The sequence below is a fragment of the Oryza sativa genome, chromosome 10 (assembly GCF_034140825.1).
Source record: "Oryza sativa Japonica Group chromosome 10, ASM3414082v1".
Classification (NCBI taxonomy): domain Eukaryota; kingdom Viridiplantae; phylum Streptophyta; class Magnoliopsida; order Poales; family Poaceae; genus Oryza; species Oryza sativa.
Window position 1 is genome coordinate 4896403 of NC_089044.1, and position 141620 is coordinate 5038022.

Below are 141620 nucleotides of genomic sequence, written 5' to 3' on the forward strand. Positions count from 1 at the left end.
CGCTCTATGTGACACTGAGGTGGTCTCCCTTGAAGTGCTTGTGCTGGACTGCTGGCTGGGTACAATGCATCCACGCAAAACTCTCCTATTTTGCATCCACGAAAAACTCTCCTATAAAGTTAGAAAATTTTGATAACATAGATTAATACGTGATATGATATGTCACCCTCATAAATATGAGCAAGTTCACATTTATTAACTTCTACGTGTTGAAAAAAAAAAACAGGGCGAGTGCACGTATAATTAGAGTTTATTTTTTTTCTACAACTTGTTGCGATCGAAATTGAACTTGTATGGTTGTGAATGTTTCCCAAGTTACAAATCACATGTTAATTTATCTTATTATGTTAGAAAAATCATAGCTCTTCGTATTCCCCTCGAACGATTAGAATCGGTGTCCTGACCCATGCATGCATGGTTCAGCGAAGCTGCGGGAGGACACAGAGAGGCATTTGCTGGACGGCAAGCTCAGGGTGGCGGTCGCATCCAAGGCCAGTTAACCCGGTGATTATTACTAATATAATAACGAACTTGGCACTAATCTAATCAGAAACGGCAACTGGGTTGAGCTATAGCTAGCTAGCTAGCGAGCAGAGTTAACCCAACTTGCACGATTAGACCCCCAGCATCCCCGACCGAGACCACGTGAAGTTTCCCGTTGCAAACTAACACATGCGGTACGCTATGTACACGAGTAGGGGTAGTGTGGCAATATTGTTCTTATCAAGCCTGACAGTCTGACACCGCCGAGTTAAAAAAAACGCGAGGAAGATGACAACGCTTGGAACATGGGTCTTCTGTATCCTCTTGTATAATTTAGCCGGTCTCCGATCCGGTCTCTCCAAGCAGATCATCTCATAGCCGCCTATAAAACGTGTACACAAACTCCGAATTAATCGATCAATCAATCAGTGAGCCACAAACGCCTATAAGCTGTAGCTGAAATCTTGATCTGTGTAGCTCCATGGAGTCGGCCATGAGGAGGAAGATGGCCGTGGTGGTGATGTCGGTGTTGATGATGGCGGCGGCGGCGGCGGCGAACTACGCGGCGGAGCCGGAGGAGGACTGCGCGACGCAGACGACCTACTTCACCAACTGCCTGAGGCGCGGGATCAGGGAAGGCTGCTGCGGGGTGGTGAAGAACCACTGGTGCCTGTGCCAGGTGAAGCGGGAGGCGGAGGTGAAATGCATCCCCGGGCGCCGCTGCGACGTGCCCAAGGCCCTCAAGATCGCCGACATGGACCTCCCCTGCATGAGAAACCTCAGGTGCAGCAAGCACGCCTGATATAACCAAATCTGCTACGCTATATCCAACTTAATTAGATGCCTACTGCCTCCAAGTTATGTTACTCTGTTTGTTACTGCATCCTATGTTTTTTTTCTAGATGATTTTGTTGAAGCAATCAATCCCAACCTGATGTATACTGCTCATTGTCCTATATATTATTATTATGGTCGGCTCCGGATCTCATATTCACGATATATTCTAAATTTGTATTATTTAATTATAGTGGTTTAGAATTTTAAATTTTATTTAAAAAATAATGATTTATCCAAATGTTATCGACGAAATCGTAGATCTAGATCAAGAATTTATGGGGCTAGAAATAGCCAGCTACAAATAATCTTGGATCAGTTGTACAAAAGAGAGCCTCAATCGATCAGTTAAAAGGAGCTAACCACAGACCTTAACCTTCATGGTGTATTATATTTGCTTTTCCAAATCCAATTTAAATACCCAGGCAACGATTGAAGATAACTCACAACCCCTCTAGAACTGGAAAGCTAGTGGATGAAGCAGCCGCAGAGTGATGCCGTTTTTTTTTTTTGACAAATTGACCCTTTTCAAAAACTTATTTCGAAACTAACCCCTGCCAAAAACTTCAACCAAAAATAGGCTGTCGGCTCAGCGCCAAGCGCATTGGCGCTAAGGTTGGCCATGTCAGCGCCAACGGGGCTGGCGCTGATATCGTGCCACCGTGGTGGCCGGGCCAATCCCCCAGCTGACGTGGAAGCTACCTCAGCGCCAGCCGCATCGGCGCTGGACCTAGGGACCTGAGATGTGACTTGGTCCTAGGTATCTCAGCGCCATTTTGCCTAATCCCGTTGGCGCTGAGACGGCCAACCTCAGCGCCAATGCGCTTGGCGCTGAGCCGACAGTCTATTTTTGGTTGAAGTTTTTGGCAGGGGTTAGATTTGAAATAAGTTTTTACAAAGGGTCAATTTGTCAAAAAAAACGGCAGAGTGATGCTCTTGATGCCGCCCGCCGTAGGGTAAAGTTGCGGACATTGTTGTGTGTAGCTCCTGCCTCCACCACCGCATGGTGCAGTGCGAAGCCCCACCTCCGTCGTCGTGTCGACTGCAAATGACGCGGCCATCAGGTGAAGCTCCCACCTCCACGGCTCCACCGCCACGCGTCGGGTAAAACTCCCACTTCTGTCACTATAAAAAATCATTTTTTTTCAACGCCCGCTCTATCTAGACCTGTTTAGATGGGATATCACATCAGATGTTTGGATACTAATTATAAATATTAAGTATAGACTATTAATAAAACCCATACTATAACCCTGGACTAATTCGCGAGACAAATCTATTGAGCCTAATTAATCCATGATTAGCTTATGTGATGCTACAATAAACATGTGCTAATTATGGATTAATTAGTCTTAAAAAATTTGTCACGCGAATTAGCTCTCATCTATGTAATTAGTTTTATAAGTAGTTTATGTTTAATACTCCAAATTCATCCGATATGACAGGGACTAAAGTTTAGTCCCTGGATCCAAACACCCCCTTAGTCACAGGCGAGCTAAGAGCAGGTACATTAGCAGGCTATAAGCCAGCTATAAACATATTTTTAAAGAGATAAAGAAAAAGAGAGAAGAGCAGCGGACTATAGATTTATAGCTAGCTGTAGCACGGACTCCAAGACGTAATGTGTGTATGACAGGTGGGACCAGGTATTAATAGTATATTAAGCAACTATTGTATGAATTGGCTATTACATTGGATATAGATGATTTGTAGATAGTAGTTGACTATACTATTAAACTAAATAACATCGGTAAATAAAAGGATTTGGGTGATGTTTAGTTAAGGATTGTTTGTGAAAATCTATTTTTATAGATGTACGCTTTAAGCGAGAATCCTAATTCGCGCGCACGCCCGGCCTACACAGCCCAGCACGCGCGCGCCCGAATCTTTTTTTCGCGCTGTTTCTTCTCTTTTCTTTTTTCACTTTCTCTTTTTTTCTTTAATTTTTTTCCTTTTCCTTTTTTCAAATCTGGACTTGAAAGTTTTTAAATCTCGAGTTGAAAATTTTCAAAATTCAAGTTGAAAGTTTTCAAATCTCAAGTTGAAAGTTTCAAAAAAAATTTAAATCTGTACTTGAAAGTTTTCGAATCTGAGTTGAAAGTTTTCAAATCTGAGTTGAAAGTTTTTAAATATTTCAAATCTGGACTTGAAAGTTTTCGAATCTCGAGTTGAAAGTTTTTAAATCTCGAGTTGAAAATTTTCAAATCTCAAGTTGAAAGTTTTCTATTTTTTCAAATCTGGACTTGAAAGTTTTCGAATCTCGAGTTGAAAGTTTTCGAATCTGAGTTAACAGTTTTCAAATCTTGAGTCGAAAGTTTTCAAATCCGAGTCAAAAGTTTTCAAAATTTGACTTTAAAATTTAAATCTTAAATCAAAAGTTTTCAAATCTGACTTAAAAAAATTTCAATCTGTTAGTAAAAAATTCTTAAGAATCTTCCATAATTACCCATCATTAGTGTTAAGTGTTAACTAATATAGAGTAGTTATAGAGAGGGAAGGGAAGGAGATGTGCTCGCTGCTGGCACACACATGCCAGCTAGCAGGCCCCGCTTTAAGATACCCATCTGCGAAAATAGCATATTTTTAGGCTGGTTTAATTTCAGGCTGCCTGACCAGGCAACATTGGTTGCCTTCTCGGATGCTATATATTCACGCATACAAATTTCTAAGGCAGGGTGCTCATGGCTCCAACCAAACAGGCTCTTCATCCAGGATATTAAGAAGCCAAGATATCCCATTTGCCGCTGGAGGCGGTGATCTCAAGTCCAGTATTGGGTTTTTATTGCTTCATAAAAGGAAAAAGTACACCGAAGGTCCCTCAACTTGTCATCGAGTTACAAAATCATCTCTTAACCACAAAACCAGATATATGACATCCCTCAACTTATAATACCATTCACTTTAAATTTTTAGGTGGCTTTGACCCTGGTTTTGGTTTTATCTGATGTGGCGGCTTAATCAGCGTGGGTCCCACAAGTCAGGGCGTCCACGACAGCCCCCTCTCTATCCCTTTTTCTCTCCCTTCGTTCTCTCTCTCACCACTGCTGGTCAGCGGGCGGGGAGAACGCCGACGGGAGAGGAGGGCGTCGGCGGCCGCGAGCGCGCAGCGGACGAGAGCTGCAGCGAGCGGGCGGGCGGCGGAGCGGAGCGGCGGTGGCAGGCGAGCGAGCGGTCGTCCGACGGGGAGCTGCTCCGGTCGCTGCACCGCCTGGCACGCGACCTGTCCGCCGTCGACACACCCGCGCCGTTCCTGCGCGCCTTGTTCGCGTCCATCTCGAGGCGGTCGAAGCTACTGGCGGCCGCGTTGGATGACCTGCGGGGCGCCGCCGAGGAGTTGCCGCAGCCCGCAGGTTTATCTTTCCTTTCTGGTCTGTGTTTTCATGTTCCCTTCTATGTTCAATTTGATTCTTTTTTGGGACTGTCTAACAATCATTCGACAGATTTTCTTTAGAAAATCAGTCGAATTTTCAAGCCATCACCATGTGCTGCTCAAATGAAAACGTATCAATGTACGTCAGTCACTGGACATTAATCACGTCAGTGATGCTGCTAAAAAGAAAAGGAAAAACAAGCAACTTACATCAACTTACGCATGTAATTTTTGGGGTTACATATGTAATTTTGAAACTTACGCTATAAATATATTAAAATTACATATGTAATTTTAAAACTTACAGCGTAAATATATTAAAATTACATATGTAATTTTGAAGATTTACGATGTAAATACGTACCGATTATTTTTTTATGAAAAATATGACGGCATATATATAGTCCGAAAATATCAAATCACACCTCAAACAATTAGGTTAACTACAGTACAACAAAACAACCATGAGTAAAAAAATTACCATCCATGTAAAACAAAAATTACACCTGTATCTATTAAAAATTACACTGTAAATGTAGTGTACTTAACTATGAAACTGCGGTGAAAGTTTTAAAAACGTTAGGTATAGCAGCAAAGTAATCAGTCGCTTCTTGCACAGTTGGTACGATGCACGTCATGTTATCCCGACATCATGTGGTTGATTCCCTGCTCTAGCGGCATTTTTTTTTTCACTCGAAGGCACGCGCACAAATCTCAAAGTAAATCATACGGTGAAGAAATCGACAGATTTTTAACTGTCGACAGATATACAGCAATTCCGTTTTGGTTTTCATGGATCGATGGTATATGGTATTATGTTTTTTTTTCCTGTGTTTTGAATCGTCCTCTCTTGCTCCTGTTAAGGTTGGGGAACCAATATCTCCATGGTGTCACCATCTTTGCAAGAAGGGGATAGATCGACGCGTCAAGAAATCGTTTCTGTTGCCATGGCTCGAGTAAGCAATACGATTGTTGCTTGCGTACAATTTTTTCTTTTTGCGGGGTGCGTACAATTTTTTCTTGATGCAGACTAGTTTCTTTTCTTGTACCCTGTTTTAAAAAAATCTCACTCCTCTGTTTATATCTGTTCTGTTCATGCACCGTGCTAACCCCGGGCTTGTCGGACTGGAATCCTTTGAAGAATGAAGCCCCAATGAGGCAATGACTGTGCTAGATCCACCATGCCATTCAGTGTTGCAGGTCATGATGCTTTGAGCTCGTGATTGTGTCTGTGTCAGCGTAATGGATACATTCAGCTATCATATTTCCTCTAAAATATTCGTGTTTTCGTTCATTGGATTTACTTTGTTAGATTTGGCGGTTTGGCAATGATGATACAAACTTTCAGCTTACCATGCCAGTTCTGCTTCTGAGAATTCATGACAGATAAAGCTGATATAGATCTGAACTGAATGTTTTCTTTTGCATTATGAGTGTGCGGCGCCGCCGGGGAGCTGATATAGATATCGAGGCTGTGCGGCGCCGCCGGGAGTTGCCGCGGTTGGCGTCGCTATGCCTGCGGGAGGTGCTCCTGGTGCTGCAGCGGTTCAACGCCATCGTCGCCGATTGCTCGGTGCGAAGCCGGATGTGGCTGCTGCTGGAGTCGGACGAGATGGAGGCGGAGCTGCGGGAGCTCAACCACGACCTGGCCACGCTGCTCGACCTCTTGCCGGTCGTCGAGCTGGGCGCCTTGGCCTCGCCGACGACATGCTCGACGTCCTCTCCCTCGTGTCGCGCCAGTGCTGGCGGTGCTCGCCGGCACCGGAGGCGGTGCAGGCGCTGAACGCGAGCGTGCTGTCGCTGATACAAGAAATCGAGCCCCCGGCACCGCCGTCGGATTTCCGGTGCCCAATCTCTCTCGATCTAATGCGCGACCCCATCGTCGTCGCAAGCGGCCAGACGTACGATCGCGACTCGAGCGGCCGGTGGAGTGGAGCGGAGCGGCGGCGGCATCCAGCGACGCCCAGGGAAAAATGAGAGAGGAAGAGAGAGAAGAGGGGAAAGGGAGAATGTGTGCTGACGTGGCATTCTGACATGTGGGTCTCACATGGGTCCCACGCTGACTCAGCCTCCACGTAGGACAAAACCGGGGTCAAATCCACCCAAGGATCTATTGTGACCGGTTTTAATTAGTTAAGGGAATATCATATATCTGGTTTTACGGTTGGGGACGATTTTGTAACTTGATGACAAGTTGAGGGACCTTCGGTGTACTTTATCCTTCATAAAATCTTTTTGAATAAGTTCACATTGACTCCCTTAACTAGCGGTCGAATTTAATTCATATCCTTGAACCACAATATTACTGGATATATCCACCGTCAACTATTAAAACCGGTACAATTTGATTTCCTCGGTGGTTTTGGAGGGTGGTTTTGCCGACGTGGTGCTTACGTGGCAATATTGACCGAGTCTTCGTTCCATGTGGTGTTGAGGTGGCACTTAGGTGGCATTAGAATTAAAAAAATATGTGTAGGCCCTATTTATCATTCACAAAAAAAAAGGTGGGACCCACGGACACGTGGGCTGTCACACCCCGAAGTTTTCCTCCCAAGCCAAAATTGTAATTTTTATAAATGACCCTAAGAAAATACCGGTGCAAATCAAGAGAAAACCCTAAGAAAGTAATGCAAATAATAATCGGATTTGACATGTGGAATTTTTCTTGAGTTCTACATGTCGAAATTCATTAACAGGATTTTTAGTGGAATTTTCAGAGCTCTAGAAATAATTTTAACCAATTAAAATTGAGCAAGCAATACTTTTAATTCCTGGGAAAATCCTTTTTCCTTTTTCTTTTTCTTTTTCCTCTCTTTTTCCTCCTTTTTGTCAAATGGGCCGTCGGCCCATTTCTCCTTTCCTCCCCCTCCTCTCTGCTGGGCCGGCCGCAGGCCGAGGCCCAGCCAGGCCGCCCGCCGCCCTCCTCTCTCGGGGTCGCCGACAGGTGGGGCCCACCTGTCGGGTCCTTCCCCCACCTCCCGCCGCTCCCGCCGCGCCGCCGCGCCCGCAACCGCCGCCTTCGGCCATGGTTTCCGATCGCCGTGGTCCATCTCCCTCTCTCTAATCCCTCTCTTCTCCTTCCTTAGGGCACCCCGAAGCTCGTCCGCCCGCCGACGTCGTCCTCCCGTGGCTTGCCGTCACCGTTCGCCATCATCTTCCTCCGCGCCGGGCACCCTCGGTGAGGCACCCCCTCCCCTCTTTTCCCCTCCCTCTCCCTCCTAGCCGCCGCTTTAGCGCCGCCGCCCGTTAGTCGTCGCTTTAGCATCACCGCCCTTCGGCGCCGCCTTGCGCCGCCGTCTCCGCCGGCGTTGCCGTCGTCGGCAACGCGCGTGCGCGTGCGCGCGCCGTCGCCGTGACCGGTCGGCCGGCTTTGTGCCGAGCCGAGCCTAGCCTGGCCGCCGCCGCACCGTCCGATCGGCCCCGGGCCGATCCGGGCCGTCGATCCCGTATATCGGCGGTGGATCACCCGCGTGGTCCCGGTCCACGGTAGACCGGCCACCCTTGAGTCGCTGACCAGTGGGTCCCGCGTGCCGCCGCCCCTTCCTCTCTCTCCCGGGCCGCTGACCGGTGGGCCCCGCATGTCGGCGCCGCGCCCCGCCTTGATGACGTCAGCCCTGGAATATATTGCGCAATAAATGATTTAAGGTTTTTCTTTTATAGTAATAAAGACAGTGAATATTCTAAAATTCATAACTAATTCATCCGAGCTCCGTTTAAGCCCATTCAAGTCTCAGTAAATCAAGAAAAATGTGTAGAATCCATTAAAAATGGTTTTGTTCCCTGTTTTAGTAGTCTTATAGCCTGTTTGCAATGTTTGCTTTGTATGTCGCTAGATTCCGATTCCTCTGACGCTCCGGTGTACTTCGAGATAGTCGCCGAGGTTCCTCCAGCAGCAGAGCAAGGCAAGTCATGCTTGTCACTTGAACATGTTAATCCTATATTGCAAATGCCCTATTGTTTTCTTTCAAATATTGCACTGTTTTATAACATTACTATGGGATGGTTACCTATTGTTACAGCCATGCTTTTTGGATACCATGCTCCTTTGTTAGCTTGGGGTTATAACATGATTAGAGTTTGGACTAGGAATTGCTTAGCCATGCTTAGTTCAACTAGTTCACATGGGGGAAAATCATATTAATGTCTAGACTGTTGGTTCTAATGATAATGTTGGATTAGTACCACCGCTCTGGTGTTGGTTAAATAAAATGAATCACATAGTGGGCTGTGGGTGCATGGTTTTGCTGGTCGCACCCATGGCAGTTAAGGACCGGTTCGCGGGATGCCCTGGAAGAACTTATCCTACTTACCACAAGCCAGCGTGGGCAATGGCTGGGCTTGTAGTGTAGCTTCCTCTAGTCGACGCATCCAGGCAAGGGTGGGCGTGATGGAGCGGGGCGGGCCCTGCGACGGCCTCTGTCGCTTCCGGATTCACCTAGGCACGAGAGGGGACTGCCCGTTGCCCGCTGGGGACGGGGGTGAAACCTGAGGTGTGGTGTGCTTGGCTAGAGGGGGTTATGCGAAGGGTCCTGTCACGGCCTCTTTCCGGTATGTCGTGGTGGCATGTCGGCGCACGGAAACGTGTCGTGGGGCTGTGTCTTGTGGGTACAGTTGTACACCTCTGATCAGAGTAAAACTATTCGAATAGCCGTGCCCGCGGTTATGGGCGGTCAACCAGATTCACCGTGATTAGTCTCATCTTAGTGTAATCTTTTAATTTGGATAGCTTAGTGGATGGTTGGGCCTGTCGCAACGTGGGTTAACGTTGGACAGCGGATGATTAATATTAATTCATTATTACAACTGTTTAAATCTTTCAATTTCTGTTTATAAATGCTCGCTTTATGCAAGTGAACCACTTTAGCTCTTCTTTGATGATTCCCTGCATCATACCTCTATTCCGGTATGACTTGCTGAGTACAGTGGGTAGTACTCAGTCTTGCTCTACTTTTCCCAACCCCAGAGTTCGAGTTCGGGTCAGATGAAGGTTTCTCCGAGGAGTAGGCTTCGTCCGTGCCGTCGAGGATGCCTGTGGAGTGGTGTTCCCGCTGCAGTTTAGTCAAGGCTTAGCTCCTGTTGTCTTTCTTTTCTTCCGCTGCATTTATGTAAGACTTTTATGATGTTTGTAAGACGTGGATCTGGATGTCAACATTGTCGTTTGTGTACCCCGGCCGGTCCTGGACGGGGATTTTAATACACATTCTGCTTGAAATTCTATTCGGGAATTTCTGGGCGTGACAAGTTGGTATCAGAGCCGACCTTGACCGTAGGACAAGCCAAACGGAAAAAAAAACCTAAGAGCCCTCTGAATCCTTTCTCATTGCATATGTTCTTTGCAATTGGATTTATTCCGGGAAAATTGGGATCTGTTCTTGTGGTTCTTGGGAAAAATCTTGGTCGCTCGTTTAAGTGAGATTTTTCAAAACAAGTCAGTCCAGGGTTTTAGTAAAACTATTGGGATTTATTCGTCAGTCGGTTGGGATTTGATGGGCGAAATGCATTAGGTCTTAGCTCAGGAACATGGGTTGCAAGGTATTTATGCTTTATTTGTTATCATTAGTATGTATCTAATTTCTCATTATTTTATCGTTATGTGAGTCTGTCTTATTTATTCGCTCTCATGCAAAATGATCTATGCATAAAATTTCGCTCTTATTCGATTCCCTTATTTGAGTCTTTATTGCTTTGTTTAAATTTGGATTTGAGCATGCATTGATCCTACTCCTTTTGTCTTCTCTAGATGGCCGGTCACCCACCCAACCACCGCGGAGAAGGCATGATCGACTTTGTGGCAGAGTTGGCACGCATGACACTGGTGGTAGGCTACCCCAACGCGCCAGAGTACACGACGATTCCACCGCTCAGTGGCGAGCTTCCTCACCGTGTTCGCTTGGAGGTCCACGGCTACGTGGGTACTTGCCTAGCTAACATGGTGGTCGAGGCAGCTGGAGGCACAGCAGATCACGCCTGTCAGGAGGCAGCATACCTGATGATGGCCAGACTACGAGAGCGCCACAACTACATCTTCCACGACACGGCATACCGGTTTCACCCTCGTCGAGCCAGCAATGATGATGTCAGTTCCTTCCGTCCGACAGCTGGCGAGAACGACACCACCTTTGGTCACATGTGTGCTGTGATGAGGGGATTGGACAGGATGCACTCGGACCTGCACAAGGCGACCAAGGCCTTGAACGATGGGAAGCTCATGAGGATCGTCGCTCTGAAGGACGAGATAACGCGCCTGAAGAGGGAGAACGCCCAGTTAAAGGGTCTTCCCGCGCCAGGAGGAGTCTGGATCCGCACTACGCCCCGCAAGACTACGACGGCACCCGTGCGCATCCAGCTTGCGCCCAGGAACCCACCTCCATCAGCAGCTCCCGCAGCACCTCCAGTTCCACCCACAGTTCCTGCAGCTCCAGCTCCAGCTCCCGCGTCCGCTCTCTCCTTCGCTCCAGCATCAGCCGCCAGAGGTCCAGCCAGTGGCACCGGAGGTTGGTTGTCTGCTACTCCCAGTGGCAGCCGCGATCTCAGCAGCAGCAGCTCCAGTGGCTCAGAGTCAGGCAGCAGCGAGACTTATCTGCCAGGCTCCAGGAGTCGCTCAGAGGGACCTGGTGACGAGCAGGAGGACGCCTTCGACTCCACCGACCGCAGAAGCCGTTCCGAGCATTAGGCTCGTTTTTTCCCATTAGTTTATCGACTGTCTAGCTTCTGCTTGTTAGTTTGTGTGTTTAGGTTGTTTGTTTGGGGTCAGTCGACGGTCGATATCATGTGCCTATGATATGGCTGTCTTAATAAGGATTTTTGCTTGCTTTTTAAGTGTTTTAATTCAGATCAGAACAATTGCAGTTAATTTCTTATGTAATAAAGCTTAGTTTCTGAGCATCTGTTTTTCTTCTTTTCCCCGTCTGCTTTTCCCTCCAGATGGTCTACACCAGGAATGGTAGCCGCGCAACAGGCGAGGGCAGCAACGGCGAAGAGCGCACTGATGGGGCGCACCCCCACAGCGATTCTGGCAATGGTCCGCCACCACTTCCCGAGAATCCGACCCTTGCCCAAGTTATGGCACATCAGACTCAGATGATGGCAGCCATGATGCAGCAGATGCAGCAGCAGCACCAGCAGATGCACCAGAGGATGATGCAGCACGTCGAACAGCAGCACCAGCACTTTGGTCCCCCTCCCCCTCAGTCCAAGTTGCCTGAGTTCTTACGTGTCAGGCCACCCACCTTCTCCAGCACCACCAACCCTATGGAGGCGAATGACTGGCTCCATGCAATAGAGAAGAAGCTGAATCTCCTGCAGTGCAATGATCAGGAGAAGGTCGCTTTTGCCACACACCAGCTTCAAGGTCCTGCGTCGGCTTGGTGGGACAACCACATGGCCACCCGCCCACCGGGTACTGAAGTCACATGGGCAGAGTTCTGCCGTAGCTTCAGGAAGGCACAGGTGCCAGATGGGGTCGTGGCACAAAAGAAGAGGGAATTTCGCGCACTCCATCAGGGCAACAGGACTGTGACAGAGTACCTCCACGAGTTCAATCGCCTCACGCGATATGCACCAGAGGATGTCCGTACCGACGCCGAGAAGCAGGAGAAGTTCATGGCGGGTCTGGATGACGAGCTGACCAACCAACTGATATCTGGGGACTACGCCGACTTTGAGAGGCTAGTCGACAAGGCAATTCGTCAGGAGGATCAACGCAACAAGATGGATAGGAAGAGGAAGGCCACACAGTTCAGGGCACCTCAGGGAAGTCACCAGAGGCCGCGCTTCACTCCCGGACAGCAGGGTGGACCTACCACCATGATCGTCCGCCAGTACCGCCCGTTCAATCCTAGCAACTTTCCCCAGGGCTCTAGTGGCAGTCAGAACCACCATGGAGGTCAATCCAACCGCGGTGCAGCTCCACGCCCACCAATGGCACCGGCACAGTCAGGCCCGTCCGCGCAAGCTAAGAAGGAGACTGGGGCAAAACCAGGGTCCTGCTTCAACTGTGGCGAGCTTGGCCACTTCGCTGACAAATGCCCGAAGCCTAGGCGTGCCGGGCCAAGGTTTATCCAGGCTCGTGTCAACCACGCATCTGCGGAGGAGGCACAAGCAGCACCAGAGGTCGTACTGGGTACGTTCCCTGTTAACTCGATCCCTGCAATAGTACTTTTTGATTCTGGTGCGACGCATTCTTTCATTTCAAAGAAATTTGTCGGGATGCATGGGTTAATAAGAGAGAAACTTAGCACACCGATGCGGGTTCATACCCCAGGGAATAGCTCCACTTCGGTTCAATTCAGCCCTTCTATAACAATAGAAATTCAAAGATCACCATTTCTAGCCAACCTCATTCTTCTCGAATCCAAAGATCTAGATGTCATTCTTGGGATGGATTGGCTGACCAAGTTCAAGGGAGTCATCGATTGTGCGAATCGCACAGTCACCTTGACCAACGAGAAGGGGAAAACGGTAGTGTACAAATCACCAGACTCACCAAAGCAAGGAGTCTCCTTGAATCAGATTGAAGCGGAAATCCCAGTGGACACCGTGGAGAAGAATTTGAGGAAATTGGAAGACATACCCATAGTCTCCGAGTACCCAGAAGTGTTCCCCGAAGACCTCACTACCATGCCACCCAAGAGAGAGATTGAATTCCGGATTGACTTGGCACCGGGAACCGCTCCAATTTACAAGAGACCGTACAGAATGGCGGCCAACGAATTAGCCGAGGTCAAGAAGCAGGTTGATGAGCAGCTGCAGAAAGGGTACATTCGACCAAGTACTTCACCGTGGGGTGCTCCGGTCATTTTTGTGGAGAAAAAGGATAAGACGAAGAGGATGTGCGTTGATTATCGTGCACTCAACGAGGTCACAATCAAGAACAAATATCCCTTGCCGCGAATCGACGATTTATTTGATCAACTGAAAGGAGCTAAAGTGTTTTCTAAGATAGACCTGCGATCAGGCTACCACCAGTTGAGAATTCGGGAAGAGGATATTCCGAAGACGGCCTTCACCACTCGGTACGGGCTATATGAGTGCACGGTTATGTCCTTCGGACTTACCAACGCACCCGCATTCTTCATGAATCTGATGAACAAAGTGTTCATGGAATTTCTGGACAAGTTTGTTGTGGTGTTCATCGACGACATTCTTATCTATTCAAAGTCCGAAGAAGAGCATGAACAACATCTCCGTCTGGTACTCGAGAAGTTGAAGGAGCACCAGCTATACGCCAAGTTCAGCAAGTGTGACTTCTGGATGACGGAAGTCAAATTTCTGGGTCATGTCATTACAGCTCAGGGTGTGGCAGTCGACCCATCGAACGTAGAGTCAGTCACCAAGTGGACCCCACCGAAGACCGTGTCACAGATTCGAAGTTTTCTAGGACTGGCAGGTTATTACCGCCGATTCATCGAAAACTTCTCCAGAATCGCCCGACCCATGACTCAGTTGCTTAAGAAAGATGAGAAGTTTAAATGGACAGCTGAGTGCGATAAGAGTTTCGAGGAGCTCAAGAAGAAATTAGTATCCGCACTAGTTTTGATTCTGCCTGACCAGATGAAAGACTTCCAAGTCTATTGCGATGCATCCCGTCACGGACTTGGATGTGTCCTAATGCAAGAGGGCAGAGTGGTTGCGTATGCCTCGCGGCAGTTGCGTCCACACGAAGGAAATTATCCAACTCATGACTTGGAATTGGCAGCAGTGGTTCATGCTTTGAAGATCTAGAGGCACTATCTGATTGGCAACCGCTGCGAAGTATATACGGACCATAAGAGTCTGAAATACATCTTCACCCAACCGGACCTAAATCTCCGACAACGAAGATGGTTGGAACTAATCAAAGACTATGACATGAGTATTCACTACCACCCGGGTAAAGCCAATGTGGTGGCAGACGCATTAAGCCGGAAAAGTTACTGCACTGCCCTATGCATCGAGGGCATGTGTGAGGAATTGCGGCAGGAGTTTGAGCATCTCAACGTGGGAGTTGTTGAACATGGGTTCGTAGCCGCTCTGGAGGCACGGCCTACGCTCGTGGATCAAGTCAGAGCAGCTCAAGTAAATGATTCTGAAATAGCAGAGCTGAAAAAGAACATGAGAGTCGGAAAAGCCCGGGATTTTCACGAAGATGAGCATGGCACAATCTGGTTGGGAGAAAGATTGTGTGTACCTGACGACAAGGAACTGAAGGATCTGATACTCACCGAGGCTCATCAGACCCAGTACTCCATTCATCCAGGCAGCACCAAAATGTATCAAGACCTCAAAGAAAAGTTTTGGTGGGTCAGCATGAGGAGAGAAATAGCTGAATTCGTCGCACTCTGCGATGTTTGCCAACGAGTGAAGGCAGAGCACCAAAGACCAGCAGGTTTACTCCAACCTCTTCAAATCCCGGAATGGAAATGGGAGGAGATTGGAATGGACTTTATAACAGGACTGCCCCGGACATCATCGGGTCACGATTCGATCTGGGTAGTCGTGGATCGACTCACTAAGGTTGATCACTTCATACCAGTACATACCACATATACGGGCAAAAGGTTGGCGAAGCTTTACCTTTCGAGAATCATGTGCCTACATGGAGTACCCAAAAAGATTGTATCCGACCGAGGGAGTCAGTTCACCTCAAAATTCTGGCAGAAGCTGCAGGAAGAATTGGGGACCCGTTTAAATTTCAGCACGGCCTATCACCCGCAAACGGATGGTCAGACCGAGCGAGTCAATCAAATCTTGGAAGATATGTTGAGAGCTTGCGCTCTTGATTTTGGTGGAGCTTGGGACAAAAGCTTACCATATGCGGAATTCTCGTACAACAACAGCTACCAGGCCAGTCTACAGATGGCACCGTTTGAAGCTTTATACGGCCGGAAGTGCCGCACACCTCTCTTCTGGGATCAGACAGGCGAGCGTCAATTGTTCGGGATAGAGGTATTAGTGGAAGCAGAAGAGAAAGTCAGAATTATCAGGGAAAGGTTGAAGATTGCCCAGTCTTGACAGAAGAGCTACGCGGATAACCGTCGAAGGGAGCTCACTTTTGAGGCAGGAGATTACGTGTATCTTCGTGTCACTCCGCTCCGGGGAGTACACCGTTTTCAGACAAAAGGCAAGTTGGCACCACGCTTCGTGGGGCCATACAAAATCCTGGAACGAAGGGGGGAAGTTGCTTATCAGTTAGAGCTTCCATCCAATATGATTGGCATCCATGACGTGTTCCATGTGTCCCAACTAAAGAAGTGCTTAAGGGTACCGGAAGAACAGGCTGATTCGGAGCACATTGATATCCAGGAGGACCTAACATATGTGGAGAAGCCGGTTCGTATACTTGATACCAGCGAAAGGAGAACCAGAAACAAGGTCACCCGGTTTTGCCGAGTTCAGTGGAGTCATCATTCAGAAGAGGAAGCAACCTGGGAAAGGGAAGATGAGTTGAAAGCCGCCCATCCGCACCTCTTCGCCAGCTCCTCCGAATCTCGGGGCCGAGATTCCGTTTAAGGGGGGTAGGTTTGTCACACCCCGAAGTTTTCCTCCCAAGCCAAAATTGTAATTTTTATAAATGACCCTAAGAAAATACCGGTGCAAATCAAGAGAAAACCCTAAGAAAGTAATGCAAATAATAATTGGATTTGACATGTGGAATTTTTCTTGAGTTCTACATGTCGAAATTCATTAACAGGATTTTTAGTGGAATTTTCAGATCTCTAGAAATAATTTTAACCAATTAAAATTGAGCAAGCAATATTTTTAATTCCTGGGAAAATCCTTTTTCCTTTTTCTTTTTCTTTTTCCTCTCTTTTTCCTCCTTTTTGTCAAATGGGCCGTCGGCCCATTTCTCCTTTCCTCCCCCTCCTCTCTGCTGGGCCGGCCGCAGGCCGAGGCCCAGCCAGGCCGCCCGCCGCCCTCCTCTCTCGGGGTCGCCGACAGGTGGGGCCCACCTGTCGGGTCCTTCCCCCACCTCCCGCCGCGCCGCCGCGCCCGCAACCGCCGCCTTCGGCCATGGTTTCCGATCGCCGTGGTCCATCTCCCTCTCTCTAATCCCTCTCTTCTCCTTCCTTAGGGCACCCCGAAGCTCGTCCGCCCGCCGACGTCGTCCTCCCGTGGCTTGCCGTCGCCGTTCGCCATCATCTTCCTCCGCGCCGGCCACCCTCGGTGAGGCACCCCCTCCCCTCTTTTCCCCTCCCTCTCCCTCCTAGCCGCCGCTTTAGCGCCGCCGCCCGTTAGTCGTCGCTTTAGCATCACCGCCCTTCGGCGCCGCCTTGCGCCGCCGTCTCCGCCGGCGTTGCCATCGTCGGCAACGCGCGTGCGCGTGCGCGCGTCGTCGCCGTGACCGGTCGGCCGGCTTTGTGCCGAGCCGAGCCTAGCCTGGCCGCCGCCGCACCGTCCGATCGGCCCCGGGCCGATCCGGGCCGTCGATCCCGTGGATCGGCGGTGGATCACCCGCGTTGTCCCGGTCCACGGTAGACCGGCCACCCTTGAGTCGCTGACCAGTGGGTCCCGCGTGCCGCCGCCCCTTCCTCTCTCTCCCGGGCCGCTGACCGGTGGGCCCCGCATGTCGGCGCCGCGCCCCACCTTGATGATGTCAGCCCTGGAATATATTGCGCAATAAATGATTTAAGGTTTTTCTTTTATAATAATAAAGACAATGAATCTTCTAAAATTCATAACTAATTCATCCGAGCTCCGTTTAAGCCCATTCAAGTCTCAGTAAATCAAGAAAAATGTGTAAAATCCATTAAAAATGGTTTTGTTCCCTGTTTCAGTAGTCTTATAGCCTGTTGCAATGTTTGCTTTGTATGTCGCTAGATTCCGATTCCTCTGACGCTCCGGTGTACTTCGAGATAGTCGCCGAGGTTCCTCCAGCAGCAGAGCAAGGCAAGTCATGCTTGTCACTTGAACATGTTGATCCTATATTGCAAATGCCCTATTGTTTTCTTTCAAATATTGCACTGTTTTATAATATTGCTATGGGATGGTTACCTATTGTTACAGCCATGCTTTTTGGATACCATGCTCCTTTGTTAGCTTGGGGTTATAACATGATTAGAGTTTGGACTAGGAATTGCTTAGCCATGCTTAGTTCAACTAGTTCACATGGGGGAAAATCATATTAATGTCTAGACTGTTGGTTCTAATGATAATGTTGGATTAGTACCACCGCTCTGGTGTTGGTTAAATAAAATGAATCACATGGTGGGCTGTGGGTGCATGGTTTTGCTGGTCGCACCCATGGCAGTTAAGGACCGGTTCGCGGGATGCCCTGGAAGAACTTATCGTACTTACCACAAGCCAGCGTGGGCAACGGCTGGGCTTGTAGTGTAGCTTCCTCTAGTCGACGCATCCAGGCAAGGGTGGGCGTGATGGAGCGGGGTGGGCCCTGCGACGGCCTCTGTCGCTTCCGGATTCACTTAGGCACGAGAGGGGACTGCCCGTTGCCCGCTGGGGACGGGGGTGAAACCTGAGATGTGGTGTGCTTGGCTAGAGGGGGTTATGCGAAGGGTCCTGTCACGGCCTCTTTCCGGTATGTCGTGGTGGCATGTCGGCGCACGGAAACGTGTCGTGGGGCTGTGTCTTGTGGGTACAGTTGTACACCTCTGATCAGAGTAAAACTATTCGAATAGCCGTGCCCGCGGTTATGGGCGGTCAACCAGATTCACCGTGATTAGTCTCATCTTAGTGTAATCTTTTAATTTGGATAGCTTAGGTGGATGGTTGGGCCTGTCGCAACATGGGTTAACGTTGGACAGCGGATGATTAATATTAATTCATTATTACAACTGTTTAAATCTTTCAATTTCTGTTTATAAATGCTCGCTTTATGCAAGTGAACCACTTTAGCTCTTCTTTGATGATTCCCTGCATCATACCTTTATTCCGGTATGACTTGCTGAGTACAGTGGGTAGTACTCAGTCTTGCTCTACTTTTCCCAACCCCAGAGTTCAAGTTCGGGTCAGATGAAGGTTTCTCCGAGGAGTAGGCTTCGTCCGTGCCGTCGAGGATGCCTGTGGAGTGGTGTTCCCGCTGCAGTTTAGTCAAGGCTTAGCTCCTGTTGTCTTTCTTTTCTTCCGCTGCATTTATGTAAGACTTTTATGATGTTTGTAAGACGTGGATCTGGATGTCAACATTGTCGTTTGTGTACCCCGGCCGGTCCTGGACGGGGATTTTAATGCACATTCTGCTTGAAATTCTATTCGGGAATTTCTGGGCGTGACATGGGCCCCACATGAACAACCACTCTCTTCCGTTTCTTCCTCCTCCCCTCTATCTCTCGCTTCTCTCTTTTTCTCCCCCGACCTTTCTCTTCACCACCGGAGCGGCAGTGGGGACGACGGCGGGTAGCGGCGGCGGTGGCATCTGGCATTAGGGAGCGGCAGCGCTGGCATCCAATGGTGGAGAGCCGGCTGGGTGGGAGCACCGTGTCGGGGAAAGAGGAACGGCAATGGCGGCGGGCAAGCAAAGACGGCGACGAGCGGCAGAGACGCGTGTGTGGCGGGGAGCGAAGACAGCGGCATCCGCCGCTATGGACAGGGATCTCCCCGACAACGTCCTCCTCAGCGTCACTACCCACCTCCCCTGTAGTGCCGACCACATCCGCATCGGGCGGAGCCACCCCCACCGCGCCCTCTTATAGCTGGTGGCGGCGGCCACCACCGCCATGGCGTGAAGGCCGGCCGTGTGCTCCCCCTCCATCCTCGCGCCGCTGCGCCACCGCCTCCTCCCCCTTGACTGCGTGTGCCACGCTGCTCCCTCGGGCATCGCGCACCACCCGCTACGCCTATGCTCTGGAGCCGTGCCCGCCGTCCCCCCCTCCCCAGGGCACGCCGCGCCCACGGCGCCACCCTCGTCGTCCACGCAGTGGCCGTTGTCCTCACCACCACCGCCACCGCCGTTCCCCTCCGCACTCCTGCCAGACAAACAAAAGGTCGGCGAAAAGAAAGAGAGATAAGAGAAATAGGAGGAGAAAGAAGGGAAGGAGAAAGGATAATATGTGGGCCCTACATATCAGTAGGTCTCATAATACTTTTTGAATGAGAAAAGGGTCCTATGCATATTTTTTTATTTTAATGCCATATAAGCGCCACGTGGAATAAGGACCCGATTAATACCGCCACGTAGGCACCAAGTCAACAAAACCACCCCGAAAGCCACCGAGAGAGTCAAATTAGACCGGTTTTAATACTTGGGGGTCGGGATATCCAGTATTATAGTTCAAAGGATATGAATCAGATTCGACCACTAATTAAGGGAGTCAAAGCGAACTTATTCCAATCTTTTTCAATATTCTTGGGCCTTGGGCCCTCGCGGTGAAGAATCCAATCGTGGCCATGTGGCCGGTCAAGTGCCCAGATGGAATGTTCAGATTTCTTTACCATGAACATTTTGTGCACATGTATCACGACATGGAGGGGGCAAGTTGTATTTTCTTATCTTCCGCACAGTCTGTTATGGAGTAGAGTAAGTTTGAAGTAAATCTAGCTGTCTGTACTTTTTTTTTTACATGACTACATAGCTAGTGGTAACTACCACTTCATCTATAAGAGACACCATCCACCTATACTTCAAATATAATTATCTCTTAAACTACTCATCAATATACGATCTGATTACACCGTTGTGTTCGTAACAATTAAATCTTTACAACAAGATCTCATATGATTATATTTCGATGAAAAATCACAAATTATTTTTATGATATGTCTAAATTACTTTTAGATTTCACTAAGTTACTTCTTAGATATACAAAAGTAAATTCAGTAAAGCTTAAAAGTAATTTACATATATTATAGAAGTAACTTATAACAAAAAGAAAGTAACTTTAATTAAACCTTTTTTCATTGAACAAATTATCATATATATATATATATATAAGTTACTTTTAGATTTGATTAAAATACTTCCTGTACATTCATAATGCTATGAGGTGATTACCTTTATTATTGTTTTTAGTTAATTCCATAATTTGTGCTGATTAATTTAATTTCCAGATAGTCATGTTTTTATCTCTACAACGGATTTACTTTAAATGACATGCCAAAGTTACCTTCGTTTTGTTCTAAGTTACTTATATAATATATGTAAATTAGTTTTAGGCTTTAATGAATTTACTTTTATATATATAAGAAGTAACTTAGTGAAATCTAAAAGTAATTTAGACATATCATAAAAGTAATTTGTGATTTTTCATCAAAATATAATCATGTGAGATCTTGTTGTAAAGATTTAATTGTTACGAACACAATGGTATAATCGGATCGTAGATCAGATGAGTAGTTTAAGAGAAAATTTCATAAGAAGAAAAAAAATATGCACAACCTAATAGCAAAAACTACTTGCATGCATGTCTGTCACGCTACTAGTACTTCTCACGTAATTGTCTGTGTCGCTCGTTAAGTCTAAATCGATATGCCTCTCGAAATAGATTTTGCGTTTTTCCCCTTTATAAAGACATTACAAGCGGGGACACTTCCAATGTGCACATTCCTATCAACGCACGCACGTACATCTATCTCCAAAAAACTGGACCGACATATCTCGAGATTGATAAAGTCATCATGGATATCATTTTTCTTATTACAATTACTAGAAAAATACACGTGTGTTGTAAGGGGAATACTAATATGTAAAACATTGATTAGGATTTAATGTTTGTGATCGAAGCCCTTTAACAAAACTATATCAAGCATACCAAGGTCTTTTCTGCCTATCATAGTTTTGACCCACCAAAGTCATCATCCTCATCCATTACCCCCTCCTCCATCTCTATACTTGGAGTCATCATATACATGCCTAAGGTCGTCATAGTTGCAGATCTGAAATTGTACACCATATGTGTTTGAGTTGGTTTTTAGTTGGTTTTTTTGGCAAACTTCCGTTTGTCATCGATGAAGTCTGATTCTACCATGTACAACTAGCAAGCCCACTCTTCAGTTTGATTAGTTCATCCCGTTTTTGATTTGGATTAGGATGGTACATATGTAAGTCCATGTCCCACAATTTCTTTCGTATGTGTAGCTGCACGACTCCGAACACCACAAGAACCATGTATCATTCAAAATTTTCTTATTACTGCTCATCAAAATAGAGATCGATGCGATCAATTCAATGAGAACGACTTGATTAAAACACGTTTGCGAACTCGATAATGTCTATGTTTTTGGAGGGGATGTCCATATTGGCTGGAACGTCAATTTCAGATCTGCAATTGTGACGACCTTAGGCATGTATATGATGACTCCAAGTATAGAGATGGAGGAGGGGGTAATGGATGATGACTTTGGTCAGTCAAAACAATGATAGGCTGAAAAGATCTTCGTATGCTTGATAATGTTTTGTTAAAGGGCTTCGATCACAAAAATTAAATCCTAATCAATGTTTTGCATATTAATATACCAAAATCCTGGTAGAAACATCTTTATTTTTTATAATAATAGAGATAACACACCCACACCACATTCACATCTGTAAAATGAACTTAGTAACATACACATTAAAGATACTGATTTCAGCGGACATTCTTATTATTACTACTACAGTCGTACTGAAAACACCCCCATGTGTGATGAGGGCTAGGGTCCCTATCTTCCGTTAGGTACTAGATAGGTCGATTGTGGAGATTCGATTTTGATGATCCTAATGGTTCATTCAGGATGACCGAATCCCTCACAATCACTACACCACCCCCTCCGTTGGTTATCACCCAAGCCGAAACATAACCGACCTCACCCATAAGCCTATCTCCTGCAAGCGAATAGAACACAAGCAAGAGAGTAGAAGATCCAATCTAAATATATTGCGAATTTAAGATGAATCTCACAAGTTGAGGTTCCACAAACCGAACTAGCGGTGAAACTATAACAGCAAAAAAAATCTAAGCAAAATCCCAACCCTAGTTCAATGATGGATACTGATTAAATAGGTTCTAGGGTCATCCAAGGACCCCTGGATGTGTCCCTAATGGACTCAAACAAGATACTCGGGCCTAAAGACAGTGACGCAACACCCGGACAGATTCTGGACGCTCTATTGTTTTGAAGATTCTCATTGATTTGGAAGAAATTTTTACGTGAAACCAGTTCCATTGGAAAGATGCTCTCGTTAGCTTTCCATACATATGTAGAACGTCGAAAATGGAGTCCCAATGAGGCCTGAGCAACGATTTTAGTGCGGCCTGCTCCTAGATGATGAGGCGGGTTCGAACTTGATATGAATTGGACCTCCATCTCCTAGCCTTCTGCTTATCCAAAGGAGTGATATCCTCATCAGTGTATGCATATTAATACATCTTTCAATTCTATGAAAATAACTGTGGAAAGTGAAAATATCAAGTTGCTTAGGTTTTACTAGGCTAGCCACGTTCTAGCAGGCATACTTTCCTTCTTGTACATTTTTTCATTAATACTTCTTAGAAATCTTTATTTTTCAAATCAAGCTATCAACCTTCTAATATTTGTAATGTATTGATTTATGCCCTCAAATAATGCTTATTAATTAACTTAATTTCATCTATCATGACTCCTAATCAGTGGCGGAGGAAAAAAAATGAGGTGTGGCGGTGTCGCTGGTGTGGCCGCAGAGAAAGGAAAAAAACAATCTCAATGCACTATATTATATGACGCAACATTGTCCCATCATGACGCAATCTCAAACATGACAACAAACACTAGTCATAAGTTCATAAATCATCCATTTGCCAAAAGTGTAAATAAAAGAGGCACTGAAAAATACCTCAAGATTCCAGCTGTCAGCTCCTCCTCCTCCTCCTCCTCCTCCTCCTCCATCTCTACTGCAGCATTTCCGCTTGCATGAGTACTTGCGCTTGCAGAGCCCCGGTTCCAAACTCTTCAAATCTGCAAAACAAATTACACAAATGCAATTTTAGTATCAAATTTGTATACATCAAAGTTCAAACCAACAAAAATAATGTTCTGAAATTGTCAAAATTTGAAGAATATGTACCTCTTTGTGAAACTGTCAAATCTGAAATTGTCAAACTGTTGATTGCACTCCTCGGTTGCTCACAGCTCACTTGCTCTTCTTGCTGCCTGCCCCGCGCCTGCCTGCCTGGCCAGCCGCTGCGCCTCTGCTCCACGCCGCTGCCTCGCGGCGCCGCGGCGCCTTGCCGATCGCTGCTACCTCGTGCCGCCGCTCCACACGACCGAGCCCCACCCTGCCGCCCTGCGCTGCGGCCCCGAGCCTCACCCCGTCGCCGTTGGCCATAGTCCGCACTCCTCAGCGCCGCACCGCCGCCGCTCGCCTGTTCGATGGGGATTGGGGAGATGGATTGGGGAATTGGGGAATTGGGGAAATTCGTGATAGGGTTTCATCATTCATGGTCAAAAGGTCCATTTACACAAAAACAAGACCAATGGGCCTAATTGGTTGGCCTGGTTCGCTCTCTCGCGCCGCGTTCTTGCTCTCCCTCTCTCGATCGTGTTGGTGCGGCGTACTGGGAACTGGGAAGGAGGACGAGCCAGGGGGAGGGGGGGAGGTCGCGGGAGGATCAAGGTATGGCGAGTGTCACACCTCACCATACAAGTCCTCCGCCCCTGCTCCTAATGCTTACCCGTGAAGTTTCATCTATCATCACTCCTAATGCTTACCCTTGAAAGCCCCGCTTGGGATTTTCCTTGTTGTGTCATTTTTTTCTAGATTTTTAAAATAAAGTTAAGAGCAGGCACTCACACACGCACAATCATCCTTACGAATGCACGCACACCCCACCTTTACAAGCACTTTCAGAAGACTGGCTCGGTATATCTTGAGATCGACGAAATCGTCATGAATGGCTTGTTGTCAATCGTCATGGATGGGGTTGAGGACGATGGCGGCGGCGGCTCCCGAGTCCTTCTGCCGCGGAAGGGGTCGAGGACGATGGCGGCTCCCGAGCCCTCCCACTGAGGACGGGAGAAGGTCGACGACAACGGCAGATCTCGAACCCTCCTGCCATGGATGGGGTCACAGACAATGATGATGGCTCCTGAGCCCTCCCGCTGAGAATGGGAGGAGGTCGACGACGGCAACGGTGACTGTGGTGGCTCCCAAGCCCTCCCACCACGGAGGTGATCGATGACAGTGGCAGCGATAGTGATGGAGGATGATGAGCGTCGGAGAGAGAGCGAGACTGGGGAGAGAGAGGGGTAGGGGAAAGAGAAGGAAGGGGAGGGAGGTGAAGAAGATGGAACTGGCAACTAGGTTCCACGTGTAGTTAGGGCTAATGGAGATTTTTGATAGATATTGTGACGGAGTGACATGTTTCAATTTCCCTAAATTCCAGTGGCACGTAACCGATATCGTGAAATAGTAGTTGTATTTATCTAAAATAGCATATTTCTATTAGCGTGGATCCAATTATACACTATGCCTCCGTCCATGAAGCTAATGACTTTTTTAAGGTATTACCATAGCTAACAGGTAGACATTTTAGGAGATATATTAATCCCACTTTTCGAAAGTAACATGACCAGAATAAATAAATTCATTCATCAATTTATCATGGTCTTGTAGCACCATGTGGTCATGCATATGTTTGCAGGAGCGGAGGCATGCATGCAGGCCTAACATAGCTAGTGCTAAAGTCCTTACGCTTACCTGTTTTAGAGTTTAAACCCCTTTAAATCATCATATGATATTTGGATTAATGATCTAAACATCATCTCTATAACAAAGCAAATACAAAAGGCAGGTTTTTTTTTATCTCATGGCCGCACGGAATCGTGGAGATGTCCATTAAACTCATAAATTATTAAGTGTATTGGTTATTTGGCTACAAAAGTGTGTCACTACAAATTAGTCGCCGGCTCTCTTTTTACATAATTGATAGAAATTCGATCTTTATATTTATAAGTGGATATATACAGGTAAAAGTTTCACGGCTGCATATACTCATATCTCATGACTGAGATACATACAAATACAAACAAATCAAAAATAAAATATTAGAAGTCTACCTACAAGATTGTTCTCATCGCTTTCAACTGGAAGGATAGCCCTCTCCATGCCGTCTCACTACCATTGCAGCAATCAAAAGCTTCCCCATTTCGTCATGAGCAAATACGAAGGCTAGAACTAGTCCGCCTAATTGTTGGCTCTCTTATCTCTTCATCTATTTTCATTCCACGTAAGATTATACTAATATCAACTAACTTGTAGCTAGTCTATTTATTGACTACTTCCTCGTTTCACAATACAAGACTTTCGACTTTGAATAAATTCATACATCAATCCAAATATATGCCTTATATACGTGTTAAAGTTTATATAGATATTAGTGTATCTAACCGAGGGATGGAGAAGCTATAATATCTTATAACGTGAAACAAGCATAGTATCGGAGTATATCTTATTGTACCTGCTCTAACAATTAGCCGATCATTGTCATCTTATTGCCCTGCTTATTTCCAATAGTCAATTTGATCCCTAAAATGATGATGGGTGGGATTGCCTTTCTCGAATCCTGTTCCACCACAGGATCGAAGAGATCTCAGATCGCCGGTGCTTCCACGGAGAAGACGAACAAGCGCCATTGTCCAGATCCCTATGGCCGAACTACCCGTGGATTGTCCAGATCCCCATGGCCGAAGCACCCCGTGGGGCCCACCTGTCGGAACCCGCCAAGCGAAACACACCCTCTTCTCTTCGTCAAGCTGGATCGCAACGCAAGGGCCCGCGTCCTCTTCCCTTTCCAGCCAAACCGACGCCGATGCTGTTCCACTGCAGGGCGGGCCCCACCACCTCTTCCCGAGCCATGGGTCCACCCGTCAGTCACCCAAGAAAAAAACTAATTGCTATTGTGGGTGGGGTCCACCCCCTCCACGTCCACGTGGGCCACGCGGCATCCGGGCCCACTTTCAGTGAGCGAGGGGCTCCCTTCTTCTTAACACCGGAGGAGAGATCCTTCCCGGCCGTCTCCTCCTTCCCCTCTCCGCTCGCCTCCGCGATTCCCTTCCCATTTCGCCGCCGATGAAGGGCGGCGGGGGCGCGGCGGCGGCGTCGGCGGCGCCGGGGGACTACGTCTACTTCAAGTCCGTCGTCCCGCTCCACAAGATCTCGGTAAGCAATTTTGCACGGTGGAGGAGCTCCCCCCCTCTCTCGCGTGCGCCTCGCTAGTGCTGCTGGCGGCGTGGATTTCGGTCCTCGGCGGTGGAATTTGGTGCGGTTGGTTGTGGGGATTGTGGTTGAGGAGGGTTCCCATGCGGGTTTTTGGGGTTGATTTTGCGGGGAGGATTTAGCATGCGGGATCTACGGGATCACAATGTCTGGGTTGGATGGATAACGGGGTCCAAGTATGTGTATGGTTTAGTTCTAGTTTTAGGGAGGGAGGAAATGGGTTTAGGTTGATTGGCATTTCCCCGTTCTGGATGATGGCATTTGGTGCGGTTTTTGTCTAGATCATGATCATCAATTCGTCATGATCATGAGTAATTCGGGCAGCATCTTTTGCTCCGTTGGATGAGATGCCGACAATGATTCGAAGCTCCGATGTTTATGTCGTCATTTCTCTCCAGTGCCTTGATTCATAGTATCTGGTTATGATCCTCTCTTTTTTTTAGAGAGATAAAGAGCGTTAAGCTTTAGTATTCCTTAGTTACTTTGCCTTAAATTTCTTAAAATCTCGTCAACTCCACCGTCTAGCAAGTGAACAAATCAAGTTATCTAGTAGCAATTAGGGGTTGGTTTGGTTAGATGTAACCTGCTGACTAAATTTGGTACCTATGGGAGTTATCCGTATATATTTTTTATCTTTGCCTTCTTGAGTGTCATATGCAGTGTGTCTTGGTGATTCTGTGCAGAATTGACACTAGTAATGTGATCTGAATTGCGATGTATGATGGGATTGGCTTATGGTGTCCCAGAGTCCCCATGTTTTTATTGATCTTCTTTTTTCCTGCAATTTCTTTCTTTTTTTTTATTGCTTTTACCTTGCTATTGAAATATGTGTGCTTGACTGCTTGCTTTTCGCTATGCATAATAGAATATCTTAGATTAAGCTATTTTGCTTTGTCTACTTAACTTATTCATCGATTATAACAGCAGATATGCATATTGCATCATTCTCTGCTTACGAGTTTCCTCAATCTGTACAAAGTGAACTGTAGGATGTACAAATTTTGAATGTGAATATGCGTTACATGCCAACTTCTTCTCAACTTTGTATTATTATAATGTGTGATGGATGCCATTCTAATAAAAACCAAGCTGCTTTCTTCAATTCTTTGCATGAATTTCTCAATTTTATTCATATGGTTGACCAGTTTCTCTGCTTTGTTCTTCAACATGGCAGAATTATAATTTGTGATGTATCCCTTTTTGAAGAAAATAAATTTGCTGCCTTCATTTTTTTAAGAACTAATTTTTTAATCATTACATACGATTGGCTAGATTCTAATCTGTTTCCTTATTGGAGGTTTTGTAGATTGGACCGAAATTATGGAGGTACTATGATTTTGGACCAAAGACTGTTCCACCTCTTGTCTGCATCCCAGGAATTGCAGGAACGGCTGATGTGTACTACAAACAGATCATGTCTCTCTCTATGAAGGTTCCTAGTATCTGCTTTGAGACTATTTTTTTCATACCTGATCTGGTTTTGGTTTTCAGTTTCATGCATACCTACAAACATATACCGATATGTTTATTATTTGCATTTGTAGTCTTGTAGTGCTAAGTTTTTTTTAAAAAAAAAACTACAAAAAAGTCATGGTCAAGTGTTCTGTACTTGGTCCTTGGACCTGTTCTCAATCATTCTACCAAACAATAATTTCGCTCTCAACATAAACAGTTTTTATCTTGAACTACTAAAATTTGAAGTATCAATGAAGATCTGAAGTAATTTGGAAATATTAGTACATGATGCATAGTAAGACTGTTAATATGATCAAGAATCCTTGTATTCTTGGTGCAGCTTTAGTACCTTTGGATGTATTCATCTTTAGGTTATATTTAGTGTGTCAGTTTTGAATACGAACATCTCCATCTACTTGTAATTAATTTGAATGCCACTCATATATTTCTGAAACCTTGTTGATCTCTGTTCTATAGGCAATTAGTTAATCGCAATTTACTACACCCTTCATTTCTCACTTCTCTTTCAGGGTTATCGAGTGATGTCAATTGATGTTCCTCAAGTTTGGAATCACCAGGAATGGATTCATTCATTTGAAAAATTTTTGGACTCCATGAATATCCATCATGTAAGGAAGTCTTCCCTTCCTTCTGCATTTCTTTTATGCATTGCAGTCTTAGAACTGTCCAACCATTCATATTTTAAGCCATGTATTCTTCATTTCCACTCTTCTTGTGCCTCTTGCAACCTATAAGGCTGTGTTCGTTTTGTTGTTTTGGGGGGGGGGGACCCTTCTCCCCAGCACGCAAAACGGAGTGGTGGATTAGCGCATGATTAATTAATTTTTAACTCAAAAACTTGGAAAATAGATTAATATGATTTTTTTAAAAGCAACGTTCCTATATAAAGTTTTTGTAAAAAATACACCGTTTAGTAGTTTAGGAAGCGTGCGCATGGAAAACAAGGGAAATAGAAATTGGGAAAGTGTAGTGTAGAACGCAGCAAAGTATGTACTCCCTCTATTCCATTATATAAGACACAACCACTTTTCTTAGATGTTTCATAATATAAGGCATGCATGCAAGCATGAAATTAACTATTACATCTTCTCCATTAAATTATTACTTTTTTAAATACTCCATTCTCATGTTATCTAATCCTATTGGATGCATGCATTATATTTATTAGGATGATTCAAACTAGAAGATGATAATAATTATTTCTTGGTCTTTGGGTTAAGGGTGGTTGTGCCTTATATTTTGGAATGGAGGGAGTATACAGGATTGTCATAGCAGTGAGAATATAAATATGCTATAGTCAGCTCTGAACAATGTGAAATCAATTTGATGTTACCTACTACTTCGTGAAAGACTGCTTTTGCTTATTCTTTCTGCAATTCCCAGTTTGCATGATTCACTTCTTTATTAAGGAGTCTATAGTAGAGTGTGTTAGTTTGTTCCTTGTATGTCAGCAGAAGTTTTTGTTTCATTTCGTTGAGTTTTGAGTTATTTAGTACTAATTTATTTATTTTTTCATTGGAGAAAACAGGTTCATATTTATGGTACATCTCTTGGTGGATTTCTTGCACAAATATTTGCTCAACACCGTCCAAGGAGAGTAAAGTCCTTGGTCCTATCAAATACTTTTCTTGAGACACATAAGTTTGCTGCTGCTACGCCATGGTCTCCTGTGTATGTATTCTTTCTGAGATTTGTTATGGTTGCATCATAATCTGTTCATATGCCATGATCCTGCAAACTTTCAGCCCCATCTTTTCGCTTATGCTTATCAGCCAAAATTTGAATTTTCAACCTTAAATTTGGAGTTGATTTTGAGGTTTTTTTCATCGAAGTTTATTTTTCAGCCTTTGCTTTTAAATCGCTGACTACACGTATATATAAGTTTTATCCACAAATTATTTTTTGTTTGCAAATATGCCGAATAAGCGAAACAATGGGGGTGTTTCTTTTATCAGGATTGTGTCCTGAGGCCAAAGTCATTTCATACAACTAGAAGTGCATCACTAGAAAAAAAATGTAACACATTGGTGGACATCATATACTCATAAGTTCTGATTTTTCCATATAAAAGTATACTTTATTATTGGATGTAAATTATAGAGAATAATTCTGTCAAACAACTTTTTTGACATTGCAGTGTTAATTGGACCCCTTCTTTTTTGCTGAAGCGGTACCTATTGACAGGAATCCGAGATGGCCCCCATGAACCGTTTATTGCAGACTCAGTGGATTTTGTTGTGAGTCAGGTCAGGATCAACTGTAAACATTTTATTTGATGTTTGAACTAATTTCATACATGTTATAAATATGAGCATTCAAACTTTATCTGAAATTGTAATGTTAGGTATTGCTAGTTAGATGACTACTCTGTGCTTGACAACGCATTGTTACTCAGTGTTGCTCTTCTATTTTACTGGGCTTGTTATTGTTGTTAACAAATTAAAATCTAAATTTTGCATGCCAGGTTGAGACGCTGTCAAGAGATGATCTCTCATCAAGGTTGATGTTAAATGTTAATGTTGCATCAGTTGGATCATTAATGCTACCTGATTCACTCATCACTATAATGGATGTAAGTTACCTCGACCCAAATAATACAAGTGATTCTCATGTGTTTCTGTTTATATAGGGTTTATTTATTATTATTTTCCATTCTATTGATTGGCTGCACCAGTTAAGAGATAATCTAAGGCTAGCATGGTATTAAGAAGGAATGATTCTTAATCAGTATGTCATGTGTAGGTATGCTGGGAGATAAGCATGCTAAATTTTTGTACCTTAGAAGTTACAATCAAGTATGAAGTTGAAATCATCAGAAAAGGGTGCCCAAGGGTTCCCATTATCAGAGACCTTGAGCATCCCAGTGTCCCTTGAATGCTAACTGTGTGTGTTGAACATATTTGCACAGACAAACGACTATTCCGCTGTTCCTCAGCAGTTAAAGGACCAAGTGAATGAAAGGTACCCAGGTGCAAGGCGTGCAGTACTAAAGACGGGTGGTGATTTCCCCTTCCTGTCACGTCCTGATGAGGTTAATTTGTACCTTCAGGTATTGTAAACGCTTCTTCTGCAATCTTTCAGTTTTGAAGGATTTATGAATGACAATTTTGAAAACAATGGCAGCTACATTTGAGACGAGTTGGAGTAGAACCTAGACCAGATCTGGTCCAAGGTTTCACACGTAATGGCAGTGCTGGGAGCTCAAAGGACCAAAAAGATGGTGGAAACAATTTTGACAATCATCCTGGAGATAATGGTGGCCCTGGTTCAGGGGGTCATGATCATGAGACACAGAATTCTGGATCAGAATCACATGATTCTGATGAATCAATACCAACGAGCACAATGCTTGCCAATACCATTCTAGGTACGGTTAGCTCAACCCTGCAAGCTTCACTATGTGTGCTCTTGATACATCATTACTATGAGTCTGCTTTGTATATTTCGTCGAGACAGCCATTGGATGTATGAAGTAGGGAATCACCCCTTTTGCCCCCATGTAGAGCTCGCTTTGTAGAATATCATCGTGGTACGAGTGTCATAGCTTCTTTGGAGTGGGTTCTTACTTCGTTGCTGCCAACGGGAAAGGCACATCAACAACCAGGAAAACAACTTCTGTATGTTTGTATATTAGCTCTTGTTTCTTTATCAATCCTTCTTTTTGTGTTTCTAGGCCTGTAAATTGAATTTGATCTGCCTGAGACATGAATATGATTGCTTAATTTTCTTGTAGTTGCACCATAAAAAGTTGCGTACAGTTTCATGATTTCATCCAACTTATTTTTCACCAATTCATGATTGTTATGCCTATTATTATATTTGATTGCCATCAACATATCTATCATGAACAGATCGTGCCAATCTTCTTGTGGCAATTTCTGTACATGGAGGGATAATCAGATTCAGTTGAAGTATCTACCTTTGCTATTTCTGTTACTTGTTTTTATCCATCCCTTCTCTCTTTTTCTTCTCGTTTCGTTGGGACTACTAGGTGAGGTAGGGCGGATTTCATAGCCTACCATTTTGATCCTGAAGGTGTTTTTCCTTCCTCCGTCCATTTTCCATTGCACTGTTTGTAAACCAGGTGAAATTATTTCTATCTTGATGCATGTCCATAGCTAAGATATGTGCCGCTTGGTTGCAGTGCGCCGTACCGAATTGATATTGAAATCTTCAAAAGCCTCACCCTTTGTTTTTTATTTTTATTTTTTGGCCATCGTATGAGTCCCCATGTATCAATCGTTCAGGAAAATCAACAATATATTTCGTACCTGTACACTGTCAGTTTCTAGGATTATTTCTGTACTCCTATTTCTTCTGTTAGCTGGAACCAGCATCTTCGCTAGCGTAGCATCGTTGTGAAGTACTTCATTCCGTTGATTAGTGCTTAATTAAGAACTTATAGTACACTGGAGGCAAGTAGAACAGCCGCTCCAGTGGCATATACAGAGTAGTTATTGTATAACCAATATTGTTCTACTTATTAGTCTAGTTTCCTCTCATCTCTCACGAAGTACTGTCATCTTAAAGATATAAATTGTACGAGCAATAAGGCTAAAGTCACATGGCTACAGAGAATATCCATCTTAAATCTCATGTGTATCATTTTATCATACAAAATTTTCCATAGCAACAATCAGGGTTACTTGTACGAATGTACGATTGTAGTTTCAGATGGGGCTTTTGTTATTCATCATTTGCCTGAATTTTTCTAATCTAGTACCATTTTTTTTTCACAACAGCTCACATCGCATTGTGACTCGTACAACTTCAAACCATCTTTGTCCCCCTACCTGCGGCGTCACACACTGCACCCACCACTGGCATCGGCCACCTCTCCTCGTGTGCTACCTCCCTTCCTCGCCGGTGTGCGAAACTCCACCGTCTCTGATAGCTTGTACCACTAAGATGCCATCATCTTCCGCCTCATAACCAATGTATATCTACACTGGTCCGCTGCCCTCCTTCATTCTTATGGCTTTGACGCCACCAGCAACACACCACGGCCTATCTATGTCCATCGTTCATCGTCAGTCTTCCACCACCCCGCCCATCACTCTAAAGCCACCATCACCGCCCTCTGCCTCCATCCCATCGTGGCCAACCCTGAAACCCTAATTTGTATTGGAGTTCGTGGGTTGTAGGCAGAAAGTTTGTCGCTGTTATCACTATCGTTGTCTACGTCTATGGTGAGTCGTGTTGACCAAGAGTTATGAAAATATAATGTGGACTAATCAATAGTATTCCTTCCATTTTGAATTACTTATCGTTATAAATTTCTCCTAAGTCAAACATTTTAATCTTTGGCATATAGTTTATCTTTATAAGATTTACATTATTAAAAAAAAAGGAGATTTGGAGGGAGAGACGTCCCTCTAAATATTTTAAAGAAGAAATTATGAGCATGTTAGAGATTGAACACGACACATCAGGATTGAAACCACATACCACATACCCCTTACCACTGCACTATCAACATCTCATAAGATTTACATTATTAGATTCACTATAAGAAATTTTGATATAATTCACATGTAACTAATGGTCAAATATCAATAAGTTTGACTCGACGGAATAAGAGAGATCAAATATTGATAAGCCATTCCCAATTCGCCCAAATCGTGGCCTTTATGAACAATCCTAGCAATGCAAGAAATAATGACACATTAATTTGAGTTTTTTTCAATTAAAAACGTATGTAGTTCACTGATATGGAAATGCATTGAACTTAAATGACACAATTTTTTGTTGGAGACTAGAAGAACACGCACGCCAAGTTAAAGCAGAGACAGCAAGCTCGTCACACGATAATACTTAAGTCGAACCATGTAGCTTCGTCCCCGACGCCTCCTCCGGCGTCACCTCGCCGCGGTGCCCTTCCACCGCCGGCGCCGGCGCCGCCGCCTTGAACCTCGCGTAGATGTCCCCCCTGTAGAACCCCCTCGTCCTCCACACCAGCACCAGCGACACGATCACGGCGAAGAACGTCGCCGCCGTCACGATCAGGAACGACGCCCTGAAGCACCGCACGCCGGCGCACGCCCTGTGTCCGGCGGCGCCGCCGCCGCCGTTCTGCCTCGCCGCCTCGGCGTCGTACAGCGCGCCGGCGACGCGCACGTTGAATATGTACGCGCCGATGGGGCTCGCCACCATGCCCAGGTTGTAGAGCGTGGCGTAGTACTTGAGCCCGAACACCTCGGAGACGATGGAGAAGAGCAGCGTGTACAGCCCGCCGAAGCTGAAGCCGACGACGACGGACGCCGCGTACAGGCCGTGCGGCACGCCGAGCGCGATGAGGAGGTAGCCGGCGCTGGAGACGACGAGCACCAGCGTGAGCATCAGCGGCCGCGGAAACCTGTAGCGCGACAGGAGGAGCTCCGAGAGCGAGCCGACGCCGGCGCGGCCGGCGTACATCCAGATGTTGATGAGCGAGGCGAAGGTGTTCACGCTCCTCGCCGGGTAACCCAGCGACTGGCTGATCTGCCCCATGTTGTCGATCGCCGTCAGCGAGCCGCCGGCGCCGCAGATGACGCACACGAACAGCACAACCATGTCCACGCTCAACGCCGCCTGCGGGATCGTGTAGTCCTCCCCGTGCGCCGGCGGGTTGAACGTTCGCTTCAGGCACGAGCCGACGCCGCATGTCGTCGCCGGTGGTGGTGGTGGTGTCTCGACGACGGGCTGAGGCGGCGGCGCCGCCGCGGGGAGAGTTTCTTGGACATCGGCCTCCCTCCGGCTTCTGAGCTCCTGTCTGATGACGACCGCGAGGGGGAGGAGGAGGAGGATGAGGAGGAGCACGATGGCCGTCGCGGCGTAGGCGGCGTGCGAGAAGCTGATGGTTTTCTGGAGCACGATCATGACGAGGAGGTAGGAGGCGACGGCGAAGGAGATGTAGAGGAAGGAGAAGATGGGGCCATTGCTGCCTCCGCCGCCGACGCGGCCGTTCGTCGGCCGGTGCGGCATGACGCGGACGACGCGGAGGAACACGAGGGAGATGGCGGCGGGGAGCCAGGCGATGAGCAGTATCAGCGACCCGGCGTCGTGGCCGCCGCCGTAGATGGCGAGGTAGAGCTGCGGGAGGACGGCGCCGCTGAGCCCGGCGAACCCCTTGAGGAGGCCGACGACGACGCCGCGGCTCTCCGGGAAGCTCTTGACGCAGGTGACGAGCGCGCCGGTGTTGGCGAAGGCCTGCGAGTCGGCGCCGGCGGAGATGCAGGCGCACATGAGCCAGAGCGGCGGGCGCGCGACGCGGCCGGCGACGGCGAGGTAGACGACGAGGTAGCCCGCGAGGCTCATGCAGGCGCCCACGGCGAGCACGGCCGACGGCGGCGCCACCTCGGCGACGAGGCCGGAGACGATGCCGGCGTTGGCGCCGAGCTCCTTGAAGAAGGAGAGCGTGTTGAGCGTCCGTTGGTCGTAGCCCAGCGACGACTTGAGCGCGCCGGAGTAGATGCTGAAGATGTTGGTGCCGCCCGACGCCGACATGATCACCATGCACGCGAGCATCATGAACCACCGCCCCGTCACCACCTGCTTCGCGAACAGCGCCGCCGCCGGCATCTTCCCCAGCCGCGGCCACGGTCTCCCGCCGCCGCCGGCGCCCGCGCCGAACACCATGGCGCGCGACGCGACGCGACGCGCGCTTACGTAGCTGGCTTGCTCTAGCTACGTACTCGAGCTTGTCGCTTGCAGCTGGGATAGCGTGAGTGTTGTACATGTATTTATAGAGTGTTGAAGGAATACGGTACGTACGTAACGTATCTGAAATTCCACCTGCATAAATTAGGAAAGTTTATTTTCAAAATAAAAATTGCTTCAAGCTTCTTAAATTAGAAGAGTCTACCACTTCAAAAGGAGGGGAAAAATACAGAGAAATGTGTGTATTGCTCGATTATAAATTAAAATTCGTGAAGGTTTCTGGTTTTAATGTAAAAGACTCAACCGTTTGATACAGCTCCTAGGAGAATTAGGAGAATGAAGCGGAGCTGATGAGTGGTGAGAATATCCCTCCATCCTCGTATTGTAATTTTTTAGCAACGGAGCGATAGCTTCGTTATATGTTATCTAAGATTTTGAAAGTGTTTGATAGAGTTATAGCTCTATGGGACAAAAACATCAAAGTAAAAGTTGTATCAAACGGTGTTTTGTTTATTCTGAATAAATATCCGAAATTCAGAGAGAGAATCTTAGTACAAGCGATGGATGCATAAAGAAGTATTGCATGAGTAGAATGAGAGGTTGGGGAGAATAAATATTGACATATTCTACCTAAAAGATAGAAAATGACCATGTGTGACAACTTAGTTAGTTATTTGTACATCGTCAAGGGGTTGAACTCCGTGGCTCATTGGTCTTTGCACGAACTCGACCACCCTAGCTCAGCCACCGGTCCTCACTCCTCGCTCCTCGGTTAGTTTGTGAAGCAGGGGCAAAAAATTTCCAGCGACACTTTCACAAAAATACATTTTAGCATTAGAAAAAATATTTTGTTGTCCGCACCATACTACCTTTAAAAAAAATCATTTGATGCTCAAGATATAAAACTCTTATCCCTCCATTCCTTTGTAACTTTTTTTTTCACAGAAAACTTGTTAGTGCGCCATTCCCAAGTCCTAACATGCGTTTTTTTCCAATTTTACCATTAACGGCACAAACAAAGTTTTTTTTCCTTTTTTCCCCTAAGACTGGAGCGTTTCCCTTGATTGGACAAGTATCAGTAGCTTTTTGCTCCATGTGCATTTTCCAACTAGATTGGGAGTACTTTAAACCAGGAGCATTTAGCCATCATGTACAAGTTCCTTAAGATAGACTAATCTTTTGCCATTCAAAGTTATTTCGTTTCCTGCTATCTTGTACTCCCTCCGTTTTAAGTCATAACACGTTTTAACTTTGGTCAAAGTCAAACTGCAAGTTTATCTAAATTTATAGATAAATATAGTAATATTTATAATACTAGATTAGTCTTATCAAATCAATAATTAAATATATTTTCATAATAAATTTATCTTGGGTTAAAAATGTTACTATTTTTTCTACAAACTTGGTCAAATTTAAAGCAGTTTGATTTTGACCAAAGTCGAAACGTCTTATAACTTGAAACGGAGGGACTACATTTTTGTTTTATGCTTGGCCCTTTCTTCATCGCCGATCTTTTTTTCTCTATAGCTTGCAAGTATTTTCGCATTAAACTTAACCACTGTCAAAAAAAATTAGAAATGTTTATTGTTGGATGGAGCCACGGAGGGAGTATATACGAACGGAGGAAGTAGAGTTTTTTTAAAGCATGGGTTGTACACATTTACATTAATTAAAAAAACATTTAGTCAACTCATGAGACTGAAATCAGAGTATTAATTAAGATGTGTCCGCTGTGTGTAAACTACTATCTTAGGTGATGCAGTTTCATTTTTTAGGGAAAAAAAAACGGTACACTTAAATCGTGAGATGCTGAAACCCTCTATTTCATAAATGAACTACTTGTCACTGTCCAAAGTTCAAACTTTTACAAGAATTATTTTTTCTAGAAATACGGTATAAACGCAGATGCTCACAATACGCGTATTATCGTCCCTATGAACACGCATATATGCACACGTTTTTCTCCTATGTGCATCTCTTTTCTCCTATATGCATCTCTGAAAAACTAGGCCGATATATATTAATATCGACAAGGTCACCACGAGCGACGCAACATATTTTAAGATCGATAAAGTCACCGCTAATGACACGATATATCTTAAAATTGACGAAGTAACTACGAGCGACACGACGTATCTTAAGTTTGACGAAGTCACCACGAACGGCTCGCTGTCGAAGGGTACGTCACCTACCATAAAAATAAATAGCTATAAATGTAAGGTAGCACACGTGTCAAGTTTAGAATTTAAACTCAGGTGGTGGTATCATAAAAAACTAGTTAAACCTAACTAGTTGAGCTATATCTCATTTTGCTTTTACGAGAAAATTATGCATAAAATTTATTTGTTTGCAGGGAATGTGTAAGTGTCATGTGTGCCTCTGTTCTGATCACGCGTACATCTGTTGTTACGATGTTATCACAGGATTATGCTATCGAAATTTCGTTCAATTTTATTAAGGTTCACTCGTGGCAATTTTTAATTTTTTTATGCAATCAGGATGTGCTCCATCGGCTCATGTCCATCCTAATCAGGGCTCTCTGTTACGGTGGCTGGGGGGTTGCTATCCTAGTGTTGACAAAAATATTAAAAGAACAGAAAAAAAGGACTATTAAACCAATGATTAGGACCAATATGAACTTAGTTAAATTCATGGCATGTGGGATACACAACATATATGTTCCCACTAGAATTAATAGTGATATTCCATTTGTATGTTGGATGGTAGTTACTTTTCTAAAGTCGAAGTCAATTTCCACAACCCAATTGGTCTGAGCAGGAAGTGACTTATGTTTAAGGAAGCAATAGTTTTAGTACAGAACTACAGGCACTACCATGGAATATTATGGAACACTTACATAAACTAGGACAGTTATAGTGCATTATTAGTATAGAGAATTTAGGACATTTCCCTTCAAATAAAAGAATTTAGGACATTTCCATTTATAAAACGAATTTAGGACATGTTTAGTTGTTGCCGAAAAAAGCTTATCAGGATTTGGTAATATGGAACTCTGCAACAGAAAATTTAGTGTTGCAACGTAGTTTAGTGTTGGCAGTGATATCTAACATTGCTTAATTATATCTACTGTTTTATTGTATTCAAATTATGATTTATAAATGATGCTTTTTGTGCAAATATTTTATAGCCTTTCCTTTGTGAATATCTTGCATCATACCTTCCTTTTGGTATGACTTATTGAGTACAGTGGTTGGTACTCAGTTTTACTTTATTTTTCCCCACCCCAGAAGCAGAGAATTGTTCAGATGGTGAGTTCTTTGAGGATTAAGCTTGTTCCGGACGTTGAGGATGCCTGTGGATTATGGAGGAAGCTATGTGTTTGGTCGTGAAGATTAAGTTTATATTATTTGTTTATTTCCACTACGTTTGTAAGAATTATTTATTATTTTTTGTAAGACGTGGATCTGTTTATCAATTTGTTGTTTGTATACTCTGGCTGATCATGGACAGAGATTTTAATACACATTCGGCTTAAAAATTTGAGTTAGCGAATTTCTAGGCGTGACAGCGGCATAAATAACCAACACGTAGTCGATGACATGGTAGTCTTCCTCCTTGAATACAGACTCATCGAGATCAGAGATGGCGCTAGATCCCTCTTGTCAGCCTCCGCAGGCACCATATTGGGTCTGTTTAGGCTTATCTCTGATGTCGATGTCTGGCGGCATGTGTTGCTAGTGTTGGTGTCTATTCTGACTTGTGTGTTGATCTGTGTTGGTCTTGTATGTTCTTTCTCCCTAGGGGGTCTTATATTTATACCTATAGATATCCCCTTGTCCAAATATGACTAGGGAGACCAATATGGAAACAATCCGAGTAGTACTTGTCGTTTCCATATAGAACCTACTCGTCCTTCCTTATCCGGAACTTCTTTTATATATTCTATATATGAGGTATGATTCCGTATAAGACTTGGTATATGGTGGACCCCGCCGAGTTTAGTCGATTACTATTGGGTATGTGGTATCCATAACCATGACACTAATATTCTCTAAATTTTTCACATTTCCTATTGCAACTCCGAATTCGTAAAAAAAATTAATGTATTTTTGAGATTTGGCAAAAAATGCCATATTTATCATCATAAGGTTAAACAACTGTTATATGGCATTCAAGCGTCGTAGCGATCGTGTCGACCATATGACCTGGAATGGTACAGGCTAGCTTAGTAGTTCTTTCTTAATGGCTTTATCCTGCGGGCTTAAGGACTTCCGCGAATCCCGTGAGCGTGGGCTAGCGATGAGGGTTGCCATTGTTGCGGAATCCGATTAGATGATGTGGATCGCCGTTGTTGCGGGATCCGATGATTCGCCGTTGTTGCGGGAATCACCCGCAGAGATAATTGCCAGATAGGATTGATGAAAAGCTTGTGACCTTAGTCTTGCCGGCATACACCATGAAGTGTGCTTAGGCGCTGGCGTGGTGGCGGTGTAGCGCGGGCGTTAAAATGTTTAAGGTGTCTATGGGTACAGCGACACACCTCTGCAGAGTGTATGAATTGTGATATGTCACTCCCTATTTCGGGTAGAAATTACGAACGCGGTAGGAAAGGAATCTATCGGAGGTTCTAATACCTGTGGTGCCTTATATGTAGTAGATTTTATAATTACTTAATGTAAGCTTTTACTACACTGTTTTATGAACATGCATAAAATTTCTTGTTGGATTATGGGATTTGGAGATATATGTATTATGCAGGTGGATTATGGGCTTATATTATTTGGATTGCTATAGTTGGACTTGTTGAGTACCATTCGTACTCATCCCCTATATATTATTCCTTGTAGTGTTGAGCTAACAATTAGGTGAAGAGAGGATTCTACAAAATTGATCAAGTGTTGCATACCTCTACATCAAATTACTGTTGAAGGTGATGAAGATCTATAAGAGCAAGGTACTGTTAGTGCTATTATTTTGGTAAAAACTAATTTCTTATGGTTTCTATTTAATGGGTTTCGCTACAATTGTTTCTGCTATGCTACTCTGGTGTGCCCATTTCTTGGTAAGTTGGTTCTTACTAAGGAATGAGCCGTAGACCGGTATTCTACCTCGGAAGTGGAATACGAGGGTCGCTACACAAGGTAACAAAAGGCTGAGTACAATAAGCATAAGAATAGGGAAAGGAAAAGGAAACTGGACTGGAATAAGAATAGTGCTCGGCTCGTCGTACTGTTGACGGTCCTTAAATCATAATATTTGACCGTCAATACCAGCATATAATAGAATAAAATGTGGTATCCAACTTAGTGGTAGGGATTATTACTAATCATTTCCACTAGTATTGGTGAAGTATGTGTATGTAGGTATTTTGAAAAGAAAACACATCCGTCAAGCGACAAACTGCACCTCCGCGCATTCAGGACGCATTTACACGGATTGGAGGCTCCATAAGTCAATTAAACAACTCCAAATGGGCCCAACTATCATGCCAATGGGCTGAGGGCCTCAAAATTAGTGTCCACGATGAAAAACGGGTTGAACGGAGCCGTCCCGGGTTCAGCCGAACTGTTCGGCCGAACCACTTTGGTGGCTGTTCATCGCCATCCTTTACATGGACAGTCCTGATTTCATCCCAATGACGGTTGCGTGGTAGTTTGGTCGTTTCCCATACCTGTAACCGTCATATGGAGGCTATAAATAGAGCTCCTCTCATTCATTCACAACACACAACTTTGAGCTAAATTACAAGAGGCTCTATTGTATCTTTTGTATATTAGAATAAGGTAGAGAGTGAGGAAAAGCTCTGGAGGAGTGCCCGGAAGTTTGGCACTCATCTGACTTCTACCTTGACGAGTGTAGCTTTCTAGGAGGAATTCTGGAGGAGTATCGAAGCTGTCGGTACACTCTGCTCTAGGTTCGGAGAACTTCTTCTATAAAGTAAGCATTCGTGTTCCTTTCTTATGTTATTTAAATACTTTGTTTAAGTAAGATATATTTCCATCTTTGCGGGTTCATTGTTTAGTATTCATACTAAGTGCTCTAGTACTAGGACTCTGGATAAAGAAGGAAGTTCCTGTACAAGTATTAGAGTAGTAATTAATAACTTAGATGTGATGTCTAGGTTAGAGATTACCTTTGTTTGTTGTGTATCCCACGGATTTGTCAGAAGTAGGCGGCAGGTGGTGACAACCCTGAATCCCGTCCTAGTAATCCTCCACGTTCGGATACATCATAGAGCTATAGCCGGAACCACGCTGGCAGACCAGCAGGGATCGATGCCCGAAGCAACAGATAGGGAATTATCTTTACTTAGCTTAGATAATTAAAACACATAGAGAGTCCTCTCTAGCCTGCCTACCTTTAGTTTTTGTCCTTGGATTGTCTTAGCCTTAGGTAGATTACACATGTTCCCTGAGTTCGATATCCTTTTGCGGTCACCCGAAGGTGAAGTGCTACAGCGGTATTCCGTGCGCTTGCGGATTTATCTGTGGTCGTAAGAAATACCAACACATACAAAACGGAACCGTGGCGGCAAAGGGGTTGGTAGATACGACGAACCGCGAACGGGGGGAGTGAACCGGGAATGGTTCACGACCAAAGGAGGGAGAGGAAAGAATTATTAATTCAACTCCTGACATTTTAACTTGACAGTATTACTTCCTCTACTCTGTATATTCCTCTGAACGTCCTGTTAATGATTTAAAGCAAAGCTAATACCAAAAAAATTCTCCCTGACCATTCCAATTATTAAATGCATTATTAATTAGGGTTTCCTCCTAGTTAACAGAGTTATATAGTTAACAGAGTTATAGATGATTCAACAATGATTTAGAAACTACGAAAAATGGAAAAACTCCAGGTGTGATAGCCGCCAAGTCAACCATAGCTAGATGCACTTGTGTGATTATGATGAATATAAAGCAACACCGGCTTCGACCAACAGGAGTATGGCTATTACCTATCAGATAAGGGGCCCGAGCGTGTATAAAAATTCTTGTCTCCATCTTTTTTACTTCAATCTCGCATATACCTTGGTACCGACAATCTCCATATCATGCAAATACCATAGTCGTGACTAAAAAGTCAACAATTAGGAAAAAGTATAGTCCATTTTATTCCTTGAATTTCGCTCGAAGGTTATTTTTCACCCCCGAAAGTTGGTTGTCACACCCAAACTTTTAAAACAAGATAAAATAACACCGTAAATCATATTTCATTGTAGTTTTATTTGGTAAAATGAACTTCAAGCTGTTAATTTTCATGGTTGTGTAATTAATTAACATCTACATTAACAAAAATATGCATAATAAGAGTATGGGATAGAAAACTGCCGCATTTCAGATAAAAACATCAGGAATATGTTATAGGATGTCACTAGTCTTTGATAACTGAGGATGAAAAACAACCTGCTTGTATTGAAAAACTGAATTTTGAACAAAGTTCAAGGCCCAAAAAAGGGCTTTACCCTTGAAAAAAAAATTACAATAGGAATAGTTAGCATATTTTTTTAACGATCCTAGACCAGTGGCTTGCTCCTGGTAGCTCCCTACCAGTTGAGCTATCCACTGTTTCTAGTCAGCATATTTCATATGATATAGAACATATTTTTTAGAAAAAAGAAATATAATCTAGGATGTTATTTATTTTATTTTGAAAGTTAAGGATGAAAAATAACCGGTTTGTAATTTAGGGTGAAAAATATGGACTGTGAACAAAATTCAACAGTAAAAAATGGCCCAAGAAAACATCAAAGTTACAATCTGAAAAATCAGAATATTCATATGTTATAAAAATAATTTTTAACAAATTAATATTACAATTTGAGTAGGAAATTTCGGAAAAAGCACAAACCAAAAACACACACAGAGACGAAGAAATAGCCAATAGCTCACTCTTTCTCGAAAGTGAAAACTGAAAACCCAAAAGCCCAAAACCCTAGCTCTGGTGCCCGGCTCGGCTACCCCGTCGCCACCGCCGTTCGTTTCCCAAATTCACACAAGCCATGGTGCTAGGCCTCTACGCCTTCGCCGACATCGCCGCCGACGGCGCCCCCCACCTCAACTCCGCCGCCGGGGAGGAGCTCGTCCGCGTCGAGCGCGCCGCTGCCGTCGCCCTCGGCTCCCGCGCGCCGGAGCCCCCCGGGACCCTGTTCATCACCACCAGGTAGTAACCGCGCTTCTCTTCGTTCTCCACTTCCCCCAAGTAGTTGCCTCTCCATTGCCTCTGACGCGGCGGAGCGTGCGCGTGTGCTTGTGTGTTGAGCTAGGAGGGTGATTTGGGTCAGTGAGGTGGAGAAGGGCAAGGCCTACGCGGTGGATTTCCTCGCCGTCTCGCTCCACGCCGTCTCTCGCGATCCGGAGGCGTACTCCTCCCCCTGCATCTACACGCAGGTAATTTCTTTCAACTGTAGTTTGAGATAGCTTGGGGGGCGAACATTTGTTTGATTTTAGAGTATTCACAGGGATTGGCTGATCAGCTGTAGGGTTTTATTAGTGACATATTTGAGAAATTTGTGCAGCTTGGGTAATATATAGGATACATTCCCTGTAATTACTACTAATTTAGTGTTTGAATTAGACTTATAATATGGATTGGCCATCATGGTCATGTTGTTATTCAATTTTATTTCTTAAGTTCGGGTATCTGTAATTCTGCATTGTTAGCTTTTGGTTGGGGCTTATGGTTCATGTGATGTTAGATATTTTTTTATTTTGTTTTTTTAATCACCAGCTATTGGTTTCAACAAAACAAAAAAAGAAAGGAACTAAGTAGCTCTAGGAAAGAAAAAGCTTGTGCGCTTGGAGTTTCAAGTGCTTCGGGTCCAACTGAGCTACTTCTCTTTGGAGTTTGGAATATGGCTTGGTCATGTTTTACACAATGTATTGTCTATAGCACTTATGAATAATCTTTCATGATAAGTTTTATATATTCATTTTATTGCTTATGTCGTGTATAGTTTCTTTGGATTACATTCATTTCTGGTGTATCATGGCTTGTTTGTATTCGACTGCTAAGTTAGTAATGCAACTATGTCACGGTCTCGAACTCGTAGGAGAGATTCGGTCGAGTAGAGAAGGGAAGAGATTGAGAGAGTTGGCTTGAGGAAGAAGAAGAAGAAGAATAACAGAACAGAATTGAACAGGAGAGAGATGGAATTGAATTTGAGTATGTTTGATTACATGATTCGATCCCCTTCCTCTCAATCCTGCTGGCTAATATAGCATCGCACTACACAGCCTCTCTCACTCACTGACAGTGGCCCAGCCAATCACTACTAGGTCCACACACTTACAGGGAAACGGGAGTTGGCTGCTTCTCCCTTCTGGGCCGATTCACAGGCTGGGCCGCTGGCTTCTGCTTTGAACTCCCTGCTACAGATGTTGCCGCTGTGACATCCCCTCCTCCTTCAGTTGAAGCTTGTCCCCAAGCTTCAGAGTCAGGAAAACGATGACGAAGTTCTTGAGCATTTTCCCAAGTGACCACATGCGGATCATCTACAGACCACCGAACCAGCAACTGCTCCACCATCTTGGATCCTTTCCGAATGAAGCGACGATCCAGCACTTGCGATGGAACAACTGACGTACCAGCAGTGGACTGAATTCTGGGCAATTGAGAATACACCACCTCACTTGGCACCAATGCTTTCTTAAGCTGTGAGACATGGACCACCGGGTGTATAAGACTGGTAGCTGGTAAAGCCAATTTGTAAGCCACTTCACCAACTCGAGAGAGCACCTGAAAAGGACCATAAAAACGAAAAGCCAACTTGCGATTAGCACGAGTGACCACTGACTGCTGCACAACCGGCTGTAATTTGAGATAAACCCAGTCGCTGACAACAAATGTTCTTTCAGAGCGATGTTGATCAGCCTGAAATTTCATACGAGCTTGAGCACGCAACAAATGATCCCGAATCAAACTCTGAATCTGCTCCCTTTCATGTAACCAGTCAGCTAACTCAGTCGACTGACAAGCTGCATTTGCTGACAAACCAAAATACCGTGGCTTATGTCCATATAATACTTCAAATGGAGTGGTCCCCAAGGCTGAATGGAAGGAAGTATTATACCAATACTCCGCTAGAGCCAGCCATCGACTCCACTGAGAAGGACAAGCATGCACAAAGCAGCGAAGGAAAGTCTCAAGACATTGATTCACACGCTCCGTTTGTCCATCAGTCTGAGGATGATAAGAAGAACTCAACCGGAGTTGTGTACCAGCCAACTTGAATAGAGTAGCCCACAGGGTGCTTGTGAAAATCCTATCACGATCAGAGATGAGTGACTAAGGTAATCCATGCAATTTATGAATAAACTGCATATAAGCTTCGGCCACATCCATAGCTGTGAAAGGGTGAGCAAGAGGAACAAAATGGCTATACTTGGAAAACTTGTCGACTACCACCAGGATACAATTAAAGGTAGCTGACTTTGGTAAGCCTTCAATAAAATCCAAAGAAACAACTTGCCAAGCATGGTCAGGTACAGGCAGTGGTTGCAACATTCCCGGATACTTGACATGTTCTGATTTGGCTTGTTGACAAACAGAGCAAGCAGTAACAAACTGCATAACTGTAGTGCGCAATTGAGGCCAAGCAAACAGTTGTTTCACCCTTTGGTAAGTGACATGAATGCCTGAATGACCCCCAACTGGTGCAGTATGCAAGTTAGCCAAAATCTTTTGTTGAACTAAGGTATTGTTACCTATCCACATCCTTTTGAGCAGGTGTATAACGGTAGGGACGCACATTGACTGGAGTAGCTCCTGGCATGGGTGGAATTGTATGATCAAAAACCCTGGACGGTGGTAATCCAGAAGGTTCTTCAAACACCTGTCCAAATTCTGCTAGCACTTGTTGAATTTCCACAGGAATTTGCTCCTTGTTTGAAGATTCTGACAGAGTGCACAACTGAATCAGGTGAGAGATGGCCTGTCTATCCTTCAACTCCAAAAACTGTTGAGAAGAGAGTTGAGAACACTGTTCAGTTTCTGACAAAATTCCCTGTAATGTAATGGATTCCTTTCTCCAGGAAACTGTCAAGAGCTTGTTAACCCAATCGACCTGCATAGGACTATGAGCCATCAACCAGTCCATGCCTAAAATCATGTCATAACTTCCCAGATTTAACACCTTTAAGTCAGTATAAAACACCCATCCTTGGGTCATCCATTCACACCTTGGTACTGAAGTAAGACAAGTAAGTATGGAACCGTTTGCTACTTTCACTTGTACTGGTGGTTCAAGAGTTACAACTCCTTGCAAGGTTTGAGCAATCTTAGAGCTAATAAAACTTGCTGTACTACCTGAATCCACCAATATAAGCACTTCTTTACCCTGAACATATCCCAACATTCTCATACAGCCCACTGTTTCAAAGCCATTTATAGCCTGAACTGAAATTGACATCAATCCAGGACTGTCCAGACCATCACTTTCGTCAGAAATACCCTGATCAGAGAGCAAATCGGATTGCAAAACTGTGAGCAATTCTTGAACTGCATGCAGTTGTATAGTGTTTGCACACTTATGGATTGGAGACCACTTCTCTGCACATATGTAACATAACCCCTGAGCTCTACGCTGAGCCTTCAGTGTAGAAATTTTATCATTACTGGTACCAGTCTTGGTATTGTCAAGAAACTTACGATCCTCTGATCGATTCAAAACACCAGAGCCACTTCCAAGGTTTGGAGGTAAGGGTAATGGTAATGCTCCTTTGAATGCGACATTTGGCCGAATCTGCAAATTTCCACCATCACTTTTCTTCAGATTTGGAACTGACACTGTCATTGTCTCAGAAATCACTTCTTCTTGCAACATTGCTACTGCCAAAGCATTCTCCAAATCTTTAGGACGTTGCAGCAGCACTGCATTCCTGATTTCTTGACGCAGTCCCTCAGTAAAACGATGTGTTAGATATCGCATATTCAAAACAGGATCATATGTCAGCAATTGATTCATTAATTCATCAAATCTCTCATAATATTCCCAAACTGTTCCTGTCTGCTTAATACTATCCATCTGTCTAATGAGAGTTTCATGTTGGTCCCTATCAAATTTGTGTGACACAGCAATACAAAAATTCTCCCACACAGGAAATCTAACATGAGCCTTAGAAGACCGTAACCAGGAAGCTGCCCTATCCAAAAAATAAATTGTGGCTATTCTAACCCACAACCCTGGAAAAGTATTATTCACATCAAAATAATGTTCACATCTCATTTTCCAATCCTCTGGGTCTGTTCCATCAAACTTAGGGAAATCTAACTTGGGAACCCTGTGATTATACTGACGCCCAAACTGATCCCCATCAAATTCCCCACCCCCCAACTCAAATTGATCAAAATTTTTCAGAGATGTGGAAGGAGATTCATACGCACCCTTGACCGGAGTCGGGCCTAGGGTTGCGTTCATCCCCAGTACCCTTCCCCGGTGTTCATGAGCTTGCAGTCGGCCACTGGCCAATTTGTTTCCGCCTTCCGCCGCGGCAGCTTGAGATGAAGTTGGCGGCGTAGGCAGCAGTGGCGCCTTCCTTTCCTCGTCCGTCAACGGAACTCGAGGGGAAGACGTCGCCGGAGAAGCCTGCTTCATTTTGCCGACGAGATCCAGTTGCTGACGAAGGTCGCCGACTTCCTCACGCAACTCCTGAACTGCTGCTTCTACTTGAGGTCTCCAACTGCTCACTTCGCGATCTAGCTTGACGACCGCTGCTTGAGTTTCGCCTTGAGCACGATTCAGCCTCACCAAGGACTCCTAGATCTCCATCAACACCTTGCCGAAATCAATGTTCTGCTTCTCCATCGCTTCGACTTGAAGTTGCAAACGGGAAGTATATCGTGGCTTCTCCAGGATCGAAATTGCTCTGATACCAAATTGTCACGGTCTCGAACTCGTAGGAGAGATTCGGTCGAGTAGAGAAGGGAAGAGATTGAGAGAGTTGGCTTGAGGAAGAAGAAGAAGAAGAACAGAACAGAATTGAACAGGAGAGAGATGGAATTGAATTTGAGTATGTTTGATTACATGATTCGATCCCCTTCCTCTCAATCCTGCCGGCTTATATAGCATCGCACTACACAGCCTCTCTCACTCACTGACAGTGGCCCAGCCAATCACTACTGGGTCCACACACTCGCAGGGAAACGGGAGTTGGGCTGCTTCTCCCTTCTGGGCCGATTCACAGGCTGGGCCGCTGGCTTCTGCTTTGAACTCCCTGCTACAGATGTTGCCGCCGTGACAAACTACAGGCTATGACCCATTTGACTAAGGTGGAGTTTATTTTCCTTTTCTTTGAGAGGATTGGCAGAAATTTTCTCCTTTGGTTCACCGGGTACTAACGGATGGACACTGCTATTGTTTATTCTCTTTGGTTTTATCCTTTTGATCTTATAGCATTAGTAGATTTCAGTTTGTACGCAGCAAACACCAGTGAAGGTGATTTTTGCTACTAGCATAGTAGCAAATAGTTGAAAGATAAATGTATGGATGTAATTTATCACGTGCAGCCTTTTTGTAATCTTCATAGAGCTGGTACATAATTTTCAACTCAAGAGTGATCCTAGTCTGGATATATCATTTGTCCTGTATGCTGGGTGGGTGCGGAGTTCTTCGTGGTTTTTGTTTAGAGCTCTTGTAGCTGCTAAATTTTGAATTCTGAAATGTGATGTTGATGTATTTAGTGAATTTGGCATATCACAATTGATTCTTTGTCTATTTTCGGTGTTATCTTTTATTATCTGATTCTAATGTTTGCTATTCCCTTTGTTGGAATTTTCAAAGATTGAGACAGAAGATGGTTCTGATGAGGAGTCCGATGAATCAGACTCCGAAGTAAATGTGGAAACAGAGCTATCGAAAGTCACTGAGATGCGTATCATACCATCTGATCCTTGTCAGTGTATCCTTTTTACAGTAAATTGTCTGATGTAGGAGCATTTATTGGTTTTCCTTGTATAAATCTACCTCTGATGCTTGCATACTAAATTTTGATATGAGTGCAGGTTTACATGAAATAACTATCATTTCTAATGCTCTATGTTCATTTTTCATTAGCTCTTTATTTTTAATTTATTCTCATGACTGTAGCAACTAATAGTCATGATTAGATTTGTTTATTCTTGAAGAGTAGGTCTTCACTCTAGAGGGTACTACTTTAAGAATGTAATGTGTGCATTCTGTTCCTTCACAAGTAAAAATTTGCTTGTCTTATGTTATTCAGTTACAAATGGTTCTCTGTTGGGATTAATAGCTAATCAAGAATAAACTACCTTGCATAATTAGTATCATACTGCAGATCATCATGGCAGATATATTTTTTATTTCCAGCAGTTTGAAATGCTATTTATTTGAAGAATTGACTAATACTATTTCTTGAAGCATTTGTATCTTCTATTATATATTCACATTATATCTTGGATCCTTGACAGAAGTTTCAGTGGATGGACTCTTTGAAGCATTCTCACATTGTGCTGAATTGAACCCCGATCCTAATGCTGGTAAGTTTTAATAGTTAATAAACAATAAAAGAATGTTCTTTGTTTGATGTATGCCTTTTTAATTACCAGAGAGTGATGAAGAGAATGGCTGGGCTCATAGAGATGAAGGTGATGAAGATATGACTGGTGGTAAGAATTCGCCCTGTTCATTTCTCTTTTGTGTTCATCCAAACGTTATGCATAATCTTTTATGTATTATCTTGCATTCAGGAAGTGATGCTGAATGTGAGTTTTCAGATGTCAACCCGATAGGTCAAACTGATGAACATGATATTACTCATGCTGTAGTTGAGGTATGCTGTTGGTTTGTTCTACCATTATGTTTTATGCTTTATATGATTCTGTGAAACGATTGCAAGTGAAATAAAACTCTTGTGTTATAAGCTTGGTTGTAAAGGTTTTTTCTTTTCTTCGGGCTCCTGTGAATATAATCTGTATTTACTACAACATATGGTATAGGAATTGGTAATGGCATCCTCTCACGTCATTTTATTTAGAAACTACGACCATATGTATATTTCTTACTGTTTTTGTCACATAATATGTTAAGGTATAGTTAATTCATATACAGATATACCGTGTGATTCAGGGTGGCAGTTGATTATCCTTTCAAAATTATTATAAACATCAAACAGTTACTTTCTGAACAGTTTGATCTGTATACTAAGATAAAACTCTTTTGTTCCTTCCCCTGCCAATCTCATGAGCTAACTCGAACAAAAACCTCATAATGTCCTTATGCAGCTTCAGATCAATGACCAACGTTTTGAGGATGCAGAGGAAGCAGAACATGAGACGCATGGAAATGGACACTAATGCAGGTGCCTTGTTATTTTCTTCTCTGAAGAAAAAAAAAACTGGTTTGTTGTACATCGCCAATGATGCACATTGTTGACTAAAGACTTATTTTTTGTTTGTTTCTTTTCCTTCCCTTTTGAGATGTCACAGATTAACTCCTTTGGGCCACCTTGTAAACTTGCATCAATGGCAACGTATGGGAGAAAAAAGGTCTTGCTACTGGTCAAGAAAAATGTAAGCTGAAAGCATGCTGGAGGTCTTTGTATGCGTTGTCTTCTGTAAAATACATGTATGATCATGCAACTTCATATTCAGAGATATTTTGACAATGTGCTCATGGAAAACATCCATACTTTGTAAGTGTTCAAGCTTAATTGTCAGATTTTTTTTTATTTACATCCTTGATCGACCAAAGATGTATGCTGATAGCTGAGCAACAAACATTTCCTTTTCTGTAGCATTTGCTACTGATGAATGGTCCTGTGCTCAATGTCCAAGGACTTGCAGCAGAATCCGTTAGCTCGTTTTATTGCTGTCAGTATTGTTCTTGTAGACATTTGTTCATGATGAACTTTTGCTCGGTTGAGTATGGTAATCTGAAGGTTAAGTTATTTTTTTTACACGATTTGAGGCAATGGGCAGGGAGCTCTGTGTTGAAGGGAGTACTCTGTTAAAGCATGATTTCTTTCGAATGTAGGAATTTGAAAACACTGGAGTAAGAAAAGGCAGGAATTCAATTTACACGTTGTTCAAACCCATGCTATGAACCCTCAAGGTTTCTATGCATTGGAATTTTGTAGCGCAGTCGTCCTTCTATCCCTTCTTCCACTGCACACAACGCGTCCGCACGTCTACCGAAGGGACACATTAGGTGATTTCCCACGCTTTCTACGGAAATTGCCAAGTAACTTCTAAATTTTTTTAATGATCGAGCTAAAAGTATAAAAGTATAAATTATATTAGTTATTAACAACAAATAAAATTGGTTTGTCAAAGTATGTTTAGAGAGAAATACATTTAGTATGAGATTGTAGATGAAATATGATATTCTACACTTTAATTGTATAGATGAATATATGTTAAGTAATATAGAAATGATGGATATATATATATATATATATATATATATATATATATATATATATGTTAAAAATATTGTGAAAAAATAATGTGAAGAAAAATGATTGGATGTTGATATGTAGAATTCAATGAATTATAGATATGTTGCATGCTTGCATAAGCTTGTTTGTAATTAGGGTAAATTGAAATCATGCTATTATAATTTTGCAAAGTTTAAGATATGTCATCGGTATCTCAATGACATGTAGAACTCATATGAGTCAATGACATGTGGTTCAGGATGGTATATCTTAAATTTTGCAAAATTATAATGGCATGGTTCCAATTTTTCCTTGTAATTATTACTAGTGGACGATGAGGTGGCATGTTATCGCGCTACATCCATGAATTTTTTCAGTTTTTTTCGATTTTTTCCGGAATTTTGAATTTGGTCAAAATTCATCCAAATCATATCGCCGGTTTCCCCTACCGTACCCCCGCGATAAGCGTGATAAGTGATGCGATTATCACACGATAAGTGAAACCCTGGTCCAACTCTAAAATATTTTATATTTTTTATTAGATGTTTCTATTAGGTGATTTATTTTTTGACCAATGTAGATTATAAATTAGTGTAAAATTATAATGTCATTATAGCTCCTAATAGTCGTTGTACCGCTGGAAAACGTCTTTTTCTAGTATAGACAAAAAATATTTTTTACATGAGTTCTTAGGGGAAAAGGAACTTACGTTAAAATGGTAAAAAGCTTAGAAAAATTGATGTTTTCTGCATGCTTTTTTTCCCTAAACACTAAAGGAAGCAGGGAGTGTACATTGCGAAGAAGTTGGATTCTTTTGTCTATTATATCAATCAAATTATTATTAGTACTGACGGAGCGTGGGGCTCCTCACCGGGAGACCGCGCAGGCCCCCCTTTGCCGGTTCGGCCGGGGGCGCTAAGTGAGGTTCTAAGCCCTCGGTCTGTGGAATATTCGCGAGAGAGGCAATGCACGAGACACGGGCGATGTAGACAGGTTCGGGCCGCTGAGAAGCGTAATACCCTACTCCTGTGTTCTGGTGGATCTGTGTATGAAGAAACTACAAAGAGTTCGAGAGCTAGAACAAGTTTAGACTCTAGAACTCGTTTGCTCCTCCTTTCCCCTTTTTTCTTCTCCGTCCCTCTCTTTGGTGGGCAAGGTCCTCCTTTTATAACTCAAGGGGATACCACATGCTCCACTTCTACCTACTCTTCTTTTGGGTGGGGACCCACCCTCTCTTGACCAAAACCCCGTTCGCCTTCTCTTGGAAGCTAAAATATAGCTTGTCTTTGAGTGTGGCCCAGCGTCCTCACTCGTCTGACATAGGGGATCACCCTGTCATTCCTTCATTAATGGGCGGAGATTTGCAATGGCTGCTATCCGAATGACCCTCCGATGGGATGGGTCATACCTACCTCCACTCCGCTGGAAGGAGGTGCAAAATGGGTGCGCGGTTGTCTGCCTATGACATGACCAGCGTCAGACCAGTCACAGACCGGTCATTGTTGTCCACCACGTGTCAGTTTAGCAAGCTGCATGTCTGCCCTTCTTCATACAACGACTTCCTTGCAATGGTTGCGATGAAGCCTGGAATATATCTGGGCGGGACTGACGTGCCAACTCCAGGAGGTAGCACGCCGGCTCCGGCTAGGGACGAGTGCCTGGAGGCTCTCATCAATCCGACGGGACGGGGCGAGGCGTGTGTCAGGCCGCCTGTTGCCACCTAACCCGCGATCTGACCGGTCTGTGACCGGTCACACACTGCGACCGGTCACGGACCGGATGAGCGCTGCGCTGCATTAAATGCGGCGTGGCGCGCTCGTCCAAACCGCAATAAATGCGGTTAGGTGAGCCCTGCTGTGCTCACCTAAACCATACACGTGGCGTCAAAACCACAGGGGGTCGGGGCGCCCCTGCCCTCGGGGCCGAAACGGGAGCGGCCCGACCCCTCGGGGAGACAAAAGGCGGGGAGGTCTCGTCACCCTCGGGCCCGACCCGGGCCACGTGGGTGACTGCGGCTACCCTAACCTCTAGTCATGATACCCTCGGCCCCATGTCATCGACAGTAGCCCCCGGCGTCACGCCAGGGCGATCGCCCCCCTCGAGGGAAGCGCTCGGGCGTGACGCCATTCTTTAGATCTGGTGACAGGTGGGGCCGGTCTCTACAGGCGGGTAGGAACTCAGCGGTCGCAAGTCGCACGCATTGGCAGGGAAAACTGATCGATAATAATGAGCGGCCTCTTCGAGACTGCCACATCACTCGAGCAGCGCGCGAATCGGGACGAGTCAGTTCGTTTCGCCTGGAGACGTGATGATGGCGCTTCGGTCGGCGAGCGAAGTTAACGCGCGCACGATATGTCCCATCTCGACTGCCACGGCCTCGTGCGCCGCAAACGGGCGAGTGGGATTAGCAGAGGCGTGGGCGCAAGAAACGAGGGGGCGAGATAGTGGGCGCGGGAAGCGAGGAGCCGGGCAGAGCGTTGGCAAGGGTATAAAGACGCCGAGGAAGAGATTCGTTTCCTTCCTCTCGCCATTATTCCCCTTGCCTTCGCCGCTTGCGCTCTAACTCTTCGTTTCCTGTGCCCTACCCTCGCCGCACTCGCTCGTTCTCAAGTTCCTCCTCTGCCGGCGTCATGGCACGGGGCTCCGCACCGCTCGATGGTAGCGTGCTGCCGCCTTCCCGCATCGTGAGCGAGAGGCAGGCTGGGCTACCGCGCCGCTTCATGCCGGAATCTGCCACCGGCCGGGAGATGGTCGCGCTGGGCGAGGGACGCCCGGCGCCACGTTACCCGGGGCGGTCCGTCTTCTTCCTCTCTTTTGCAATGGCAGGGCTAGTCCCGCCATTCTCTTCTTTCTTCATGGATGTTCTGGAGCATTATGATCTCCAGATGGCGCACCTCACCCCCAACGCGGTAATGACGTTGGCCATCTTCGCACACCTGTGCGAGATGTTTATCGGGGTGCGCCCATCTCTTCGGCTGTTCCGGTGGTTCTTCACCGTACAGCCAGTGTCGCCGCCGTCGGTGGTCGGTGGCTGCTACTTCCAGCCGCGGGGGCCGGTGCTGAGCCGCTACATTCCCTGCGTCCTGCGCAAGAAGTGGGACGACTGGAAGAGCGACTGGTTCTACACCCCCCTCGCCGACGAAGCGCGCCTCCGACTTCCGAGCCAGCCCCCGGCGCAGGCCTCCAGCTGGCGCGTGCCGGTAGATCTGGGAGACGGCTACGACACCGTCCTTGACCGCCTGGCGGGCCTGCGATCCTAGGGGCTCACGGGGGCCATGGTGTACGACGACTACCTTCGTCGCCGGATCGCGCCGCTCCAGCGGCGCGCCCGGGGCGCCTGGGAGTACACCGGGTCGAAGGACTACATGAGGACCCACCAGGGGGGCAGATGGGACTGGGCCCCTGAGGATTTCAAGATGGTGGTCCAACGGGTGCTGAATCTCAGCTCCGTGGAGGCGTCCCTCATCCCCCAAGGAGTCCTCCCCCTCTGCAGCGATCCAGATCGCGCCAACATCTTGACCATCATGATGGCGGTCGGGGCGTCGGAGGAGCGGGCTCCTCGAGGCCACGATGGCGCGGGCGGGAGCCGCAGGGGGGAACAATCTACCCCAGGAGGGGGTCGTGCTTCTGGGCCCCGCGACGGGGGCCCGGGGGGCAGCCGCCCTGCCGACGCCCGGGGGAAGAGGAAGCAGGAGGGTACCCCTTCCCCATCTCCTCCCCGAGGGGGCGGGGCGGTGCGTGCTAGCAGCAGGCGCTCGGAAGGTGCCGCGCCAACGCCGCAGCCCGAGGGGGAGCGGAAAAAGAAACGGCTCCGCAAGATGGGGGGGACCGAGCCAAGCCGGGGAAACCTCATCTCCCCCCCAAGGTGGTCGTTTAACCGACCTCCTCGCAGGTTCGTCCCCGCGCCTACTACGGCCGAATTCATTCTTTCAAAGCGAGTTTTCACTTACCTGTTTCTTTTTGTCTTCTGGTTTTTCTTCTGCTTCAGCGAGATCCCGTCGCGCCCCTCCCGCCATTCCAAGTCCGGCCGGTCTGAGGCCGAGGATACGGCGACCGCGGAGGCCCGGAGGCGGGAAGCTGACCGGCGAGAAGCCGCGGACCGCCTTCGGGAAGCCGAGGAGGCTGCCCAGGAGGCCGTCCGGGCTCGCCAGGCTGAGGAAGCCGCTCGGGAGGAGGCCAGGCTCCGCCGGGCCGAGGAGTCCGCCCGGGAGGCGGAGGTGGCACGCGCACGCCAGGCGGCCTGCCAAGCCCCCGACCCGACTCCGCCCGAGGCGACGATGACTTCCGAGGCCACCCACGACTAGGCCGCAGGCGCACCGCTCGGGCCCGACTCCTCGGGCGACGCTCAGGACGAGCCAGGTTCGGGGGACGTCCCCGAGTCCGGCACGTCGATCGGCGGGCCGAGCCGTGCGGCATTCTCACCGAGGCGGCTCTCTCCCATGCCTTCCGCTGCCCCACTGAGCGCGGAGCCCCTTCTGCAAGCCTTGGCCACTGCGAACACCACGGTGTTGGATGGGTTAAATGCCCAGATGGAGGTCCTGCAGGCAGAGCGGGCGGAGCTCGACGCGGCGTGAGCGCGTGTCGAAGAGGGGCAATGCTCGGTGGAGGCCATGGTGGAGGCGGGCCGCAAGGCACACCGCCGGCACACCTGAGAGCTCGAGGCCCGTCGGAAGGAGCTGGCGGAGATTGCCAGGGAGGTGGAGGAGAAGCGAGAGGCTGCCCTCATTGCCACCGCCGTGCTGAACGAGGCGCGGGACGATCTCCGCCTCCAATACGGGAGCTAGGCGGCGGAGCTAGGAAAGAAGCCGGCACACCTGAGAGCTCGAGGCCCGTCGGAAGGAGCTGGCGGAGATTGCCAGGGAGGTGGAGGAGAAGCGAGAGGCTGCCCTCATTGCCACCGCCGTGCTGAACGAGGCGCGGGACGATCTCCGCCTCCAATACGGGAGCTAGGCGGCGGAGCTAGGAAAGAAGCTCGACGCCGCCCGGGGGGTCCTTGACGCCGCCGCTGCCCGGGAACGGCGGGCGGCGAAGACCGAGGCGGCGTCCCGGCGGCGCGAAGAAGCCCTTGAGGCCCGCGCCATGGTGCTGGAGGGGAAGACGTCGCCGGAGAAGCCTGCTTCATTTTGCCGACGAGATCCAGTTGCTGACGAAGGTCGCCGACTTCCTCACGCAACTCCTGAACTGCTGCTTCTACTTGAGGTCTCCAACTGCTCACTTCGCGATCTAGCTTGACGACCGCTGCTTGAGTTTCGCCTTGAGCACGATTCAGCCTCACCAAGGACTCCTAGATCTCCATCAACACCTTGCCGAAATCAATGTTCTGCTTCTCCATCGCTTCGACTTGAAGTTGCAAACGGGAAGTATATCGTGGCTTCTCCAGGATCGAAATTGCTCTGATACCAAATTGTCACGGTCTCGAACTCGTAGGAGAGATTCGGTCGAGTAGAGAAGGGAAGAGATTGAGAGAGTTGGCTTGAGGAAGAAGAAGAAGAAGAACAGAACAGAATTGAACAGGAGAGAGATGGAATTGAATTTGAGTATGTTTGATTACATGATTCGATCCCCTTCCTCTCAATCCTGCCGGCTTATATAGCATCGCACTACACAGCCTCTCTCACTCACTGACAGTGGCCCAGCCAATCACTACTGGGTCCACACACTCGCAGGGAAACGGGAGTTGGGCTGCTTCTCCCTTCTGGGCCGATTCACAGGCTGGGCCGCTGGCTTCTGCTTTGAACTCCCTGCTACAGATGTTGCCGCCGTGACAAACTACAGGCTATGACCCATTTGACTAAGGTGGAGTTTATTTTCCTTTTCTTTGAGAGGATTGGCAGAAATTTTCTCCTTTGGTTCACCGGGTACTAACGGATGGACACTGCTATTGTTTATTCTCTTTGGTTTTATCCTTTTGATCTTATAGCATTAGTAGATTTCAGTTTGTACGCAGCAAACACCAGTGAAGGTGATTTTTGCTACTAGCATAGTAGCAAATAGTTGAAAGATAAATGTATGGATGTAATTTATCACGTGCAGCCTTTTTGTAATCTTCATAGAGCTGGTACATAATTTTCAACTCAAGAGTGATCCTAGTCTGGATATATCATTTGTCCTGTATGCTGGGTGGGTGCGGAGTTCTTCGTGGTTTTTGTTTAGAGCTCTTGTAGCTGCTAAATTTTGAATTCTGAAATGTGATGTTGATGTATTTAGTGAATTTGGCATATCACAATTGATTCTTTGTCTATTTTCGGTGTTATCTTTTATTATCTGATTCTAATGTTTGCTATTCCCTTTGTTGGAATTTTCAAAGATTGAGACAGAAGATGGTTCTGATGAGGAGTCCGATGAATCAGACTCCGAAGTAAATGTGGAAACAGAGCTATCGAAAGTCACTGAGATGCGTATCATACCATCTGATCCTTGTCAGTGTATCCTTTTTACAGTAAATTGTCTGATGTAGGAGCATTTATTGGTTTTCCTTGTATAAATCTACCTCTGATGCTTGCATACTAAATTTTGATATGAGTGCAGGTTTACATGAAATAACTATCATTTCTAATGCTCTATGTTCATTTTTCATTAGCTCTTTATTTTTAATTTATTCTCATGACTGTAGCAACTAATAGTCATGATTAGATTTGTTTATTCTTGAAGAGTAGGTCTTCACTCTAGAGGGTACTACTTTAAGAATGTAATGTGTGCATTCTGTTCCTTCACAAGTAAAAATTTGCTTGTCTTATGTTATTCAGTTACAAATGGTTCTCTGTTGGGATTAATAGCTAATCAAGAATAAACTACCTTGCATAATTAGTATCATACTGCAGATCATCATGGCAGATATATTTTTTATTTCCAGCAGTTTGAAATGCTATTTATTTGAAGAATTGACTAATACTATTTCTTGAAGCATTTGTATCTTCTATTATATATTCACATTATATCTTGGATCCTTGACAGAAGTTTCAGTGGATGGACTCTTTGAAGCATTCTCACATTGTGCTGAATTGAACCCCGATCCTAATGCTGGTAAGTTTTAATAGTTAATAAACAATAAAAGAATGTTCTTTGTTTGATGTATGCCTTTTTAATTACCAGAGAGTGATGAAGAGAATGGCTGGGCTCATAGAGATGAAGGTGATGAAGATATGACTGGTGGTAAGAATTCGCCCTGTTCATTTCTCTTTTGTGTTCATCCAAACGTTATGCATAATCTTTTATGTATTATCTTGCATTCAGGAAGTGATGCTGAATGTGAGTTTTCAGATGTCAACCCGATAGGTCAAACTGATGAACATGATATTACTCATGCTGTAGTTGAGGTATGCTGTTGGTTTGTTCTACCATTATGTTTTATGCTTTATATGATTCTGTGAAACGATTGCAAGTGAAATAAAACTCTTGTGTTATAAGCTTGGTTGTAAAGGTTTTTTCTTTTCTTCGGGCTCCTGTGAATATAATCTGTATTTACTACAACATATGGTATAGGAATTGGTAATGGCATCCTCTCACGTCATTTTATTTAGAAACTACGACCATATGTATATTTCTTACTGTTTTTGTCACATAATATGTTAAGGTATAGTTAATTCATATACAGATATACCGTGTGATTCAGGGTGGCAGTTGATTATCCTTTCAAAATTATTATAAACATCAAACAGTTACTTTCTGAACAGTTTGATCTGTATACTAAGATAAAACTCTTTTGTTCCTTCCCCTGCCAATCTCATGAGCTAACTCGAACAAAAACCTCATAATGTCCTTATGCAGCTTCAGATCAATGACCAACGTTTTGAGGATGCAGAGGAAGCAGAACATGAGACGCATGGAAATGGACACTAATGCAGGTGCCTTGTTATTTTCTTCTCTGAAGAAAAAAAAAACTGGTTTGTTGTACATCGCCAATGATGCACATTGTTGACTAAAGACTTATTTTTTGTTTGTTTCTTTTCCTTCCCTTTTGAGATGTCACAGATTAACTCCTTTGGGCCACCTTGTAAACTTGCATCAATGGCAACGTATGGGAGAAAAAAGGTCTTGCTACTGGTCAAGAAAAATGTAAGCTGAAAGCATGCTGGAGGTCTTTGTATGCGTTGTCTTCTGTAAAATACATGTATGATCATGCAACTTCATATTCAGAGATATTTTGACAATGTGCTCATGGAAAACATCCATACTTTGTAAGTGTTCAAGCTTAATTGTCAGATTTTTTTTTATTTACATCCTTGATCGACCAAAGATGTATGCTGATAGCTGAGCAACAAACATTTCCTTTTCTGTAGCATTTGCTACTGATGAATGGTCCTGTGCTCAATGTCCAAGGACTTGCAGCAGAATCCGTTAGCTCGTTTTATTGCTGTCAGTATTGTTCTTGTAGACATTTGTTCATGATGAACTTTTGCTCGGTTGAGTATGGTAATCTGAAGGTTAAGTTATTTTTTTTACACGATTTGAGGCAATGGGCAGGGAGCTCTGTGTTGAAGGGAGTACTCTGTTAAAGCATGATTTCTTTCGAATGTAGGAATTTGAAAACACTGGAGTAAGAAAAGGCAGGAATTCAATTTACACGTTGTTCAAACCCATGCTATGAACCCTCAAGGTTTCTATGCATTGGAATTTTGTAGCGCAGTCGTCCTTCTATCCCTTCTTCCACTGCACACAACGCGTCCGCACGTCTACCGAAGGGACACATTAGGTGATTTCCCACGCTTTCTACGGAAATTGCCAAGTAACTTCTAAATTTTTTTAATGATCGAGCTAAAAGTATAAAAGTATAAATTATATTAGTTATTAACAACAAATAAAATTGGTTTGTCAAAGTATGTTTAGAGAGAAATACATTTAGTATGAGATTGTAGATGAAATATGATATTCTACACTTTAATTGTATAGATGAATATATGTTAAGTAATATAGAAATGATGGATATATATATATATATATATATATATATATGTTAAAAATATTGTGAAAAAATAATGTGAAGAAAAATGATTGGATGTTGATATGTAGAATTCAATGAATTATAGATATGTTGCATGCTTGCATAAGCTTGTTTGTAATTAGGGTAAATTGAAATCATGCTATTATAATTTTGCAAAGTTTAAGATATGTCATCGGTATCTCAATGACATGTAGAACTCATATGAGTCAATGACATGTGGTTCAGGATGGTATATCTTAAATTTTGCAAAATTATAATGGCATGGTTCCAATTTTTCCTTGTAATTATTACTAGTGGACGATGAGGTGGCATGTTATCGCGCTACATCCATGAATTTTTTCAGTTTTTTTCGATTTTTTCCGGAATTTTGAATTTGGTCAAAATTCATCCAAATCATATCGCCGGTTTCCCCTACCGTACCCCCGCGATAAGCGTGATAAGTGATGCGATTATCACACGATAAGTGAAACCCTGGTCCAACTCTAAAATATTTTATATTTTTTATTAGATGTTTCTATTAGGTGATTTATTTTTTGACCAATGTAGATTATAAATTAGTGTAAAATTATAATGTCATTATAGCTCCTAATAGTCGTTGTACCGCTGGAAAACGTCTTTTTCTAGTATAGACAAAAAATATTTTTTACATGAGTTCTTAGGGGAAAAGGAACTTACGTTAAAATGGTAAAAAGCTTAGAAAAATTGATGTTTTCTGCATGCTTTTTTTCCCTAAACACTAAAGGAAGCAGGGAGTGTACATTGCGAAGAAGTTGGATTCTTTTGTCTATTATATCAATCAAATTATTATTAGTACTGACGGAGCGTGGGGCTCCTCACCGGGAGACCGCGCAGGCCCCCCTTTGCCGGTTCGGCCGGGGGCGCTAAGTGAGGTTCTAAGCCCTCGGTCTGTGGAATATTCGCGAGAGAGGCAATGCACGAGACACGGGCGATGTAGACAGGTTCGGGCCGCTGAGAAGCGTAATACCCTACTCCTGTGTTCTGGTGGATCTGTGTATGAAGAAACTACAAAGAGTTCGAGAGCTAGAACAAGTTTAGACTCTAGAACTCGTTTGCTCCTCCTTTCCCCTTTTTTCTTCTCCGTCCCTCTCTTTGGTGGGCAAGGTCCTCCTTTTATAACTCAAGGGGATACCACATGCTCCACTTCTACCTACTCTTCTTTTGGGTGGGGACCCACCCTCTCTTGACCAAAACCCCGTTCGCCTTCTCTTGGAAGCTAAAATATAGCTTGTCTTTGAGTGTGGCCCAGCGTCCTCACTCGTCTGACATAGGGGATCACCCTGTCATTCCTTCATTAATGGGCGGAGATTTGCAATGGCTGCTATCCGAATGACCCTCCGATGGGATGGGTCATACCTACCTCCACTCCGCTGGAAGGAGGTGCAAAATGGGTGCGCGGTTGTCTGCCTATGACATGACCAGCGTCAGACCAGTCACAGACCGGTCATTGTTGTCCACCACGTGTCAGTTTAGCAAGCTGCATGTCTGCCCTTCTTCATACAACGACTTCCTTGCAATGGTTGCGATGAAGCCTGGAATATATCTGGGCGGGACTGACGTGCCAACTCCAGGAGGTAGCACGCCGGCTCCGGCTAGGGACGAGTGCCTGGAGGCTCTCATCAATCCGACGGGACGGGGCGAGGCGTGTGTCAGGCCGCCTGTTGCCACCTAACCCGCGATCTGACCGGTCTGTGACCGGTCACACACTGCGACCGGTCACGGACCGGATGAGCGCTGCGCTGCATTAAATGCGGCGTGGCGCGCTCGTCCAAACCGCAATAAATGCGGTTAGGTGAGCCCTGCTGTGCTCACCTAAACCATACACGTGGCGTCAAAACCACAGGGGGTCGGGGCGCCCCTGCCCTCGGGGCCGAAACGGGAGCGGCCCGACCCCTCGGGGAGACAAAAGGCGGGGAGGTCTCGTCACCCTCGGGCCCGACCCGGGCCACGTGGGTGACTGCGGCTACCCTAACCTCTAGTCATGATACCCTCGGCCCCATGTCATCGACAGTAGCCCCCGGCGTCACGCCAGGGCGATCGCCCCCCTCGAGGGAAGCGCTCGGGCGTGACGCCATTCTTTAGATCTGGTGACAGGTGGGGCCGGTCTCTACAGGCGGGTAGGAACTCAGCGGTCGCAAGTCGCACGCATTGGCAGGGAAAACTGATCGATAATAATGAGCGGCCTCTTCGAGACTGCCACATCACTCGAGCAGCGCGCGAATCGGGACGAGTCAGTTCGTTTCGCCTGGAGACGTGATGATGGCGCTTCGGTCGGCGAGCGAAGTTAACGCGCGCACGATATGTCCCATCTCGACTGCCACGGCCTCGTGCGCCGCAAACGGGCGAGTGGGATTAGCAGAGGCGTGGGCGCAAGAAACGAGGGGGCGAGATAGTGGGCGCGGGAAGCGAGGAGCCGGGCAGAGCGTTGGCAAGGGTATAAAGACGCCGAGGAAGAGATTCGTTTCCTTCCTCTCGCCATTATTCCCCTTGCCTTCGCCGCTTGCGCTCTAACTCTTCGTTTCCTGTGCCCTACCCTCGCCGCACTCGCTCGTTCTCAAGTTCCTCCTCTGCCGGCGTCATGGCACGGGGCTCCGCACCGCTCGATGGTAGCGTGCTGCCGCCTTCCCGCATCGTGAGCGAGAGGCAGGCTGGGCTACCGCGCCGCTTCATGCCGGAATCTGCCACCGGCCGGGAGATGGTCGCGCTGGGCGAGGGACGCCCGGCGCCACGTTACCCGGGGCGGTCCGTCTTCTTCCTCTCTTTTGCAATGGCAGGGCTAGTCCCGCCATTCTCTTCTTTCTTCATGGATGTTCTGGAGCATTATGATCTCCAGATGGCGCACCTCACCCCCAACGCGGTAATGACGTTGGCCATCTTCGCACACCTGTGCGAGATGTTTATCGGGGTGCGCCCATCTCTTCGGCTGTTCCGGTGGTTCTTCACCGTACAGCCAGTGTCGCCGCCGTCGGTGGTCGGTGGCTGCTACTTCCAGCCGCGGGGGCCGGTGCTGAGCCGCTACATTCCCTGCGTCCTGCGCAAGAAGTGGGACGACTGGAAGAGCGACTGGTTCTACACCCCCCTCGCCGACGAAGCGCGCCTCCGACTTCCGAGCCAGCCCCCGGCGCAGGCCTCCAGCTGGCGCGTGCCGGTAGATCTGGGAGACGGCTACGACACCGTCCTTGACCGCCTGGCGGGCCTGCGATCCTAGGGGCTCACGGGGGCCATGGTGTACGACGACTACCTTCGTCGCCGGATCGCGCCGCTCCAGCGGCGCGCCCGGGGCGCCTGGGAGTACACCGGGTCGAAGGACTACATGAGGACCCACCAGGGGGGCAGATGGGACTGGGCCCCTGAGGATTTCAAGATGGTGGTCCAACGGGTGCTGAATCTCAGCTCCGTGGAGGCGTCCCTCATCCCCCAAGGAGTCCTCCCCCTCTGCAGCGATCCAGATCGCGCCAACATCTTGACCATCATGATGGCGGTCGGGGCGTCGGAGGAGCGGGCTCCTCGAGGCCACGATGGCGCGGGCGGGAGCCGCAGGGGGGAACAATCTACCCCAGGAGGGGGTCGTGCTTCTGGGCCCCGCGACGGGGGCCCGGGGGGCAGCCGCCCTGCCGACGCCCGGGGGAAGAGGAAGCAGGAGGGTACCCCTTCCCCATCTCCTCCCCGAGGGGGCGGGGCGGTGCGTGCTAGCAGCAGGCGCTCGGAAGGTGCCGCGCCAACGCCGCAGCCCGAGGGGGAGCGGAAAAAGAAACGGCTCCGCAAGATGGGGGGGACCGAGCCAAGCCGGGGAAACCTCATCTCCCCCCCAAGGTGGTCGTTTAACCGACCTCCTCGCAGGTTCGTCCCCGCGCCTACTACGGCCGAATTCATTCTTTCAAAGCGAGTTTTCACTTACCTGTTTCTTTTTGTCTTCTGGTTTTTCTTCTGCTTCAGCGAGATCCCGTCGCGCCCCTCCCGCCATTCCAAGTCCGGCCGGTCTGAGGCCGAGGATACGGCGACCGCGGAGGCCCGGAGGCGGGAAGCTGACCGGCGAGAAGCCGCGGACCGCCTTCGGGAAGCCGAGGAGGCTGCCCAGGAGGCCGTCCGGGCTCGCCAGGCTGAGGAAGCCGCTCGGGAGGAGGCCAGGCTCCGCCGGGCCGAGGAGTCCGCCCGGGAGGCGGAGGTGGCACGCGCACGCCAGGCGGCCTGCCAAGCCCCCGACCCGACTCCGCCCGAGGCGACGATGACTTCCGAGGCCACCCACGACTAGGCCGCAGGCGCACCGCTCGGGCCCGACTCCTCGGGCGACGCTCAGGACGAGCCAGGTTCGGGGGACGTCCCCGAGTCCGGCACGTCGATCGGCGGGCCGAGCCGTGCGGCATTCTCACCGAGGCGGCTCTCTCCCATGCCTTCCGCTGCCCCACTGAGCGCGGAGCCCCTTCTGCAAGCCTTGGCCACTGCGAACACCACGGTGTTGGATGGGTTAAATGCCCAGATGGAGGTCCTGCAGGCAGAGCGGGCGGAGCTCGACGCGGCGTGAGCGCGTGTCGAAGAGGGGCAATGCTCGGTGGAGGCCATGGTGGAGGCGGGCCGCAAGGCACACCGCCGGCACACCTGAGAGCTCGAGGCCCGTCGGAAGGAGCTGGCGGAGATTGCCAGGGAGGTGGAGGAGAAGCGAGAGGCTGCCCTCATTGCCACCGCCGTGCTGAACGAGGCGCGGGACGATCTCCGCCTCCAATACGGGAGCTAGGCGGCGGAGCTAGGAAAGAAGCCGGCACACCTGAGAGCTCGAGGCCCGTCGGAAGGAGCTGGCGGAGATTGCCAGGGAGGTGGAGGAGAAGCGAGAGGCTGCCCTCATTGCCACCGCCGTGCTGAACGAGGCGCGGGACGATCTCCGCCTCCAATACGGGAGCTAGGCGGCGGAGCTAGGAAAGAAGCTCGACGCCGCCCGGGGGGTCCTTGACGCCGCCGCTGCCCGGGAACGGCGGGCGGCGAAGACCGAGGCGGCGTCCCGGCGGCGCGAAGAAGCCCTTGAGGCCCGCGCCATGGTGCTGGAAGAGCGCGCCCGCGCGAAGGAGAGGGACCTGGCGGACCGCGAGGCCGCCGTCGCCATCCGGGAGACAACACTGGCGGCGCACGAGGCCGGCTGTGCCGAAGAGGAGTCCACACTCCGCCTCCGCGAGGATGCGCTCACCGAGCGGGAGAGAGCTCTCGAGGAGGCCGAGGCCGCGGCGCAAAGGCTGGCGGACAGCCTGTCCCTCCGCGAGGCGGCGCGGGAGGAACAAGCGCGCCGCAATCTGGAAGGTGCCCGCGCCGAGAGGGCCGCACTGGATCAGCGGACCGCTGAGCTCGAGGCGCGGGCAAGGGAGCTGGATGCGAGGGCACGCAGCGGCGGGGCGGCCGCGGGCGACGGGGACTTAGCAGCCCGCCTCGCAGCTGCTGAACACACCATCGCGGATCTGCAGGGCGCGCTGAACTCGTCCACGGGGGAGGTCGAGGCCCTCCGCTTGGCAGGCGAGATAGGGCCCAGCATGCTTCGCGACGGCGTCTCCCGTCTAGACCGCGCCGGGCGGTAGGTGGGTCTCTGGGGCGGGCGGACTGTGAAGTACGCCGCCAACCAGGGGGGCCTCGCCCAGCGCCTCTCCGAGATGGCCGGGACCCTCCAGCGGCTCCCCGAGGAGCTCGAGGAGACAATTAAGTCATCCTCGAGGGACCTCGCCCGAGGAGCGGTGGAGCTCGTACTGGCGAGCTACCAGGCCAGGGACCCTGACTTCTCCCCATGGGCAGCGCTGGACGAGTTCCCTCCCGGGACCGAGGACGGTGCGCGCGCGCAGGTCCGGGACGCCGCCGACCACATCGTCCACAACTTCGAGGGTACGGCCCCTCGGCTCGCGTTCGCCCTCGACTCCGACGAGGAGGGCGGTGACGGCGGTGACGAGGCCGGCGACCCGGGTGCGTCGGAGTGAGCCCCCAGGCCTCCGCCAATCTTTAAATAGTTTTTTCCTTCTTTTTCCGAGGCCTTCGGGCCCCCTTCTTGTATAGACTAACTTAATCTGCAATTAAATAAAGAGGAAATTTCTGTGTCAATTTCTTTTGTTGTGTGTATGAGACGAGGATGGTCTGTGCCACGGTCCTTCTGTGTCTTAGCTTGAACAAGGGCTCGTGCCCAGGTCCCAGCCTCAAATGGCGCGGGTCGGGGCTAGTGCCTGGGGAGATTCACGTGTCGAGACTGGCCAGGCCGGGAACGTGGTGACCGAGGGTTATGGATGACCCGATTGTGGGCCTTTGCCGATTCCCCCCCCGGGAGTTCACCACGCCCCGGGGCACGGCTCGGTTCTGGGCCCCTTTTGGCGATTTTAGCCGGCCCGGGCCACCAAGGGCAGGATCGAGCACGAGCGTGCTAATTCAAGCCAAGATTTTTCAAAAGGAAACAAAGGCACAGACGCAGTCCTTGGGAAATCGAAAATGCTTTTATTGAAATACGGAAGAAAAAAGATAAGAATATGCATGTGTGGTAGCCCCCGGCCAACCCTGCACGCCCGAGGGGGGTGCGGGGTTGGCCCGAGCCCGAGACCTGACATCCAACTCCCATTAGGGGTAGAAGCGACGAAGGTGTTCGATGTTCCACGGGTTAGGCAGCTCCGTGCCGTCGCCTGTGGCCAGCCGAACGGAGCCCGGCCGGGGGACGCCAATCACTCGATACGGACCCTCCCACATTGGTGAGAGCTTGCTCAATCCAGCACGCGTTTGGACGCGGCGTAGGACGAGGTCGTCGACGCAGAGTGATCGGGCCCGGACGTGGCGCTGATGGTAGCGCTGCAGGCTCTGCTGGTAGCGCGCGGCTCGGAGGGCCGCGCGCCGCCTTCGTTCTTCCAAGTAGTCGAGGTCATCTCTGCGAAGCTGATCTTGATCAGCCTCGCAGTACATGGTGGCCCGAGGGGACCTCAGGGTGAGCTCGGATGGGAGAACCGCCTCCGCGCCGTAGACAAGGAAGAAAGGCGTTTCCCCGGTTGCTCGGCTTGGCGTGGTTCGGTTCGCCCAGAGCACCGCTGGCAACTCCTCGATCCACGAGTCGCCGTGCTTCTTGAGGATGTTGAAGGTCTTGGTTTTAAGGCCCTTGAGGATTTCCGCGTTGGCGCGCTCCACTTGGCTATTGCTTCTGGGGTGGGCGGGGGAGGCGAAGCAGAGCTTGATGCCCATGTCTTCACAATAGTCACCGAAGAGTTCACTAGTGAACTGGGTGCTGTTATCCGTAATGATACGGTTAGGCACCCCAAACCGAGCAGTGATGCCCTTGATGAATTTAAGCGCGGAGTGCTTATCGATCTTGACGACCGGATAAGCCTCGGGCCACTTAGTGAACTTGTCGACAGCGACATACAGATACTCGAACCCGCCCGGGGCCCGCCTGAACGGACCTAGGATATCGAGCCCCCAGACAGCAAATGGCCATGAAAGAGGTATGGTCTGCAGGGCCTGGGCCAGCTGATGAGTCTGCTTGGCGTGGAATTGGCACGCCTTGCACTGCCGGACCAGGTCGACCGCATCGTTGAGAGCCGTCGGCCAATAGAAACCCTGGCGAAAGGCCTTGCCAACCAAGGTGCGTGAGGCGGAGTGGGCTCCGCACTCGCCTTCATGGATATCGGCAAGAAGCTCGACGCCTTATTCCCGAGGAATGCACTTCAGGAGGACTCCGTTAGCCGCGCGCCGATAGAGGGTCTCTTCCACCAGCACGTAGCGCTTGGAGATGCGCTGGACGCGTTCACTCCCTTCGCGGTCCTCGGGTAGAGTCTTATCTGCGAGGTACGCCTGGATCTGAGCGATTCCAAGCAATCAATCTAAGGGAGCTGGGAGCGCTCCCCTCGGGTCCCGAGGCTTGGACTCCGACGGGCCTCGGGGGCCGTTCAGGCGCGTCCGTCTCCCCTAGGGGGTCGGGTCGCGCCGACGGCTGGGCAAGCCTTTCTTCAAAGCTGCCCGGTGGGGTCTGGGCTCGCGAGGAAGCAAGCCTTGAGAGTTCGTCGGCGACCGCGTTATCCCGTCTGGGCACGTGCCGAAGCTCTATCCCGTCGAAATGGCGCTCCATACGCCGCACCTGGCGTACGTAAGCGTCCATCTCCGGGTCAGAGCACCGGTACTCCTTACAGACCTGGTTTACGACCAGCTGGGAGTCGCCTAACACAAGGAGGCGGCGGATCCCCAGTCCAGCTGCCACCCTGAGTCCTGCAAGGAGTCCCTCGTAGTCCGCCATATTGTTGGTTGCCCTAAAGTCGAGGCGAACCAGGTATCTGAGGACGTCTCCACTCGGCGAGGTCAACGTGACCCCCGCACCGGCGCCCTGAAGAGACAGGGAGCCGTCGAACTACATCACCCAGCAGGCGGTGTGAGGCAGCTGTGAGGGGCCCAAGCTGGCCTCGAGGGCGGAGACGGGCTCGAGAGCTGGGGTCCACTCTGCCACAAAGTCGGTGAGGGCCTGGCTCTTGATCGCGTGGCATGGTTCAAAGTGCAAATCAAATTCAGAGAGTTCGATTGCCCATTTCACCACCCGTCCAGTACCCTCTCGGTTATGCAAGATTTGGCCGAGGGGGTAAGACGTAACCACCGAGACCCGATGCGCCTGAAAATAATGGCGCAACTTCCTCGAAGTCATTAGAATAGCGTAAAGCATCTTCTGGGCCTGAGGGTATCGGGTCTTGGCGTCCCGGAGGGCCTCGCTAACGAAGTAGACGGGCCGCTGCACCTTTCGGCGGGGCCGATCCTCTTCGCTAAGGGCCGCATCTCCAGGGCGCTCTTCGTCCGAGAGGCCGCACGGGGCGCACTTGGCTTCTGCGCCGATGACCTCGGGGTCAGAGGGCGACAGGCGCGGCCTTCCCGCAGTGGCCCCGAGGCCATCCTGGGGGTCGGGGGCGCCTGGCACCGTCGGACAAGCGGGCGGAGGGCCAGCTCCGGCCGTCGGGGGCCTCGGGCCGCCGTTCGACTCGGGGGCCTCTCCTCCCTGCTCTCTCCCGGGTCGAGTCGACACAGGGTGGGGACGCGCGAAGTGAGGGTTGTCCTCGTCGCGCTCCACGACCAACGCTGCGCTGACCACCTGCGGGGTTGCCGCGAGGTAGAGTAGCAGCGGCTCATCTGGCTCCGGGGCGACCAGGATCGGGGGAGAACTGAGGTAATCCTTCAACTGAGTGAAGGCCCGCTCAGCCTCCTCTGTCCAGGTAAACGGCCTGGAGCGTTTGAGGAGCTTAAATAGGAGTAGCGCCTTCTCTCCCAGCCTCGATATGAACCGACTTAGGGCGGCCATGCAGCCGGTGATGCATTGCACATCCCTAAGCTGGCTGGGGGGCGCATCCGCTCTATAGCTCGTATCTTCTCGAGGTTGGCCTCGATGCCTCGGGCAGAGACCAAGAACCCGAGAAGCTTACCCGCAGGCACGCCGAACACGCATTTGTCGGGGTTCAGCTTTATGCGAGCGGAGCGGAGACTTTCGAAAGTTTCCGCTAAATCCAAGAGTAAGGTCTCTTGGTTGTGCGTCTTCACAACCAAGTCATCAACATAGGCCTCAACATTACGTCCTATTTGGCTACCCAAAGAAATTCGAGTAGTACGTTGAAAAGTAGGACCTGCATTCTTTAACCCGAAAGGCATTGTCGTATAACAATAAGTTCCTATGGGGGTAATGAATGCAGTTTTTTCCTCATCCTCCCTAGCCATGCGAATCTGATGATAACCAGAGTATGCATCTAGAAAACACAAAAGGTCGCACCCCGCAGTGGAGTCGACAATCTGATCTATGCGTGGAAGGGGGTAAGGGTCCTTAGGACATGTCTTGTTAAGGTCAGTGTAGTCGATGCACATCCGAAGCTTGCCGTTCGACTTGGGAACGACGACCGGGTTCGCCAGCCACTCCGGATGGATGACCTCTCGGATAAATCCGGCCTCCAGAAGTCGCGCCACCTCCTCGCAGATGAAGGCTTGACGTTCCGGGGCCTGCCGCCGCACTTTCTGCCGAACCGGCCTTGCGTCCGGCCGCACGGCGAGACGGTGCTCAATCACCTCCCTGGGGACCCCGGGCATGTCCGCCGGTCTCCATGCGAAGACGTCGGCGTTTGCCCGCAGGAAGGAGACGAGCGCGTCTTCCTATTTGTCGTCCAGAAGATCACCGATTCGAGTGGTCTTGGACGGGCCGTCGCCCAGGGCAACCTCCTTGACCGGGACCTTGTCGTACGTGATCATCCGCTGCCTCGGGGCGGCTGGGACGGAGGGTCTAAGCCTCTCGTCGCTGCCCGCGGGCTTGGACGCCGCGGCGAGGTGGTCCGCGCGCTGCTCCATACAAGCAAGCGCGACTTTGAGGTCGCCATGGACGGTGATGGGGCCACCGGGGCCCGGCATCTTCATCTGGAGGTAGGCATAGTGGACCGCCACCATGAACTTCACCAACGCGGGCCTCCCCAGGACCGCGTTGTAGGGCAGACTGAGGTCCGCCACATCGAAGCTCACCCGCTCCGTGCGGAAGTTGGCGGAACCACCGAAAGTGACCGGGAGGTCGATATGACCTAGCGGCCAAGTGTGCCCCGGCGTCACACCGATGATCGGCTGGGACGGTCGGAGCACCATCCCCGGGACCTTGATGGCGTCGAAGGCCGCGGGGGAAAGGATATTGAGGGCTGCGCCCCCATCTATGAGGACTCGCCCCAACTTCACATTGCAAATGGTGGGGGAAACCACCATCGCGATCTGCCCTCCCCGGGCAACGCACGGCGGGTGGTCGGTCTGGTCGAAGGTGAGGGTAACCTCCGACCATCGTGCCCGCCGCGTCGCCTCATGGGTAGGGGCAGCGGCCAAAAGCTCTCGCTTCATGGCCTTGAGGCTCCGGCGAGAAGCGTGAGTGCACGCTCCCCCATCGACGGTGGCGATGGTGGCCCCAGGTCGCCATCGTCGATGTCCTCGGTGGGTCCCTTTTGCTTGGCCTCACTTCGCCGGTTGCCGGAGGGAGCCGCCGGGGCCTTGCCCTCACGGCGCTCCTGCCTCCTCTCCTCTTCCCACTTCCTCGTCCGCTCAGCCAAACTTTTGACCGCGCGGCAGTCCGCGAGGTCGTGGAGGGAGGTGTTGTGCACGGTGCACCACTTGCCAGTCGGGCGCTCCCTGCTGGGAGCGCCGGCCTCCTTCTTTTTGTCGCTCGCAGGCCTCCCCTTTCGGGTGGCCCGCGAAGCACCCTCGACGGCGAGGACATGACCCTCGTCGTCGGAATGGGCCGACCTCTTCTTCCTCCTCCTGTCCCGCCGCCCTGACCGAGCAGCGGACCCGGGGGCGGCCGAAGCTGCCACACCGGAACCGGAGGAGTTCCAGGTCCAGGCCTCCTCCTTGCGAGCCACTCGGTCCGCGAGCTGAAAAAGCTCCGCGGTAGTCTGGGGCTCCTTGGAGGCGATCTTTTCGAGCATGCGGTTGTGCCGCACGCCCCCCTGAACGCGTAGATCACCACGTGTGCAGGGATGCATGGTATGGTGTTGCGGACTTGACAGAACCGCTGAATGTACGAGCGAAGTGACTCATCATCCCTTCGCTGTACCGCGTGCAAGTCCGCTTCTTCACCTGGGCGCTGATATGTGCCTTGGAAGTTCATGGTGAACTGCTGGCACAAATCCTCCCAAGAGTGGACCGACGCGGGTGGCAAGTTCATTAGCCAACCCCGCGCCTGTCCCTTCAGGGCCATGGGAAAGAAATTCGCCATGACCCTGTCGTCACCCCCGGCGTCCTCGATCCCGGTCGTGTAGACCTGGAGAAACTCGGCGGGGTTGACGCTTCCGTCATATTTTTCGGCGATGGTGGGCCGGAACCTTGGGGGCCAACGGACGTTTCGAAGGCTCGCCACAAAGGCTCTACAGCCAACACCACCAACCGGGGGCACGGAGGGCTGGCCCCCGCGCCCGTACTGAAGTGGCGCTCCGGACGAGGAGGCGCCCTCCGTTGCGTGGGCAGCACGACGACCATTGCGCCGACGCTCGAAACCGAGGCGGGCATCCGGCCCCCCACGCACATCTTCCTGGGTCGGAGGCGTTGACGAGAGAATGGCAGACGAACGGCGGGTAACAGCCGCCGCTCGCCGCGCCCTCCACCTCGACGACACGGAGCCGGCGGTAGCAGCGCCAGAGGCCTTGGTGGCGGAAGACCGCCCACCGGCACCTAGGCGCTGCTGCGCCGTCATGACCAAGTCGGCCACGTCATCCAACCAACGTCGGGCTAGAGTCTCTGGATCGGGGACGACGGGCGGGTGACGCAAGAGCGCGCCCGCAGCTTGGAGCACGCCCTGGGGCGTGCTGCCATCGCCGTAGACGAGGAGGCGACGCTCTCCGTCTCGCCGTCCTTCTCCATCGCTCGTGGGCGGCAAAGTTGCGGATCTTTCGACCCCCTCGAGCGCCTCCTCCCGCCTAAGACTTCGGCGAGAGGGGGGCGGTGGAGTACGAGCTCGACGGCGCGGGTTCTGCTCCCCGTCGTCACCGCTAGCACTCAGAGAGAGGTTGTGCGCTTTTGCTCGTTCGGCCATTGGGTTGAACGGGAGAAGCTTGGCGCACACGAAAGAGGATGAGAGCTTAGAAAAACACACGCGCCCCCTACATGGCGCGCCAGATGACGGAGCGTGGGGCTCCTCACCGAGAGACCGCGCAGGCCCCCCTTTGCCGGTTCGGCGGGGGGCGCTAAGTGAGGTTCTAAGCCCTCGGTCTGTGGAATATTCGCGAGAGAGGCAATGCACGAGACATGGGCGATGTAGACAGGTTCGGGCCGCTGAGAAGCGTAATACCCTACTCCTGTGTTCTGGTGGATCTGTGTATGAAGAAACTACAAAGAGTTCGAGAGCTAGAACAAGTTTAGACTCTAGAACTCGTTTGCTCCTCCTTTCCCCTTTTTTCTTCTCCGTCCCTCTCTTTGGTGGGCAAGGTCCTCCTTTTATAACTCAAGGGGATACCACATGCTCCACTTCTACCTACTCTTCTTTTGGGTGGGGACCCACCCTCTCTTGACCAAAACCCCGTTCGCCTTCTCTTGGAAGCTAAAATATAGCTTGTCTTTGAGTGTGGCCCAGCGTCCTCACTCGTCTGACATAGGGGATCACCCTGTCATTCCTTCATTAATGGGCGGAGATTTGCAATGGCTGCTGTCCGAATGACCCTCCGATGGGATGGGTCATACCTACCTCCACTCCGCTGGAAGGAAGTGCAAAATGGGTGCGCGGTTGTCTGCCTATGACATGACCAGCGTCAGACCAGTCACAGACCGGTCATTCTTGTCCACCACGTGTCAGTTTAGCAAGCTGCATGTCTGCCCTTCTTCATACAACGACTTCCTTGCAATGGTTGCGATGAAGCCTGGAATATATCTGGGCGGGACTAACGTGCCAACTCCAGGAGCTAGCACGCCGGCTCCGGCTAGGGACGAGTGCCTGGAGGCTCTCATCAATCCGACGGGACGGGGCGAGGCGTGTGTCAGGCCGCCTGTTGCCACCTAACCCGCGATCTGACCGGTCTGTGACCGGTCACACACTGCGACCGGTCACGGACCGGATGAGCGCTGCGCTGCATTAAATGCGGCGTGGCGCGCTCGTCCAAACCGCAATAAATGCGGTTAGGTGAGCCCTGCTGTGCTCACCTAACCCATACACGTGGCGTCAAAACCACAGGGGGTCGGGACGCCCCTGCCCTCGGGGCCGAAACGGGAGCGGCCCGACCCCTCGGGGAGATAAAAGGCGGGGAGGTCTCGTCACCCTCAGGCCCGACCCAAGGGTGACCGCGGCTACCCAAACCTCTAGTCATGATACCCTCGGCCCCATGTCATCGACAAGTACTACCTTTGTTTCAGGTTATAAGACTTTCTAGCATTGCGTACTACTAATCTAAAATCCCTTTTATTAATCTATTCTTGTTCTATATCCTTTATAAACAAATATTCCTAGAGAATAACCTGACAATAAACTAATAAAATCCTACAAAAGCATAAAAGATGGCCACTTTGAATCTTTGATTATGTTGCACCTCAAAAAAATATATATCATATATTACCCTAAAAAAACCATACACTTTTCCAATTTCAGACAGCCAAAAGAAGAGAGAGTGAGAGTCTGAGAGACAGCCCATTCAGAGGTTAGTTAGAGTTGGGCCGAGCCCATATCATCTCCTATATAAATGGCCCTTCCGAGCGAACCTCCGCCCCCTCCGAAACCCTAACGCCACCCGCGCCGCCATCCCCGAGCACCACCAACCCCACCCCCCGAGCGAGCGGAGCGGAGAACGCGAGGCGAGGCGAAGCAAACATGGCGGCGGCTGCGGTGTACGGCGCCGGCGGCGCGATGAAGGGCGGGAAGCTCGGCATGGAGGAGGCGCGGGAGCTGCAGCTCAACCGCATCCGCATCACCCTCTCCTCCAAGAACGTCAAGAACCTCGAGAAGGGTAATCCATTCTTTCTCTTTTTCTTCTATAGTTTCAGTTCGTTGTCGTTCAGAGAGGATTAGATTAGATCGGATTTTTTTTTGCTGAGAGCGCGAAGCTGATTCGTGTGTTTATGGTTGCAGTTTGCGCTGATCTGGTGAAGGGCGCCAAGGACAAGCAGCTGCGCGTCAAGGGCCCCGTCAGGATCCCCACCAAGGTGCTCCACATCACCACCCGCAAGTCGCCGTGCGGTGAAGGTATTGACCAGTTGCAGCCACCTCTAATTGCAATGCTTGATTGGGTTTGAATCCATTTGTTTTTGTGGTATGTTTCGACTCATGGGTATAGCTTTGGTTTAGGTGGTTAGGAAATGGATTGGTGGAGACAGATGCCACTGTATAGATGCCAGTGTATAGATGCTTGGTTAAGCTAGATCCTGGTCTAAATTAGTGCTCTTGGTTGGTGACTAGTGTGGATTGTGTGACCATTGGAATCATTTAGTCAAAACTATTTGATTTTTCAGGCAATCTCTTTGTTGAAATTTGCCTTAGTTAGAGTACTTCACTAAGTGTTATTGTTGTATGGCCATGTTCTTATAGTGACTTTCGGCTATCTAAAATCTGCAATAAAGACTACCAGCAACAAGTTGCCACCAAAATGTAATGAAGGATGAATGTTTAAGTTTTCGAGTGAAAGCACATGGTATAGCAAGTTGAGTAGAAGGGTTACTATTGGAGGTTTGTGGTGAATAAGTTTGGTTTACCTGTTCTTTGTCGACCCAACCATTTCATCACCCAACCATTTCATGCATGGAGATGGATGGGCAGCGGGATAGCAAGCGATGGACACTGTCAAGCTACAACAAACTAGGATATTCCTATGTTATTCACTTCTAGATAAGGGAATGATCTAGAGGCAAGCTCAGAAAACTTGCCGTTACCCCCACAGTCTCATATTAAGGGGGCAGAATATACAGACGTTTCTTCAATTTTAGTGTTATTATTCTCCACATGTCATAATTTTAAAGATAGCCAAGCCAAGTTCTGAAGTCAAGAAGGTTTAGTAAGATTTTGTTTAGCAGGGATTTGGAAGGCACATATGTTGGTATTCTATTGGAATGCAAGTGGGCTGGCTTTTGAACCCATTTATGGGCTATTCAAGTGGGTAAACCATAGGTTGGTGCACTTAAATGGCCTATAAGTGGGTTTGTGGGCTGGCCCTCTTGTATCCTGATAGTTTAGTATGATTGGTAATAATAGCAATGCTACTTTTAAATTTAAGGTTTGTTATGGACTAGTGATAACTGTTATGGGATCGAGTACCAGTGGCACAAGAAACTACTGGCTAGTCTCGTAGCTTGCTAGGTACTCCCTCTGTCCCAAAATAAACAAAGCTAGTACGGGGATGTGGCACTTCCTAGTCCTGTACTAGGTTTGTTTATTTTGGGACGGAGGGAGTATCATAGTTTGTTACTCCTCTGGTTACTATTTATCTTTTTGGCTCCTAACCTACAAAGGTCGCAGTGTAGTAAAACCTCCTGCCCAAAATGTAGCTCTCTTTGGCTTTGAATCTGGATATGAACTTGTCTAGATTCATAGCTAGATATAGTTACACCTTGGGATGGATGTAGTATTGTACTCCCTCTGTTTTTAAATGTATGACGCTGTTGACTTTTAGATATATGTTGACAATTCGTCTTATTCAAAAAATCGAGCAAATATAAAAATATAAGTGAGGCTTAAGGTATATTTGATGATAAAACAAGTCATGGCAAAATTAATGATACCTGTATAACTTTTTTGAGTAAGACGAGTGGTCAAACGTAGATTTAAAAGTCAACGGTGTCATATATTTATAAATGGAGGTAGTATTAGAGAAGGAATCCATTGATAAACAAGATTAGTGCTCTTCCCACTATTATAGCAACCATAGGCTCGAAGCCTGCATTGCGCAAGAGACTTGGTTGCAAAAAGACATCACTAAACTAAAGGATCAAACTTTACGCCCATTTAAGTGGACATGTGAGTTTGTTTCATGGGATTTATTATTATGTGAATTCATTGATTTGTTAATTGGACAAAGTACATGATATGTTTAACTTGTAATGTATATCCTTTTTGTGTGCCAATCATCCTGTACCCCTGTTTACCTATGCTCATGTAGTTGTAGCATATTGTTCTGATGATTGACAGTTTTTTTACTTTCATGCTTATCTTTCATCAATATATCTTCAGGTCAGTTTATGCTTGCAACAGTTAAACTGGACGCTCTTTGTTAGATGAAACCACTTTGGATGCTAGTTGCTTAAGCTAGGGAAATTTGCTGACATCTTGTTGGCTTAACTTCACATTGGTTGGGTTTTCTTGTGCTAATTCAGGACTATTTTGCGTTCTTTTCTGACCAGGAACAAACACATGGGATCGTTTCGAGTTCCGCATCCACAAGCGGGTGATCGATCTCATCAGCTCCCCAGATGTTGTGAAGCAGATCACCTCCATCACCATCGAGCCTGGTGTCGAGGTCGAGGTGACGATCGCTGATGTGTAATGCTGCCAAACTAGCACTACCTTAGACCTACCTGTCTTGTTTCTCTGCTGCTTAGAATCTCGGTTCCGATTGCCATGCGTGTAACGGACATCCAACTGGTTTAGTGTATCTGGGTCTTTTATATGTGCGCGGATGCTATGGATCTTTCTCATGTAAGAGGTGTGTAACTCGCCAGTTTTGCTTCAACCACATGAAATTTGGTATTGGATTCAATTTTTGTTTGTTCGGCCCCTTCTGTCGTGGGATTCCGTCGAATCCGGTGATTGTTACAGGAGGGTATTTGATCATGAAATACTCTCTACTGCTTGTCTCGCTCATTTCAAACATTCTTACGAATCTATAGAGAATACGAATCTGGACAAAAGGGCTAGAAAATGTCACATCCGTTTTACTCTCTCCGTCCTTAAGAAAAATGTCACATTCGTTTTACTCTCTCCGTCCTTAAAAAAAATGTCACATTCGTTTTACTCTCTCCGGACACATCTCTTTCTAAATTGATTTTTTTTTAATGGAGGGAGTAGCTTATATTTTGGGACGCAGCGCTACACACTTGATCCACTGAACCACTGAAGAAATATCGTCAAAGCATATCCTGCATTCCTACTGTAGGGCAGCCTCTCGATTAGAACTGTCCACCATTAGCAGTTTAACCGTCTGATCAGCAGTGGAACATTTTGACGGGCTATGGTCACGCATTTTACTAGGAATAAGTCCATTTGTCATCCCTCATCTTTCTGTCCATTATGTTTAAACCTCAATATCAGACATCTTCACCTAAATCTTTTTAAAACCGCAAAACCATTTAATGATATCGAGGTTTAATAAGTATGCTAATTAAACCAGACGGAAAGATGAGGGATGGTAAGTGCACTTATTCCATTTTACTATGCCTAAATAGCCCAACTACAGCATGTTGCATCCAGCCCAGTAGAAGACATGAGCGTTGATGGGCCAGTAAGCCCAAAAAGCCGTAGGCCCACTAATTAGGCCCATCCAACACGCCGTCCGACGCCGCCACAAGCCACGCCGCTCGCCGCGCTACGGCGCACGCCTCCACCATCCCCACCCGCCCCCCGCCAGATCTCGCCGCGGTTCGCTGACGGGATCCATGGCGGCGCCGGGGAGCCACACCCGCCGCCGCGCGTGGCCGCTGCTGTTCCTCGCCGTCCTCATGTTCCACTCGCTCGCCATCTACCTCTTCACCCGCGGCTTCCTCCTCACCCGCACCGAGCTCGACGTCCACAGCCACCGCGACGACCGCATCGGCATCTCCCCGGGCTGCTCCTCCTGGCCCCCGCCCGCCGTCGACCGCCTCGTCATCGTCGTCCTCGACGCCCTCAGGTAAAATCACCACCCCTCGAATCTTAGATTCCCCAAGAGAGAAATTAAATCTCTTGTTGGCTACTGCGATTATACTCAGTGTTGGGTTACCGAGAAAGTAGGATAAGTTTGGAGCTGACACAGTTGTGCAATGCACTGTCCTGCAGGTTCGATTTTGTGGCACCAAGTACATTCTTTCAAGGTGATTTACTCCTTTTATGTATTACTATAATGCTCAACGTGTAACATGTGAGAATGTGATTTGTAACTCTGAGATGAGGCCATGATTCGCTGCAGAGAGGCAACCATGGATGGACAAACTGCAGGTTCTGCAAAGATTGGCTGCTGATGAGAAGACCTCTGCTAGGATATTCAAAGCGCTTGCTGATCCACCGACGACTAGCCTTCAACGTCTTAAGGTGATCAACTCTGTTTCTGTTGTTGTTAATCCAGATATTCATTCATTCATCAACAGAGTTACCCTGAAAAATTGTTGTCCTTTCCTCAATTCAGTGCAGTATAAGATTATCGCATTATATGCATTCATGAATTGAGTTGACCTGATATGCTCTGCACGATTCAGTGCAATCAAATGGTTGTAACTTTGTGTGTTCTTCACCCCCCAGGCTTTAACATCCTTGCTGTAAAATTCTATACTCAGGCTCTGACGACAGGTGGTCTGCCTACATTTATTGATGTGGGAAATAGCTTTGGAGCTCCAGCAATAGTAGAAGACAACATAATGCATCAGGTTCTTGTCACAATCTCATCTTGCATCTAACATTACAAATATGGTGTCAGTAAACTTACTCAGTTTATTCTGGATAACTAACCGTGGAAGTATGTGTTGCCTATTGTTTCTTTGTACTCAATCAGTTTGCCAAAAATGGAAAGAGGGTCGTCATGATGGGAGACGATACTTGGATCCAGTTATACCCTGAACATTTCAACAAGTCATATCCTTACCCTTCTTTTAACGTTAAAGATCTTGACACAGTATGTCATATCTTTTGTACCATTCTTTTCCTTGTTCTGCAGTGCGAGTTTTTTTCCTCCCATAAATTTTCCATGAAATTACCAGTAATTGTATTTATCGTATATATCAGGTAGACAATGGTGTTATTGAGCACTTGCTTCCATCATTACACAAAAATGATTGGGACGTTCTTATTGCACATTTCCTTGGCGTGGTAAGTTATTGTGCATTCTCTTATGCCTTAGCTTAAAAATTTAATCCTTTTATCCTGTCCGTTTTGAATAAAGAACATGTGAGATCAACTTCCTTTAGGACCATGCAGGGCATATATTCGGTGTTGACTCTACCCCAATGATCCAGAAGTTGGAGCAATACAATCGGATCCTAGAGGTCAGTCACCTCATGCACAAATATATAATGTGGCTTTATGCTTACCTGCTTATCATTCTTTTAAATTTGACCTCATTATGTTCTTTATTCCCATATGATGGCCATATTAACTATGATAATCAAATGCTGCTATATTTAACTCATACAGGATGTAATTGACACATTGAAAAGTCTATCAACATCGGGTGGTCCCCATGAGAATACTTTACTTCTTGTAATGGGGGATCATGGCCAAACACTAAATGGTGATCATGGTGGAGGAACTGCTGAAGAGGTGATCTATCTTATGTTTTGTTGCTAAATGCTGAAGAGGAACACTAAATGGTAATCATGTCTACATAACTAATGCTGTTACTATTATAGGTTGAAACATCGCTCTTTGCATGGAGTCCGAAGACCCCACCAAATGCTGTCTTGTCTGTTCTTGGTAAAAATTTATGCAACGCTGATCTGGTACATTTTCTTATCCTATATGTTCTGCTAACTAATTATGATTTGAGCTATCTTGCCATGTATGGCGATAATGTTATGATCAGGACTAAGTTTTCAAACAATTATAATTAATATTCATTGGCCATATTATAACCTGAGTTACATTTTTTTTGTCTAGAACACTTAAACTAGAATTGCGTACAGAAGATATTTTTCTAATCCCTTGCTTCCATATTGAATGCCTTACTGTTGTATATTTGGTTTGACATCTAAAACCGTAGGGCAAAGTGATTGACTATTTTAAACTCTACTCTGACTGTGTTATGCATGGCTATGAAGTACTGCATGCAGCGTTTTTTAATGAAAAGAGTGGGAATGAGGGCCTGTAGATTTTAGGAATGTAAATTTGAAATAAGCAGTGATTGATGTAATACAGTTTTTGGCCAAGATACATGTTAATCGTAGTACATTTTGTTTAGCCAGATTTTGCTTGCTTTTATTTGTGACTGTAGTAATGTGCCTACTAATCACACGTTTATTTCTTTTCTAGCATGGTAAAGAGGTGTGCGTCAGCACTATGCAGCAGGTCAGTGCTAACTGCATTCTTTTATGTTGATGGCTTATATGATCAATATTGCTTAATTTTTCTCCTTGTTCTTAGCTTGATTTTGCAGTAACTATAGCAGCGCTACTTGGTATACCTTTTCCTTTTGGAAGGTGTGTACGCTTTACTTGGTACTTGCTTGTTTCTGTTGTTTGCAGTGTGTGCTACTATCTGGTTTGACTAGAGACACTATCTAGTTGCTTTTTTTTTTCATTATATATACTGATTCGACTTGATTTTATTTTTCAATTGCTATTGTCCCTACATCCTTCCATAGTTGTAGTACTTAATTCAGTATATTTACGAAATGTGTTCTATTGTGCCATATCTAGCATTGGACGTGTAAACCCAGAATTGTATGCTCTGAGTGCTGGAACATGGGATAATCAACAGATCGGTGCCAATGATTGTACACAGCAGAATGATCTAGAAGCATGGATGCGGAGATATGCTGAAGCTCTCTGTATAAATTGTTGGCAGGTAATATGAAAGTTCATTTGTATTTGTTTGGTTGGGTGGATTGCTGAAGCTCTACGCTGATTTTCAGTTAACCCTCATAGGTAAAGAGGTACATTGATCGATATTCTGCCACTTCTGTTATTGGATTTCGAGCAGAAGACCTGAACCATGTTGCAGATCTGTATTCAAAAGCTCAGGCAAATTGGTCCTCTGTCCTGAGGTCTACATGTCCAGTGGAAACAAGCAGTCAGGATGAATTAAAGGAGTGCGCAAATAAGGAATGCACAAGTTCAGCTCTGCGGTTGCAAATTGATGCATACTCTGACTTCTTGGAGAGCTTTGCAAAGCTTGCTCGCTCTGCATGGACTGAGTTTGATTTATGGCTGATGGGCATTGGTCTTTCAGTTATGATACTGTCAGTTAGTACTCAGGCATGTATGCTTGTGAAGTTGAATATTGATCAAATTTCAGAAAAGGAAAGAGCAAGTTCAAGTTTCATTCCGAAAAATTTCTTTGCTTTTGCATTGGTTGCAATTCGGGCAGCAAGTTTCCTATCCAATAGCTATATATGTGAGTTTGTCAGATATACCAACCTCATCAAATATTATAAATTTATTTGGTGCACCTGCTTATTCATGCATCTATTTCTTGTGATGCAGTGGCAGAAGGTAGAGTTGCAAACTTTCTTTTGGCCACGAGTTGCATTGCCAGTGTGTGGCACTCAGCCACAAAAGGAAAATTCATCATAGAAGTTAATATTCTTATCACAATTAATGCTCCCAATTTCCCTGTGTTGACCTCAGTTTTATTCTATTATTATGTATAGTCAACTTCTGATCTACTTTTACTCTATTTATTCGCAGGAGTTTGTTTTTCTCCTCCTTAATATTTTCATACGATTTGGGATTGAGTTTGGGATGTCAAAACAAATTTCTGGGTCAATAATTTCAAATGACCACCCAGTCAGCATTATTTGTGGCCTGTTTGGTTCAAGTTTTTGCAGTGATCTCATGGAAATATTCCCCATCATATCTCTTACCTTAGTGGCCTATATAATTTTGAAGTGCATATCCTATGCGATCAGTCATAGATTCTTGAAGTACTCTGTTATGTCTGGAAGCATCTTGAGTTATATATTTATAGCAATTCATTGGGCTTCTGAAAGTACTTTGCTCTCTCATACTAAAGCTACTAGAGAGACTGGAATAAGTTTAGCTCCTCGCCTTGTATACACTATTGGAGGTTTATCATTAGCAATATCTGCATTTTATCGGTTGTTTGGGTCAACTGATCATTTGAAGATGAATGAAAGGATAACTAGTTTGTCAGCTGTCATGCTGTGCTCCTGGAGTCCTACTATCTTGATCTTGTTGGGAAGACAAGGTCCCTTTGTGGCTCTAATTTGTATGACTATAGGTACTGTGAGCTCTATTCCTAGACATATGGTTGCTTCTCAGAACATGGCAATTACTACTTTGGGCACTATTTGAGATTCTTTTCCTGTTATGTCCTAATTAAGAGCATGGCATGTGATTTTCTTTTTCATTTTGCAGCATGGTGTATAATAAAGTTACAGCAGAAAAATCAGAGAGAGCTGAAACTTGACAAAGGAATACATGCTGCTGACTCTGTTTCAGTAACACAATGGAGCTTTCTGGCAGTTTGTCTATTTTATCTGACGGGTCATTGGTAATTTCTTTGCTGTGTGGATGTTACTGACCTTTATCTTTTAGTTAGAATTTATCTTTCTGTTAATAATGCATTTTTAGTATGCAATTTGTTTCCTAGTCTGGAATAAAATGCATGTACAATTTGTATTTTCTGTATCTGATGTGATTTAATTCATATTTTTAGATGGAGTTGTTGAAAATACATTGTTGATCAAAAATTATGTTTCAGGTGTACCTTTGATGGCCTCCGTTATGGTGCTGCATTCATTGGGTGAGTGTAATCATGTTCCAAATATAAATGCTGAAAGGCATCTCTCATGATGCACACGGTTTACTTATCACAACAATTAATTTTACAGGTTTGATCATTTCCATATTATCCGACAAGGCCTTCTTCTTTCCATTGATACTTTTGGCGTTTCTCACATACTGCCTGTTCTTAGTCTTCCGTTTATTGCCATATGCTGGTACAATTCTGCATCCAAGAACAGCAAGGTGAATGATGCCACTGTCACCAGATTAATACAGGTAATTAGTTAGAAATATGGAGTAGTTTTATTTTTTTCTGGACCAGTTTAACGTTACAAAGCAGCAGCCTAAAATACTAACTTCAAGGTATCTATGCCAAATTCAAATATACTGCAAGTAGTTAGGCACTAAAATATTGGATACAAAAAATAATTTGGAGCTCCCAGAATATAAACAATAGGACAAAGCGTAGTACTCCCTCTCGTTTCATAATTCTTGACGTTTTGGACAATGACACGGCCTTCAAAATACATCTTTGACTTTGTTTTTCTATTATAATATATATATACAATAAATAAATGCGTGTTTACTTTTTTATGTTGTTCTACTTCCTTTAAACTAAATATATTTATTTTTTATGTTGTTCTACTTCCTTTAAACTAAATATATTTAAAGTTATTGATGTTCAAAGTTACAAAAGTTTGACCTCAACCCTATCCAAAATGTTAAGAATCATGGAACCGGAGGGAGTACTGATCTTGCATGCATTATGGAACTCCATTTGGAGACCAAATTATGTTTTCTGTTTGTTTGCTTACTGATCGATGGGGCCCCTTGTCTGTTTTGTTTCACTTAGGTGCTTTTGATGTATGGTTTAATTACATCAATCACAACAACGCTTACAATCATTTGTGTTACCATTCAACGGCGTCACTTGATGGTAATTTTTACCCCAGCGCCACATAAGAATACCACGAGTATTCCTGCTTTTGCTAATTAATTATGGTGGACTTTATGTGACACTATGCAATGTCAAACTTTGCAGGTCTGGGGTTTATTTGCCCCAAAATACGTATTTGATGCTATCGGGCTTCTTCTGACCGACTTGTTAGTTGTTCTGGCATCTATCTATTACAGCTGACCTTGCTATTTTGTTTCTTCAGATAGACAGGTAGTTTTAAAATTAACGCATTTACGATTTGATTGCATCTATAGAGCTGAAATATTTTTTTTGTCACTACAGTCAGTGGTGTAAAATCATGTGTATATTCAATTAAATTCATGTATTATCGTTGAATCAAATTTGTCATTAACCCAAGGGCCAGATTCTTGGTCACTTTTCAGAGACTCCTAAAACAGCACTCCAACTGTCCAACATCCGTGTGCCACAAATCTGGTTATTGTATTTTTAGAAGCTAGCTAGAACTCACACTAAGGCCATTTACAATGCGGTGAGATGGCGTTCAGCCTCACTGCGCCAGCGCATAGATTCCTTGCCACGTTAGCTTCTGGCACACTTTTCTCAAGTCCGCGCGTCCAACTTTGGTCACGCGTTCCTCGGCCAAATCCAGGGCGAGCGGCGTGAGGAACAGGCACTTGCGCGCATTGTGGAGGTCGTGACCTCGTTTCGTCGTTCTCCCGCGCTCGCGTCGTCGTCGAGTTCATCCTGCCCCGCGTCGTCGTTGAGTTCATCCCACAGGAGAGAAGGGAATCCGGCCTCTGCAGATTCAATCACCAAATACTCCTTCAGTTTCGTCATCACCAAGACGAACAGAAGAAGAGAGAAGCGAGCAGAAGGAAAAAAAAAAGGAGCAAACATATATGCGAGAAACAGAATATTTGAGAAAGAAGAGAAGAATACCTTCGTTGGAGGCCATGGACGACATTAACTAAACGGGAGGAGCAATTGCTGCCGATGCTTTCTTGCATTGAAGTCGACCAACCGTTGAAGTAGAGAAGAAGCAAACCAAACCAACTCCCGGCGCCGCCTCTCCGCCCGAGCTGGATCTAGCCGCCTGCCGCCGCCGTCTCGTCAGCAAGCGCTGCCCGGAAGGAGAGAGAGAGACGCGCCCGCGCCATGGGGAGGCCGAAGGGCGGCGCCGCGGCGTCCTCCTCCTCGTCGAAGAAGCCCAAGGCGAAGCCGAAGCAGCGCGGTGGCGCCGCCGCCGCTTCAGGGGAGGAGAGGGTGGCCGCCTCGGCACCGTCGCCGACCGCGCCGCCGTCTCCGCCCCGTTGCCGCCGGCGCGCTCCGCTGAGCCCGCCTCGGGGTCATCCGCCGCTAGCGCCCTTCGCCGAGATCGCCTCAGGGTCGTCCGCCTTCGGCTCCCGCGCCGTGTCGCCGCCGGCGGGCCGCCAGATCCGGAGGGGGAGAGGGACGCCGGCGGAGGGGGAGAGGGGCGACGGCGGTGTGTGGGAGGCGCCGGCGGCGCACTAGAGGAGGGAGCAGTTTTGTGGCCTGGTTGGGGAAGGCAGGGAGAGATAGGAGAGGAGGTAAAAAGTGAGGAGAGAGAAGGGTGGGACCACTGTGAAGGAAAAAGAAGACCACGTGCACTGTGGAGGTTGTTGCATACAAAGTTCTTAGTCTAGGTGGCAGTGTTGGCTACGCACTGTGAGTGCCCTAAACAGCACAGCCTAAAGACACTTTATTCAAACATACTGGGCTCTTCATAGCCATCATCAAGATACTCCCTCCGTCTCAAGTATTTTGGTGGATGTGATATATTTTAGTACAATAATTCTAGACATGGAGTCTATTTAGAATGATTGTACTAGGATGTATGTGTCATATTTACCTAAAATTCTTTATATTTTAGGACGAAGGGAGTAAGACATAAGGAACATAGGGGAACCGAGGACCAGTTCGTAAACCGTTCCCTAGAAAATTAAACATAAGTGTTTCTACAATTAAACAAACAACACATGGCACTTGTAAGGGGTCACCAAGACTTAAAAACTTTGACTCTTCTACAGACAGCCATCCAATGTGTCACCAGCTGGTAAGGGCAACCACAATGTTGAACAAAAAGCAGGTAACAAGTAATTAATATAGACTTATAACCAGGTAAGAAGCATTGTGGGTAGAGACAATAACTACTACCGGGCCACTGTGCTACTGCCGGTAACAAGAGAATAAACAATATTTTCTGTAGATATGGGAATCTTTTTGTACTAGCATGGCTATAGGAGATAGTTTTACAATGATTCTTTTTAAGGTGGACCCCACCTTAATTTGCAGAATAGGCATAGCACATTGTGAGATTTGTAATAACTGTTACCACCTGAACCCTGGGCCCACATTATTATCCACTTTGGTAGTATACATTGCGGTTGCTCTTATCACTAGATTTGTGAACCTTGAGTCTTCTGCAAAAGTCATCCAATGTGTCACCAGCTATCATAATCTCACAACCAAGAAGAGTCGCAAAATAATAGAGGCATACATTCTGGTGACTCTTTCATCCGTGGGTCATGGGAAAGGGTCGCTAAATGCCCTTATTCTTGTGGCGAGAATAACAAATTAACAATCTTGCATTAAAACATGTGGAAGTACCTGAGCTTACATTTCAACTCTTGGATAACTGTCCTATACTTTGAATGATTGAACTCTTCTTCAGATAGCATATTCACCACATGTAACATATCCGTTTTCAGAATCAACTCTGCAACTCCCATTTTTATAGCCAGACTCAGAGCCCCTTGGCATGCTAATATATGCTGCCCCCAAAATCTTACCCTTGTTATTCCTCAGAACTACTCTAGCTAGCAGCTCCCAGACCCCTTAAGTTCAGACGCCATGAATGCTCCATCTATGTTCACCTTGAACCAGCCGCTAGAAGGCGTTTGCCACCATTTCGCCGGGTAGTGAACAGCTGGTGATTTACCACTATTCAGATTTGCCCATTCTTCCAACCAAAAAGCGATCCTCTCCATGACAACGTTAGGAGACTCTGGAACATCGATATGATGTACATCATTCCGAATCACCCAAAGATTGCACAGGGCAACAAAAAGTACCACCTGTAACCCTATAGCTTGAACCACATATTTTCTCGAACATGCAAGATAATTAGTATTGTGAGTCATTTCATTAAGAAGATACAAAAATTACGGAGGAAAAAACCCTCCCATCCAAACTCAATTTTCACTCCGTTCATTGCAAATGAATGATTCAAACGAGTTATAATGGATGTTAAAAGAAATACTTGAAACTCCTCTAATGTCAAGTTAAGTACATACAGAATGATTCTTCCCATTTGTTGCGAACCAATGATTCGCATGGGAATGTATATAAGAAAGCACTTGAAACTCCTATAATGTAACTTTTGATCCATGCAGGTATAAACTCAATTTTCATTACTTCAGTTGCGGACCGACGAGTCACACGCGTTGCAGTGGATGCAGGAAAAATACTTGAATCTCCTCTAATATAATAACACTTTTAATCCATATAGAATGATTGGTCTCTATTTGTTCTGAACTCAATATTCACTCCATTAATTTATTGTGAATGAATTGATTCACACGCGTTGTAGGGGATGTAGAAAAGCGCTTGAAGTCCTCGATTGTCATTTTGAGTGTACAAGGCATGATTTAACTCAATTTGATGTGAACTCTATGTGCACTCCATTCGTTACGAAATGATTCACACAAGTTGTAATGGACGTAAAAAAGTGCTTGAAACTCCTCCGTTGTCACTTTGAGTTCATACAGAATGACTTGAATACTTGAAGTGTCGAACTAATGATCCATACGTGTTCGAGTGGATGTAAACAAATATGTACCATGCTTAAGAAACTACAAATGACTGCGACCAAAAACAGTCACCAACATAAGACAGGCTATGTGCCTAATGCGAGACCCGAGCTTGAACAACACATGATAATATATATAAACTGATGTTCCTGATAGAGGGATCGCAGTGCCACGTCACACAGCTAGTGGTGCGACATGAGGTACTAGGTGTAAAGAAAAAACAAATTATGGGTAGCATGTCATTATTACATAAACCCTACATAGTGTTGACTCCCCAACCAACACCCGTCAGATGGTACTAACGAGGGGCACCAATGATATCCTTATTGGTAGTTTGGTACCCGTTCTAATTGGAATCGACAAATATAGGGGTATACCCGTTTTTTTATTTTTAGGGCTAAAAAAACAAAAAAAATATTTTGTATTTTACTACATATCCATGGTCATACTTTGGTTCCTACTCACAAGATTTACCGGATATAATTTAGAATCGACACTTATAAAGATGATTTTTTTTATTTTTATTGGCTCAAAATAAACCAAATGAATATTTCCCTATAAGGTGCACCTCTATTTTATTTTTACATGCTCGAAAAAAAACCCAAAAAATATTTTGTATTTTACTAGTCATTTATACATGGTCACACTTTGGTTTGGACAACTCACAATATTTTTTCATTATTTTCAAGCGCATGGAGTTAGAACGGTTCGAGCCCACAACCTCAATCTCCACTCAAAGTCTTTTTACTACTATTTAATACTATAAATGAGCTGAAATGAAAATATTTTCAACTACAAAATTATAGATCTCATTTAGATATATAACTTTCATATAGATTCTGCCTCCATCGGAGATCGTTTAGAAAATTTAGAAATTCACTTATCCAAATAGATCTAGGAACTTTTAGAAATTCACTTATCCAAAATAAATTCACATATTTCAGACTTCCAAATGATCTCAAATAAAAATATCATCAACTACAAAGATGCAGAACTTACCGTGCTCTAGAAATTTGATATAAAATTTATCTTCATCCGATTTTATATAAAAAAGTTATGTGCAAAACACACATATATTAGCAGCGCCAACGTAGGTGCCGCTTTTAATTTTCAACGGTCGGCAGATAAATGATGACCATATGTGCCGATTTCCAATAAAAATCGACACCTGTTACGATGCACTCATAGCTACCGGTTTATTACAAGAACGGCTACCTATAAGAACCGATACATATGAGTTGAGGGATTATTGGTGCCTTTTTTTATAAACCAACATATGTAAGTCATTATACCAGTTTTTATTTATAGACCTATGAAAAAAGGGAAAATCTCATATGTGTCGTTTTTTATGTACCAATACCTATGATAGTGCTTCCTATGAGGTTCTTTTTAAGTAGTGTATCATTTGAAAAAAATGATGCTCTAATATAAAGGAATATCTATATAAATTAGAACTGATCCACGATTAAGTAACTTTAGTTTGTTAACCTCAATCAACTCAGACCATCGAGAGCTCCATATGAACATCACAATCATATTAAGGGCAGAGCTGAGACGTAGGGCAAACCAAAGGTTAAGCTGAATAAATAAATAATTTTTCCATGAACTGAAAGTAGGCGAACTATCCAAGAAGTGGATGGTTTGGTGTGTGTTGGGTTGAGGGATAGCTCTTATGTGAAAACACCCTTCTACTAATATGTTTAGAGCGTTATATATTCTTAGAAGCAAAAATTTTTCCGCGTCTTTTTATACTTTTCTTCAAGGTTGAGGGGTTCTTCGAAACAAACACAAGCTGTCAGCTTGTGGGAGCTTCTGTTTAAAATTCTGCATATACACGAGAAACTTTTCCAAAGTAGTCCAATACACATTAAATTCTCCGAGAAGAAAAAAATATAAAAAGATATAAAAACAGAAAGTAATGGGGCGCTACGGGTTTTTATTAACTATGTATATCGGCATACTCTCTCTCCAATTTGGCATAGTACTAGTCTGGAAAAGTTTATTCCCCGAAATGCATCTGATCGATAAATGAATCCCAATTGATGAACAGGAGGTGGGAAAGAGCGTCATGCCCCGTACTCTTTACTGATAGACAGACAGATTAGCACTCATAGTCATCGGTCCTCACATTCAATGGCAAAATTTGCTACAGAACACCGAAAGATTGTGATCTTTGCTGTGAGACACCCAAAGATCGTTTATTTGCTCGTGGATACTGTAAAAAAGTGGTAATTAGCTGCTGAACACTCCTTCCATTATTTTATTATTTCCGGTCAAAATGGAGAGAGAAACTTTGGTTAAAGGCAAATTTGTCTATGGGCCCACTTGTCAATCTCTCTTTCTCTGTTCTTCTTCCTCTCTTTCTCTCCGTTCATCTCTTCCTCTCTTTCTCTGTCGCGGCACACCGGGCAGAGCTCCACGGCGAAGGTGTGCCAGCGAGGACGACGAGGCGGCGGCGTGCTTGGACGCGATGACCTGCAGTGGGTGACGGCCTGCACGATGGCGTGGGCGCGGCGTGCGGGGTCGCCGCTCTTGAAGATGCCCGAGCTGACGAAGACGCCGTCGCAGCCGGGCTGCATCATGAGGGCGGCGTCGGCGGGGGTGGCGACGTTGCCGGTCGCGAACTGCACGACGGGGAGGCGGCCCAGCTGCTTGGTCTGCATGACGAGGTCGTAGGGCGCGGCGATGCGGTTGGCGTAGGCGAAGACCTCGTCGTCGTCCATGTTGTGGAGCGCGCGGATTTCACCCATGATGGAGCACTCGTGGCGGACGGCCTCGACGACGTTGCCAGTGCCTCACAGACACGGCTGCGCGGCTTCCTCGGGCAGCTCACCGCGGAGCATGCGACGAGGGGGCGGTGTGCTTGGACGTGACGACGCGGGTGGGCCACGGCGAGGTGATGAGGTCGACGAGGCGGGCGGCATGGGAGCGCGACGCGAAGAAGTCGAGCCCGCCGCCGCCGCCGCGCATCGCGCCGACGCGGAGGGCGTCGCCGGCAGCGCCGTGGGCGATGCGCCGCCGCCGCCGCCCCGCCGTGGCCGAGCCGTCCCGGCTCGGGCCGGTTGCCGTCGCCCTCTGCTCCACTGCGAAGAAGAAGATGGGGAAAAGAAAAGAAGTGAGAGGAAGAACACTGTACAGGGGTATTTTGGTACTTACGCAACTCTTCTCTCTCCATTTTGACCGGAAATAATAAAATAATGGGATGAGTGTCCAGCAGCTAATTACCACTTTTTTATAGTGTCCACGAGCAAATACACGATCTTCGGGTGTCTCACAGCAAAGACCGTAATCTTTCAGTGTCTTGTAACAAATTTTGCCTAAAAGAATTGTAGTGGGGAGAGAAGCAAGGAGAGGAGGTGAGGAATTCCAGGGAAGAGAGAGAGGATTAGAGGGGACTGGCTTTAAAGATGAATCCAGCTCTTTTTGGATACAATGTATGTATTTGTAATACATGTGCGAGTTTTTTTTTAAAAAAAACTACTAACACATAAAATATCATCAACGTCGTTTTTTAATACATCGGCATATAACAACCGGCCTAGAGATGGCAATGGGTACCCGGTCCCCGGTCCCCCGTGGAGAATTCTCCCATTAGGTGATGGTGATGGTATTAATTGTGTCTCCATGGGGAATCAAATGGAGAGAAAGTATTCTCCGTCGGGTCTGGCGGGGGCGGGTTTGGTTCCCCGTCCCCCGTCCCCGCCCTCCGTGGAGGCCCGATATAAAAGTATGTGTGTAGTAATATCCTGTGTATTTGGCCCATATGGCCCATAAAAACCAGGCCCAAAGCATAGAGTATATAAAGCAATTGTGTAACCCTAACCATTCCAATCCTTATCCCCTCCGTCCCCATTCCCCAGTCCACGCCGCCGTCCGTCGGCCACAGCGACTGAGCGGCGCCGGCTCCCGATCTCGCGTCCGCGCCCGCGCGTGCAGGCGTCCGTGCGCTCAGGGCCGCCGCGCCCGCCGTGCCGGCATCCGCGCCCGCGCCCGCGCCGGGCCACCGCGCCCGCCGGCCCTTATCCCCTCCGTCCCCATTCCCCAGTCCACGCCGCCGTCCGTCGGCCACAGCGACTAAGCGGCGCCGGCTCCCGATCTCGCGTCCGCGCCCGCGCGTGCAGGCGTCCGTGCGCTCAGGGCCGCCGCGCCCGCCGTGCCGGCGTCCGCACCCGCGCCCGCGCCGGGCCGCTGCGCCCGCCGGCCCTTATCCCCTCCGTCCCCATTCCCCAGTCCACGCCGCCGTCCGTCGGCCACAGCGACTGAGCGGCGCCGGCTCCCGATCTCGCGCCCGCGCCCGCGCGTGCAGGCGTCCGTGCGCTCAGGGCCGCCGCGCCCGCCGTGCCGGCGTCCGCGCCCGCGCCGGGCCGCCGCGCCCGCCAGCCCTTATCCCCTCCGTCCCCATTCCCCAGTCCACGCCGCCGTCCGTCGGCCACAGCGACTGAGCGGCGCCGGCTCCCGATCTCGCGCCCGCGCCCGCGCGTGCAGGCGTCCGTGCGCTCAGGGCCGCCGCGCCCGCCGTGCCGGCGTCCGCGCCAGTGCCGGGCCGCCGCGCCCGCCGTGCCGGCGTCCGCCCCAGCGCCGTCCCGTTCCCTTCACTCCCAGCCTCCCAGGTCCGAGGACGCCGTGGACTCGGCACCGGCCACCGGACGTCGGCCTCCTCGTCCACCCTCCGTCAATATCTGATCCGTCATGTAGGCTTATTTGTTTTGCTCATGGTGGATGCAGGTGAAGGCTTCGGTGGCAAGAAAGGGGAAAACGACGAGTCCACACGACGACCAGCCGCTCGAGTCCGCCATGGCTTCGCCTTCACCACCGCTAAGCTCCGACGACGATGCAAGGTGAGCACATCTAGCTGTCCTACTCCCAACTCAGTACCCCTCCCTAGACGCCTACCTATAGTACCATATCCCCCTCCCCCTCCACTAAATTCCTCTTCCATGGCTGCATCATTGTCTCGTTGAGTCACTAACTCACGTTCGGCGGTCCACAATAAGGGACGCCAATGCGGAGTTGGACCAGCCATCGCATGCTATAAGCGCTGCAGCTGCAGCCACACCCGCTGTCGTGCCTGTTGCTGGATCTGCCATTGTTCATGTGGGCAGATCTGGTTCCTCCAACTCCGGTGCAAAGGCCTGCTGTCGGCCGCCGCAACCACCTATAAAAAGGACCACCACTAGGTCAAAAAGCCGTCTTGCGATTGCAGGAGCACCTTCTGCTTCGACTAAGGCAGGAGCTCCTTCTGCTCCAAGAACTCCAGAAGCTTCATCTTCCGCCAACGGCCTGCGCTTATTCAAATCCATGGGGTTCGATTTCACGCTAACCCTTTATACATTGTAGCTTCACTTTCGTAATCCTAAGTTCCTAACAATTTAGCATGTGCAATTTATTAATTTGCAGCTTGCTTGATTTTCTTAGATATTGAATGTTGTATTTAGAGTATCTGTAGAAAATTAGATATCTTTACATGTATATTGTATGGTTGTACATTGAATGTTGTTAAGTTATAAATATGTTATGAACTTAAGTTTTTGAAATTAAAGGAATCCGATTCTGTGTAGTGTAGATCATAAGAAATTTATTATTCTATAGGCTGTAGCAGATTTCAGTATGATTTATGTGTAGAGATTCTTCATTTCAAGTTTGCCAAGATTATTCTATAGGCTGAAAGATATATTGATCTATATTTATTTGTCATTTGTCAGATTTACCACGAATTCAACTGCTGGTACTGGTTGTGGGAGTAGCAGCCAGCAAGAATCGCAGTCACTTCCACCACAAGCAGAGTCTGTTAATGATTCTGAGCCAATACAAGTTGAAGATGATGAGCCAGAAGATGATTCTGAGAATTTTGGCACAAAGAGGAAGCTTACTTCTGTTGTTTGGAAGGATTTCAAGAAAGTCAAAGTCTGTGGTGATGTCAAGGCTGAATGCCTTCATTGCCACAAGCGGCTTGGAGGGAAGAGCAGCAATGGGACTTCACATCTACATGACCATTTGAAAATTTGCACATTGAGAAAGATCAAGATGGGGCCAAAGACACTTGCACAATCTTCATTGAGGTTCAATTCCATAGAGGGAGGGAAAGTTTCTGTGGACACATACACATTTGATCCAGCAGTGGCTAGGAGAGAGCTTGCTGCCATGATAATATTACATGAGTATCCTTTATCTATTGTTGACCATATTGGCTTTCGAAGATTTGTTAGTGCACTTCAGCCATTATTCAAGATGGTGACTCGGAACACTATTAGGTAATTTCAGTTCATCTATTATTTATTTGCTGGTTTTGCATTTCTGAAATTTGATTAGTTAGTGAGTTTATTGATTAATGTTTGAATATAGGAAGGACATTATGGATACATATGAGGAAGAAAAGAAAAGGGCATTAGCATATATGGCTGGAGCTAAGTCTAGAGTGGGTATTACTACTGACTTGTGGACCTCTGATAATCAAAAAAGAGGCTACATGGCTATCACAGCCCATTTCATCGATGATTCATGGACACTTAGAAGCATTATCATGAGGTACATGATTCACAAATGATTATCCTCTTGTCACCATCTTAAATTCAACATTTTAATCTTGCTGCAATATTCCATTTGTAGATTCATATATGTGCCCGCTCCACACACAGCAGAAGTTATTTGTGAACATCTTTATGAAGCGTTGGTTGAATGGAATCTTGATGAGAAGATATCAACTTTGACTCTTGATAACTGCACCACAAATGATAAGGTGATTTCTGAACTCATCAAAAAGATCGGCAAGCGTAAGCTTATGCTAGAGGGGAAACTTTTGCATATGCGTTGTGCTGCCCATATTCTTAACTTGATTGTGAGGGATGGTTTAGATGTGATAAAAGATTCAATTGCAAAGGTTCGTGAAAGTGTTGCCTTTTGGACAGCCACACCTAAAAGAGTAGAAAAGTTTGAGGAAATTGCAAAGCATGTGAAAGTTAAGATGGAAAACAAGTTAGGCCTTGATTGCAAAACTAGGTGGAATTCTACCTATAGGATGCTCAGTATTGCTTTACCTTGTGCACGTGCTTTTGACCGTGCAATACGGGTTGAGAAGCTATTTGATTGTGCTCCTAGTGAAGAAGAATGGGCTTTTGCTAGTGAGGTAGTTGATAGGCTCAAGTTGTTTAATGACATCACTGCAGTATTTTCTGGCACAAATTATGTGACTTCCAATATTCAACTACTTAAAATCTGTGAGGCTAAAGAGCAAATTAGGAAGTGGGCTGTTTGTGGTGATTCTACTATAGAGGAAATGTCAGTTGAAATGATTCAAAAGTTTGATAAGTACTGGAAAGATATTCAAGGGCCAATGGGGTTGGCCACCATTCTTGATCCTAGGTTTAAGATTGACTACCTCCTTGGGTTCATTGAAACCATCACTGGTCAGTCAAGTGAAGAGTGTGCAACGAAAGTTGCTGAGGTGAAAGACACTCTATATGATTTGATGAAGGAGTATGAAGTGGAAGATGATGAGGATAACACGGAATCTTCAGCTCCTCCACTTGTCAATTCTGATTTATTGTCTTCAATCACAGCACGTGTTACTAGTAGGAGACCAGCAGCAATACGTGTTAAATCAGAGCTAGACAGGTACTTAGAGGATGAGTTGGTTTCAATTAATACAGAAAACTTTAAGATTCTTGATTGGTGGAAAGTGGCTGGGACAAGCTTTCCTACATTGAGGAAGGTAGCACGAGATATATTTGCTATTCCTGTTAGCACTGTTGCATCTGAATCTGCATTTAGCACAAGTGGAAGGGTTCTTAGTGAGCATCGTAGCCGGCTTACTCCAGAACTCTTGGAGGCCTTAATGTGCTCACAAGATTGGCTGCGAAACAAGTATCGAGGTACATATGATGTTTTATTCATACATCATGCTTAGCATAGATTTTACAATGCAATGGATGCAAAATAATTGTTATAATTGTTATCTTGTAGCTGATAATGAAGAAGCAGCAAGCTTTTGGAGTTGCCTTCAAGATATCCAAGATCGGATTGAGGTATTCTTTCAACAACTTGAAATTAGCAATCAAACTCCTATTGCCATTATTTGTTATATCCTTATAAAATACTTGACTAATTGAATATCTTTTGCTACTTCTTTAATTTAGGGACTTGCTCTTGTTTGAAGACATGAATGTATGGACATGCACTGTTCTTGCAATGATTTTGGATGTTTGTAACCCCTGTTATGTGTCATGATAAACTTGTAAACCATGGCAATGCTTTTGGATATTTGGCACAAAAGACCTACTCCGAACTATGGTTTTACGTATGCCTGGACAACATGTGTTGTTGCTGCAATGTGGTGATAACTAATGAGTGATGACTGATGAATGATGAATGATCATGTATTATTGTGTTGTTGCTTAATCTGGGAATATGATGGATATTGTATTCTTGGGCACACTTTTGTTGCACTGCTTGTTGCTGCACTGCTGTTGTAAGTGATGAATTGATGATGTGCATTTGTGAACTGATGATGTGCATTTGCGAATTTGTGATCTGAATCTGTGAACTTGTGTTCTTGTAGTTGTTGTTCATGTGCTGAAATTGATGGCTGGAATTGCTATTTTGAGTGTTAATCTTTTATTGTTTGATATGAGAAATGCATACATGTTGACTGTTGAGTAAGTTGATAGCGGGGATGGAGGCTCCACGGGGATAAATTACCCGCACGGAGGCGGTGATGGGGAAAGATGTTGCCCCGTTGCATTTCACGGTGATGGTGATGGGGAAAATTCCCCACCGCGGAGGCGGGTATGGTGGAGTAACCTCCGACGGGGAATTCCCCGTTGCCATCTCTAAACCGGCCCATATAAAGACTTATCCATGCTGATTTTTAACTTAAGCTTCCTAAGGGACGCGGAATGGGCGGGAACTGCCTCCTAAGGTTTACCATTGATTTTTTTATATATTCTTGTCCAGCACAAATAAATTTTAGAGTAAATTTCACAAAAAGATAGTTTTGTCAAATTATCACAAAACTATAGATTTAAGGAGATGTATCATAAAACTTATAGTCAATTCAATCAAAAAACTTAGATGATTATAACTCAAATCACTGGTGGAGAAACTATCTTTGGTCGGTCGACCAGATTTCACAATAGTCCCGGTTGTATTAAAAACCGGGACTAAAAACATCTATAGTCCCGGTTTAAAAGCTCCAGGGGTACTTTCCAATCTTTAGTATTGGCTGGTGTTACCAACCGGGACTAAAGATCTATTTGTAGTCCCGGTTGATAATACCAACCAGAAAAAAAGATCGCCATACACTTTACTCCCGGTTGGTGTTACCAACCGGGACTAAAGATCTATCTGTAGTCCCGGTTGGTAATACCAACCGGGAAAAAAGATTGACGTGGAGATCGGAGAGGCCTGTGTGATCGGATCGAGGTATCTCCTCCTCTCCTTTAACTCCTCCCTCCTCCTCTCCTCAACCTTATCTCCTCCTCTCCTTTTAACTCTCTCCTCAACCTTATTTATTCCTCTCCTTATCTATTCTTCTCCTTCTCCTCTCTACACTGCAGCGGTGGGGCGAGGATGCCAGGCCGGGGCGAAGCGGCGGCGGCGCGGCGTGCGGCAAGGCGGCGGTGGCCTGGCGGCCGGCGCAAGGGCGGCGAGGCGGTGGTCATCGACGGCGGCCTGTGGCGGCGGGGCGCGGAGGGCCGGCCGGCCGGCGCGGCGAGGCGGCGCCTACGTTTTCAGTTTTTTTTTCTTTTTTTTTTTGGAGAATCTGAGCTGAGATTGTTGTATGATGTATTTGATTTGTGTGTGATGTGAATATGTGATGAATTTTGTAGAAGTTGTGATGTAATTTTTTTTTAAGATTTTATGATGTATTTGAGATGATCGATTTGTGGATTTGGAGGCAATTTGAGGATGATTGTTTTGGGATTTTGGGGACGGGATAGGGTGAAATCAATATATTAAAAATAATGAAGAAAAGAAAAGAATAAAGAAGCAACTAGATCTGCCTCTTTAGTTCCGGTTGGTGTTACCAACCGGTCCCGTTAGTGTTACCAATCGGGACTAAAAATCGATTTTTACTCCCGGTTATTTCACCCGGGACTAAAGATAGCGATCTTTAGTCCCGGATTTATAGTCCCGTTTGGAAAACCGGGACTATACAGGGGTTACGAACCGGGAGTAAAAACCACTTCTCCACCCGTGCATATAACACTAATGCTAAGGATTTAATCTCAAAAATCTATAGTTTTGTGATAAATTTATTGTTAAATCTGTAGTTTTATGATACATCTCCTTAAATATGTAGTTTTGTGATGATTTGACCAAACTATCTGTAGTTTTATGAAATTTACTCTAAATTTTAAGCTATCTATTTTGCATTTATCACAACATCAATATATTTAGTATTTTCTTTTTTATGTAAATGAGTAGGTCACGAACCACTTTTACCATAATTTTGTATACAAGAGTACCATAAATCAACGTTATACCTTGAATTCATGTAGTATAGAATAAAGGTTTAGAAGTTCACAGTTTTTCGATGAAAAATATGATGCCATAAGAGCGTTTGTATTTAGACCAACCATCGGCCACTGCAGAAAACACTATCCATGAGGTCAAATACATCTTTTTCTCCCCCCAAACAACGCTAGTATGACTGCTGTTTACGAAACAAAAAGGCCAATTCTATGATGGAACCATGGCAAATTGTCAGCTAGGCAACACAACTGTGCTATCGGCACGTCCGAATCGGACGAAAATGGACAAATGTTTTATTGGCCATTCATAGTGTGTACATGTGATGTTTTACCCCAATACGATTGCTCGGAGGTTCGCATCCACATCATGTGAAGAGCCGTGGATATCCTCGAAACAATATGGGTATAAGCACAAGTGGACAGACCTATCAACCCACTTATAATACAAATAGGCGTAGCCATTTATTTGCATTATAAATCGGTTTAGCTACTTATTTATACTATAAGTGGGTTTGTGGGTGTGACCGCTTACAATCTTGCGCTAAGATCCACATTCCTGGTGCTGTCAAGGTCTTGATCGTGGGCCCTGGTACTGCCAAGGTCCTTTTCAAGGTTACTGCTGTACTGTGATATGAAGGGAAAAGTACACCGGAGGTCCGTCAACTTATCATCGACTTACAAAATCGTCCCCCAACAGCAAAACCAGATATCGGAGGTCCCTCAACTTGAGGTCCCTCAACTTGAGGTCCTCTAGTGGTTTTGACCCCGGTTTTCTCTGACGTGGCGGGTGAGTTAGCGTGGGCCCCACATGGGTCCCACATGTCGTTATGCCAGCTCATCTCTCTCCCCCTCTTCTCTCCTTCCTCATCTCTCTCGCTTCTCTCCTCTCTGCAAAGTGGCTAGCATGTGGGGAGGAGGTCCGGCGACGACGACACGGGAGAAGGAGGCGACAGCAGCTATGACTGTGACTCTTGAGAAGGGAGAGGCGGCCGACGGCGAAGCGGGGTCTGCGGCGGGCGAGCGCGGGAAGAAGCTAGGTGGCGGCGCCGGCGCGGGAAGAAGCTGTCTTCGGCGTCCACCCAGCAGAGCTTGCCGGCGTCCATGGACGACAACGGCGGCAGCGTCCTTGCTCTCCCTTAGGATCACCCACGACGTGGATGGCGGAGGAGGAGGAGGAGGGGGAGGTGCCATTCGAGCTCGCTCAGATGACGCCGTACGAGTCTGGCCACGCTGTGCCACGGTGGCGGCAACGAGTATGCGGACGGCGGCGTTGCTTCGCCGGCGCGACGCAGGCCGCCGGATCTGCGGGGTCGTCCATGGCCGCAGACACGACGGAGGCGTGGGGAGGCCGGCGATCTCCACCGCGTGGAAAGGAAGGAGTCGGGGTGGCCGCGGTCGTCGGCGAGGAGCTCGAAGGCAGGGGCCCAGATGTGGCGGTGGCTCGGCAGCTGCCGCCCTCACCCATCTCCTCCCCCCGGCTGCAGACCGCGCCGTTCCGCTCCGCCGGCCGCTCGCCTGCCGCTCTGCGCCTCCGTTTCGCTCCGCCCTCCACCACGCACTCGCCCACCGCCGCTCTGCTCCGCCGGCCGCCGCGCACTCGCACGCCGCCTGCGCTGACCGCCGCTCAGCCCCGCTTGCCACCGCCCGTCTATTTCGAGCGTGCTCGGCGCCGGCACCGCGGCAACGGCGGCTGCGCCTCCGTGGGGCGGGAACCTGGACTCCAACACGCTCGTCGCCGAGTGACGCGGTCGGGGACGTCAGTGGCGAGGACGCGGCAGCCGAGTGATGACCACTAGGGGGCCTACTGGTTGCCTCTCCCCATCCGCTGGCCGCCACGCACTCGCCCGCCTCCGCTCCGCTTCGCCGGCTGCCCCGCACTCGCCTGCCGCCGCTCTGCTCCACCGGCTGCCACTTAGCCCCGCTCGCCGCCACCTTGCTTCCCCCGCCACTGACGACGTCTTTGCTCCCCCCACCGCCGCTTTGGGCAGAGCGTAGACGACGGGGCGAGCACGGCGGCCTCAGCCCAGAGCGAAGAGGGCGGGGGAGACCGGAGGCCGCAACCGCCGACTTGCTTCCCCCGCTGCGTGCCACCACCTTGCTCCCCTGCTCCCACCACCGCTGCCGCCTTTCTCAGTTGCTCCCCTGCCCAGAGAGCCCCGGAGAGAAGAGTAAGAGAGAGAGAGAGATGAGGAAGAGAGAGAAGAGGGGAAAGAGAGAGAGGAGGCTGACGTGGACACGCTGACTCAGCCGCCACGTAGGCTAAAACCGGTGTTAAAACCGCCGAGGGACCTCAAGCGAACTGTTTTGTTAGTTGAGGGACCTCTGATATCTGGGTCTGCGGTTTAAGGACGATTTTGTATCTTGATGACAAGTTGAGGGACCTTGGGTGTACTTTTCCCCGATATGAATGGCTTGAGCAGTTCTTGGGCTCGAATGAATGCTTGAGCCACGCCGTAACGTGGTCTTTGATTGTGAGCCAGAAAACTAGCTTGTCCAAATAGGACTCTTGCTAGTTGCCAAAAATGCAAAGGCGACACTACAATAGTGAATGATGAAGACCATATTATATCTCATTTGTATTATTAAAATGAAATTTCTCTTCGTCAACATATTGATAGTCAGGTTTTAAAATCTTGGTTCGAAATTTTGGAAATTTCGAATCCCCTGACAAGCAAACATCTCATCCGAAATTTTCGAATACTCTCATTTTTTTAATGAAGTTGGTGAAAATTTATTCAAATTCAGTCAAAATTTGTTAAACATTTAAATAATTTCGTGGAAAAAAAACCAATTGAAACTCTCGAAATTTCGGTGTTTACTGAAGTGCAAACCTTGCTGATAGTTTGCTATGATTGGCTTCAATCTACACCATTCTATAGAGATAGCGTAACAAACTTACTGTACGACACCTCACTGGCGATCCATATATATATAGCTGAGTGCACCAATACCATGCTCCCATCCGTTACAAAAGTTTGCAGGCTGGACAGAGCCATTGTCGCCATGGCTTGTCCCTACCCAGCCACTATTATCCCTACCGCAGCACCGTTGTGACTTTGATGGTCGCCGCATGATAGGAATGACAGCGCATCCCAAGAAGGACCCAGTCACTGGAGAGTTATTCGCGTTCCGTTATAGCTTGTTCTAGCCATTTCTCACGTATATTTGGTTTGACAAGGCTGGCAACAAGGCTGATGATGTGCCCATCTTCTCCTTGCAGCAACCATCAATGCTACATGACTTTGCAATCACGGAGCATTATGCCATCTTCCCTGAGTCGCAACTTGTCATGTGTCCGATGAACATGGCTCTACGTGGTGGCTCGCTGATAGGATTGGATAGTGCAATGGTACAACGGATTGGTGTGCTACCAAGGTATGCCGAGGACGAGTCAGAGATGAGGTGGTTCAAGGTCCCAGGATTCAATATGCTACATACAGCTAATGCCTGGGAGGAAGCTAATGGAGAGGAGATTATATTGGTGTCAACCAACAACTTATCTGTCACACATGCTTGGCAACATGGAACTCATGCAAGTTCAGGTTGACATGATACATATCAATCTCCGCACTGGTACCGTTTTGCGCACTGCACTCTCACTGGAGAGCCTTGAGTTTGGTGTAATTCATCAGGGCTACGTCGGTCGATACAACCGCTATGGATACTTTGGTGTAAGCGCACCGTTACCCAGGTTCTCTGGAATCAGAAAGCTCGACTTTGCCATGGTTGGTGCTGACGACTGCACGGTTGCACGCCGTGACTTTGGCCCCGGGTGCTTTGTTGGGGAGCCATTTTTCGTGCCAAGCAATGATAATGGGGATGGTAATGAGGACAATGGATATGTGGTGTGCTATACACACAAAGAGGATACCGGAGAGAGCCAGTTCGTGGTGATGGATGCCATGTCTCCAGAACTGGAAATTGTTGCAGCGGTGCAGCTGCCTGCCCGTGTTCCCTATGGCTTTCATGGTCGTTTTATCACGCAGGCCGAACTTTTGTCGCAGCAGAAATAATCACATATATCCTAGTTTCGTTGTAATTTATTTTATAACCATCAGCTGTGAATCATACAACTATGTGTCCACTTGTGCAGAATAGTTATTGTCAAAATATGAATATATCAAACAAAAAAAAAGCAGAAACGTTCCAATGGTTGGTAGCCATTTCTTTTGTCCTCGTGGATGACCATTAATGTTAAAGGCATAACAATAACAACACATTCTTCAGCGAATCAATGCAAATCTCAGGAAAGAATGGTGTAATGAGTTTTATTTAGTGATTCAATTGTTTCTTGGACATTGAACCCGACACGCATCATTGGTTAATCCAATAACTCAGTTCTCTAACCCCTGCCTTGATATGTTAATCTTCCATCTGATAAGTGTGTATCTTCAGAAATTTTCTCTTGCGTCATCTCGTAGAGAGTAATTTTCGTAGAATCGTCGAAAACGTGTGGTTATGATCTGCTTCATCACGCATGGAATCTCTGTCGCTATCCAAGATGGTTTTGTCCTTGCATTGCAATTAACCAGAGCACAGGGCGTGTAAGAATTTAGTAGTACATATGGCTTGTTTGTTAGAGCTCCAACTCCTAAATTTAGCTCCATGAGTTGGATTTGGAGTTAAGTTATGGAGCAGCCCAAATCCAGTTCCATCTCTCTAGTTCATTTTGTGAGAGAGCTTCACCCAGCTTCGCTCTTATTTTAGGTGGAGCTAAGGGCCTGTTTGGTACAGCTCCAACTCCTAAATTTAGCTCCAGGAGTTGGGTCTAGAGTGGAGTTGTGGAGCTGCCTAAACCCAGCTTCACAACTCTAGTTTATTTTGTGAGAGAGCTCCACCCAGCTCCACTCCCAGTTTTAGTGGAGCTGAAATTGTTTGGCTGAGCTCCCGCTCCAAGAGGGCTGGAGCTGGAGCTGGAGCTGTGCCAAACAGGCCCTAAAACTGTTTGGCTGAGCTCCAGTTCCAGGAGAGGTGGAGCTGGAGCTGGAGCTGTGCCAAATAAGCCCATAGCAAGATCCGTTGTGCTAAATTTAAGTTTTGTGATATCTTGGTTCAAGTAATTGATCAAATGTGAAAGGGCATATAGCCTAGTGGTTGCAGTACTCTGAATAGCACCCTAAAGTCCTGGGTTCAAATATCCATAAGAGCGAATCTCTTCGTAAGAAGAATACTTCGATCTTCTTGATTACCAAGTTGTTTATCGAGAATGGTTTGTATAATAATAGTGTTGAAGTTATCACGAGCTTTTATGAGTTAACGTGATGTAGAGAAAAAAACATCCAACTTAGAAACTGCTGGGATACGCGTAGGCTACGATAGCATAAATCAAAATTTTCTATTGCATAAACCAGGAACCATGCAAGTATTAGATCATAGATCGTTACCACTCGACGCGCTGCGTAGTGGAAGAAGACGCTGAGAAGTCGAAGGAACTCTCGTGAAGTAGCGCGCGTCGATGTAGAGGAAGTAGTCGATCGCACCGGATCGACCTTCTCCTCCTCATGCGTTCTCCTCGCCGTACTCCCACGCCGACCAGCACCACAAACTAGTGGCGCCTCTACCGGTATCCACACGTACAGGGACGGAACACCACGCGCAGATGTGCTAGCACCTGTGCACGGCTAGGGTTTTGCTCGGGGAGGGAAATGACGGCTAGGGTTTCTCACGTGATGCAATATCTCCGCCGGTCACACCCCTTACGAATATATAGGATCCATCACTCGGGCCTCCTAGGCCCATAGGACTCCTATTCGGATCCCTATCCGAATTAAGCTCATATTGGATCTCTATCCAATCCTCTTATTCCGGCCCATTAAGCGTGCGACCCTAGAGGTTCATATATACTCGGCTGTAACCCGAAAACTCCTTTTCGGTCCACGCATCAACAGCGGCCCCTAGCAGAATATATTAAGCCACAGGGCATACATAAAGATCATATCGGCTGAACCTCTAGTGTATATTTGTATGAACCCCTTTGCCTCAGGATATCGATTAAACTCAAGGCTAGATATGTGCCATCCTCTAATAGCTCAATCATTCACTCGAACCTGTTGATAGATTATATAACTTGTGATTGACTCCTCAATCACCTTTGGCATGGCCATACACTTCCATAATCTACAACATCGAGGGGCCCAGAGATATCTCTCCATAGGAGGGGCAAATCCCATCTTGATTATTCATATCCCATTACATGTTTCATAGCATACCCGAAAACTACTTTTATAACTACCCAATTATGGAGTATCGTTTAGCAGTCCCTAAGTAAGCTACTACCTTGTTAATGTATGTACTCTGGCTTAATCCAATTAGCCTCTTTGATCTATCTCTATAGATCCTTATGCCCAGAATATATGCTGCTTCCCCTAAGTCCTTCATTGAAAAACTATTTTTCAACGATGTTTTAACGGATTCAAGCATAGGAATATCATTCCCAATCAATAATATGTCATCTACATATAGGATTAGAAACATCAGTGCGCTCCCATTAATCTTCTTGTATACACAAGGCTCTTCTTCGTTTTTGACAAAGCCCAATGCCTTGATTACTTCGTCAAAACGAATATTCCAACTCCGAGATGCTTGCTTCAACCCATAAATGGATTTCTGCAATTTGCATATCTTTTTAGCTGATTGTGGATCAACAAATCCCTTGGGTTGTGTCATGTACACATCCTCATCAAGATTTCCGCTGAGGAAAGCTGTTTTGACATCCATTTGCCATATCTCATAATCGAAATAGGCAGCAATCGCTAAAACAATCCGAATAGATTTTAGCATGGCGACTGGCGAGAAAGTTTCATCATAATTAACACCTTGAATTTGTCTGAAACCTTTTGCCACCAATCGTGCCTTGTAGATGTGAACATTTCCATCTACATCTGTCTTTTTCTTAAAGACCCATTTGCACTCAATGGCTTTGACACTATCAAGTGGATCAACCAAGTTCCAAACTTGATTGACATGCATGGATTCTATTTTGGATTTCATGGCTCCAAGCCATTTCTCAGAGCCTGGTCCCACCATTGCTTCCTCATAGGTAGTAGGTTCATCGTTGCCTAACAACAATATATCACATTGTCCTGTAGTTAACAACGCATACCTCGCAGGTGTACGCCGTATCCTTTCGGACCTTCGTGAAGCCGGTGCTTCCACAACTGGTTCAACAACAACTTGTTCAACCTGTTGAACAACATCTTGCTCAGCTTGTTGTGGTTGTGTGGACGTTGAAGCGTTTTCCGGTGTTTCCTAAATTTCTTCAAGTCGCACCATGCTCCCACTATCCTTTCTTGAAATAAACTTTTTTTCCAAGAAAACACCGTGTCGGGCGACAAACACTTTGCCCTCTTCCCGATTATAAAAATAATATCCTTTCGTTTCCTTAGGATACCCCACAAAGAAGCATTTATCTGATTTAGATTTAGGTGTGAGTTTGTCCGATTGCAAACGTTTTACATAAACCTCACAGCCCCAAATCTTTAGGAAAGACAAACTGGGACGCTTCCCTGTCCATATCTCATATGGTGTCTTATCCATTGATTTTGATGGAACCCTGTTTACTGTGAACACAGCTGTCTCTAGAGCGTAACCCCAAAAGCTTAGCGGCAGATCAGTTTGGCTCATCATTGATCGCACCATGTCCAACAATGTACGATTCCTCCGTTTAGACACCCCATTCAACTGAGGCGTTCCTGGCGGAGTGAGTTGTGGAACAATTCCACACTCCTTTAGATGATTACCAAATTCAAGGCTCCAGTACTCTCCACCACGATCAGATCGTAGATACTTGATTGTCTTGTCCAAATGATTTTGTACCTCATTATGAAATTCCTTGAACTTTTCAAAGGACTCAGACTTATGCCTCATTAAGTAGACATAACCATATCTACTAAAGTCATCGGTAAAGATAATAAAGTACCCAAAACCACCTCTGGCAGTTGAGCTCATTGGTCCACATACATCAGTATGTACTAGTCTCAATAGTTCACTTGCCCTTTCACTTTGACCCGTGAAAGGTGCCTTTGTTATTTTGCCAAGTAAACAAGATTCGCATGTCTCAAATGATTCAAAATCAAACGAGTGTAGAAGTCCATCTCTATGAAGCTTCTCCATGCGTTTCTCATTTATATGACCCAAGACATGAAGGTCTTAGGGGCTACTGTGGAGATTATGGGTACCCCATACCCACACGGCATGGTATTACGTTTCCTTTTATATTATGGAGCGGCCTAAAGTCCTGATTTGATAATATTGTAAAATAGATTTAGGAAACCGATACCGTATTGGTTAAGGTTTCTATCTTGTAATCCTGCTCCCCATCCTATATAAGGTGGGCAGAAGGCCCTCTAAGGGCATGAGCATATATGATCGTTAGATCTATACTACACCCGGCGGATTCAAATCCCCAAACAGGAGTAGGGTATTACCTCTCATTGAGAGGGCCTGAACCTGTCTAAATCCTTGTCTCCGCATCCATCCACTTTTAGGTCTCGTGCGTTACCCCCTTTTATTATTGCCGAATTCATGTTTCGACACTTGGCAACAACTAACACTGTTGTTCCTTGGCATTACTCGGCTGGACTTGTCTGATGTAATGCCATGTGATCGGAATTCAAATGCTGGAATTAATCGTGAAAGAGATGGAAAGAAATGCTGCACTTTTAGGGTTGCCTGTCGTATATCAGTTGGAAGGAAGTGAACTCAATTTTTCATTAAATCCTCCGAGCGATCTCTAAGCAATTACTACTTTTAATTACCAACTAGATGTTCTGGTCTCGTCGTATATCAGTTGGAAGGAAGTGAACTCTATTTTTCATTAAATCCTCCAAGCAATCTCTAAGCAATTACTACTTTTAATTACCAGACGTCATGTCTGGTAATTAAAAGTAGTAATTGCTTAGAGATTGCTTGGAGAGATATCTAGTAATTAAAAGTAGTAATTGCTTAGATATCGCTTGGAGGATTTAATGAAAAATGAAGTTCACTTCCTTCCAACTGATATACAACAGGCAACCCTAACAGGGTAGCATTTCTTTCCATCTCTTTCACGGTTAATTCCAGCATTTGAATTCCGATCACATGGCATTACATCAGACAAGTCCAGCCGAGTAATGCCAAGGAACAACAGTGTTAGTTGTTGCCAAGGAATGAGCCATCATACAACAATCTTCAATGTACTTAACACCCTAGTTAAATGCAGTTTTTACTACTTAAACTATTTCTTAGATGTACTTAACACCCTAAATTATTATTTTTCTCAATTTACCCCTCAGATACTAATATGACTCTCACTCCAAATGATATTTCTATTTGAGTGAGTCAAAACGGTTCTAAAAAATAATAAATAATATGTGATGTGAGAGATATTATTGTTTAAATATTAGAATTATAAAAGTTTACCTGTACTAAGCTTGCTACTATGTATCTATGTATATTTGTATAGACAAAGAAAAACACTTTTAGCACTTGTGTTAACTTGTGACCATGCATAGTATCTTTTAGCAAAGATACTATGTATGGACAAAGATACATATATACAAAGATACATAGTAGCAAACTTAATACAAGTAAACTTTTAGGATTCTAATATTTAAACAATAATATCTCTCACATCATATATTGTTTTTTAGAACCGTTTTCACCATAATACTTTAAAACGACGTTACAGCGAGACAATAGTCCTGTTACTATATGATGATCGAGACAAAAATTCTTTTATAATGTTATTACTGTGGAAAGTAGTCGTGTTACCGCACATTGATTGTCCCATTACTACGCCGTTCTAGATAGACGAGAACTTAAAAAAAAGTAGATCTCAATCTTTAGAGGGCAATATCTCTCACATTATATAGTATTTTTCTAATCTGTCTGTACCATGATGTTTGTAAAAAAGTGCTTAACAAAACTAGATATATCATGACTAATTTTCGATGTTGTTACTGCGAGAAAGTTATCCTGTTACTGCACGATGACCGTCATGTTACTGCGGAATTCCTGCGAGACGTGAACATCAAAGTGGTTGGCGGGGAGGGAGTGAATGTGCGTGTTTGACGTGGGTTTGACCGGCGGGATGGGGTCACACGCGCCACCAATTTCCTGGCGCGCCTCCGCCCGTCCTGTCCTTGTTTTCCGTTTTTTTTGCCAGCGAATTTTCTAGCGCTTCTAACCGCCCCCTGCCACGTTCCCCATCCCCTGCCTGCATGTAGATTGAGGTGGTGTTTAGATCCAGGGACTTAAATTTAGTCCCTGTCTTTAGACACTAATTTAGAGTATTAAATATAGACTACTTACAAAACTAATTACATAAATAAAAGCTAATTCACGAGACAAATTTTTTAAGCCTAATTAATCTATAATTAGAGAATGTTTACTGTAGCATCACATAGGCTAATCATGGATTAATTAGGCTCATTAGATTCGTCTCGCAAATTAGTCCAAGATTATGGATGGGTTTTATTAATAGTCTACGTTTAATATTTATAATTAATTTTCAAACATCCGATGTGATAGGGACTTAAAAGTTTTAGTCCCATCTAAACAGGGCCTGAGTAAAAAATTTACTCGTGAAATAAATCCACATATGGAATATTTCTTGTTAAAATTTCACTTGTAGTGTAGTTTCAAGTTATCGTACACTCTTAGGTTAGAGTTAAAAAATAACCCATAGACATCGGTGCAGTAAGTTTGAACATAGAGTGTTTTGTGATGAGTAAAATTTTAATTTAAAGGTTATTTGATGATATTTTAATCGTGGCCGGCCCTGATTTTCCGGTTTTTTGGGTCCACCTGCAGCTTTCCACTTCTCTCCCCTGTGGTGCACCGCTCCTATAGAGAGTTAAAAAATTACTCATCTCTGTCATCTATTCTCAGTTCTAATTGAGTTGTCCTCCTGAACACAGAGTAAAAGAATTATTGTGCCTTCTTAGGAAAGAAATCGACGTCTCTGCCTCAGTGAAAAAATTACGTTGTTTAACCAGTATATATATAAATGGTAGTTTTATCAAGGTATACATGGCGAGACAGGCGATGCGCGCCAGCTAAACCGTGGCGCCACTCAGCGAGAGCCCGCATCCCCAGCACAGACCCGCCACCCCATCCCCATCCTGCAGGTGCAAACAGAGTAAAAAAATTACCGTGGGGCAAATCAGTTACAGTGGTTGGTTTATGAGAGAAACACGTGATTATCGACCACCCTGCCCCCCCCCGCAACAGACAACTGAGTAAAAAAATTACTCATTATGAGATTTGACTTGGAGCGGGCGTAATTGAAGTTAAAAAATTACTCATAGGGGTTGATTGCCGTGGTACGTTTAAATGAAATATACACGTGACAGGCGATCCTTCCAGTGAAAAAATCTTCTTGCCGTTGGTGAAATCTTTACTAATGGGTATTTTTGTTCGGTATATGATAGTAAATTTTTAACTAATCAATATTTCTTCTGTAAACGTAATATCCAGAGCAATTTATTAACTCACAAGGATTCTTTTGCTGCACAGTTTGCGAGTAAAATTTTAACTCATATTGACATGGACGAATATCGGGCGTCTATTTTTCGATCCAACGGTATTTTCTACGTTTGCATTATATATAGGGTTTGCACTACATATTTTTCCCTATAATACTTATCAGGGTTAGTAATGTTTTTACTTCCATATATTTTAAACATCACTCTCAGTGTGTTCATAGTAATATACTTACTCAATCTGTCCGTAAAAAAAGTGAGTGAAAATTTTTAAGCCATCAAAATACTAGTATCGCTATCCTTTTATGGCGCATATTTTGACACATACAGTCAATATTAGATTATGGAGTATTACAATCAATCATATGCATATCAATCGTACAAAAAATCCCCCGTGCATAACAAACTACAGAACCAACAAAGAGAAAAAAATGAAACGAAACCCCCGTCCACGGGAGGATAGAAACAACAGAGATGCGGATGACCCGAGAAGCACGCTGTACGTGGTGGTGGTGCATGCGCTAGGCTCCCTCCAGATCCGGCGCAGCAACCAACGTCTACATCGGTCTCCTGCCCTATACGCATCGACGCTGGCCTGGAAGCTAGTCGCCGGGCCTGAAGACCGTTGCCGCCGCACAAGGTGGAAAGCAACCTTCCCCTCCTTTCCGGCTTGAACGTTGTTTCAGGGCCACCACTGCCGCTGGCCACCTACTCGCGTGCTCCCTGAACCGACCATGAGGCACGCCATGGACGACGTAGCCGGCCGCCGCCACCCTCACGGGCTCCAAAGAAGAATGACCACCGGCGCCGGCCTTCAGATTGGGCACCTTCAAGAGGAGGGCAGCCCGACGCCAATCGCCCTCTCCTACCTGGATGCATGACGACACCACCCCTCACCGATGGATCTCCTCGCCACCACTCGGAGCTCAGCCTCCATGCCATCGCCCCGACGAGCAGACCAGTCACCCATCGACCGTCGCCGCTCTATCCCCAATTTCTCAGATCCGAAAAAAATGGAAGAGGACGGGAGTATGAATGGGGGTTTGGATACGGTGAGATGGTTATGGATGGTATAAATAGAACTATTGGTGTGAGTAAAAAAATTACTATCGTTTGGGTAGGAGCGTTGACAGGGTGGGGTGGGTGTGGCTCTTGGTGGTGCGCGAGTTAAAAATTTACTCGGATTATTGGAGTGGGGGTAGGGGTGCAGGGGTAGGATTGAGATTGATCGTCGATGAGTTAAATTTTAACTATATATATAGAACTACTAAGAAGTTGGATAGCATGAAGTAAAAAATTTACTCGGACTATAGGAGTGAGGGGAGGGGGCGCAGGGGTGGGATCAAGATTGGTCGTCGGTGAGTTAAATTTTAACTACGTACTATAGACCTGGTGGGAGCGTGGGTGGGTGGGGCTGGAGGCTGTATCAGGTGCTGTTTAATACGTCGCACCTTAGGGTGCTGTATAGTAGTTATATATATATATATATATATATATATATATATATATATATATATATATATATATATATATATATATATGAAAATGGATCTATACTCCTAGGGAGTACGTACTCCCCCTCCCATCCACCGTTCATCTGATCGATTAGATATGTTATACTCCCTCCCTCATCATAACGGGTTTGCCTCGGTGGATCCGATTAGTTTTTCTAATTAAAAAACCGAACTGCTTATCCCGAAATTTGGGGTTTGCTCGTAAGAGGCCGAACTGCTTATCCCGAAAATTGGGGTTTTGGGGGGCGGCGCGGCGACGGACCAGTGATTCAGCGGCGACTGGGGTGGCTGGCGGCGGTACAGAGATAGCAGCTCGTTCCTTCCTCCAGTGAAGACTCGTCCCCTTCCTCCAGCGATGGCTCCTCTCTCAATAGCCTATGTTTCTGAAGCAGAAGTAATCGATCTGGAGTCGGCTGAAATTGAATATATGTATGCCTGTAGAGAGGGATTATGTGTAGTTCGGTTCATGTACGCTCTCAGTTTCAGATGCTAAATTTCCCCTTTAGTGCATATGATGGTTTTTTGGGTGGATATAGTAAATGCTGTTTTAGCCCCCCCCCCCCCCCCCAAAAAAAAATATAGATGGTAGTATGTACTGAATTTTCCACGGTATATACTCATTGTTTCTTTGGAGGGATACTTACTGAACTCTGTTAAACGTTATTATGTACTGAATTTTTCTATGGCAGGGTTCTTACTGAACTCTTTGTTAGACGATAGTATATACTGAATTTTTATATGGGGAGCTTTCTACTGAACTTTGTTAGACGATAGTATATACTCATTTTTTTTAATGGAGGGGTTCTTTCTAATTTTTGTTGGTGTGTACTGTTTTTAGTTTATATATGAAATTCTGAATCACAAATCCACAGTTAGATGAGTATACACTATTTCTTATCCATCTTCCTTTTAATCTCTGTACGTATGTAGATAAAAATTAATCCTAGAGTTCAGAATGAAAAATACTAATTTTGTTTCGTTACACAGGTACAAACATTCAGTAGGCTGACGATACTGCGATAATTAACATGCCCACAACCATCAACTCCAATCAGATCCCTGAAGATGGCGGTGCATGCTAACATCTCGAGTGTATTTCTAATTCAGTATGTGACCTATGTAAGAAGAAATCAGTATATGACGCCCAGGTTAGTTTGTCTAATAATTCTGGGTCAATGGGGTACGGGCGCTTTGCTGAAAATATGTCCTATATATACTGCTTGAATAAGTATGCCTTTTGTTTTAGATGTGTATTCTTATCAGTGGAGTCTAATATCTCAATCTAGCTTATGCAAAATGTAGGCAAGTTGTTACTAAATGAGTGAATGTGTGCATCTCCTTCATTTCTTGGCTACTGCTGTACTGCACATACTGCACATACTGGATGGTGGTTTGGATGGATTTGTTTAGTTCCCTGAATGAATAAGCCCCTAATCTTTTTGTTGCTTGCAGATGGTATCCGGCCGGCCGTCGGCAGAACATGTCGACTCAACGCCGCAATCCAACGGCACCAGCGGAGATAGTATATATATATATATATATATATATACGCGCAAGGGGAAGGATCCTAGTTTTTACAAACTGCGATTTGGATGTACATTCTTTTTCAATCAGAAATTCAGCATATACTTCAATTCATGTTCTTGAACATGTTCTCATGTCTGTGAGGCTAGTTCTATTGGAACTATATATCTTTGAGAATATACGAAACTTTTGGATCATCATTACGTGCATGCAGCTCGAACACTGAGTTCTGCGGCAGGGTAAAAGCAAGTAATAAAAATAGCATATATACTGCTACTAACACTGAGTACTGCTACTGTTAAAAATGGTATATACTGCAATTATCTTAAGAATAGTATATACTTGCACCTTAAAGAAAGGTATATCTACCACCTTAAAAAGAAGAGTATATATATTGCTACCACCTAAGAAATAGTATATACTGGACTTAACTGAAGCACAGTACTGTATATACTGGACTTAACTGTAGCACAGTACTTATACTAGGTTGGTGAAGCACAGTACTAAGTAAAGAAAAAGAAGTATATATTGTCATAAAAAACACGTATGTGGGATATTTATCCGTATATATTTCTATACATGAAAAAGAAGTATATGGCAGCTGCCTATAAACTGCTACTACTAATAAAAAACAGTATATACCTTTGCTTACTAAAAACAGTACATACTTTTATTTTGAAATGGCAGCATATACTTATATAGGAATATACTGCAAGAAAAAGAATATAAACTTTCGTGTAGAAAATCAGTACATACCGTTTCTTACAAAAAAAACAGTATATACTTTCGTGTAGAAAATAACAGCATATACTTAGCTAGGAAATATACTGCACGTTGATTGGAGTGTGGCCGGTAATTTCAAAATTTGAACCCCGCTAAATTCTAGCCGATCCAATGCGCCTACATTCATGGTTTTTTTTTTCAAATTAAATATTTATTTATTTTTACACGGCAGTTTTTCCAATCCAGTTCAACAGGTCCTATTGGATCCATCGGGTGATCCAATACTGGGGAGGGAGTATGTACTCCCGGGAGTACATAATGGCATATATATATATATATAATATATATATATATATATATATATATTAAATTTGTTTGGTGCTCCATGGTGCCCGGGCACCATGATTGAAATTTACTATATACCCAATTCAAATGAGTATGAAACTTTTTCAAATATTTAGGTATTAACGTTAACTACTTTAATACATATATATATATATATATATATATATATATATATATATATATATATATATATATATATATATTAAATTTGTTTGGTGCTCCATGGTGCCCGGGCACCATGATTGAAATTTACTATATACCCAATTCAAATGAGTATGAAACTTTTTCAAATATTTAGGTATTAACGTTAACTACTTTACTAACTAGTTCAAAGCAAGTTTGAACTGAATTCAAACTTACTTTTGTTAGATTTTGATTCTAGGTATATAGCATCTAAATATATAATTAGTTAGGTATGTAATAATGGATTGTGAAATAAAGTTAAATTTGAGTTGTTTTGTTGCTAGGTATAGGTATGAAATGAATACTTATAAGTAGGTATATACTCACAATTTGAAAATTTTGAAACATTTGGGCGAATTTGTGTATTTCATACATGGTGCCCGGGCACCATGGTGCCCCATATGAGTGTCCACCAAACAAATTTACTATATAGGACACTCATATGGGGCACCATGGTATCTAATGCACAAAATCACTCAAATTTTTCAAAATTTTCAAATTGTGAGTATATACCTAGTTATAATAATTTGATTCATACATATACTTATCAACAAAACAACTCAAATTTAACTTTATTTCACAATCCATGATTACATACCTAACTAATTATATGTATGGATGCTATATACCTAGAATCAAAATCTAACAAAAACAAGTTCAAATTCAGTTCAAACTTGCTTTAAACTAGTTAGTAAAGTAGTTAATACCTAAGTAATTGAAAAAGTTTCATACTCATTTGAATTGGGTATATACTCAATTTCAACAATGGTGCCCGGGCACCATGGAGCACCAAACAAATTTAATATATATATATATATATATATATATATATATATATATATATATATATATATATATATATATATATATATATATATATATATATATATATATATATATATATGACTGCGGTTCATATGCACCTCGCAACCGTGTTCCATAGTGTCACTAATCACCATCAAAGATGAACCTACCCGGTGAAGTTGCTATATAGGCACATCATATAGTAGGTACTGTTGATATGAGTAGTACTGCTGCATTGAACACTCCAATTCATGCCACTGCATATTCGTGAGATGTTCGAGGAGACAGCTTTGGCCTGTGAGTTTTTTTTTTTCTGACAGAAAGTAAATTCCAGCTCTATTTGACCATTAAGTTCTGTTGATTTTCTTCATCAAACTAACCTACCACCACAGTCGATACTCTAACTTGTGCTGATTTTCTATTCTTTTACACTAACTTTGCCCTTATTTATAATATGTATTTTTTTATTTTTTATATATATAGACGTATCCACGTGTCCTTATTTGTTCAAAAATAATATATCCACGTATCACGTATCCGTTTCCCCGTATCTAGGTAACCTATGGAGAGCGGTGAACTGACTCTTTTCTTAGTTAGATTCATTGGCAACATTCAGATTACTCCACGCGATTAGATATTAGGTATGTTGATTTTTTTAAAGTTAATCTAAACAACTTGTTTTGTATTTTTTGAAATTTAATCTAAGTTTGGTTTTATTGGGACATAATATATCAAGATGATTCTCCACTCACCATGCGAATACAATATTTGCAAAAATAATGGAATTTCAAAAATGCCATTTCGCAAAACTGATGTCCAAAAATGACATTGTAAAAATGATATATGACTTGGCATATATTGAAATAAAAAACACATGACTGTTATTTTTACATATATATGCTACATTCCAAAATATAATCTTGTTATAATCTACAGAGAAAATAATGTGGACTACAGTTTGTTGACAATTCAGAAGTATCAGTTTGCAATATTGGTGTCCAAAAAATGACATTGTAAAAAATGATATATCACTAGGCATATATTAAATAAAAACACATGATTGTTATTTTACATATTTATGCTACATTCCAAAAAATAATTTTATTATAATCTACAGAGAAAAAAATGTTCACTATTGTTTGTTGATGCCAAAAATGTAACACAATGAAAATATCATTTTGCAAAGATATGTAAAAAAATGACGTTGCAAAATGATAGTGTTTTCTGAAATGGTCATGCATGCTACATTCCATTACATTCCATGGATACCAAGAAAAGAGAAAAGAAAGAATATTTAAATGGAGGGATAAATACACACAATGTGGTCAGCTTCTTCTCACCTACCATCTCTCTCTCATTAGTCAGGAAGTACCTCCTTAATACTTGGTAAGTATAGCATCCATTAATTGCTAAATCACCTTGTGCAGTAAGTATAAGTCTTTTGTTGGTATTTCTTAACGACATTACTAGAAATATAATTCCCAGCAATAGTGCAGAAATACTTCTGGTATATTATGGTTACAGAGTTCATCCGCAAATGCACGGATATACCATTGTAGCATTTCACCGAGAGTATTTCAAGGTATCGTATTTATTTTATTCCGTGAGAAGATCATGTAGAGAGAACTCAACTAATAATTTATATATTACTTGTGAGAATCATATTCTAAGTAGGGGTTAAGATAATCTAAGGGTAGAGTGACACACAAGCATTAACTACTCGTCCTCATAATATATCATATAGGCTAAGTGGAAAGAAAAGAGGAAGGAAATCTATTCCTATACTTCTAATATACATAGTATACATACATTCTAGTTAACTGGTATACTAGCTAATACCCTCTATCCGATGCCCTCCTGGTACTTCGAGAAGCCACCCCTGACTGCCGAGTTCCTTACGATAGCCCGTCATGACCATACAACCGGGGCTAAATACGGAGGAATACGCTCCTCAGGAAATTAACTTAGGATTATATATAGGCGCGGAGGAATACCCATACTGAGCTGTCACCATCAGCGGCCCACCTCTCATCCGCAATATATAACCCCAAATAATGATATCCCGTAATCTAGACACCAAGTCTAAACTATCAGATACTACTCTAATATCATCGTCATGACATAGAGTAATTGCATAAGCAAACACTATACCCGCACCAAAGCATCTCCTAGATAAGCTAGCCGTATATTCAGTATAACATGAACATAATGTAAAGTAGGTACTCATATACTCAGAAAGTATTTCAATACCATAAATCTATATAGAAGAGTATTCTAATAAAAGTACAAAGCTTACAAAAGAGGAAAGGAAAGCTGCTAGAGCCATACCCAAACTCTTCTGAAGACTTCAGGACTCCTGATTCCTATTCTAATTCTATTCCACCAGCTAGATACTACTAAACTAAACTTGAGAGGAATGAGAGAGCTCTTGCTTGAGGTGTGTGTTGAAGTGAAGAGAGTGAGCTCCTTATATAAAGGTAGTTATGACGGTTGTGGAAGGGGAATTGTCCGAAGTGCCCTCCAACCGTCATTGGGATGCAATCTTGGACGTCTATTCCAAAACCTGGATCCAACGGCGCCAGGATTGGTTCGGCCGAATCTAGCCCAATTTCGGCTGGTGGCCTCCTCTATTGCTCCACTCCACAGACTTGTGAATTTTGGCCCAATTCATCATGTCAGTTCTGAGTTCATGGCCTATTCACACACAAGTCTGGTTCTCGACATCGTCCGATTGATTTATAGTCTGAGGTGATGTCGATTCTCCTAATACTAGTGGAATATTATTATTCTAACATACTTATGCATTGCAAGCATCACTAGTTCTCTCCTATTTTAGTAATATTGACAGTCGAAACTGATCGATAATGACCGTCAACAGAGGATTACTAGGATTGTCACCACCTGCCGTCTACCTCTGACGAATCCGTGGGATACACAACAAACAAAGGTAATCTCTAACCTAGACACCACGCCTAAGTTATTAATTACTACTCTAATAATTACGCATGAACTTGCTTCTTTATCCAGAGTCCTAGTACTAGAGCACTTAGTATAAATACTAAACAATGAACCCACAAAGATGGAAATCTATCTTACTTAAGCAAAGTAATTAAATAACATAAGAAAGGAACACAAATGCTTACTTTATAGAAGAAGTTCTCCAGACCCGGAACAGAGTGTACCGATAGCTCCGGTACTCTTCTAGAATTCCTCCTAGGAAGCTACACTCGTCGAGGTAGAAGTCGGATGAGCACCAAACTTTCGGGCACTTCTCCAGAGTTTCCCCTCACTCTCTACCCTATTCTAATGTACAAAAGATACAATAGAGCCTCTTATAATTCAGCTCAAAGTTGTGTGTTGGAAATGAAAGTGAGCTCCTTCTTTTATAGGCAGGTATGACGGTTACAGCGTATGCGAAATGAGCAAACTACCCCGGAACCGCCATTAGAATGTGATCAAGGCCGTCCATGTAAAATTTGGAGATCAACGGCCACCAAAAGGGTTCGGCCGAACCCGGGACGGCTCTGTTCAGCCCATTTTTCCTCGTGGACACTAATTTTGAGGCCCTCAGCCCATTGGCATGATGGTTGGGCCCATTTAGAGTTGTTTAATTGACTTATAGGGCCTCCAATATGTGTAAATGTGTCCTGAATGCGCGGAGGTGCAGTTTGTCATTTGACGGATGTTTTTTCTTCTCAAAATACTTGCATACACATATTTCACCAATACTAGTGGAAATGATTAGTAATAATCCCTACCACTAAGTTGGATACCATAATTTAATTTTATTTTATGTAAGTATTGACGATCAAATATTATGATTTAAGGACCATCAACAACACCCCCACACTTAACCTTTGCTCGTCCCGAGTGAAGGCTATGGACTCTACAATAGGGTTATGACTTCCTTACTAATAATTATGCAAACAAATTATTCAAAGCCATACATGTACTTGTGGGTCTTTGTAGTGTCTACCATGCGATCCTGAGCAATTGAGAAATGGAACAATCTTGACTCAAGTCACCCTAACTTTTCATGAAGAACAACTTGGGGTTTTTTTTAAGTAACACAAAATTATAACTTTGCTTTGCTCCTCAATTGATTCTCTCGATCACTCAAAGTGTGGAATATTTATTGGATTCTTAGGACTCTATTTTGTTTTTTCTATGAATACTCTAGGTATTTCAACCAGAAGCCAGAAGGGTATAAAATCCCCAAAAAAAATCCATTGGTCTAAATATTCCTTATTTATCCATTCTCTATCCATCACCCTTGCTCACCCTTTTCCTCTTTCACTATTCATCATCTTGTTATACTATTCATTGGTTGATCTCCCAAATGTGAAATCATTGTCATAATTAATATTTGTGATGAACAATTGGCTTTGTAAAATAATTTAATCAATGAAAAGATGTGTGGATGTTGATGTGAGTGTGTGTGATTAATGTGGGTCAGGTTGTGATATATGTGCCCAGGAACAGTTGTTTTGTCTGATTGTGTGCAGGTGACTTGAGATCAGCATTAGTCAATGGTGAGGACCGGGAATATGCTCAGGGAGGAGAAGAGGTCTAGTGCGGTCGGGATACCATGTGACAAGGTGACTAGAGTCAGGATTCTTGGAGGTCAACTTCGGTCAACGGTGGGGATCGAGACTAGACTCAGGGAAGAGTTGAGGTCCAGATGGTCAAGGATACCGGGTGACGAAGTTGGATACGAGATGGCACACGGTGGATAGACATTGTATGAGAGAGATCTTCACAACGGGCTTCACGAGGTGTGCGTGTAAGTGCCGGTGTTCACGAAGGAGATTGGAGTGAGAAATTGAGAAATGAGTGCGTTCTGTGCAACACGCAGCATGCAGCGGCTCGGTTGGATGGAGACTGAGTCGGCCAAGTTGGCTGGGTGTAACGTACTAAAAATTAGCTATTTTCTAATTATGCATCATGCCGGTTCTTACGTTCTTATTAACCTTCTAAACATATGAAAATATAATTAGAGAGACCTCCTAAAAACTGACTTGCATAAAATCTCTTGTATTTCTTTTGTGGTTCTCCTTTAAAATTTATCTTGGGATATTTCCTGATTTGGTTTTAATTTAAAACCTTCTTTTGGCAAAATTCATTTTATTCAAATTTAGTTTGTAAACCCTTTTTATTTTATAAATTGTGGTCCAAGGAAAATCCTTCAAACCAAACCCTTGCAATTCCGATGTTATTGGAATTATTTGTTAACCTATCCTTTGATTCTTGATCCAAATATTCAAATCCTTTCTTTTAATCTACCCACCAATTTAATTCTTGTGGCTTGATTTTCTTCTCGGCACACAAATAATGTTGTCGAAGTGACAACCGCGTACGTCGAAGGACGTGGTTACTCAACAGTATTGGAAATAGTAAATATACTAATTGATTAAAATTTTTCTTGGGATCCCCCTTTACATGGCCCTAGGGGGCTATTTATAATCCTATTACAGGTTCCCGCATTAGGGTTTAGGTTTTACAGGGGAATTTACACGGTTGCCCTTATGAAAGGGACATTTATGTGGGTACACAGTGTAATTTGGATACATGGGCCTTCCATGAGCCGACTGGCGAATGTTAGCTTATTGGTGAATAGGCCTAAGAGGCCAGGATGGCCCATTGGGCTTGCTTGATGCCGAGCTCGTCGAGGCGAAGACTCCTTCCTTCGGCCCATACCCTTCGCCGTGCACCGGATGACCTATTGGACCTCCTCGGTATCGAGCTTGTCAAGGTGAAGTCTACACCCTTCGCCTCACATGGCTGGTCCTACGAGGTACCCACGCGGCTTTCTGGCCTTCGTCGTCTTCGTTCCGTAGCCTTCGTCATGGAGGCTTCACCTAAGTACACTTGACGTATTTGGCTTGAATCGTTGCTGGTAGCATGATTGACTGGGCGTGCCGAACTACTGGGTTTGAATCGAGCGTCGAGCTTTTCGGCACCATTTTCTACGCCACTGTAAACTCAAAGACTGTGGTCACCCCAGCAGGGACGAAGAAAACAGGGTTCGGGAGCGTGATCTTGTTGATGAGAAAATCGAACACATCGGCCTGGGAGATCTGCTTAGCTCCAGTGCAGGTCCAAATATGATGAGATGCGGGCGTGCCAGTCAGTTTGATCCTGCAACTGACAAGATATGCAAATAGTAGATCAAAACAGCCGATCGGCTGACAAGCCGATAGAGTAGTTCTAGCCGATAGCCGATAATAGACGATGCTGATACCAGCAGATAGCGATAGGGTTTAAGCAATCGGCTATATGTCCAATTTAGATAATGATATAAAGGCAATCGGCTGATGATGATGTAATATAGCAATATAATCCAGTAGAAACCAATCGGCTAACAATATGATATAGTAGAACAAGTATTGATCCGAAAGTTAAAGCACACATCGGCTGGTGGTCCGATGTCATGAAATCCACAAGATTAGATTAAACAGTGAAACCTTTATTGTCATCGGCTAAATCCAACTTATATGTATATGCAATCCTTATGAGCCGATGCAACGTTCAAATAACTCACCAGCTGAAACCCCGATGAAACCCTTATTGGCAATCAAGAAGCAGGCTAGAGATTATGGTTCTAAGCACGACTTAGTAGATCAAACTTAACTGATGCAGCACTAGGTATGAAAAGAAACACAATATCTAGACAATCAAGCCGTTGACTGATTTTCAGGGTGGTAGATGCCTAGGCTAATCTAATCTAGCAACGCGATTTAGCCGATACCGGCAGAAACCCTAAAGCGAGAGACAGCCGATAGAGCTAAATTGATATGCTAAGACTAGATTAACAGAGACATAATAAATAGGTAGGCAAATATATCATCCAAACTAGAGCAATCCAAGAGGTCGAATGTACTGATGCAGCCTTGAACGACGCCGACGTAAACGATACAATTGCCTGGGGCGACGGAACATTGGACTTACCCCTTCGCCGGAGATCGAACACCGATGCAGCCCCGCATCAGGTGTCAAGTCCCGCCGGACGATAAAATAAAGTAGAAAAGATAAAAGGTGGCGATGCGCCGAATTGTATTGATCGTGACGATAGATTACATAGAGCCCGGGTGTACATATTTATACCCATGGGTTGATACAAGTCCTTGTCGGACAAGAAAGAAACTAACCTAAAGGTAAAAGGAAAACATAAAGTCCTTATCGGACACTAAACACACCTTCCTAAAGATAAAAGGAAACTAACAAACTATTCCTAATTAATAGATAAACTGCCATGCCGCATCCTCTTTAAACTCGGTCACTTAGAGATAAGCTTCCTTTAGTAGATTGATTTCCTTAACCGAATATAGCAGGAATGCGACTATTGGCGACTTGATAACTCTCATCGACTGATTCCGAGATGCTGCAGCCGATGATGTCTTTGCCGATTACCAAATTTCACTATTAACAGAACTTCAATGTTCGTCCCGAGCAGATGCTGCAGCCGATAATGATTCTAAGCCAATGACGTCTTTGTCGATTAACAAATTTCACTGTTAACAAACTTCAATGTTCGTCCCGAGCGCTCCGATCTCTGGCCGGTTAACGCTTGTCACGCCTAGATATTTAGCACAAATTTCCAGACTATTTTGTGTATTAAATCCCTGTACAGGACCAGCCAGGGTACACAAAACGACAAGTAATTTACAGTTCCAAATGTAAATAAAGCGTAAAATACTTATAGAAGAGGCACTTAGTCCTCACACCGAAAAGAAAGCAGTAGCAGCGGAAAAAGCGATACTAGCGGGGCTTCAGCTCCACTCCACAGGCAAAACTCAACTGGTGTCTGAGCCTTGGTCTTCTAACTTCGTCTTCGGCTCAGAAGCTATACACTTCTTAAAAGGGGGAATAATAGCAAGGCTGAGTACAACCACCGTACTCAGCAAGCCACACCAATGATGCAGACGTGCAAGGGGAACGCAAGGATGATTTGTGGCTATTTGCATAAAGGCAGTTGTAAAACATTTTGTTGAGCAAAACAGTAAAACTGTTGAATAATTAAGGTAATATTAAATCTCCACTGATCAACACTACACCACGTTGAACAGGCCCAACCAACCCACATGAACTACAGTGCATTGGGTTGATTTATTAAGTGTAAGACTAATCACGGTGAATCTGGTCAATCGCCCATAACCGCGGGCACGGCTATTCGAATAGTTTTACTCTGGCCAGAGGTGCACAACTGTACCCACAAGACACAATCTACCGGCATGTCACCGCGTCCGCGCAGATACGTCACCATGTCGAGTGATTGTGATAAGACCCTCCGCATAACCCTCCCCTAACCATCCACACCACGCTAAGGTTTCACCCCCACCCCCTATCCCGGAGGTAGGCAGTCCCCTCGTGCGCCGCGGTGAATCCGGCAGCTGGACAACCGGATACCCCAGCCGACCCAACTCCATCATGCCCACCCTCGCCACTGGTGCCTAGGAAAGGGTCGAGTTATACTTTAGATCAAGCAGTTACCCACTCTCGCTTGTGGTAAGCACTATAAGTCTTCCAGGGTTTCCCGTGAACCGGTCCTTAATTGCCATGGGTGCGACTAGCAAAACCATGCACCCACAGCCCACCATTCAGTCGCATTTTAGTTGGATAATTATGACCATGAAACATGGCCAGATGTCTCGAGCAAGCAGCTCGTCTTGATACTAACAGGTCTAAAACTATAATTATCCCATCAACTGAGCTAGTGACAATTAAGCATGGCTAAGAATATAGTTATAGCTAGGTTAACATAAGTAACACAAGCTAGTCGAATTATCACCCACGGTTGACAAAGAACAGATATCAAGTAAACATGGCACAAGCAGGCAGATAGGTAAACCCTGATCCCATGTAATTAGCAAAACATGCATATTTATTTGCAAACGGCAAAACATTTATAAATTGGGATCAACATGCTCAAGGGGAATGTGTTACTTGCCTTGCTTCTTCAAACAATCTTCCAAACTCTTTTCCTTGTGACTGTGGACTTCCGAAACGACGGATTCTACACGCTGGCACGCAAAACGAGGAAAAACTCTAATAAAAACTATGGAAACAGTACATAAAAAGTAAACAAACATGTAGATCTCAATTTTAGATGAAAATTGCAAGTTGAATGGCCGAATTCGGAGTTCGGATGAATTAGATATGAATTTTAGAAGTTTTGAGCCATTTAAATGAATTTCTAGAATTATTATCGAATTATTGCGCAATAATTAATTATTTTCTCAAAGGAAAAGATTAAGCGCTGACGTCATCTAAGAGGCCGGCGCCGACAGGCGGGCCCCACACGTCAGCGGGTCAAGGGGCAGGCACACGGTGGACCGCGTCCACCGCGGCCTCGGGTGCGCCGTGGACCAGGACCACGGGCGGTCCACGGGCGGCACCCCCAATCGGCAAGGGAGGGGGGAGGCTGGCTGGCTCGCCAGCCAGACGGCCGCTGACGATGGTGGCGCGACGCGGCACCGGACACGGGAGGCAGCGGAGGGGGAAAAGGGTAGGAGGAGGGAGCACTCACCATGCGCCAAGGTGGCGAGGGCAACGGGCGGCGGTGGCGGTCCGACGGCGTACCGCGGACGCGAGGTGGAGGATGGCGACCTGGGGAGCGCGGTGGAAGGGTTAGGGAAAAGGGAGGAGGCGCGAGGCGACGTGAAAACTCAGCCGGAAGCCGGCAACGAGGGGAGAAGCTCACCTCTCACAGCGGGGAATGGATGCTGGCGACGAAGAGCTTTGATGAGGGGATGCCAGGCCTTCCCTTGAGATTGCGGAGCTGAGGAGGAGGGGCCCGAGGCCTAAGGAGGCCCGGAACGTCGACGCACGACCGCCGGAGTTAGAGGGCGACGACGGCGCTAGGGTGGCACGGTGAGGAGGGGGTTTTCGTGGTGGAAGGGGGAAATGGAGCAGAGACGTGGCCGGGCGAAGCAGCGCTCGCCGGCGGGAAGCGATGGAGTGGGCGGTGACGTGGAGTTCGTGGGGAGGTCAAACAGGCGCCCTTTTTTTGGGGGAAAGTCGTGGAGATGGTGGAGGACGTGGAGGGGGACCGATTTCACTCGGTTATGGCGCGAGGGTGCGAGCGGGAGAGGCCGAAATCGAGGGCGACGTGGGCGGCAACGGATGGCCATGGCGGCGGTTGTGGCCGGCGAGAGGAAGGGGATGGACCTGACAAGTGGGGTCTTCGGGCCCACCTGTCGGCGAAAGGGGGAGGGGATTCAGGGGGTTATTTAGACTTTGCGCGAGGAGAAGGGGAAACGGGCCAACGGCCCAAGAGAGGAGAGGGGAGGCCGGCCGAGGAAGGGAGAGAGGGGCACGGGCCGCGGGAGGGAAAGGGGGATTGGGCCGGGAGCGGCCCAAAGGGAGAGAGGAGGTTTTTAATTTGTTTTCTTTTTATTTAAATTATTTTAATGAACTTCATGACTTTAAAATTATTTCTTGAGCTCCAAAAATTCACGAAAAAATCCGGAGGGTATTTTAGGGCGCAAAGAATATTGTAAAATATTCTCGGCCAATGATTTTTGAGGGAAAATTTTAATTCTCCCAATAATTCACTTGATTAAATTTGCTTGAACTTTTATTTAATTTCTAGAAAATGCATTATTAAACGATTTTTAATCCCAAACGAATATCAGGGCATTACAGCGCTTCTATGTCCAAGTGGGATTGCCACTGGATGTCGAAGTGATTATACCACTCCATCCCCTTCGAGGCCAGGTCCGACGCGGCGAAAGCTCTCCGATGGCGGTGCAGGGCGATCGTGCCAAACAGGAAACCCAGGGTTGCCACTGATGGAGCTATGGAAGCCCATTTCGCCCTGCTTCGCAAGGTCTGCCTCCACCTTAGCTGCCGTGACCTGGTGGAAGAGTTTTGCATGCTTCGGATCTTTCCTCTCTCCTAGTCATGGCAAGTCGAGGTGAACCAGGACGAGGAGGTCGATGGCCTACCGAAGCTCGTCATGCCAAAGGGGGCGAAAGGTAGGCTTTTGCTTTCCCACATGCAGTTGCATTTCGCTCTTTTTTCCCTGCTTTGCGGCCAGTATGATGAGACGTTTCATTTTTGCAGTGCTAACTCTTGTTCAGGCTGAAACCGAAGCTCGGAAGATGGTCGGCGATGTGTCGATCACAGAATACAGCCAGCTGCTTACACGGAAGGCGGCTGGCCGAGCGAATCGTGTGCATGATGGCGATCTCCCCTCTCGGGAGAAGCCCTCCAAGGCCGATGGTGATGAAGGGACCTCGAAGAAGCGCAAACGCGAGCAAGCAAAATCGGCCCCTCAGAAGCGAAAGGCCCCTGCCTCCACTGACTCTGATGCCGACGATGAGGACACTGTCGATGACCAGTACGATGAAGAGGAGGGGGAGGATGAGGAGGAGGCGAAAGTTGCGGTCGAACCGGCCGCGAATGAGCCCGCCGACAACCGCACCGAGACGCACGGCTACACCCCAACCCCAAGCCCAGACCACGTCGTAACTGGGGTGGAGTCGAACAGCTCCCCCCTTCGCCGGAAGGATTTGCATAGGGCAAAGGCATTGGTTTCGATTGCGGCGGGCAAGGTGGTGAAGGGAGGGCCAGTTAAGAAAACCTCCAAAAAAAAGGGGTTCGTCGATGTCGCCTGTGTTTTCAGTGATGACGAGTCTTCGGATGAGACCTCTACTTCGGCCGCTGGGTGGAGCCAAGATCTTTCGACCGCTCCCGATGCTGCGACCGACACGGGCGAAGCGGGAGGGAGCGCTGCAGCTGGTACTTCAGGTTCTGCTGACCGGGTTGTGAAGGCTGCTGCCAGGCTCTTCGGGAGCCCTCCGCACAGTCCACCTACTTCACCGCTGGCCATCCAAAACGGGAAGAAGGCGGCCGTTGAGACGTCGGCTTCAGAGTATTCGCTCACGGCGCCCTGCTTCGTCCCTTGGGATTTCGAGACCCGGGTGGATCTTACCCCCTTCATCGAGGGGGTAAGTCATCTCGTTTCTCCGGCTGGAAGTCCGAGCCTGTTCACTGAGTTGAACGAGTTCAACGAGGGCTGTACCGCTGTCAAAAGCTTAGCCGTCTGGGTATGTCGTTCGCCCGCTTTAAATGTTGCTTTTCCACAACTTATGCTAATTTTCTTCATTTTAGCCCCCCCTTTTTTTTAGATACCCGCAGCTCATTGTTCGACCGAGCGAACCGTGAGGGCTCGCCTTGACAGCTTTAAAAGTCGTCTTCGGGCTAAGGATGAAGAACTGGGCCGCAAGGGGCTAGAAATGGAAAACCTAGCCAACACCCTTAAGGAGACGAAGACTGAGAATAAGCAGCTCCAAGTTGAGCTGGAGAAGGGGAGCGAGCGAAGGCCGAGATCGAGCGCCTCAAGGCTGAGCTTAAAAAAGAACGAGATTAGTCCACCGCCTTGACTGATTACTATAACCTTACCGAGCCGAAGATGGAGGCTCTTCGTCAGGAGGTCAGCAAGGTAGAAGCAGCCGCTAAGAGAGACGCACAACGGTTCGCGCGGGAGATGGTGAAGACCACTAAGTCCGCAAAGACCGTGTGCCGCACGCTTTGCCTTGCCCTTACCGACATGTGGGCGAAGGTGCGAGGAGTCCCCGACGAAGATGCTTCTGCCTTTGACTTCTCGGAGTGGACTCAATAGGCCAGTGGTGTGGTCTCTGATTGCACCACTGCATACGGCGATTGCTACGCGCGTGTGTTAGCGGCCTTTACCATGGGCCTGCTACAACAAAATGGGTGCGAGCATATCGCCGAGTTCCCCAAGTTGGTGAAGGGGGATTGGGAAGTCAGTTGTCAGGATCTTTCGGCCGCACTTCGTGCTTGGCGCAAACAATTCTGGCAAATGGACGGCTGATCTACTGCCAAGGCGCGCCTGCTCGAGCACTTGGCAAAGGCAGAGGCGGCGGATCAAGGCGAGGAGGCAGCGGGCGAAGGAGGTGGGGCAGATGCGGGCGCTGGGGTAGACATCGGCCATAATCACCCAGAGGTGTGAGGCCCTCCGCCCGCTCTTTAGATTTTTAGATTTTTTGCGTTGGCCACGGAAGGCGAACGATGTAAATTTGGCCGATGTTTCCCCCTTTTGTACTGTAGCCGAAAATGGCCTTTTTTATATGGAATAGATGAACCAAGTTTCGCCAATTATCCCGTTTTTAGGGCTTTGATATGTATGGTTGCATCATTTTGTACACGAATAGGGGCTACACTTTTTGCCCGCTTTATGAGCTTCGCCCTCTCTTAACCTTGTGCTTTCCCATTTGCCCCTTTTTATGTTGTTTTAGCAGGGTCTTCACTAGAAATTGTGTGTTCGGCTTCCTTTCAGAGATTGGCGTAAAAAGAATGAGAAATTCATCACAGTTGAAGGCTTGCTGAAATTTAAGTATTCATGTTGCGAGATGATAATAAATGGCAATAGTTACAAGGTTTTGAAAGTTTCCAGCTGGATGCGGGCACACCCCGGGCGAACCATGGACGACTACGACCGTGTCCATGTGGAGCATCGGGAGGACATGGCTCGCTTTTGGTGAAATCATCGGAGGACTGATCGTCAGGAAGCGATCGCCCAACGCCGTTACGGTCTAGTTTATGTCTCGCCCCCTTCTCCTCTTAGGGTAGTGTATAATATTAGTAGTGATGACGAACCAAGTTCGCCAGATCATACCTTAGGGCGTGGAGGGTGTTTTGGGGGTGGAGATGTAATTTTTTTGTAAGTTAGGCTGTAAAGCCCGTTACCTTCTTTCGCCTGTACCATGTTGTATGGCCTATATTTTTTTTCGAAGTTAATGAAGATGTGTTTTATTTCCTTTTCGCTATTGTACGCATAGTCACCTTTCATGATTTTGTTAGGTCGAAATATGTCGGCCCCCTTGCGTATATTAGCGAAATATGTCTGCTGACTTTTCAGCTTCCTACTTCCGTTTTCGATCTGTAGTATTCCGCGCTAAAGAAATGCTCGTGTTTTTCACATAGATCGAATATGACTGTGTTCGGTTATTTATTTCCCGAAACAAGATGTTGCGGTTTCAATGTTCAGCGAGCGATGCTTCGGTCGATTCATTTCGCCCCCCTGGCGCTTTCGCTTATCAGGTGTTTGCCTTAGGGTTTTTCCACGAATTATCATTTACACAAGTAAAAAGGTGAAAGACACATGGATTATATACTGGTTCGGGCCTCCAGGATGGATAATAGCCCTACATCCAGTTTTTTTCCTTTTTTTATTTTCCTCTTTTTTTGTATTTTTGTGCCGAAGGGCCTACATAATAGTATGTACATTTTTACAAGTTGGCGAATGGGGTGCCACCCCTTCTAGACATAGAAACGCTTAAGAGAAGCAGCGTTCCAGGAGTGGTCGAACTCTTCGCCTTCCAGCGTCGCCAAGCGAAAAGAGCCCGTCCTGGACCTGTTCTTGATGAGGTATGGCCCTTCCCACTTCGATTCAAGCTTTCCAACCGCCATTGGGTTCGCCTTCTTCCTTAGCCAGGCAGCAGCTCTATCGGTTGAACCTTTTTGTTGTAAGGTGCCAAAGTGCTCTTGGCATATTTGCGCATGTGTTCTAGTGCTTCGACTCTCACCCTTTCGAGGAGTTCGAGCAACACCTCGCGCCCATCTTCTCCTTCAGAAAACATTACCCTTGGTGAGTTAGCCTCTAACTCTGTTGGGGTCATTGCTTCGTCACCATAAAGGAGCATGAACAGGCTAAACTTGGTTGGCCTTGTGGGGGTCGTCCGAAGGGCCCAAAGAACAGATAACATTTCGTCCGGCCATTTGCCCTTCACCGCCCCTTCAAGCCTCTTCTTGAGCGCCTCAAGGATCTTGCCATTTGCTCATTCGACTGCCCCGTTCGATTGTGGGTGTGCGACAGAAGCGAACTTGATTTGCAGGTCTGGGCCTTCGCACATCTCTCTAAACTTGTCAGAATCAAACTGCTTGCCATTGTCAGTGATGAATTCTTTCGGCACTCCGAAATGGCAAACGATGTTCTTCCACACAAATTTTTATACAGCTGCCGAAGTGATCGCACCAAGCGATTCGGCTTCGATCCAACGAGAGAAGTATTCAATTGCTACAATTGCAAACTTGTACCCATTTCGTGCCACCGGGAAAGGGCCAATGATGTCCAACCCCCATCTGGCGTAAGGCCAGACTACTGCGATAGGCTACAGCTCGTACTGGGGTGCTGTCTGGCTTCGGCCATGCCGCTGGCAGCTTTTGCATTTCTTGGCTTGCTCCACACTGTCACGTCCCAAAACGACCCTAAAATATATCCTCTAAATGGTGCCTAGAATAATTAAAATCCGTGTGAAAGCCTCCAACAATTAAAATGTGCAAAGTTAAAAGTCAAATAAGGCTTAGAGGATTTTTGTATATTTCCTAAAAGCCTAAAATGCGTAAATAAATTTTAGTGGAATTTTCAGAGCACAAATAATAATTATTAAGAAATAAACAAAGTTAAAATGATTTTATAAAAAGAAAAACTCTGAAAAGTCCCCTTTCCCTCCCTCTCCCTCTTGGGCCGGCTCGGCCCATCCCCTTCCCCCTCCCTCTCCTCTCCCCGCGGCCCATCCGGCCTCTCCCCGCGCGCGCGCCACTGACGGGCGGGCCCGCCCGCCACCCGCGCTGACGGGGGGGGCCCACCCGTCATCCCCTTCCTCCCGCCGCTCCCGCCGCCTCGCCCGCGCCCTAGCGCCGCCGCCGCGAATCCCGCCGCCCCCGTCCTCCCCGCGTGCAATCAATAGGGGGGAATTATTCCCCGTGATTCCCTCTCCCTTTCCCCCCATTTTCCCCTCTCTCTCTCACGTTCAAACGCGCGGATTTGCCCCCGCAAATCTCGCCAGCGCCATTGATGGAGCCCGAGAGCGCCGCGCCGGTTTCCTTCCCCTCCGGCCGCCCTCTCCCCCTTCCAACTCTATTTAAACCCTCCCCGCACCTCCTCCGTCCGTTTCCACCTCTCGCCGCCCTTCGTCCTCGACGGAATCGAGCTCGCGCCGTTGCTCTCTCTCTCCACCGCCGCCGTCGAGCTCCGGTCCGCCGCCGCCGTCACCCCGGACCACCTCCCACCTCGGCGCCGCCTCCTTCGGCTTTGCCGCATCCTCACCGACCTCGTCCACCCCTCCGTTTCGCTCACCGACCGCCGGAACGCCGTCGACCCCGTCGACCCGAGCAGCGCTGCCGCCTTCCTCCGCACCGGCCGCCTTTTTCGTTGTCGCCGTCAACCTAGGGTGAGCCGTGGACTGCCGCTTCTTTTCCCCCTTCCCTTCCCCTCTCTCGGCCGCCGCTCCGCCGCGCCGGTGGTCACCGGCGGCGACCATCGGGGCGCGGGCGCGCCGCCTCCCGCCGGCTGCACAGGCTTGGCCGCCCTCGGGCGCGCCGAGTGGCTGCCGCGTGGGGCCCGGCCGTCAGCCGCGTGGGCCCCACTCCCGTGGACCCGGTCCGCGTGCCCCCTCCCCTCGGCTGACGCAATAAACCCTTTTTAAATTAAAATTTAAATGAAGAAATTCGCAAATATTCATTTAAAGAGCATATAAACTTCAAATGACTATAACTTGGCCATTTGAACTCGGAATTGGACCGTTCAAGTCTCTAATTTTTCCTTAAGAAGTCAAGAACCCATTTTTGTGCTTTGTTTCTGCTTGTTATATGGAGTTTATTAGAGTAAAGTCCTTTTCTTTTCTGTTGGTCGTGTAGACGCTGCAGCTTCGAAAGATCCGCTCTTCGTGGAGGTTGAAGCCGACGTTTGGGAAAGCGAGCAAGGCAAGTCACATCGTCCTTGAACATATTGAATCCCAGTTTATAAAATTATTTTGATTTAAATTATTGCATTACCGCTTTATTTAAATTCCCGCGTTATCACTGTTTTATTTAGCCATGCCTATTTACCTTTATTATGACCTTATTATTATTGTTATTGTTATTATTACCTTGTTCACCCTAGATTAAACAAAACCCCAACTAGTGGACACTCTACTCATGGTACCACTAGTATGATTTTAGGTAGATGCTTCACTGGTTAATTAGGCAACATTAGGTGGTTTTACAACTCTAGACCTTGGGAATACTCTTATCACCTGGACACTATGGAATTGTTGGATTATTGTGGAATTGGATTCACACCTCCCCCTCTATTCAAAATCCCCAAAATGGTTTTACGCTGGGCTCGGGGTGCATGGTTTTGATAGTAGCACCTCGGCCATATAAGGACCGGTCTTCGGGCCTCTGTTGCAAAGCACTACCGTACTTCCACATGTCTAGTGGGTAAGGCTTAGTTTGTGGCTCAGTCTGGTTATAAACAAAAGTACACAGATGGAGATGGACGAAGTCGGGGATCGATGGACATCTCTAGGACAAATGAAGGCTACATGAGCTGTGGCCCGGTAGTCGAGATGTCATGGCACAGGGCCGGTGTCCTGCTGCTCGGGGCTCAGTCCTGCCTACCTGTCCCAGGGGTTCCAGCCGTAGGTGGGGTTGGGTCGGTATTCTTGTCTATGGCTAGGATGGGTTGGAAACTATGTCACGTCTTCCGTCCGTATACCGTGGTGGTCTGCGGCACGTGGTTACACGTGAGGAAGATGTGTCTTGTGGGTAAAGATGTACACCTCTGATCAGAGTACAATCTATTCGAATTGCCGCGCCCTCGGTTATGGGCAAGCCGAGCAATGTACCCAAGTTAGTGTTTTAATTCTTAAAACCTGCTTAACAACTAAAATGTGGAATAATTGGCCTGGGTTGGCTTGGGACGAGCTGGGACCCAGGGTCGGGTTGCCAGTTCGGTCTGAATCATCGTAGGCCTTGGGTTAAGGCAGGTTCGTGTGGGTCCACGGCCTTGATTAATAATATTGTATAGCTCTAGAATCGTGTTTACAAAATAGCTTCGAGCAACTAAGTGTCTTTTAATGCTGTTTACTGCAAACCCTAACCCTTTATATTATAACCCCCTTGTACTCCCTTTCATTTATTCTGCACTTATGGGTGTGTATTGTTGAGTACGGTGGTTGTACTCAGTCTTGCTCAATTTTTCCCAAACCCAGAAGAGGAGTCCCTGGAAGATGAAGGCTTTGGTGTCTAGCTCGTGCCTACCGTCAAGCGCCTGTGGTCGTCGCCCTAGTCTTCTGCTGTTTCCCGTTTGTCTTTGTGTGTGCTGGGCCTTCGCCGCCCATGTAATAAATTAACTATTTACGCTTCCGCTTGTTGAACTCTGAACTGTATCAACTTTTGGTGTACCTTGCCTCCTGGGACAAGGAATAATGCACTCACGTAAGGAACACCCGTTGGGTTATTTTCGGTCGTGACACACACAAACTTTTAGCACAGTGGGCCAATATACACTCTGGCAAAAAACTTTGGAGGCAACCGTTCTTGCGGCTTGATGCGCACTGCACAGCCCCTAGTGTATTTCTTTCGCTATTTCCTCGCCTTTAGCAAAGGATATGCAGCGAAGCAAGCGTTGGAGCACCCCAGAGCGATACAACTGCCCTGAGTTTGTATCTTGTGGCTCTGAGCTGTAGGCGCTTCGCTTCTACTTCATCCTCTAGGAGCCAACCATTCTTGAGGTACTTCACGAACGGTGTTCGCCAGTCTTCTGGGTCTTCGCCCAGTTCTGCCTGGTCAATTGCCATGATGTCCAGGCTCTCTGTGGGCACACTTGGTGCGTACAAGACTTCAAAAAATATGCCTGGCGAATGTGGTCCTCCGCAAGCAGCGGATTTCGCCAGGGTGTCTGGCTCCTCGTTCTGGCCTCTAGGTAAGTGTTCGACCGTTATGCGGCGAAACACTTTTCCATAGATCGAACAGCCTCCAGATACCTCTTCATGCCTTCTTCCTTTGCCTCAAAAGATGTAACGCCCCGATTTTCGTTCGGGATTAAAACCCATTAAATAATGCATTTTCTAGATTTTTAATAAAAGTTAAAGCAATTTAATAAAGTGAAATAATGGGAGAATTTGAAATTTTCCTTAAAAATCATTTGGCCGGAAATATTTTGTAATATTCTCTGTGCCCTAATGAACTCTCTGAAATTTCCCGCGAATTTTCGGAGCTCAAGAAATAATTTTAAAGTCACAAAGATCATTTAATAAAATTAAATAAAAAGAAAAGCAAATAAAACCTCCCCTTCCTCCTTGGGCCATTTTCGGCCCCAGGTCCCTTCCTCCTCCCACGGCCCACGCCCCCTCTCTTCCTCTCTCGCCTCGGCCCGTTTCCCCTTCCCCTCGCGCAAAGTCTAAATAACCCCCTGGGTTCTCCTCCCTCTCTCCCTCCCCGACAGGTGGGCCCAGCGACCCCACTTCTTCTGTAAGTATTTTACGCTTTTATTTATGTTTGGAACTATATTTTACTTGTCGTTTTGTGTACCCTGGCTGGTCCTGGACAGGAATTTAATACACAAAATAGTCTAGAAATTTGGGCTAAATTTCTAGGCGTGACAAAAGACTTGTCAACGTGGCTTGCCACCAGTTTGGAGTCTGTTCGGATAAGCAAGCGCCGAACCCCCAATGCTTTCGCTTTTCTTAGGCCCATCAGTACAGCGTCATACTCTGTCGTGTTGTTGATCGTGTCGAACTGCAGCCTTGTGGCATATCGAATTGGCACGCCACCTGGCGAAGTGAGTACTGCCGCGGCGCCCGCCCCCTTGTGCGACCATGAGCCGTCAGAGTACATCACACAAGGTTGTTCGACAGGCTCAGGTTCAAAATGACACTTAAATTATATCCTGGTTTGGTCTTGTAATAATCTTTTAGATTTCTAATATTTTCTTCCCCATGGATTATAAGGATGGATCGTATTGTGGGAATGATATTGTTATTAGTTTAACTTATAATTGTCTGTCGTGGATGTCCGTATTTACAGGGGAGACTCTGCCGTAATTTCTAATAATTTTGGAAGTTAGTGGTTTGAGTGGTTTTTGGTGTGGCACTCTTGGTACGTGGTTATCTGGTGTGTTACAATTGGTATGTGAGTGGGCAGTAGGTCCATGGGAAGTAAATATGACAACTTAAAATATTGATCATGTTTTCCTTAGGATGGGAAAAATAGAAGTAAAATTTGAGTTAAATTTAAACCAATAAAATTTGACACACTGGTGCACAGTAGGATGGGTTTGGGTCATTCTTTGCATCACACTTCTGATTTATTTTATCGATTACTGATCTCTATCTCATTGTATTTGTGATTTCTGGAGTTATGTTGTTACTATATATATATATATATATATATATATATATATATATATATATGCTCTTCTACGAATAAGACCTGATTGCATAATAAGTAAAGCTAGGAGGTATAAAAAAATTATTCAGTTTTGATTCGTTGGTGTGGTGTATAGTGTGGAGATTAACGTTTGCGCATAACTATATTCGGAAAGCTATTAGGGAGAACAACATGGGGTGTTACAGTTATACTTGAGGTGTGTGAGTGTACATGATAAAGTTTTAGTTTCCCTAGACCTTAGTTAAACTAGTTTGATCATGGCTCTAACTTGTGTTAATCTCTTTTATAGAAGTAATTAATGTTGTATCCTATAAGACTCAATGGTCCTTTAAGAATAGGTAACTTTTCTTCCGTATAGGCAATGCAAAGTGGTTAGAGGAGGGGACTTTTTCTTTATTTTTTTTCCCAATGCCAAGTGAGGTTGTCCGAGTGTGAGTGTTAGGTCGTGATACATCTATCACTGTACCGAGTTAATAGTTTGGGTATGGGATGGATTGGCCCCCATGTCATCTACTCATTCTATTCTTTTCTTACAGTGGTGAGATGTGTCTACATGTTATGCATGATGCACCAAGGTAGTGATGTCTTCACCCGAAAAGCAAAGAAAAAAAGTAAGAAAAAAAAAGGATGTTCCATTTTTCAGACTTGAGATTCAAAGGCGATATGGCTTATTAGTTTCTTTTTGTGAGTTCTATTATGTGACTATGGTTGAGGTAATGAAAAAAAAAAACTTTCTCATTCGTGGTACACGTTCTGAAATAATTCCAAAAGGAAAACATTTGACTCTGCATTCATCACTTGGTGACAAATATTCTCCTGATTTCTATTTTTTTTTACTTTCAGAAAGGAATTAACACTAAATATTTATTTTAGTTTCACTTTTGTGGCTTTCATTCGCTTGGTTGTTCAAACATAAGTGTTGTGCGATTGCTTTGTACTGATAAATTATAAATTATTGATATGCACAATACTATTTGAAAATACTAATTTAAATCTTGTTATGGAGAACTTGTATTAAATTTGAATTTCTTTACCAAGTGATTTATTTTCATTACATGGCTCAGAACTGTGTGCAGTATTGATATTCTTGGATTGATGTCCACACTTATTTGATTATTAATCTTTATTTGAATTTTTTTATAGAATGGCTTTCGGATTCGCTATTTGAGTTGACAAACAAACTCCAAAACTTTGAATTTTGGTTTATGAGTTTATGGTAAAAAAATATTTCCTTTTTGTTTTTTTTTAAAAAAATCAAGTTGAAGAGGATGCTTCCTTCTACGCATTTTCTTCAAAAAGTGGTTTTATACTCGGTCCATGTTCTAAATATTTCCATTGTCTTTACGTGTGATTCTTGAATTTATTACAGATTGTCATTATCCTGATCTCAGATTTCTTAAGAAAACCGTGTTTGAGACTAAATATTCATTTTTTTATGTGTTTGTTTTGTTGCTTGACCTTCCATATTTGATTATTTCTTTCCAATTACATGCACCCAACAAATTGTTTTTTATTGAGTGGATTTAATTCATTTACTTTGGAATGTTTGAGTTTCTTAGAAAATTCAAGATCTATCGATGTTCAGAGCAGTTTTTGAGGATAATGCTTTCGTTCTAGTTACTCAGAATGTTCATTATAAGTGGAACAAGTGTGGCCTATGGTCCTTGAGATTGACTTCGTAGATATTGTTTATTACCTCTAAATAATTTGCAATCAAAGATAGACTTTTAGTTGTTGAAGATGAGCAACATACTAATAAGATGTGATGGGTGTGAGTGTTTATTTCTTTAAATTTTAAATTAAAAGCTTGTGTTGTATTCTCGATTCCCTTGAGCGTAAAGGTTGTTTTCACAATTTGTTTCATTGCTTTGTAGTAAGATTCTTCATGATGTGTTCCAATGATTTTTGTATATGTCCCAATTGGGTGTTTTAGTATGTGCATTGCACTTCTTTGGCAAGCCAATATTCCTGTCTAGTAGGTCCAAGTTGGTTTATTAGCTGCTTTTGAATTGTTGGCTACCATACTTTCTTATGCTAGTTAATTATTATCTACCATACCTAGACGCAAGCAGTGTTGCGAATATAGGAGATGTCCTCGAAATTGCTTGAGAGTCCTAACTACTTTATATGTATGTTTTGTGTATTCCTTTCCATCTTACGGTTTCTCAAGCTCTACAGTGGGCGAATTCGAGGGCGAATTCGATTGAAGGGGGAGGAATGTAATACCCCGTATATTAAAAGATATTTAGGTTTTTTTAAGTTTGGATTGACTTGTTAAAATAAAGATGTTAACAGAAATAAACAAAAGAAAAATATCTTTAGAAGTGGGCCAACATGTGAAGGCCCATAAACCAAGCCTGCTTTCAAGCGCGACTTAGACCATTTAAATGGCAAAATAAAAATATGCTTTCTACATGAAAGTTGTAGGTATTGTTCTGTAGATTTTTAAAATGTATACATTTTCAGTCATAGCCTTTTCATATTTCAAGATATAAAGATTTGAAGCAGCAGTCTTGTTTATAGTCCAAGCGGCGTTCCTTGTTATTGAGTTTTGATGGGATGGGGCAGTAGGTTCACCTTTTTCATTGTTTTATACGCATGTTCGAATGTGTTTGCTGAGGTTTTGTTTGTGATTAGGTGGTGGACCATTAGATCATGCATGATACCAATCTTTCGTTGGAGGCAAGTGCATGACGAACTAATTATGCGATTCAAAGATTGTTTGCTCTATCTATCTATTTGCGTTATATTTCTATGTGGTATGTGACTGCTTATGTTCAGACTGTTGTTAATGCCATTTATATTTCAAATTTATCTTATGTCACGACATTATTCATGTTTCATTATTTCGGATGTTTTATTTATATTATTCAAGGACCATGCGTAGTCATGGGAGTGTAATTTGGATCCTTATTCATGTTCCTGTCAGTAAGCGCTGATCACGCTTACTTGGATTTGCCGACAAATGCTAGGATGTATTCACTATTGTCCGAAATGGAAACTACTATTTCAATTCATGCCTGCCCAGGATGGGAACTTCTATATTCTTTGACATGGTGTTTGGAAATGTGTTTCCTATCAAAGAAAGAAAGCCTTATGTTCATGCTTTATCGTCAATGATGTGTATATGTGTTTTCTAGTTCCATATTGTACTTGCTGAGTATTTTTATACCCACTCTTGTGCAAGTAGATGTGTATATAAGGGTGCTACTTCCCGCCCATGCATGTCGGTCTCAATGCGTACCTAAAACCAAATAAAACACAAGAGTGGGTATAAAAATACTCAGCAAGTACAATATGGAACTAGAAAACACATCTACACAACATTGGCAATAAAGCATGAACATGGCTTTCTTTCTTTGATAGGAAACACATTTTGAAACAGCAAGTCAAAGAAGATAGTAGTTCCCATCCCGAGCAGGCATGAATTGAAATAGTAGTTTCCATCACGGATAATAGTGAATACATCCTAGCATTTGCCGGGAAAGCCGAGTAAGCGTGATTAGCGCTTACCCACAGGAACATGAATAAAAATCCAAATTGCACTCCCATGACTACGCATGGTTCTTGAATAATTGAAAACCAGAATCAAAGAACCAAAGTGAAACACATCCATGGCAAGCAGAGAACTTGAATTATTTAAGCAGAACAAGAATCCAGAATATTAAAACAAGAATAACATTGTACACATAAGATCAACTTGAAATCTAAATGGGGTGAACAATAATATGAACATAAGTAGTTACTTATCACGTTGAAATATATCAGAAATAAATAGATAGAGTAAACAATCCATGAATCACACAATTAGTTCGTCATGCACTTGCCCCCAACGAAGGATTGGTATCATGCACGATCTGATGGACCACCACCTAATCACAAACAAAACCTTAGAAAACACATTCAAACATGCGTAGAAAACAATGAAAAAGGTGAACCTACTGCCCCATCCCATCAAAACTCAATAACAAGGAACGCCGCTTGGACTATGCACAAGACTGCTGCTTCAAACCTTTATATCTTGAAATACCTACAACTTTCATGTAGAAAGCATAATTTTATTTTGCCATTTAAATGGTCTAATTTGCGCTTGAAAGAAGGCTTTAGAATCTGTCTAGAATTTCAGACTGTCCACACTGAAACAACCTAACTGGAGTTCTACTCGCCCAATCAGGGTGTACTTTACCAATATGAAAGCTATGAAAAACCTCTACAACTTTGTCTATAGGCGGCCTGGCTGATTCCACTGTTTAACCCCTTCAAAAACAGTTCAATCTACTACTATCCAGATTATGACACAAAAACAACAGTCATATTAAAAAAATTATATCTCCTAAACCACTTGAGATAAAATCGTTCCCTTTGGTCAGAAGATATATCCAAACATTATCTACAACTTCCTAGTTATACACTTTTGCAGAAAATAACATTTAGAGCCCCGAAACATCAAAACAGTGAAACACTGCAAATCTGCCCACATGCAGAACTGCAACAAACCGAACAGCAACTACCCAAACTCCTTCTCTAGCCTTCCCTAACCACGAATTAATACACTAAAGCCATGCTATAACAACTGATACAACAAGGGGACAAGCCTCACCTAGGCTTTCTTTAGAGAACTTGTGAGAAGACAATAGGGGAGACTCCAGTCTAACCACTCCTTCTACTCCTCTCCTCCTCCTCGTTCCGTTTTTCTACTTCGCTTCTTGATGCAAGCTATGAAGGTGGAGATCTAGGGAGAGCAATTTGCTGTAGATGGGAGAGATGCGAACACAATAGGAGGGGAGGAAGGAGGCGCCGGCCAAGAAGAGGGGTGGCGGCACTATGAGGGGAGGTGGGATTTGGTTCCCCTCTCTCTAGGTTTTAGGGGAGAACTAATAGGCTGAGTTTATGGGCCTTCTCATGTTGGCCCACTTCTAAAGATATTTTGCACTTATTTATTTCTGTTAACAACTTTATTTTAACAAGTCAACCCAAACTAAAAAAACCTAAATATCTTTTAATATACGGGGTATTACACTCATCAAAAGTAACTTCGCAAGTCTCAACAATTTTGTTAGTTTAAAAAACATGTACACGATAGCCACATGAATGTGTGGGGTAACCAAGAAACATTCCATTGGTAGAGTGTGCCGCAAACTTATCCAAATTTCCAGATTTCAAGACAAAGCATTTGCAACTAAAACCACGCAAATGTGAAACTTTGGGTTGACGTCCAACTCGAAGCTCGTAAGAAGTTTTACCAGGTTTAAACCTCAAGAAAATCCGATTTGAAATATAGCAAGCAGTGTTAACCGCATCAGCCCAAAATTTTCTAGGAGTATGATACTCATCCAACATCGTTCTAGCCATCTCAACCAAAGACCGATTCTTTCTTTCAACAACATTGTTTTATTGCGGAATATGAGA

The 141620-nt window shown here is 45.9% G+C and overlaps 9 protein-coding genes, 2 long non-coding RNA genes, 3 other non-coding genes and 1 pseudogene across 21 annotated transcripts; 12 read left to right on the forward strand and 3 right to left on the reverse strand.

Moving 5' to 3' along the window:
* Window positions 1-898: 898 nt before the first annotated feature.
* On the forward strand, window positions 899-1482 carry LOC4348182 (uncharacterized). Its single transcript, XM_015757828.3, has one exon. The coding sequence runs from the start codon at window positions 965-967 to the stop codon at window positions 1283-1285; it is 321 nt and encodes a 106-aa protein (XP_015613314.1). The 5' UTR covers window positions 899-964; the 3' UTR covers window positions 1286-1482.
* A 2840-nt stretch (window positions 1483-4322) lies between these two features.
* On the forward strand, window positions 4323-6039 carry LOC107279053 (uncharacterized). Of its 5 annotated transcripts, none has more exons than XR_003239108.2 (3): window positions 4323-4685; window positions 5552-5690; window positions 5829-6039. It is a non-coding gene; the product is annotated as an uncharacterized lncRNA (long non-coding RNA). The 5 variants fall into 5 exon arrangements; XR_010737092.1 differs by having other exon boundaries at window positions 5552-5643; XR_010737091.1 differs by having other exon boundaries at window positions 4323-4667.
* On the forward strand, window positions 5545-5673 carry LOC112936706 (small nucleolar RNA snoR111). The gene has a single exon (XR_003239130.1). It is a non-coding gene; the product is annotated as a small nucleolar RNA snoR111 (small nucleolar RNA).
* Window positions 5783-5941, forward strand: LOC112936708 (small nucleolar RNA snoR134). Its single transcript, XR_003239132.1, has one exon. It is a non-coding gene; the product is annotated as a small nucleolar RNA snoR134 (small nucleolar RNA).
* LOC112936720 (small nucleolar RNA Z223) lies at window positions 6008-6101 on the forward strand. Its single transcript, XR_003239144.1, has one exon. It is a non-coding gene; the product is annotated as a small nucleolar RNA Z223 (small nucleolar RNA).
* Window positions 6102-23259: 17158 nt separating this feature from the next.
* Window positions 23260-24247, reverse strand: LOC136353778 (uncharacterized). Its single transcript, XR_010737209.1, has 2 exons — window positions 23637-24247; window positions 23260-23527 (listed from the first exon to the last, which is right to left on the reverse strand). It is a non-coding gene; the product is annotated as an uncharacterized lncRNA (long non-coding RNA).
* A 2332-nt stretch (window positions 24248-26579) lies between these two features.
* On the forward strand, window positions 26580-33562 carry LOC4348183 (uncharacterized). Of its 4 annotated transcripts, none has more exons than XM_066305015.1 (9): window positions 26580-26729; window positions 28084-28218; window positions 28772-28870; window positions 29791-29933; window positions 30400-30508; window positions 30727-30834; window positions 31171-31311; window positions 31386-31629; window positions 33005-33562. In XM_066305015.1, exons 2-9 carry the CDS (start codon window positions 28201-28203, stop codon window positions 33019-33021), a joined length of 879 nt encoding a protein of 292 aa, XP_066161112.1. In that variant the 5' UTR covers window positions 26580-26729; window positions 28084-28200; the 3' UTR covers window positions 33022-33562. The 4 variants fall into 4 exon arrangements, with proteins under 4 accessions (XP_066161112.1, XP_015615047.1, XP_025876645.1 ...); XM_015759561.3 differs by having other exon boundaries at window positions 28093-28218; XM_026020860.2 differs by lacking the exon at window positions 33005-33562 and having other exon boundaries at window positions 31386-32009.
* A 239-nt stretch (window positions 33563-33801) lies between these two features.
* On the reverse strand, window positions 33802-35959 carry LOC107275647 (protein NUCLEAR FUSION DEFECTIVE 4). Its single transcript, XM_015758058.3, has one exon. The coding sequence runs from the start codon at window positions 35877-35879 to the stop codon at window positions 34077-34079; it is 1803 nt and encodes a 600-aa protein (XP_015613544.2). The 5' UTR covers window positions 35880-35959; the 3' UTR covers window positions 33802-34076.
* Window positions 35960-43767: 7808 nt separating this feature from the next.
* On the forward strand, window positions 43768-51551 carry LOC4348184 (chloride conductance regulatory protein ICln). Its single transcript, XM_015759166.3, has 8 exons — window positions 43768-44024; window positions 44128-44251; window positions 49642-49759; window positions 50298-50357; window positions 50427-50486; window positions 50568-50650; window positions 51102-51178; window positions 51306-51551. The coding sequence occupies exons 1-7, from the start codon at window positions 43864-43866 to the stop codon at window positions 51171-51173; spliced, it is 678 nt and encodes a 225-aa protein (XP_015614652.1). The 5' UTR covers window positions 43768-43863; the 3' UTR covers window positions 51174-51178; window positions 51306-51551.
* Window positions 51552-57909: 6358 nt separating this feature from the next.
* On the forward strand, window positions 57910-60472 carry LOC107279226 (chloride conductance regulatory protein ICln-like). Its single transcript, XM_015759167.3, has 7 exons — window positions 57910-58051; window positions 58563-58680; window positions 59219-59278; window positions 59348-59407; window positions 59489-59571; window positions 60023-60099; window positions 60227-60472. The coding sequence occupies exons 1-6, from the start codon at window positions 58034-58036 to the stop codon at window positions 60092-60094; spliced, it is 411 nt and encodes a 136-aa protein (XP_015614653.1). The 5' UTR covers window positions 57910-58033; the 3' UTR covers window positions 60095-60099; window positions 60227-60472.
* Window positions 60473-75393: 14921 nt separating this feature from the next.
* On the forward strand, window positions 75394-78364 carry LOC4348185 (small ribosomal subunit protein uS10z/uS10x). Its single transcript, XM_015759332.3, has 3 exons — window positions 75394-75625; window positions 75748-75861; window positions 78009-78364. The coding sequence occupies exons 1-3, from the start codon at window positions 75490-75492 to the stop codon at window positions 78149-78151; spliced, it is 393 nt and encodes a 130-aa protein (XP_015614818.1). The 5' UTR covers window positions 75394-75489; the 3' UTR covers window positions 78152-78364.
* An 872-nt stretch (window positions 78365-79236) lies between these two features.
* LOC4348186 (uncharacterized) lies at window positions 79237-85612 on the forward strand. Its single transcript, XM_015757353.3, has 20 exons — window positions 79237-79492; window positions 79639-79673; window positions 79769-79890; window positions 80133-80222; window positions 80348-80467; window positions 80578-80661; window positions 80760-80837; window positions 80986-81111; window positions 81201-81290; window positions 81820-81855; window positions 81931-81986; window positions 82206-82353; window positions 82434-82902; window positions 82992-83083; window positions 83196-83748; window positions 83886-84021; window positions 84232-84273; window positions 84362-84530; window positions 85108-85191; window positions 85297-85612. The coding sequence occupies exons 1-20, from the start codon at window positions 79260-79262 to the stop codon at window positions 85390-85392; spliced, it is 2859 nt and encodes a 952-aa protein (XP_015612839.1). The 5' UTR covers window positions 79237-79259; the 3' UTR covers window positions 85393-85612.
* Window positions 85613-91300: 5688 nt separating this feature from the next.
* Window positions 91301-94940, reverse strand: LOC107279054 (probable pyridoxal 5'-phosphate synthase subunit PDX1). The gene is made up of 4 exons (XM_026020901.2): window positions 94874-94940; window positions 94712-94769; window positions 94213-94283; window positions 91301-91797 (listed from the first exon to the last, which is right to left on the reverse strand). Exons 1-4 carry the CDS (start codon window positions 94938-94940, stop codon window positions 91301-91303), a joined length of 693 nt encoding a protein of 230 aa, XP_025876686.2.
* Window positions 94941-102551: 7611 nt separating this feature from the next.
* LOC107276767 (9-cis-epoxycarotenoid dioxygenase NCED2, chloroplastic-like) lies at window positions 102552-103485 on the forward strand (annotated as a pseudogene).
* Window positions 103486-126825: 23340 nt separating this feature from the next.
* On the forward strand, window positions 126826-128652 carry LOC107279055 (uncharacterized). The gene is made up of 4 exons (XM_015758060.1): window positions 126826-126855; window positions 126928-127003; window positions 127092-127978; window positions 128443-128652. Exons 1-4 carry the CDS (start codon window positions 126826-126828, stop codon window positions 128650-128652), a joined length of 1203 nt encoding a protein of 400 aa, XP_015613546.1.
* Window positions 128653-141620: the final 12968 nt, after the last annotated feature.

Coding starts and splice junctions, on each gene's coding strand:
- LOC4348182 (XM_015757828.3), top strand. CDS start 965: ATGGAGTCGGCCATGAGGAGGAAGATGGCCGTGGTGGTGATGTCGGTG.
- LOC4348183 (XM_015759560.3), top strand. CDS start 26,640: ATGAAGGGCGGCGGGGGCGCGGCGGCGGCGTCGGCGGCGCCGGGGGAC. Junction 26,730..28,092: donor TCCCGCTCCACAAGATCTCG/GTAAGCAATTTT, acceptor GAGGTTTTGTAG/ATTGGACCGAAATTATGGAG. Junction 28,871..29,790: donor ACTCCATGAATATCCATCAT/GTAAGGAAGTCT, acceptor TGGAGAAAACAG/GTTCATATTTATGGTACATC.
- LOC107275647 (XM_015758058.3), bottom strand. CDS start 35,879: ATGGTGTTCGGCGCGGGCGCCGGCGGCGGCGGGAGACCGTGGCCGCGG.
- LOC4348184 (XM_015759166.3), top strand. CDS start 43,864: ATGGTGCTAGGCCTCTACGCCTTCGCCGACATCGCCGCCGACGGCGCC. Junction 44,025..44,127: donor ACCCTGTTCATCACCACCAG/GTAGTAACCGCG, acceptor GTGTTGAGCTAG/GAGGGTGATTTGGGTCAGTG. Junction 44,252..49,641: donor CCCCCTGCATCTACACGCAG/GTAATTTCTTTC, acceptor GAATTTTCAAAG/ATTGAGACAGAAGATGGTTC.
- LOC107279226 (XM_015759167.3), top strand. Junction 58,681..59,218: donor ACCATCTGATCCTTGTCAGT/GTATCCTTTTTA, acceptor CAGAAGTTTCAG/TGGATGGACTCTTTGAAGCA. Junction 59,279..59,347: donor GAACCCCGATCCTAATGCTG/GTAAGTTTTAAT, acceptor TTTAATTACCAG/AGAGTGATGAAGAGAATGGC.
- LOC4348185 (XM_015759332.3), top strand. CDS start 75,490: ATGGCGGCGGCTGCGGTGTACGGCGCCGGCGGCGCGATGAAGGGCGGG. Junction 75,626..75,747: donor CGTCAAGAACCTCGAGAAGG/GTAATCCATTCT, acceptor TTATGGTTGCAG/TTTGCGCTGATCTGGTGAAG. Junction 75,862..78,008: donor CAAGTCGCCGTGCGGTGAAG/GTATTGACCAGT, acceptor TTTTCTGACCAG/GAACAAACACATGGGATCGT.
- LOC4348186 (XM_015757353.3), top strand. CDS start 79,260: ATGGCGGCGCCGGGGAGCCACACCCGCCGCCGCGCGTGGCCGCTGCTG. Junction 80,468..80,577: donor ACGTTAAAGATCTTGACACA/GTATGTCATATC, acceptor CGTATATATCAG/GTAGACAATGGTGTTATTGA. Junction 81,987..82,205: donor ATACCTTTTCCTTTTGGAAG/GTGTGTACGCTT, acceptor TGCCATATCTAG/CATTGGACGTGTAAACCCAG.
- LOC107279054 (XM_026020901.2), bottom strand. CDS start 94,940: ATGAAGGCATTCAGCCTTGACATCACCACAGACTTTGACTTTCTTGAA. Junction 94,770..94,873: donor AATCCTTCCAAACAACAGAA/GTAAGCTTCCTC, acceptor TTGTGGTGGAAG/TGACTGCGATTCTTGCTGGC. Junction 94,284..94,711: donor TACCAGCAGTTGAATTCGTG/GTAAATCTGACA, acceptor GAATAAGCGCAG/GCCGTTGGCGGAAGATGAAG.
- LOC107279055 (XM_015758060.1), top strand. CDS start 126,826: ATGGAAGCCCATTTCGCCCTGCTTCGCAAG. Junction 126,856..126,927: donor ATTTCGCCCTGCTTCGCAAG/GTCTGCCTCCAC, acceptor CCTCTCTCCTAG/TCATGGCAAGTCGAGGTGAA. Junction 127,004..127,091: donor CATGCCAAAGGGGGCGAAAG/GTAGGCTTTTGC, acceptor TCATTTTTGCAG/TGCTAACTCTTGTTCAGGCT.